The sequence below is a fragment of the Oryza brachyantha genome, chromosome 8 (assembly GCF_000231095.2).
Source record: "Oryza brachyantha chromosome 8, ObraRS2, whole genome shotgun sequence".
NCBI lineage: Eukaryota > Viridiplantae > Streptophyta > Magnoliopsida > Poales > Poaceae > Oryza > Oryza brachyantha.
In genome coordinates, this window is record NC_023170.2 from 6315855 (window position 1) to 6460033 (window position 144179).

The 144179-nt window shown below is 41.7% G+C and overlaps 9 protein-coding genes and 1 long non-coding RNA gene across 12 annotated transcripts in view; 6 read left to right on the forward strand and 4 right to left on the reverse strand.

Annotated features, from left to right (window-relative positions):
* Positions 1-15464: 15464 nt before the first annotated feature.
* LOC102711552 (tobamovirus multiplication protein 2A) lies at positions 15465-25391 on the forward strand. The gene is made up of 7 exons (XM_006659204.3): positions 15465-15572; positions 15791-16071; positions 16656-16755; positions 17513-17593; positions 17686-17790; positions 24565-24777; positions 24870-25391. The coding sequence occupies exons 2-7, from the start codon at positions 15821-15823 to the stop codon at positions 24975-24977; spliced, it is 858 nt and encodes a 285-aa protein (XP_006659267.2). The 5' UTR covers positions 15465-15572; positions 15791-15820; the 3' UTR covers positions 24978-25391.
* Positions 25392-40956: 15565 nt separating this feature from the next.
* Positions 40957-41720, forward strand: LOC102710045 (TPD1 protein homolog 1-like). Its single transcript, XM_006659946.1, has 2 exons — positions 40957-41023; positions 41407-41720. The coding sequence occupies exons 1-2, from the start codon at positions 40957-40959 to the stop codon at positions 41718-41720; spliced, it is 381 nt and encodes a 126-aa protein (XP_006660009.1).
* Positions 41721-45759: 4039 nt separating this feature from the next.
* Positions 45760-51218, reverse strand: LOC102711823 (crooked neck-like protein 1). Its single transcript, XM_006659205.3, has 4 exons — positions 49481-51218; positions 46868-47084; positions 46563-46761; positions 45760-46343 (listed from the first exon to the last, which is right to left on the reverse strand). Exons 1-4 carry the CDS (start codon positions 51104-51106, stop codon positions 46223-46225), a joined length of 2163 nt encoding a protein of 720 aa, XP_006659268.2. The 5' UTR covers positions 51107-51218; the 3' UTR covers positions 45760-46222.
* Positions 51219-60415: 9197 nt separating this feature from the next.
* On the forward strand, positions 60416-65684 carry LOC102712100 (alpha-soluble NSF attachment protein 2). Its single transcript, XM_006659206.3, has 9 exons — positions 60416-60675; positions 61579-61628; positions 61726-61798; positions 62809-62888; positions 63034-63185; positions 64439-64598; positions 64672-64719; positions 64889-64969; positions 65304-65684. Exons 1-9 carry the CDS (start codon positions 60531-60533, stop codon positions 65382-65384), a joined length of 870 nt encoding a protein of 289 aa, XP_006659269.1. The 5' UTR covers positions 60416-60530; the 3' UTR covers positions 65385-65684.
* Positions 65685-68203: 2519 nt separating this feature from the next.
* Positions 68204-71693, reverse strand: LOC102710324 (WD repeat-containing protein 76). The gene is made up of 4 exons (XM_006659947.3): positions 70991-71693; positions 70172-70575; positions 68908-69006; positions 68204-68825 (listed from the first exon to the last, which is right to left on the reverse strand). Exons 1-4 carry the CDS (start codon positions 71624-71626, stop codon positions 68594-68596), a joined length of 1371 nt encoding a protein of 456 aa, XP_006660010.3. The 5' UTR covers positions 71627-71693; the 3' UTR covers positions 68204-68593.
* A 1664-nt stretch (positions 71694-73357) lies between these two features.
* On the forward strand, positions 73358-74914 carry LOC121055228. The gene is made up of 4 exons (XR_005812381.1): positions 73358-73668; positions 74053-74145; positions 74519-74579; positions 74655-74914. It is a non-coding gene; the product is annotated as an uncharacterized LOC121055228 (long non-coding RNA).
* Positions 74915-87445: 12531 nt separating this feature from the next.
* LOC102710897 (WD repeat-containing protein 76-like) lies at positions 87446-90792 on the forward strand. Its single transcript, XM_040527121.1, has 4 exons — positions 87446-88066; positions 88918-89318; positions 90159-90257; positions 90349-90792. Exons 1-4 carry the CDS (start codon positions 87446-87448, stop codon positions 90578-90580), a joined length of 1353 nt encoding a protein of 450 aa, XP_040383055.1. The 3' UTR covers positions 90581-90792.
* Positions 90793-94518: 3726 nt separating this feature from the next.
* LOC102716435 (probable receptor-like protein kinase At1g80640) lies at positions 94519-98632 on the reverse strand. Its single transcript, XM_006659221.3, has 10 exons — positions 98425-98632; positions 97601-97759; positions 97252-97499; positions 97028-97160; positions 96858-96921; positions 96657-96753; positions 96442-96544; positions 96235-96353; positions 95250-95339; positions 94519-95177 (listed from the first exon to the last, which is right to left on the reverse strand). Exons 1-10 carry the CDS (start codon positions 98612-98614, stop codon positions 95031-95033), a joined length of 1350 nt encoding a protein of 449 aa, XP_006659284.2. The 5' UTR covers positions 98615-98632; the 3' UTR covers positions 94519-95030.
* Positions 98633-107311: 8679 nt separating this feature from the next.
* Positions 107312-108573, forward strand: LOC102716151 (probable pectate lyase 4). The gene is made up of 2 exons (XM_006659220.2): positions 107312-108105; positions 108198-108573. The coding sequence occupies exons 1-2, from the start codon at positions 107312-107314 to the stop codon at positions 108571-108573; spliced, it is 1170 nt and encodes a 389-aa protein (XP_006659283.2).
* A 24134-nt stretch (positions 108574-132707) lies between these two features.
* The window catches only part of LOC102711176 (probable adenylate kinase 5, chloroplastic), a 19856-nt gene continuing 8384 nt past the window's right edge, over positions 132708-144179 (reverse strand). The window contains exons 15-20 of one of the 3 annotated variants that reach the window (XM_040527000.1): positions 143046-143075; positions 142860-142969; positions 142611-142748; positions 142173-142202; positions 142040-142088; positions 132708-133102 (exon numbers count right to left, since the gene is read on the reverse strand). In XM_040527000.1, coding sequence (XP_040382934.1) covers positions 142064-142088; positions 142173-142202; positions 142611-142748; positions 142860-142969; positions 143046-143075 — 333 coding nt within the window. In that variant the 3' untranslated portion in view covers positions 132708-133102; positions 142040-142063. Of the gene's footprint in view, positions 133103-139599; positions 139779-141458; positions 142089-142172; positions 142203-142610; positions 142749-142859; positions 142970-143045; positions 143076-144179 lie in introns of those variants that run through there. The other 2 variants (XM_040527001.1, XM_040526999.1) reach the window with 2 other exon arrangements.

Consider the following 144179-nt stretch of genomic DNA (forward strand, 5'->3'; position numbering starts at 1 on the left):
CTGAGCGGGATCTCTCTCGATCTTTTTCCTCTCTTGGCTTCTTCACACAAGATTGACACGGCTCTCCGAATTCACCCCTAGGCACTAGCAAGGCTCAAGAAATCTTAATGTCACACACTAATCCCTCTTAACACAACCTAGGCTAGACTCTCTCTCTTTAATCACTCTAGAAGGTGTTGGGATTTGTGGGGAGGCTTGGAGAGGGCGAGAATCAGCCTAGGAACCCTATGATTTGAACTGGAAGCCTCACCAACGGCTAGAATCCCGAGGTGGGTTATATAGGGTTGTCAAACGTCAGCTAGCCGTTGGATAAATTTACATAGGCCGAACTGTCCGGGCGCAGGGGTCGGACCGTCTGGCCCACACTTGGGTTCTGGAAGCTGCCTAGGGCCGGACTGTATTAAGACGTTAGCTACTTCATTAATGTAAATATGATAAGTATGTAGATCGACAAAGGTCGCTGGCTATAGATGGCAGACAAACAACCAAGATCTATAAAATATCTAGCCCAGATTGCTAAGAACAATCATAGAAGATCGGACCCAACTGAGACAGTTCAAGATTAAACCTAGCAATATCAGGATAGATACTAAACAGATCTAGATTGTTATCAAGCCAATGAGCCGATGACTGGTAACTTATCGGCTGGTACTGCGATAAAACAATGAGTAAAATACATTGATCTGATATAACCCATCTGACAAACGCAATCTACTAGATCGGACCTAACCGACACAGTATTAGATTGAATATGTCAAATATCGAATATCATCGCCCAAAGTGGTCGACCAAATCAACTCAAAACATGAAAGTGATCTAAGTTGAAGCTAATACGATAACTAGTAATCGCGCAACTAGATTAGAAGATCAGACCAAACCGAGACAGTTCTAATCTAGCCGAACGATTACCGTGGCCCGGCGGAACGTAGGACTTACCCCTCCGTCGGAGATCGAGACGATGCAGCCCCACGTCAGGTGCCAAGTTCTGCCGGAGTTGAAACCTCGAAATAGAGGGTGGCCATGCACCGAAAAAAGTTGATCTAATTGATGTGTAGATGAAAAACAATGACCCCGAGCATACATATTTATACCCTCAGGTTGAGACTAGGTCGTGTTGAACACGACATACAACTCCTAATAGATAAAAAGAAATAACAAACTCCCACTTAGATTCTATCTCTAACACACAAGTCCTGATTGGACTCTAACTCCCTTAGAGATAAAATAAAAATTCTATCTAACTCTAATTAATAGATAAATTTACGTCGCCAAGCCCTGGGTCTTCACGATTCCTTCTCGAATTCGGCTTCTTGTGGATAAGATTTTCTATCGGCGATCGCACCTTTCCTTATCCGAATCCAATATAGAAATTTACCAAATTTTGGTGTTAACACTATTATTATGTCGTAATTTATCCACATTTATTCATGTTGTACCAGGGGTAAATTGAATAGAAATTAGGCCTAGGTTAATGCTTAGTCGTGCCTAGAACAAGTAGCTCATGGGTCACACAATAATCATTACTAGTTATGAATAGCCGGAGACGAAGGCTGTCAACGCCCACATCAGGCTGCCAGAAAGATCAGAGAAAAGGAGAGAAGAAAACATAGCAGGAGGATCGAGAAAAGGAGAGAAGAAAACATAGCAGGAGGATCGATTCAATCGTGATGGCTTCTCAACCTGGTCAGTAGATCAAATTAATTCCGCATTAGCAGAGGTGATCAATATTAGGCTAAGATTAGAAATTAACGTTGGATCAAATAACCCAACACAATCTTGAGCCGACATGTGGCCGAGCCTGCCCACACAAAATCCGGTTCAAACTCTCCGCCGGAGAAGCCCACCTAATTATTAAAATTTAGATTTTTTAAATAGTGTTATTTGTTGTAACTTTTATCATCAAATATATGGACAATAAATCATAAATTTTAACACCAAAATTTAGTCAACTAAATAAATTGTCCAAATAAATCAGTATTATTGTGAACAAAAATATTTTAGTTGTGTTTAAAGTTTATGAATATATATGCATAAAATTTACGACTGGAAATATTTTATCTGCTGAGCCTCCGGCGAGGCACACATCAAAAATAGAATCATTAAAGTGGAACGTAATTTATCTTTAATTTTTCAAAAAATGCAAGTAGCAATAAAAATAGATTGTAACAGTGCTATAATTCTGTTTCTATTTTTTAAAAAAGAAAAGCAAATAGATATTTCACCTAAATATATGTTCTAGGGCAAATGATGGGACCTACTCACTCTAGCTTTTAATAGATTTTTAATTGACAATGCTATTATTTTTTTGTGCATTGGTTTATTTGTATAAAATCGGAGCCATAGTAACGCAAAACATCTACTCCAATATAAAGGCGAGGATATCATGCCTAATTATATACAATTAAATTTATCTCCACCGGTTGCAACGTACGGACATTTTTTCTAAGTAAATATTAATAAATCTAGCGATAAACAAACAATATACAATGTAGATTGACATCGGAGGGAGAATATTATTCCATTGATTCAGCACAACAACATTATAGAATTTGGGATTAAACTTTATTAGTCGTATGGATGATGATTTTGTGCCTCTGGTTGATCATCCATTTGCAGTCACACGTTGGTTGATCATGCATTCACAATCACGTGTCTTGCTTTTGTTTATGCTTTGTTGAAAAAATTCAAGCTAGAATACAAATTACAAAGGGACCCTGCGACCAGCTATAATCTTAAAACAAGCATGGATGAATCGAGCGTTTTTACAATTTTCTAAGTTTTGTCTAAGCCCGTTGTAACGCATGGGCATTTTGCTAGTAAGAGATAAAGACTTAGACTAAAAGATATATATTTTATTCTATCTCTATGGGATTTTATCTTTTTTTTTCTAAAGTTTCTTAGATAGTTGCTCTAACCATATATATCTATAGCTCGAGATAGAGTCCGAATCTTTCTCTTGCATGGTCAATGCGGGGTATGGCCTCAAATATCGAACCACTGCAGCCAAATTAGGTCTGCCTCAAAGTTTTGCATCTATGTACTGTAAGATCATAGTCATGATCAATATTTTGTGATGAATAATTAGCTTCTAAATTGATAGAATTTGGTTTGAAAACACTTAATGTGTTGGTGTGAGTCAGGTTGCGATATCTGGGCCCGAAAAGGGTTGGTTTGTCTCTATGTGTTCAGATGACTTGAGGTCAACTATGATCAATAGCGAGAACCATAACTAGGTTTAGCAAGGAACTGAGGTCTCTATGCTCAGCATGCTATATAACATGGTTGGACTAGAGTCGTGGTCCTTCAAGATCAATATTGGTCAACGGCGATGTGATCGTGACTAGGCTCAGCACGAGCTAAGGTCTGCACGATCGAGAATGTCAAATGACAATGTTAAATATAAGGTAACACATGGTGGATGAACAGTGTGTGGGATGAAATCATAAGGGCTTCACTTGTTGTATGAGTAAGGGTCGGAAAAGTTACGAAGTAAATCGGATCAAAATTGGATTAGAGAAAACGGAGCTTTGCTATAGTACCCACGGGGATTACTGTAGCGTACGGATCACTGTGGCATGCAAATTGGAGATTGGACTGTGCATGCGTCACATGGCTTCTTCGGATTGTACGTGCTGTTGTTTTGTACGTTGACAGGAGTCAACTTGCAACACGTATATATACTTATAGGTATATGTACGTTGGCTCTTACTCGCCCGTGTTTGGCTACGGGTAAAAAGAATCATTAAATTTTAGAAGACATCATTAAAACATATCTAAAACTCAGAATTAATTAATTAAGATAACCAAATGATAACTATATGTCATTGGCAAAATTTAACATACAATCAAGTACATAAAAAGTATAAATTAATCATTACATATTTTCACTATGCACGGTCAAATAAAGAGTATAAATTAATCATTGCATGTTTTCACTATACATGGTCAAATAATAGGCATGTGAATGTGAAATTGGTTCATATTTGTAAAATTATTTTACATTTATAATTTAATAGGGATAAACTAGATGGTAGACCACTTAGATAGACGGAAGGCCTGCACAGTACGCGCGACGCGACCTGATCGGCTCACTCAGGTGAGACGGACGGGCAAACAGAAATATGATCATTTTTTAATAGTAGATAGCTAAAATATACATGTGTTGCACCGGGTCAGGTTAATTTAATTGTGCAAATTAAAATAAAATTTAAAATAAGTTTTGAAAATAAATTATGCATTGAGTCAGAAATAGTAAATTAAGATATGTGATACTTCGACTATAAAGAAAGACGGAGGGACACTAAACCCATTATCAATTTTTAACTAAGTTATCTAAGTCCTACACCTTTGAATTTTTTTATTTAATGTAAATATTCAATTCTAAACGGTGCACAGTGACAGCTACCGAGAACCTTTTAATTTCCATTTTTTACAAATATACTTATTTTCTATTTTCCTTTTCTATCATTTTTGTCCTATTTTCTTATTTCGTTTCCATTTTCTTTTCTCCTCTTTTCTTTCCCTTCATATCCCCTGCACAAGCCATTTTTCTCCACGTGCAATTCTAAAACTATGGGCTAAAATCCAAATTGGACATGAATTTTACGTCCGATTCAGACAAAACATATGCTTGGTTTCTTTTAAAAAGACATCCAAACTATCATATGTAATTTATTTTCAAAACATACTTTAATTTATATAACTAAAATTAGCTTGACCCATGTTATTTAGTTTTAAAAAATTAAATAGATGCGACGCGTCAAAAATTTAAGAGATGTGATGCACTGAGGCTGCAGCTAAAATAGCCAAATGAAAAGAAAATCTTAAGAAGATGGCTTGGTTTCTTTTAAAAACACATTCAAACCACCGTATGCAATTTATTTTTAAAACTTACTTTAATTTATATACTAAAATTAACTGGGCCCATTTTATTTAGTCTTAAAAAATTAAATAGATGTGATGCGCCAAAAATTTAAGAGATGCAATGCGTCGAGGCTGCAGCTAAAACAGTCGAAAGAAAAGAAAACTCTAAGAAGATGGCGGAGGCTGCAGCTAAAAATAAGAATCATTTGAGAGGACGTGTCGTCTGCTCTGCGGACTCTGGGGATCGAACCTTATCCACTGTAGTACGAAGCTGTAGGTTAATAGGACACGTCATCTATATCATAGTGTCACGACACGGTCCGGACAACGGACGCCGGAAACGCTATTCGTTTTTATAATAGTTAAGATAAGATATGTGACCGATAAGAGACGATCTGGCCGAGTTTAGCTCGAGTCTTTCTGGGAAGAAAAGGAAAGTAATTTGGGATGGAATTTAATACATGAGTTCTATTAGGATAGGAGTCCTATTCTAAGTTAGAGATAGATTTTGCGATATAAATAGATACCGAGGGGTATGTCTTCTATATGACTTTTATGAGATTTAGAATTAGAAAATTAGAGAATAGTTGTTGATTCTAATCAACAATTTTAAGAGAAGTGTTGTTGGTGCACTTTGTAAATACCAGTTGATGGAATAAAGTTGGGAACATTCAATATATGTCTTCTATTTTTCATCTACTGGTGATTTTTTGGATTGTGACGATCCGATTGGCGGCACAGAAGGAACACGATCAAGGTAATCTCAGGAGCGGCATAACCATATTGGCAGCATAGGAGCGGCGTAGCCAAAGGTAATCTCAAGAGTGGCGTAACCAGATATAATCTTTTATTTTTCACTAAAAGATTACAATAGGTGTCATTATATAAACATGTAAAATCAAATTTTACTTCTACAAATTGCAACAAAAGACAAATGTGACAGTAAATATGTGTATACTAATAAGAGTTTAATTTGTTTTTTATCTTTTTGATACAATTTATAGATGCTGAATTTGGATATGCTTATTTGGAGAGTGATATACATCATATATCTTAATCCATCTTTTAAAAAATAAAATTATTTAGATGACATGTAAAAAGATAGAGCATCCCCTTGAGGGATTAGTATCTGCTTACCTCCATTCATAGCATATTAGTTAAGTAAACCAATGTTTTTATCTATCGGTGTGGGTTTTTATCTAAACCAACATTTATAATTACTAAAAGGTTGGTTTCGTATTTCTTTCTATCCTGCAGAGTCAAGAAACAACAAAAAGGTGTCAGTTTTAAATGAATCGGTACCTATGCGCTGACACATATTTGGGGTTTTGTATTGTGCCTTGCTCTCGAGTAGGTTGAACCGAGTAGACCTGATCCACATAACTAACTTGTAATCCAAAAAACTAGGAATCCCAAATTAGGATATAATCCCGAGGACCGCAAATAACTTTTAGAGATAGAATATGATGATTAAGTTGCAACCAACTAGATAGCCTTGCATATAACCCGACCCCATCATGTCTAACAGGGAGCAGAGGTTCCCTATGGGGGAGGATAGAACGAACGCTAACCCGCATACATGCTACAACGGCGACATGTTCCTCATGGAGAAACTTCAGACATAGCGAAACATAGTACACAAATAGGACTAGGATATTATCTCACCTTAAGGGTTGTATATAGGTGTGTCACCATTATTCGTTAGATCTCTCAAATAGTATCATAAAATATATTGCCGACACATATAGTTGACAAAGTACATGAATTTCCATGCATTTATTGGAAATGGTGCCCTGTAAATACTTATACGATGATACAGTGAGCGTAAGTTGCTAGGACAGATGCATTAATCTTGTACGTGCAACTATATATAATTCTTAAGTACGTATATCCTGTTTTACTATGCTCTTGATAGTTAATAATACTAGGAAGGTACTTCGTCACCCTCAAGACCAGAGGAAATTGAGGATGCACCACATTAGTTGTCGGTCCCCAATTGTGAGAACCCTATGTTTTGTTGTCAATTTTATAATTAGCCAGTTTGGAGGATTTATGCCTACACCAACCACTAATTTGAGGGTATTGCTATGCACCTGGGTTTACGCAGATCGATCGTAGGAATCCGCCTCACTATGATCCTTAGATGTTCTAGTCGTTTTTGGAGGATGCTCGCAGCAATCGCCACCCGAACAAGTGGGAATGGACGTAGGTTGATTCATGGGTTCTTCATTTGTCTTGGAGATTTGCTTCCTTCCAGTAGGTAGCCAAGTACCAAATCATCTTGGCTCTTCATTCTGCCTAATCGGACGATGGGCACGATGTGATACCTCCTCTCCGTGTACATATTTGGCCATGTAATGGTACCGGTAGCGTTGAAAGGGGTGGAAGGGTCATTTTGTATTTTCGCGTAGATACTATGACTTATGTCCAGGCCATGGCGGTGAGGTTGTGGCAGCTGTGATTGTGAGGTGGTGTTGTCAGCGGTGATGACGGCGGCCGGTGCACGGGTAGCCGTGGTGGCAAGGTGGTGGAGGGCACGGTGGTGCCGGCCACAGTGACGAGGTGATGGCAGGCGGTGGTAGTGGCTGTGGTACAAGGTGGTTGTCACGTCGTCAGAACCAGCGGTATAACAGCGGTGGCGGGGGCTTTGACGTCTACAACACCGAGGTGGTTAATTATGGGGTCATCTTAGCAGGCGATGTGACAACTGCTGTGAGGTGATCCTACTGTAATAGTAGAAAATTTCATTTTTGGGGCAACATTCTCTTCTTCTTCATTGCTTCTAGGATCTGTGTTGTATGATTTATTCGGTATTTTCATGAGTTCAATCATCTCCTGGTCTCTGTCAAATGTTCAATACCCTCCCTGCCATTGACTGATTTCCGTAATATGAGTGACTTCAATATAGATCATGGATAGATACAATGACCGACTTCAATATAGATCATGCATGTGTGAACAGTTGACCAGGTCAACTCTCCATGCAACGTAGATGCATGTAGCCATGCAAAGGTGTATGCATGCAGCCATGCACGTTCTCCTCCTCCTCCTCCTCCTCCTCCTCTTTCAAATATTTTTGCAATTTTCAGGCACTTTCACACCACGTTGTGAAGCTCATCGCAAACTCCTACCCTCACGATGTCGGTCTACCGTGCGCTACGAATCTTAGATCTCTCTCGACCTTAACTTCTTCCTGAGTCTAGTCCTGACCCGTCGTTGACCAAGGTTGACCTTTTAGTATCCTGACGTTCATCCCACCTTTTCATATGGTATCCTGAATGCTCCAGACCTTCGCTCCTCCCTTAGCGTAGTCTCGGTACTCGCCGTTGACCAAGTTTGACATTCATTGCCTACACACAGATAGACCAAACAACCGTTTTGGGTACAAATGTCGTAACCTGACCAACGTTAGCAAACACACACGCTTCTCTGACACTTGCCAATTTTCCATCATAATTAATCTAAACCACTCTTGGTTTTACATATAATAGTATATATATATATACACACACATTAGTGAAGTAACTAACTTAAAACCATAGCTATACCTGCCTAGTCTGGCTTTCCTCATGCTATCGACCCCGCAGTCCGCTCGGACCTGCGTTGGTCATCATTGCCCATACTCTGCCTGGGCCCATGCCGGTTACCGCAGGCCGCAACTCTGGCCTGACCCATGCCAGCCGCCGCTACCCTTCTCCGCCTGGACTATTGGCCACCTCCAGTGACCCCCTGGACCCACGCCGGCCACCGCGCTTTACTTCTAGCCATCACTAGCTGTTGCCCTCAACTTCGCCTAGACCGTCGCCGCCCCGTTGCCCGTCGCCATCTAGTTGCCAGGCCCCAGCCGGGGTTGGGTGCGGGGGATGTTTTGGCCCCGATCTTGGCTTCTGGGCCAGGGCTAGGAGAGGGGTCAGGGACCTCAGGGTCGTTCCTGCCCAACCTAGCCCCGACCCACCCTATTGTTAACCCTAGGTTGCCTAGAGCGGTTTCACGATCCTCCCTTTTTAATCATTCATGCAAGTGTCACCCATCGTTGGATCATGCTTCTCCACCTCACCACACGGTCTCTATTATCAATATTGCGAAAATCGTGGCGATTGCATTTAAGAATTTAAAATTTGCGCATCATTAGGGATAATCATGATTTTTCGCCGTATGGTCGCCTCACTTTCTCGCCCCCAAAAACAATATTGCAAACCTCATTAACAATGTAAAGAGCAATTTCATCGGATGTTACTTACGACTCAAGGTGTAAGATCATAGTAATGATTAAAATTTTGTGATGAACAGTTGGCTTGTAAATTGATAAAATTTGGTTGGAAAATAATTGTGGTGTTTGTGTCGGTGCATGTACTAATATTGGTCAGGTTGCGATATCTGTGCGAGGAAACAGTTGATTTGTCTCTATGTATGCAGGTGACTTGAGGTCAAATATGGTTAATGGTGAGGGCCATGACAAGGTTTAGTGAGGAACCGAGATCTGAATGGTCAAGATGCCATGTGACATGGTTGGACTAGAGACGTGATCCTTGGAGATCAATATCGGTCAACGGCGGTGGATCATGATTATGCTCAGGGAGGAGCTGAGGTCCGAACATCGAGTATGTCGGATGATGATTTTAAATATGAGGTGGCATATGGTAGATGGATACCGTATGGTATGGTTGTAACGGGCTTTACAAGTTGCGTGTATAAGTAGTGTATATATCCATGTTCGCGAAGGAAACCAGAAGGAATTTGGAGAGGTATATATGATGCTACGGTACGGCGAAGTACTGTAACATGCATATATGTGTCCGTACTGTGGCATGCAGTATGCATGCATGAACGATTCAGGTGACCAGGCAACGCAGCAGCAGCCCGCTTGGTTCATGGCTGTACGTAGCACGTTGCTGTCCTGTACGTATACGAGACCGATTACGATGGTTCGATCCGTGCGCAGGAGTTGGGTTCGGCCGTGTGGCTTGCGGCTGCGTTCGTTCGCCGACTCCAAGCTAATAGATAGATTTAGAGATAAATTACGTTGGTTATAAATAGGTACCGAGTGGTATGCTTTTGGTCTGTTTTTTTATGAGATATAGAATTAGACAATTTTAAGACGAGTGTTGTTAGTGTACTTTGTAAATATTAGTTGATGCAATAAAGTTGAGAGAATTCAATCCGATTTTCTGGATTCTGATCATCTGATCGGTGGCGCAGGAGCGCCGTAACCAGATTGGAGGTATAGAAGCGACGTAACCAGAGATAATCTCGGGAGCGGTGTAACTAGAGGTAATCTTTTATTTTGGCTAAAAAAAATTTGAATTTTGGTTCTACCTACCATTCACCCCTTTGTTAGTTGCGTTCAACTCTATTTCGATTCTACACGAGAGTTCATGAACTTATGAACTTATGGAACAATTTATACCGAAGCTCATTTGTGTCTGACTTGCTCTCACTAGGGTTTTATCCTTCTGCATGTGCATCACATGATGCCGGCTGAGATCCCCTGTTCCTAAACTAGAGGGTGGTCATAAAGTTTTCCAATATATTGTTTATTACACCTAGCATATGTTAACAGCCTCAAATTCATAGATGAATTTTTAATATGCATGCAGAAGAGTCAACCAGCATCCACGTGCCAGTGTAGTATAGTTTTCTTTTCTTTTTTTTTTAAAAAAACTTCACGTCGTTCTGCTGCATGGGAGAAGAGGGGCTAAATTAACTTGCCAAATGAGTTCTGCAATTAAAATTCTCATTAAAAAATTCCACCTGAATTTAGATGGCTGTCAGATAATGCATGCATATCGTTTTTCGTTCCGATGATGAGAGTACGTACAAGCTTCACTAGTTAAGCACTCCGATTCAATTAAGCACCTCGATTCAATTGAGCACTTCGATTCAATTAAGCACTCCGATACATATTAATTCCGATTCGGTTTTTCCCTTGTCGAGGAATCAGCAAACACAAGAGCTATATAAGCAGGGTCCTCTCTTGTTCCTTCATCAGAATCCTCTCGATCGATCGTCTCGTCGCCGTAGCTCTCTGCTCGGAGGTCGGCCATGTCGTCCCGGTCAGCTGATACGCTGGGAAACGACGGCGGCGCTTCTTCCGACCACAGAAACGATGCTGTCGTCGTCGTGCCATCGGAGGAAGCTGCTCCGACAGAAGGTGTGACTGCTGGGTCGTCCTCCGATGCTCCTACGGGGCACGCGTACGTCCACGGCCGTGACGACGTCGCGTCGCCGCAGGTTGGGCAGCGTGGCGGTGGTGGCGCTCCGGCAGGTAGTACGGATGCGTCAGTGGAACCACCCCTCGACCCCGCTGCCACGGATCAAGCACTTCGGCGATGCTACATCAGGCTTGGGAAGATGACCCAACACTTCACGGAGGCTTCAACAGCACTGCCAGCCGCCGCACCCGGACCGCCGGCAGAGAAGCTCATGATCGACGGGATTCGTGCTGCCGCCACGCCCAGACTGCCGCCGAGGAAGAACGGCGATAATGCTTGTAACGACGTGCCGGCGGCCGCACCGGCGGCGCTGGTGACGGGCGTCCGGTTCTACAGTTTCAGCCCGGAGTTGCGTAGAATTCTTGAGAACCTTGACGCGACGGAGCCGGAGTACGTCTGGCAGAAGGTTCTTGCGAAGAGCGACGTCAACCTCTACCACAACCGGTTTCTCGTCTCCTGCAAGGTCAACCAACTTAGCAATTGCCCGATCACCCATATTCTTACAGAGGAGGAGACGCACGTCGTACATAGCCCTACAGCCCCCGATGACATACAGGCCGTCGAGAACGCGGCTATGGCCGTCGTGCCCGTCCCCGTCGAAGAAGAGGTCACCGTCGAGGACGATATCATAAAGAACGAGGAGGAGGAGGAGGAGGAGGAGGAGGACAAGAAGAAGAAGAAGAAGAAGAAGGAGGAGGAGGAGAAGAAGAAGCCAGGGCTGACGGTGATGATGCTCGACAAGAGTGGCAACGGGTACAAGACGAAGTGCAGGTACCTCGAATCCAATGGAGGCTACAGGTTCATCGAGGAGTGGGGCAAATTCCTGAGGACCAACGGCATTGGGATTTCCGAAGGACAAGACTGGACCCGAAATGTCCTCGTCAAGCTGTTTGCGTTCCGGTCGCAGAAGCTGCCCGGAGCCCAGCAATGCGGCCACCCGAACGGCGCACTCGGCCTTGTCATGGAGCACCACGAGAGCGAGAGCAGGGACGGGGGCAACATTAGAAAGAAGAAGAAACCTAGGATGGCAATGTCGTCATCATCGGAGATCGCGTCGACGTCTTCAGCTGCGCGTGTGTCACCTGAGCCCGACGTGTCAGTGGCGGCGGGTGGTGCGGCGGTGGCGGCGTCGTCTTCTGCATCGGGTATGCGACCTAAGCGTGCGGCGGCGGTGGCGTCGTCGTATTCAGCTGAGGGTATGGCGCGTAAGCGTGCGGCGGCGGTGGCGTGGTCGTCTTCAGCTGCGGGTATGGCACCTAAGCGTGCGGCAGTGGTGGCGTCGCCCTCTTCAGCTGCGTGTATGGAACCTATGCGTGCGGCGGCGGTGGCGTCAACGTCGTCAGCTGTGGGTATGGAATTTAAGACTGCGGTGGCGGCGGCGGCAGCGTCGTATTCAGCTATGGATATGGCACCTACCCGTGCAGCGGCGGTGGCATCGTCGTCTTCAGCTGCGGCACGTATGGCACATACTCGTGCGGCGGCGGCGGCATCATCGCCTTCAGCTCGGTCACGTATGGATCATACCCGTGCGGCGGTGGCATCTTCGTCTTCAGCGGCGCGTATGGGTATGGCACCTACCCGTGCGGCGGCGGTGGCATCGTCGTCTTCCGCTGGGGCGGCGGCCACGGCTCCGACGTGGAGTACGGAGGAAGAAAAAAAGCGTGAATCAGAGGCGGTCGAAGGCATCCTCAAGCTACGTCGACTTTTTAGTTAGCTAAAAAGAATTCCTTTCAGTGTTGGTGATCAATTTTTTAATTTTAAATTGTTTAGATTTTCTACCCAAGTAGCTTTTACTAGAAAAATACTATGTTTTAAAATATAATTGTTTATAGGATGCTAATCATCTTAATTTTGTAACTAGCAAAATGCCCTTACGTTGCAACGGGCTTTAACCATACAATTTTATTTTATTTTTGGAATGTGCAAAAAAATTTATATGAATGAATTCAACTATTTAGCCTCAACTTCAATACAATACTGTTTTTTTTTAAAAAATAAAATTTATAAATTTAATCCCTATCTAAATATGTGCAGCGAACGTCGAAAATATTAGTGGTACCAATTATAAATATTGATTTAATGGTGATTTTAAAAAGTGGACACTTTCTTTTTCTTAATTTGGGAAGGTGTTTTTATTTAATTGGTTGAATATTGTATGTACTTATAATAAACTTTCGCATGGGCTTACCTTGACCAGATATGTTGGGCTGAAAATATATAAATTCATAAATTTTGAATTTAAATTCAGCGAAGTAGATAAAATGCATTAACAATGGCACGAATATGAAAAAAGTACAACTCGTACAAGAATAACTAAATACATACGCAATACATGAAGTGGAAAAAATACCATTTAAATCTACATGCACGGCTTGGATCATTATTTATTACCATGTGAGTATATACAAAAATAGTTAATAAAAATAAAAGCATTTATCTATTTTACAACGCACGTGCATTTTGTGAGTAACAATAAAAATACTAATCATGAAACTTTTTTAAATAAGACGGACGATCAAATGATCTTAAACGTAGATAATACAAAAAAATACACTTTCTATAGCAAAGGTAATCTATGCTTCATTTAAAAAAACAAATATTATAGAAAAAGTATTTATTTAAGAAACTTTTATATGAAAAGTTTTCCATAAAACACATTGTTTAATAGTTAAAAAGGTATAATAACAGATATCAAGCTAGTGGCTTATCTTATTCGGTAGAAAAACAATCTGAAAACCATGCTAATAGACATGTATGCTTAGCAACTTGTGGTAGAGGAATGTTCATATTCCAGACAACGAAAAGCGTTCACTAATTATCAATAAATTTTTATGTGTAGAAGGATGAATCAGTCTAAAACGCTGGATGCTAGCTACGCTGCTTGAACTTAACAACGTTCCTTGTAGCACAGTGATGAGTTTTCTTCTGTCACCCTCGTGACTCAGGTTCGATCCCGGCACCGGCGCTTGTATCTTTCTTTTTTATTATTCGCAAGTGGTCCAACGGCGAGCGCGCGCGACTGGGCCACTAGCGCGAGGCGGCCTGACAGGACGACGAACGATCGTGACCCACTTTGCTGGTGTTTAGATTGAGAAAATTTTTGGGAGAAATATCACGTCCAATGTTTGACCGGATGTCAGAAGGGGTTTTCGGACACGAATAAAAAAACGAATTTCACGGCTAGCCTAGAAATCGTGAGACGAATCTTTTGAGCCTAATTAATCCGTATTAGCACATGTTGGTACTGTAGCACTTATGGCTAATCATGGGCTAATTAGGCTCAAAAGATTTCTTCCATAACTGTGCAATTAGTTTTTTTGATTTATCTATATTTAATGCTTGATTTAGGTGTCCAAAAATTTGATTTGATGTTTTTGAAAATTTTTTTGAGAACTAAACAAGGCCTTTGTCGCACTCGCACGGGAGGATACCGCTGACGCTGCTGCTGCTCCTGACCCAAGGCTTTGTCCCACTCGCACCGGAGGATATCGCTGACGTTGCTGCTGCTGACGTCATCGATAAGGTCAGCACAGACGGACGAAAAGTACCGGCAGAATCGTTATCGCTTTTTATAATAGTATATAGATTAAGCATTTGTAGCATTTTTATATTAATACTTTGTCCATCTATTACTTCCTATTATATTTATTTGTATTTCACAAGAAACTATTTATACCCTCGAGAAAGTATTTCCTTGTTTCTTGCATATCATATAAATGTGTATGAATTTTTTAAAGAAAATAAGAAGATAGATTATAACATTAGATGTCATTATATAAACATGTAAAATCAAATTTTACTTGTACAAATTGCAACAAAAGACAAATGTGACAGTAAATATGTGTATACTAATAAGAGTTTAATTTTTTCTCTTTTTGATACAAATGGTGCAAACTCTCCAAGTATAAACTTTCCAAAAAGAAGGAAAGAAGTTACACAAAAAAAAAGAAAATAACCAGTGTTCGCGGGAAACCATCTGCACAAATATTTGCTAAATAGCCATTTTGTTCCAAAGGGCCATATAGAAATTTTTTCATAGGAATGTACTCTCTCCGTTTCATAATATAAGAAGTTTAACTTTTTGTTGTTTGACCATTTGTCTTATTTAAAAAATTATGGAAATATCATTTATTTTGCTTGTGACTTACTTTATTATCAAAAGAATATTAAGCACAGCTTGTCATTTTTTATATTTATACTAAATTTTTGAATAAGATAAATGGTCAAATATTGAAAAAAAGTCAAACCTCTTATATTATGAAATAGAGGTAGCAATATTTAAAATTCCTATAAAATTTATTTGTTACGAAGGAGCCCTAAATTCCAAACAAAAATCTCATCGAAAAAGGAAAATCCAAGCTTAATTCGGTCCGACCCCCTTGCGCCCAAATCGATCACGACGTCCGCGTCCAACCCCCCCTCGGCCTCGACGCCCGTCTCCTCGCCCGCCGCCTGCGCCGATCTCCATCCCGCCAGCAGCGGCGCCGCCGCTCGCCGGTGAGCATCCACCCTCATCCTCGTCGCCCCTTGGATCACTACAATCCGGCGCCTCTCCCCCCCCCCCTCCCCCTCCCTCTTCCCCTTAGCGACGTACAATTCGGTCCCCTCTCTCTTCCCCGATCCCCTCCCCCCCTCTCTTCCCAATCAAAATTCTGCGCGATTAGGGTTCAATTTCGATCTGATTGATTCGTGGTGGCGTTGTTTTCTTTTGTCAGATTGTATCTGCTGTCTTGATTAGATTCGTGATGGCGTGTCGGGGCTTCTTCGAATGCCTACTGAAGCTGCTCAACTTTGTCCTCACGGTCGCGGGGCTCGCCATGGTCGGCTACGGGATTTACCTACTCGTCGAATGGATGAGGATTTCTGGCGGCGGCGGCGGCGGGGCACCGCCGTCGCCCGCGCCGCCTGCTGAGTTGCTTATGTTCGGCCGCCCCATGCTCACGGCCGTTGCCCTAGGTGACGGTGGCAGTTTCTTCGACAAGCTCCCTAAAGCATGGTACGAGGAATTCAGTATTGTACATCCATTAACATGGTTTGACTTGATGCGCTTGGCTGAACGTGATTGTTTATCATTTCAAACAATTTGGATTAACAAATTTCGACGATCTGTCCAAGTCAGAAGCTCTGTTTATTGAAGGGATGGTTACCATTAGTTGAACTGTACCTATGATTACCTTTGGAAAGGATAATTAACAAATTTTGTACCTTTCGAACAGATAATTAACAAATCTTGTGGTCTCAATGATTTCTACTGTCTAAATCAGAAGCTTTGTTTCATGAAGGGATATCTACGATTAGGTGAACTGTACCTCTGAATACCTTTGAAACGGATAGTTAACGAGTTTTGTACATTTGGAAAGGATAAGTAACAAATTTTGTGATCTCGAGGATTTATACTCTAATGTGATAAATTTATGGTAGATTATGAGCCAAACTGATCCATCTCTTTCTTGAAGAGTATTTTGTTAGAAGTTCTGTAGTCACTTTGAATTTTTGTTTTTCAGATTCTGCAATAATAGTAAGTTTTGCATTATACTACGGGTGTTAATGGGTTTAGTAGAATTCATCTCTTCCATGCAGGTTCATCTATTTGTTCATTGGTGTTGGTGCAATTATCTTTGTGATCTCTCTGTTTGGCTGCATTGGAGCTGCGACAAGGAACACCTGCTGCTTGTGTTGTGTATCCTTATAGTGTTGTTTTAAGTCATCACTACTACTCTTTTAAAACTGCACGCACACAGCCATCTTTTTGCGCAGAGAAAAAAGATTCCCCACTAAAAGTTTCGATCCAATGTTGAATTGGCATACATCATTAAACAATATTGACAATTTTACCATGAGCATTGATTTACTGTTAGTCAGACTCGTACAGTTGCATTAAAACATGACTGATGTAATGACGCAAGGCCATATCGTGATAACCACATATGGGAGGATAGCCGGGTGGAGTCAGCTGCTAGGGGCGCAGGGAATTTAGATTGAGGAGAAGAACATATGGGGAAGGAATCAGAATAATATTGATTCATTCCTTCCTGAAATAAAGTCAAGATCCATCCTTGTATACAAGGAGAGACTTAACTCTAAGTAGCTAATGGATTAATCCTGTTTTAATATTGATACATCAATGATGTTTAAAATGGCCACATGAAATATGTTTTGCTTGATTGAATACAGAATGTACTTGAACAACATAAAACTTGTGTCGGTTTCAACAAGATATTCTCATAGAAATAAGCAATCAATATATTGTCATAGAAATAAGCAATCACAATATTAGCTTGCAGGCTGTTGATTTTCAATTTGTAAAGCAGCTTATATTTGACTGCAAGTAGTTCTTTGAAAAAGGTAAATGAGAAAAAGATTTATATCTCAGTGACTTATGTTTACTGTGATCCCTAATGGTAATGTAGTAAAATTGTTTTCTTTAACTCTAGAAGTACGCTTTCTTGGTAATATTGTTGATACTTGTTGAAGCTGGAGCTGCTGCATTCATATTCTTCGACCATAGCTGGAAAGACGTGAGGCTCTTGTTTTCTGCTAGTTTTAGAATAATAAACTAAATCATTGAGTTGTCCTTTTCTTGTTCACTTTGCTTGTAACTTCTGTGCAGGTAATTCCAGTGGACAAGACAGAGAACTTTGATGTAATGTATGACTTTCTCAAGGATAACTGGGAGATTGCAAGATGGGTTGCTCTTGGCAGTGTTGTTTTCGAGGTAAGAACAAAGTCAAATTGTTTTCTCGACCGTAAGTTCTCCAATTGCACTAGACATTTTTGTGTACAGCCACACACAATGGGCCGCAAATGATCTGGATCGTTGCTTGGATAGACAAGAGTTACATTCAAACATTCTAATTGGGTCACTGACCCAGAGCATCAATGCTGGGCTTGTTTTGTGTCATGTCCTGCATTCCTAATTTAGGTTCCCAATGAACTGGTGACCTTTGGTGGAATAATAAAGGCAGCATCTATTAGGGGTTGATATGGTTCTCTGCTAGCCTTTGCGTAGGCTTGCTCAATATGAACTAGCATTGGGTATGCAGAAAAAGAGCTGACTTGCCAGCTGATTTAGCTTGGTTGTGCTCGAAAGTTCTTTTTGAGCCATCGAACCGCGTTGGTTCTCCCATGACGCTGCAGATTAAGCCATGGTTTGCTAATGGCATCAGCATCAACTTCTATACATGTGTTCATATGGCCATGTGGACGTGTAGCATGGTCCCATAACTTATCTCTGACTGGTCACTGGGAGTTGCTGCAGATGGCCCGATCATTTCTTCATTCGTTGTTGATGTAATCTTGATTCCTTTTTATCCAGCTATGCCTATTATGAAGGTATTAAATTAATTAGGCCTACATAGCTGCATACTAATGTAATTTCCTGTCATGTGGGGCCGCCATTATAGGCACCGATCAGGGGCCAAGATAGGGCGTGCGTTTAGGCATGCACTCAACATGCATGGAAAGCTAGATTCACGGAGTTGGTTTACTTAGTTTATTTCCTTGGATATTCAGGGAGTTTGTTTCCTTAGTTAGTTACTCTATTTCCTTAGTTATTTGGGCTGCGTGCCTATATATAAGATGTAATCGGTACTCTTGAGGATTAAGCAAGAAATAATACTTTTACTCCCTCCCCTTTCATCATCGGGCAGCCGGGCAAAAACCCCGACGCCGCTACCGGCCGAGGCTACGAGTTACGTAGCCGAGGTCCCGCCGTTTTGGGCATTGACGCCCTTGACAACTTGGTATCACGTTCCAGCCGATCCGCCTCAACTCCACTGCCGCCGCCCACTGCGCTGCCGCCGCCGCCCACTACGCCGTCGCCGCCGCCCACCGCGCCGCCGTCGCCCACTGGCCACTGCTCCCCTATCCTCTCCATCGTTGTCCGTCTCATCACCGATGGCGGACCCGACACCGGCTCACCTCGCGGACCTCATCACCAAGTTAACCGCGACCGTCGAGAACCTGCACGCCAAGATCACGACGCTCGAGCAACGCACCACTGACTCTTCATCATCCGCTCCACGAGGACCGTACTCGGGCGAACACCACCATGACCGGCCGCTACGTTTCTAGAAGATGGACTTTCCCAAGTTTGATGGCAAATCCAATCCCCTGGCGTTCACAATCGGTGCGAATCCTACTTCCACCAACAACGCATCGCCGAGGAGGAAAAGGTATGGATGGCTTCCTACAACCTTGAGGCAGGCGCCGAACTATGGTACATGCAGATCCAGCGAGACGAAGGCACACCATCGTGGCGGTTCTTCACCGAGCTCCTCAACACCCGCTTCGGACCACCTCTGCACTCCAACCCGCTCGGTGAACTGGCAGCATGCCGGCGCACAGGTTCGGTCGTCGAGTACCAAGACCGGTTTGAAGCTCTACTGCCCCGCGCCGGTACACTCACAGAGGCCCAGAAAGTACAGCTCTTCACCGCCGGTCTGCAACCGCCCCTCAGCCTCGACGTCGAGATCCACAACCCGCAGACTCTCGCCCTTGCCATGAGTCTCGCGCGCAAGTTGGAACTGCGCGATCAGTGCGCAGGGGCCTCCGCGTCCCAGCCTCGCCACCAGCACAAGGGCCTCCTGCCGACGCCCCCGTCACACCCCGCCTTCCCTGCGCTCACTCCGCCGGCCGCGTCCCAGCAGGCCCCAGCAACGCACGAAGAGCGTCAAATTCGGTGCCTTTCCAAGGCCGAGATGGAGGAACGCCGCCGCCTGGGCCTCTGCTTCAACTGCAATGAAAAATTCGGCCGCGGACACAATCGTGTCTGCCAACGCATCTTCCTTCTCGACTTGGCATGCGAGGATGACGAGGAGGATCCCGTGGCAGACGCGCCCGCTACTGACGAACCGCACATCTCGGTCCATGCCATCACCGGCATCTGCACCAGTGAGACGATGCAGGTCTCCATCAACTTAGGAGGTGTCTCCCTCCTCGTTCTCCTGGACTCCGGCTCCACCCACAACTTTGTAGCGGAGGAGGCGGCCACCCGCACCTCGCTGCAGCTCTGGTCCGGGAAGCCCCTGCAGGTTACGGTGGCTAATGGCGACCACGTCCCATGCCCGGGCGTGTACTGCGGCGCACCGTTCAGCACCAACGGCGAGTCGTTCACCGCGGACCACTCGCTGGCTATGATGTGGTCCTGGCCACACAGTGGCTTGCGTCCCTAGGGCCCATCCTCTGGGACTTCGGCACCCTCACCATGTCTTTCTGGCGCGGGGACCACCAGGTGTGCTGGCACGGCCAGGCCGGCCCGCCCAGTCCAGCCATCCGGGTATGCACCGGCTCCAACCTTCTACCGGCTCTCCTGGACGAGTTCGCCCCGGTCTTTGTCGAGCCGAAGGGCATACCACGGCATCACGCTTCTCCTAGGGTCAACACCGGTGGTGGTCCGCCCCTACCGTTACCCTGCCGCGCACAAGGACGAGCTGGAACGACAGTGAGCCGCGATGCTGGAACACGACATTATTCGTTGGAGCTCCTCGGCCTTCTCCTCGCCCGTACTGCTCGTGCGGAAGGCAGATGGCAGCTGGCGCTTTTGTGTCGACTATCGCGCATTGAACGCCCTCATGGTCAAGGACGCGTACCCAATTCCGGTGGTTGACGAGCTGCTTGACGAGCTCCACGGCGCCCGCTTCTTCACCAAGCTGGATCTTCGCTCGGGCTATCATCAAGTCCGGATGCGACCCGAAGATGTTCACAAGACTGCTTTTCGCACACGATGGCCTCTACGAGTTCCTGGTGATGCCATTCAATTTGTGCAACGCCCTGGCAACGTTTCTAGGCGCTCATGAACGACATCCTGCGGCCGTTCCTCCGGTGGTTCGTCCTCGTCTTCTTCGACGACATCCTGATCTACAGCACCACGTGGACTGATCACCTACGTCACGTCCGCGCCGTCCTCGACGTTCTACACCAGCACCGCCTCTTCGTCAAGCGATCCAAGTGCGAGTTCGGTGCCAACTCCGTCTCCTACCTCAGCCACATCATCTCCGCATCGGGCGTCGCCATGGACCTGACCAAGATATAGGCCGTCGCGGACTGGCCGGTCCCGTGGTCCCCACGCCTGGTGCGTGGCTTCCTCAGCCTCGCTAGCTACTACCACAAGTTCGTTAAGGAGTTCGGCTCGATACCCGCGCCCCTCACCGCCCTTCTACGCAAGGAGGGTTTCTCCTGGTCCGACGAGGCCGTGGCGGCATTCACGCACTCAAGACCGCCGTCACTACGGCACCCGTTCTTGCGCTACCCGACTTTGCCCAACCCTTCCTTGTGGAGTGTGATGCTTCTACATGGGTTCGACGCCGTCCTCTTGCAAGGGCAGCACCCGGTGGCCTTCTTTAGCCGACCGGTCGCACCACGCCACAGATCGTTGGCGGCCTACGAGCGCGAACTTATTGGCTTCGTTCTCGCCGACCGTCATTGGAGACCATACCTATGGGGCCATCGTTTCCTGGTACGTACTGATCATTTCAGTCTAAATTTTTGCTCGACCAGCGCCTGGCTACCATTCCGCAGCACCACTGGGTGGGCAAACTTCTCGGGTTCGACTTCTCGGTCGAGTATAAGGCGGGTGCCACCAACAATGTGGCCGACGCCCTGTCCCGCCATGACACCGAGGAGATTGTCGTCCTCGCCATGTCCAGGCCGCGGTTTGACTTCATCGACTGGCTACGCCACGCCAACTCCACCGACCCGGCCTTGGTGGCACTGGGTGAATCGATCGCAGCAGGACAGCGTGCCACACCATGGTCCATCATCGACGGCCTCGTGGCGTTCGTTGGCCGCCTGTACGTCCCTGCGGCGTCACCCCTCCAAGAGCTGATCACCGCCGTCCATGAGGATGGTCACGAGGGTGTGCAACGCACTCTACACAGGGTGCGTCGTGATTTCCATTTGCCCTAGCTCTGCCGGGCCGTCCAGGACTTCATTTGCACCTGCGCCACTTGTCAACGGTACAAGTCTAAGCACTTGCACCCGGCCGGACTACTGCTGCCTCTTCCAATTTCCTCGGCAGTCTGGGCGGACGTTGGGCTGGATTTCATCGAGGCACTTCCACGCGTTGGTGGCAAATCTGTCATCCTTACGGTGGTGGATCGCTTCAGTAAATATTGTCACTTCATTCCCCTCGCGCACCCGTACACGACGGAGTCAGTGGCCCAGGCATTCTTCGCCGAGATCGTACGCCTCCATGGCGTGCCCTAGTCCATTGTCTTAGACCGGGACCCAGTCTTCACCTCCATCTTCTGGCAGGAGCTCATGCGGCTCACGGGCGCCAAACTGCACATGACGACCGCGTTCCATCCCCAGTCAGATGGACAGACGGAGGCGACCAACAAGGTGATCGTCATGTACCTCCGCTGCCTCACTGGTGATAGGCCCTCGACAATGGCTGCGCTGGCTACCTTGGGCGGAGTACGTCTACAACACGGCATTCCAGACTGCCCTATGCGACACTCCATTCCGAATCGTCTACGGTCGTGACCTACCTTCCATTCGCTCCTATGAACCTGGCGAAACGAGGGTTGCGGCGGTCGCCAAGAACATGGAGGAGCGGGATGAATTCCTCGCTGATATTCGTTATCGCCTGGAGCAGGCCCAGTCTGTGTACAAGCGCCACTTCGACAAGAACCACAGGGAACTTCGCTTCGCCGTTGGTGATTGGGTGTGGCTCCGCCTTCGACAACGTGCCACGGCTTCCTTCTAGGCTCCAACCTCGAGCAAACTCAAGCCCTGCTTCTACGGACCATACCACGTCGCTGCTGTCGTCAACGACGTCGCATACCGCCTCGAGTTGCCACCCCGGGCCTGGCTACATGACGTCTTCCACGTCGGCCTTCTGAAGCGGTTCATCGGCACACTGCCAAACGCACCCCCGGCGCTTCCACCGATCCACCACGGTGCTGCTGTTCTAGAGCCAGAGCATGTCACTCGTTTGCGCTTAGCACGTGGTGTCCAACTTCTGGTCCACTGGAAAGGTGAACCGGCTGCCTCTGCTACGGGAAGACGCTGAAAGCTTCATGGATCGATATCCACACTTCTAGCTCGAGGACGAGCTGCTCGTCGAGGGGGGGAGAGATGTCATGTGGGGCCGCCATTATAGGCGCCAATCAGGGGCCCAAGATAGGGCGTGCGTTTAGGCATGCACTTAGCATGCATGGAAAGCTAGATTCAGGGAGTTGGTTTCCTTAGTTAGTTTATTTCCTTAGATATTCAGGGAGTTTGTTTCCTTAGTTAGTTAGTCTATTTCCTTAGTTATTTGGGCTGCGTGCCTATATATAAGATGTAATCGGTACTCTTGAGGATTAAGCAAGAAATAATACTTTTACTCCCTCCCCTTTCATCATCGGGCAGCCGGGCAGAAACCCCGATGCCGCTACCGGCCGAGGCTACGAGTTACGTAGCCGAGGTCCCGCCGTTTTGGGCGTTCACGCCCTTGACATTTCCAGAGAAAGCTCATAGAACAAAGCTGCTTCCCTTGCTTGCTTAGTTATATAGAATAGACGTTCTGGTTTAGTTTTGCTAGGTTAGACAAGCTGTACCAAGCCAGGATTTTCTTTCCTATTTCTGGAGGCAGTTAATTGTTCCTTGACAAATTCATGTGTTCCAAATGAAACTTAACATTCTTAGCAATCACCCTGGAGTCTTTCCAACAAAAATCATTATTCTACTTAAAGCAAAACAATTAAAAAGATAGTGCAATATGATCAAAGAACATACTCCCTCCGTTTCATAATGTAAGACTTTCTAGCCTTGTGTAGATTTATATGGATGCTAATGAATCTAGACATATATAAATTATATATTCATCAATTGATAAATTTAGGCAAGGCTAGAATGTCTTACAATATGAAACGGAGGTAGTACTTGTTTGAAGTCCTGATGACTTTCTGGCCTCCTGTTTTATACAAAAGAAGTAATTGAAGAAAAAAATTAGAAGGTACATCTCGAATTTAGGAATAGATGTAAATTATTTCAAAACTTACTAGTCATAGAAAAAGATTTGCCTTTATACAAATATAAATGAGCATAAGTTTCAGTTAACCTGTCACTGCTGTAGCTGATAGATTCACAAACTCCACGCTGATTAGGGATGTGTCACACCACTCCATGTGAGGGACACGATGGTGCTCTTTCTGTTAACCCTGTCCTTGGCATCTCTTTATCACTCAGTCTAGAGGTCATAGCTCATGACAGAGTAAGAAGCCCACAGTCCATATGTCCTGTCCATAGAAAATGAGAGGCAATATATCCTGGTGGTCCTGTGCACGCAACAAACAGGGTAAGCCGGCAACCAGCTGTTTATTTAAGTTAAACTAGAGTGGGTTGAGAAGTACCCACAGGTGAGCCCATACCTATCCCTTGGAATTAGATTGGCTGTAATTTGCTGATGATTTAGTTCTGGATTTTTATTGAGAAGTGCTTTTGTTTTCTTGGACAGCTAATCTAGTACGGATTGATATAAGTTATGTAATATTGACCTCTGCAGGTATTGCTTTTCCTTTTAGCACTGGTTGTCAGGGCAATGAACAAACCCGCTGAATATGACAGTGATGATGAGATCCTTGCAACTTCTAGAAGCACTAGCATCCGGCAACCACTAATTCATTCACAAAATGCTCCTGCTACTGGTGTTCCCGTTGCAACCCTTGAGCAACGTGCAAGCAGAAACGATGCATGGAGCCAGAGGATGCGTGAGAAGGTACGTGCATCATGGACTGGCTGCAACAGCACTAATCATTATCATACATATGGACTGTCTCCACTAACTAAACACTAATATTTATAATGCAGTATGGTCTGGACACAAGCCAGTTCACCTACAATCCATCAGACGCAGGCAGATATCAGCAAAATGGTGCCCCTCCAGCTGAAGAAAGGAGCCGTTGTGTTATAATGTGAAAATGGTGCCCCTCCAGCTGGCGTACTCCAGTATGGTGTTTTTTCATGGGCAGGTTTGTGCAGTTGGTCGTACCGAGTTATTATTCAGTGTGTCCTGTGAAGATCTGTTGCATTGTCGATTTGTCATACTGATGTGCTCACGGAGTGCTCTACGCACCGGTAATTCCCATGTCATGAGTGAGCTGCTATTAGATACGCCATTTTATTTTCCTGTTTTTTGGTGTATCTTTTGTATACTCCTTTTCTTCTCTCTGCTAGCTTTTGCCCCCGTTGTACAGAAGTTATATTCAGTTTGACGTTATAATCACGTTTATGCGAGTTTTGGTTTGTGCTATGAAGAGGAGTCTTTTTGACAGTCCATTACTCCATTGTTTTTATTAATGAATCTAAGGCCAATCTCAATGGAAATTTTATGGGCAATAAATAGGATGTCATGTAGATATTTTTGATGATATGGCAAGTATTAATGAAGAGAGATAAAATGAGTTTTATAGAGATGAAATCTTCTATATGCACTGTTACCTAGCTGCATGTAACCTAGAAAACAATAGATGAAACTATGCATTGAGAGGGATGTTTTATCCTAGTTTTAAACTTTTTAGATGACATGTCATTCTAGATAATCGTGTCCATGAAACTTACATTAATGATGGCCTAAGAGCAAGTATAATAGCAGGCTATAAGCTGACTATATACTTATATGGAGGAGAGAGGGGATGAGATAGAGTGTAAACAGGCTGTTAGCTTATAGCCAGCTTGGACATAGGACCTCAGAAATTAAATTCCGTGAGAATGACATGTGGGTCCTACATAAGAGAAGACTATAAGTAGTTTTATAGCCAGTTTGTTGGCTATATTATTAGCCTTGCTCTAATAAGACCATTGGGCACGCTCGGCGAATGAATTAACTGCCAATCTCAGGCTGAGCGATGGTTGGAGAGAAACCATCAGCTATTTAAAGCTGGAAAGCTGCCGTTTTCCTTCTTTTCTTCCACGATCTGGGACTTGTGCCCGATCCAAGGCAACACGAGCGGCGCTCACGCTCGGCTGATCTTAGGCTCTTGGACGGCCACGATCTCATGCATCATCGTAACCCGGTCCGGTTGGACAGTCTTGTTGCTAGGATCGCGCACACGATCACGAGCACATCCACCATCGAACGAAAGGAAAAAAAAGAGGGAAATGAGACATTACCCTAACGATGAGATAACCTGTTAACGGTTGCCGAAAACACAGTTCACGGTTGTCCGTCGTACGAACCTCGATGATGAAGGCAAAACGTCCAGCGACGACTGACAACAGCTGCTGATAGAACAAGACAACGGAATTGCGCATAAATACCATATTCGCACGATGACGTTTTTGGCTCACACGAACAGCCGCGATCTATAGAAGAGAACTTTGCACTAATTGCAAATTCGCATGGACGACCTATGGCTGCAGCAGGCACATGGGCACGATGGCACACGAAAGCAGGATTCGGACGGGAGCAAGCAGCAAGAGGGCAGTGTAATATGCCACTGTTCAAATAGGATATTTTTCGGTCATAAATAATAGGAGGTTCGAACATTCAACTTTTAATTTGTTCCTCAAATAAACAATCTGACACTGAACGCATAGAGTTCGTCGAATAATGTGAAAAAGAGTATAATCTTGTGTTGATCGAAATCTGGATGAATTAGTAGTCGGCAGATTAATTTGGACCATTGGATTATCATTAATATACTCCATTAGCCAATAGGGAAAAAAGAGAAAAAAGATATGAGATCGATCCTGCCACATTAACTTAAAAAAGAGATCGATTAAAAGATTTGGTTTTTTGGTGTTGTGTTTTTCGTGGCGAGGCAATGGCGATGACTTCATCCTCCAGTTAGATGGTCCTTTTTAATTTCACTATAAAGATATGGTTTTTTGGTATTTCTTTCATTCACCCTCTCAGATAGTCTCGGTTCTTGTGTTTCAATTCTACACAGTGATGAGCCTTTTGACCAAGTATTTCAGAATTCACTACAAATTTCTGGTTTGTCATAACGGTAAAAGTAGAGGAATTGTATATTGTTTTTTCTAATTTGGGTACAAACAGTACGAAGTGTCAACCATTGATCCCATATTGAGGATGCAGGTATTGGATGGATACACCCTATGCGGAATATGTCATGTGCTATGTACCAAGCCTAAGTGAAAACTTGAAGTGTTATTGCACTCGGCTAAGAAAATACTCATGCATTTTAGGCGAAATAATCTACTAATTATTTAATTGATTGTGTCCATAAATATCGCTCGGGCCAAGAGAACACAGGTGGAGACCACTCAGGTCAAGTTACTCCAGCTTTTCGGAGATACCTAGCATAGCAAGTCTTATTATATTTTACGTTTAGTTGTCTCCATTTGAGAATAAAATCGGAGGCTACACCTATTAATTTTATCTATACGATGCACATAAAAATCATCCATTTTTGGAAGAGCTCTGATGACACTCCATGTTTACCTATGTTTATCTGAGCATACAGTCGGGGGCTATGTGTTGTGGTAGCATGTCATTGGACGGTAACGTGTTGTAGGGCTATGTGTTATGTGTATAGCGGTACACCTCTGATTAGAGTAAAACTATTTGAGTAATCATGCCCGTGGTTATGGACGATCTGCTAGATTCACCATGATTATCCTCATCATTAACAACATGGCTTAATTGGAACTCGTGTAGTTCAGATGTTGGGTCGTGTAGTTCATATGTTGGGCTAGGTCTGTCTCAACGTGGTGATGGGCACATATTATGGCTTAGTCAAAGATAACTATCGAACCTCTCAAGGCCTGTCACAGATGACTCATATATGATGGACACACATTATGGCCTTTCACGGATGATTAAATACATTTTTTTAAAAATATGACAAAAGCTCATCTTTGACGGGCTAAAATTACGGCCCGTCACGGATGAGTCATCCGTGACGGGCCTTGAGTTCCGGCACATCACGGATGACTTATCCGTGACGGGCTCTTTTTATGGCCCTTCACGGATGGCGAAATACACAACAAAAAATCTTGATTTATTGGCTAGCATCACAATGTTCCTAGCTATGCCCTCTAAAAAAATAAGAGAAAATCCACTGTCCACTGAGTTTGTCACCTTTCATTGATACTAGAAAGAACACGCGGCTTTGCCGCACCGCAACGTAGATCGGTACGTAGATGTAGATGGGTCAGTCTATTACATACATACATATGCCATTGTAATAATTGAAATATTATATATCTTTCAAATCACCTCTATTTCTTTATCTTATAACCATGAACTTATGTCTTAACTGCAACGATCATTTTTTTATTTTTAACAATAATGTCTCTCCTATAATTTTCTAAATTTGATTATCTAGCTATTAAAATTGCTAAGTATTTTTTATGTGGCATTTCATATTGTATTAGATCATCTTTCACTACCCCAATGATTTTAATACTAAAGTGAACATGTTTATGTTCTTCAATTAGATTGCGAGCATAGTTAAATGTTTACTAATTGATTATGTTCATCAAGCTTTTTTAAAAGTTGTTTTGCTATATAAGGATTAATATTTATATTTTACATTTCCTGTTTATTTAGAGCTCGTATTCTATTTTCAATTGCATTCATAATATCAAAAACATATAGTTCAGCATATTTTGGAGTATTATCAGACTTAGGAAAAAAGAGATCCCATACGATGATGTATGTATCCACTTACAAGAAATGCTACTGTGCTGGTAGCTAGCTAGCTACCTTAGCGACAATCTCCCAGCGAGCTCTTGCAAAATGATGGTCTGTGATTGACCCTGTCAAGTGATTAAACTGTAGTTAGTTTTGTTTAATATTTTTTGGGTGAAATATCATACCGAATGGCTAAAGTGAATTTATTGTAGGCACCGACAACGCCGAGGCGGCAGCCGCAGCAGGGAAAGAAGACAGGTTCGACACAGAAAGAAGGCCCGCGAAGGATCCGAAGACGAGCCGTGTTCTGGATAATTGGACGACGACGCTAACTTGCTCGGATAATCGGACGATTCAAGCTGCGCCACGTGGATATGCTCATTAGCCGATAAAGTGCATGGAATTCGGTATTTGAGATGGCACTGAGTTTGTCAAGTTCTATAATATGTCCTCTATTTTGCTGAATCTCTACGTCATACCCTTAAGGTAACAGTCCGTTAAACTTTAGTTATCTCTAGGGTTTACTTTTCTTAAATGCCAAAAATACCCTTCACTCAAATAATATCACACAGAGGTGAAAGAAGGCAGCTCGATTGGATTTGAGCCACGGAGGAGGGGGAGGAGAGCACGCAAGCAACCATGCCGCCGGCTGCATCCTTAGCACCGTCGCCTGCGAGTCCGGCCCCAGCGCCGGCGCTAGCAGCTGCGTCCCTGCCCCCAGCGCCAGCAGCCACGTCCCCGCCCTCAACGCTGGCGCCGACGGCTGCATCGCCGACCCCGTCGCTCGCTGGCTCCGCGGCCTCTCCCCGCGGGGCCAGCGCCGCCGGCTGGCCCTTCCCCGCCTCCAGCACTGCCGGTGACCTCGGTGGCCTCTTCCACCCCTCCAGCGCCGCCGACTAACCCTTTGTCACACCCGGAGTTTATCCTAAGCCTAAATTCGTAAGAAAAAATTGTAAATAATAATTGGCTTAATTAATTCAGGAAAAATCCATCTAAGGAATTAATTTAATTAAATCGTGGCTCGCAAATCGATTAACTGGATTTAAACTCAATTGGAAGAAGTATAAAATTTTGCCAAACAATTCAATTTAAAATTCGGGAAAAGTGGGGTTTTCCTTTTTCCCTCCTTTTTCTTTCTTTTTTCCTTCCTTCTCAAATTGGGCCGAAGTCCAATTTTCCTCCTTTCTTTTTCTTTTCCCTTTTCTCTTTTTTTCCTCTCCTTCCCAGCCCGGTCCAGCCGAGCCGGCCCATCCCCTCCTCCCTCCGCGCGCTCCCCTCCTTCTTCCCTCCTGGGCCGGCCCCAGCCACTGCCTCGACCCAGCTCCCTTTGCCCGCGCAGAAGTCCGTATCTCCTCCCTGCGCCGGCCGAGCCCGAGTCAGCCGCGCCGCCGCCTTCCCCCTCGCGCCCGACTCGGTCTCCAACGACCGCCCGCCCTAGCCGGCGCCACCTCCCCCTATAAATTCCCCTCTCCCGCACGCCGTCGCCACCTTTCGTCCGTCGCTCAAGCCGCCGCCGCGCCCGACCTCGCCGCCGCCGCCGCACCCGATCTCCTCCGCCGACGCCGCTTGAACCCGCCGCCGGCCGTCATCCCGCGTCCCGCCGTCTCGCTGACTTGCCGCCGCCGTTCCCATCGCCGGTAAGCCGTCGCCGCTCCCCTCTCCCCTTCTTTTCCTCTCCGCGGGATGTCACAGAGGCCGCCGTCGCCGCCGCGCGCGTGCGTGCCTTGGACGTCGCCGTCGCCCCTTCGCTCGCCGTCGCCCCCGCCTCGCCGTCGCCGACGCCACTCCGTCATCGCCGGAGTGCCGCTGCGCCCGTCGCTTCATCGTCGTTGCCTCCCCGAGCCAGCCGGCGTTCCCCTCGCATCGCCGCGGTGCACCTGTTCGCCATCGGGCGTCGTCCCCTCGCCGTCGCCGCCGAGTCACCTCGCCGTTGCCGCCCTCCGCCGACGTCGCCTGGTCGTACGTCGCCGCCCCAACGCCCGTTCGGCCGGTCGCCACCTCACCCCTCCGTCCGGCCGAAGTCGTCTCCTCCCACCTATCTGTTCTGTGTGGCCGACAAGTGGGGCCCGTGCGTCAGCCGGTCAACTCCCCTCTCTCTCCCTCTCGCGCTGACCAGTGGGCCCGGCCCGTCAGCCGGTCGCCACCCCTTTCCCCTCTCTCCTTCTCGGGCCCGCCTGTCACCCTCTCCCCTTCTGCTCTCCTTCCCCGAGACCCACCTGTCATCCACGTGTCTCCCCTCTCTCCCACCGACAAGTGGCCCCCACCTGTCGGCGCCACCTCCCCCTCCGCTGACATCATCGCCCCATTTAATTGCGCAATAATTGATTTAGGACTTTTCTGTTTAGCTAAAAAACCTAGAAAACTTCTAAAATTCATAACTAATTCATCTAGTATCCGTTTTAGTCCGTTCAAATTTCATTAGATTCATAAAATTGTCAAGAATCCATTAAAAATACTTTCTTTTACTGTTTTGGTAGAGTTTGTGCCTGTTTTATTTATTTTTGTGCTTTGTCGCTTAGATTCGGACCCCGTCGAAGCGCCGGTTTATTTCGAGATCGTCGCCGAAGTATCCCAAGGACCAGAGCAAGGCAAGTGGCACTCATCTTTAATCATATTGAACCTATTATTGCAAATTCCCCGCTTTATTTATTCAAATATGCAGTTTTAAATAAAGTATTTACTGTATTTATTTTTCAGGTAATCATTATTATTATGCCGTTGTTTATCTAACTTTGTTCTTGTTAACCAGGGATAACTCGATTAGAGTTAGGCCTAGGTTAATGCTCAGCCATGCTTAGAACAAGTAGCTCATGGGATCACAGTTAATCATTACTAGTTCTGAATAGCTGTTAATTGTAATTCATTATCCGGTACGGGTTAATTTTAACTAAAATATTGATAATGGTGGGCTGTGGGTGCATGGTTTTGAGAGTCGCACCCATGGCAATTAAGGACCGGTTCACAGGAAACCCTGGAAGTAATTTAGTGCTAACCACATGTTAAATGGGTAAGGTGGGATTTGAAGCATGGCTTTGAACGATTTGATGTACCAAGGCAAGGGTAGGCGTGATGGAGTATGGACGGGTAATCATGGTGTAACGAAAGCCTCTGCTACTTCCGGATCTACCAAGGCACAAGAGGGGACTGCCCGACTTGGTGTAAAGGAGGGGGTGAAAACTGAAGAGCGGTGCGATTAAATAGGGAGGGTTATGTGACGGGTCCTATCACGGTCTCCTTTTCGGTATGCCATGGTGGTATGTCGGTGCACGTTCAAGTGTAGTGGAGTCGTGTCTTGTGGGTACAGTAGTACACCTTTGATCAGAGTATAATCTATTCGAATAGCCGTGCCCACGGTTACAGGCGGACTCTCAGCTTTACTGTGATTAGTTGAACCTTTAATGACTTGGGTAAACTGGCTTTTACTTGGAACTACTGCAACGTGGTGTAACGTTGAATAGTGGTTAGGCATGTCGCAACATGGTGTAACGTTGGACAGTGTTGTGGTATTTTACAACTGTTATTTATTCAATCTTTTATTTGTTTAATTAATTTTATTCAATTTAATCTCTGTTATTCATTTAAATGCTGCTTTATTGCAACTAACCGTAGTCTATCCTTGATGATCCCTATACATCATTTATTGCTCTCTTTTCCATGCTGCTTGTTGAGTACGGTGGTTTGTACTCAGCCTTGCTCAATTTCCCCCTTCAGAGTTAGAAGTTGAGTCCGATGGAGGTGACTCTGAGGAGTGAGCTAGTCTGCCGTCGAAGCGTTGCCTGTGGACTGGAGCCATACCCGCTGGAGCTAGTCTACCCTACCTTTTCGCTACAATTTCGTTAGAATAAGTGTTATTTTCAGTTGTTTGTAAGAACGATGGTTATGTAATCAACATTGTCTATTTGTGTACCCTAGCTGGTCCTGGACAGGGATTTTTATACACAATTAAGTTTAGAAATCCGTGTGAGAAATTTCTGGGCGTGACACCCTTCCCCGCCTCTAGCGCCGCCGGCGGACTTGGCGGCCTCTTCCCCCCTCCAGTGCCACTGGCTGGCCCTTCCCCACCTCCAGCGCCGATGCCGACCTCTTCCCCGCCTCCAGCATCGAATGGGCTTGAGTTGGCACTCGTTGACGATTCCATGGAGGACATAGTGCCGATAGCAATTGCTGCTTCATCCATGGAGAATCGGCCACTCCTCATTTGCAAAGCTTTATGTTACTACATTTTCTATAACATCGGTTTTATAGTAAAACTATATTCTAATACAGTGATTAGAGTATTGTTACAAATTATGCAAGAATTTATAATGGCAATAGTTTGATACTACAGCTAGTTTATTTATTATTACTATTTAGTTGTGTGTTCGATGCCTTATTTCGTTTGTTATGTGTGGATCCGAAGAATGGATACATATTCTATGTTCATTCTCACAATGAGAATTATGCGCAATGGCAGTAGGTTTGACGGTGAGTAGGTGTTTGAATGGCCAATTGACTCTGACACTACTAATTTCAAAGATTTTGTTCATGATATTTGTGAGAAGTATCCGTGGGGGATTGATGAAAGTGTTACTGTACAGTTGTTGACGCTGAAAACAACGATCAACGGTCACACACGTAGGCCTGAGAATCAATCTTAGACCATTGCAGTGCAGGACCTAATTCTTAAAAATACTGGACGTGCCAGTCAGTTTGATCCTGTAACTAACAAGATATAACACAGAAAACAGTTAACCTTGAAATCGCTATCGGCCGAATAGCCGATACCGTCCCAGGACCCTAGCCAATAGACTAGATGATCGGTTTCTCAGGAATTTTATTATAACAATTATAAATATGCCTAATCGGCTGAGTCAGAAGTAGGATAAACACCGAGCAGCCTAATCAATCAACTAATATTAAAAGATTGGACCGAACCGAGATAGTCTTAAGATTAATCAGTCGATCGGACTATCGCAGAGCATCACACATGAGATCAACAGCCGATATGAGAGACAAACTGGGGTGCTATGCTAATTATTAATATGAAACAATAACGACTAACAACATATGCATACTTATACCAGACTAGAAGATCGAATCTAATCAAGACAGTACAGATCTAGGCACAACCATACATGATATTAGCGGAATATTGTAGCATGCAAATAACGAGATAGAAAACCGACGTAATCCATCAATTAATCCATTAAACTCAACCGATCGGACAAACTTCTATGGACAGATCATACCAAACGTACATAGATCAGACCTAACCGAGACAGTACGTAGTTTCGCATGATATAACCATAGAAACATGAAGATTAGTGAGTTTAACTAAATAATCAGTGAATTACTCAAGATAATGTTGGCTAAAACTCCAGCGATAAGCCTCTACGAATCCCGAACCCAATCCAGCAACGCGGACATAGTAAACCAGATTGATCGGACTGAACCGAGACTGAACTAGGCCAACTGGAACAACATTACCAGGTTGAATTCACAGAGACTTGAACAAGCACTAATACTACTTCAAACTTAAAGTAGATCAAAGCAGTAGTAGATCTCAGCCCGCCGATCAACCAAGCAGAAGATCAGACTTAACCGAGACAGTTCTGTCTTAATTGATCGACGGGTTTTGACGAACTAGAACTTACATTGCGAAGCTGACAAACCCCACGCCGAAAGCTCAAGCAAGTTGAAGGGCTGAGGCGATGCGCCAAGTTAGATTGATCTGGAGATAATTTACAAGGACCGCGGGCACCTATATTTATAGCCTCGGGAAATAACTAACCTAACCGGATAAGAATTTGATACTACCTACTTTTACATTATCTGGACTCTAATTAAATAACAGAATCCTAAACAAACTTCAAGATAACTCCTAATTAATCTACACGGACTCACAGTTAAATACCGAACCTATTTCCGAACTTTGGGCCCAATCGGACTCTTACTCCTGTCCGATCCGGACTCTATCGGCTGCAAACACAACGCACCCAGTTTCCTCCCTTTAGCCGATTCAAGCCTTCTTATCCGATTCGGTCTTCAACCGTGTTTCAACTTGTAACGACTATTTGCAAAAATCGGTCATTAACAACAGTACAATCATAGCACTTTGAATCAGCTTTGCAAAATTTGTTGTGATCAAGATTTGATGACAATGTTTAAGTGTTTTGAAAAAAGTAAAACTGGTGATGTGGTTATCCCAATTAATGGCCCAAGTCACAAGTCGAACATTTCTGGAAAGCCATGTATACATGCGTTGGCATTCATTACGTCGGTGAGGGGTTTGCATATAGACTCATTTGTGCATGAATGTTATAGTGTAGCCAAGTTTGTAGCTGCATATGCGCCACGCATCCCTGGTCTTACTGAGATGTCTCAATGGCCAACAAGTAGACATGACTTCTTTCTTTATCCACCAATACTAAGGAGACCTAGGAATAGAAGGTGCAAGGGTGGAGCTGAAGGGAAGGGCTCTAGTAAACGTAGGTCAGGGAGCTAAAAATATCCTATTTGTCACAACTTTGGTCACAGATGGCAGACATGCAAAGAAGCTGATCCAGATGCAAAGGAAGCATATGCTCTTTCAGCAAAACAAAGGTATTTCCTTCCTCTATTTCTATTCAACTTTTACTGCATTGCTATAATTATTCTGAAATCTATTGACCTAGACAAAAGAGAAAGAAAGCAACACCATCAGCTTCAAGTAGTTGTGTTGGCAATGCCTCATCACCTGCATCTTTGTATGGCCCACCAAGGTACCAACTTGTACTTCCTGACTTTGAGTTTCAAGTACTTCTTAGCACTTATTTTTTTTTATTTCCTTGCAGCAAAAAGAAGAGATTAGATGCACATGATAGCTCTAGTTCCAATTTAATTGCTTCTGTGCATGCAAATGTGACATCAGTAAGGTACACTCCACAAATGCTTCAATTCCATTTTAATATCATTCCATGTAGCCATTGTGTTTTGCATATTCCAACTAAACAATTCTAACTTTCAATCAACTAATTCTCATGTATCTCAACTGGACCAAATCAACCACCAGTGCTATCTGCCCCCTTTCCTAAAACAGAAGCAAGCACTACATCTCCTAAGGGAAGAGCCAAGGGGAAGACTAACCCCAAACGGTAGCACAAGACAGTTCTTCTATGTCAACTAGAAGCAAGAAGAAATTGTCATCAACTAGTCTATCCATGTCAACTAGAAGCAAAAAGAAATTAATAGCTTAATGTACTTGTCTGTGGTTTCTAGTCATGTAAAATGTTTTTTAACTTCTGAACTACTTAAGATCCACTTTTAAGTCTAGTAATGTTGAACTTGGATTCTGTACCACTACATGCATTGCTATATTTTGCACCATTATGTGAAATTAACTCTGTGCTTTGAGATCTCCTGTGCTTTTATGCACCTTATTGTTACTATGTTTACTATGTTCAGTTGCAACTATACAATTGACTTATTATACATAATTTATATTTAAAATATATTCTCATCATTTTCTTAAATTTTACATTGTTTACTCAGAATTTTATATTTAAAATATATTCTCATATTTTTATATTTAATATATAAATTTTAAAATATATTCTCATAATTTTATAGTTAAAATATAAATTTGAAAATATATTCTCAATTCTCAGAAATTTATTTAAAATATAAATTTTTAAATAATATTCTTAGTTCTCAGAATTTTATCTTTAAAATATAAATTTTAAAATATATTCTCAGAATTCTATATTTAAAATATAAATTTTAAAATCTATTCTCAATTCTTAGAATTTTATCTTAAAAATATAAATTTTCAAATATACTCTCAAAATTCTATATTTAAAATATAAATTACAAAATATATTCTCATAATTCAATATTTAAAATATAAATTTTAAAATATATTCCAAGTTCTCAGAATTTTATATTTAAAATAAAAATTGACATGTAATGTTGATTATTAGCACTATCATCATCTCACTGTCACAGATGACAATCTCAGATGGCAAACGGCAGCTATGCTAGTAGCAAATGTTACGGGGGCAAATTCGTCCTTTCTGTAGTTCTAATAGAGGCTAACAGCCAAACTGCTACCGTTAGGGGTATGACATAGAGATTCAGCAAAATAGAGGGCATATTGTAGAACTTGGTAAACTCAGTGGCATATCGTTGAAAGGTGATAAACTCAGTGGCACACAGTGGATTTTCTCAAAAAAATAAATGAATGAAGCAATATATATATATATATATATATATATATATATATATATATATATATATATATATATATATATATATATATATATATATATATATATATATATTCCCACAACCCCGACACACATATATATCACTCCATACATTATTTAAACACACACACACACACATATATATATATATATATATGAAACCACCCGTGAAGTCCTAGGGAGATAGCCTAGAGGGGGTGAATAGGCGACCTGAAAAAAAAAATCTTTTGAATTGTAGCGGTTAGTAGGGCCAGACCATCCGAGCTCAGGGGCTGGACTGTCCGGTCGGGGTCCTCGGGTTGAACCGAGACCTCTGACCGGACTGTCCGGGTATGAACATCGGACTGTCCGGTCAGTGAAAGGGGGGACTTTTCAGTCCTTCTTTCTTGGTGGAGTTCCTGTGAACGTGTAGTGTATGTGTGTTGAAAATGAACTCAGGAAGAACACGGGAATAACAAAAAACACCAAGGAAAGAACAAATATGGACACGAGAGATTTTTACCCGAAGTTTGGATCCTTCGATCCTACTCTCCGTTGAGGCACTCCACTGAGCGGGATCTCTCTCGATCCTTTTTCTCTCTTGGCTTCTTCACACAAGATCGACACGGGTCTCCGAATTCACTCCTGGGCACTAACAAGTCCTTGATCGACCACCAAGGTCAAGATCAACCTCTTGCCTAGCCCTAAGATGCAATTCGCTCTACCCGATAACCTTCTAAGAAGAAGCACAAGAATCCACTAGAGAACTTGCCTTTTTCCTTACGGAGGTTAGACGCCAACCTTCACAAACTTGATCCCGGGCGATCCACAATGCTTGGAGGCTCACGGGTGACGCCTATCCGTCTAGGAGCTAAAACTCCAAGAGTAATAGGCCTCCACGTCTCCACATGCATCCATTTGGTCACTTAAGATCACCTGATCACTCTCTTGAAGGCTCAAGAACTCTCAATGTCACTCACTAATTCCTCTCAACACAACCTAGGCTAAATTCTCTGTTTAATCACTCTAGGAGGTGTTGGGATTGGTGGGGGAGGCTTGGAGAGGGTTAGAACCAGCCTAGGAACCCTATAGTTTGAATTGGAAGCCTCATCAATGGCTAGAATCCCGAGGTGGATTATATAGTGTTGTCAAACGTCAGCTAGCCGTTGGATAAAGTTACATGGGCTGGACCGTCCGGCCTTAGGGGCCGAACCGTCCGGCCCACACTTGGGTTCTGGCTGCTGCTAGTGGTTGGACTGTTCGGTCCAGGCTCTCTGGAAATTTCTGTCCTAGCCTCTAACACTCACTTAATCACTCATGGATGCATGTGTTGACTAGGTGACTCCTCTTAATAGTACGGATTTTCCTATGACTTAAAGCGAAAAAGAAAAACGTCTTTCCAAAGCTTCAAATCCGTTCGCTTTTCATCTTACGGGTCACTTCTAGTTTAACTTGAACCTTTCGCATTAGAGCGTAAGTTAAACTTCACTTTTATTCTCTGGAATCACAAACAGTTAGCGCACACATGTTTTGACTATGATTGTCATTAATCATCCAAAACCCGCTTTAGGGGCTAGATGCACTTTCAACCCGCACCATTGCACTACACATATATCAACTGCAGTACACATATCGTCTTTTTTTTGCAAGAATTTGTATCTAAGGGAAAAAAACTAATAATACTCCTTTATGCAGCACTGAAATTGGAGTAAGATATTCAGGTTGCCTAAATAAATTAAATCTTGGAACAAGGACTAAAACAAAAGGACTCATACTATATGGAAAAAAACCTCGAGCAACGGGATCAGAAAAGAGGGTGGATCTAGTTCGCTCACCAGAAATATCCATGTTTGTGGTGTGTGTGGGAGAGCGAAAGCTCCGGTAATCATCATCGCTGGTAGCCACTGCTTCTTCTTCCGCTTTCCCATGGCGATGTTGGTGTCGATGTCCTCCTCTTCTTCTTCTGCCTGACGATGCTAGTGCGCATGCAGGTGGAGTGGCAGCACATGAACGGGTAGAGGCGCATGTGCAAGTGGGCGGCGTGATTGTGCATAGACAGCGTGCTTGTGGAAGGGTGGCGTACTGGTAGAGGCGGTGTGCGTGCGTGATATTTAAAGTCAAAACCAGTTTGTGATTAAGCAATCCTAAAGCTGGATGTCTTTCATGTCATCTTTGACGGGCCATAATTATGGCTCATCATGGATAACTCATCCGTGACGAACACTAGTTTTGGCCCTTCACGGATGACTTATCTTTGATGGACCATAGTTATGGCCCGTCACAGATAACACTCATCCGTGACAGACCCTTAGTTTGGTCCTTCATGAATGAGTATCATCGGTGGCGGGTGCTGATTTTAGCTCTTCACGGATGAGTCGTGTCGAGCGTAAATTTGGGCCTGACACATGTTATCAGTGACAGGCCAAACCAAATAGAGTCATCTAGGACCGCTCCTATTTTGGCCCATCTCAGATAAGTGTGGGCGCGACGGTTTGTTGAGGTTCCATTATGGATAGTCCGTCAAATTTGTTAGGTTGTGTAGTAGTGGTACGTGTAAAGATAGTTCAGGATAAGTATCAGTACTTATCTAATATGGATAGCCCAAGATGCATACTGTGTTGTTAACCTTGCATGTGCTCGTTCATATTTTCCACGGATCTGGCCTCCCAGTTAGTCGCACAACAAGTCTGGAGTCCAACGAGGTTGCTTACTTGCTTGGGTTGCGAAATTAGACAATTAGAAATTTGAAATTATGAGCAGCCAATTTTTTTCAATGATTACAGTATATATTACAGGAACGGATGCATCATGCACGCGTAAGTATGAATTCCAAACCAATCCAATTAATGTAAACAAATAAAGTTTTAGGGATAATAGATCAAAATGTAGGATTTAACGTGAAAAACTCCTCAACGGTCAAGAGAAAAAACCCTCTAAGCACTAGTATTAGACTAGAACTAGTATATTTGATGCATAATGAAACAAACCTCTCGTTCAATTTAAATCCTTATAAATACGAGCCAGAAGAAAATGTATCTAAAATCCCAAGGATAGGTAAGCACCTTGAACACCTACTGGGTTAGACGATGCTTGGACTTAGTATTGGAAAATGACTTCGTGAGTATATATGTAGGATTGTCTTCTATGTGTATCTTTCATACAGTACCTTGCCTTTGAGTAACAATATCACTAATAAAGTTGTGTTTAATATCAATGTGCTTGGTCTTGGCATGAAACATGTCGTTCTTGGTCAAACAAATAACACTCTGGCATCACAATAATCAATATTAGTGTCCTGTTGAATACTAAGTTCAAAAACCATACATCACAACCAAATAACCTCCTTGAGTAGCTGAAATATATTGTCTTAGTGGAAATTTTTTGCCCTGGAAATACGAACAAATCTTATCCGAACCTGCCATATACTGAAATTGATCATGCCATTAAACTTTTCAATGTCTAATTTGATAAAAGATTTCAAGAAAAATTGCAGACGGAGAATACAATAGGTTGAAGAAAAAAAACGTAATCTTCATGGTGCAGTAGCCGTATACGCGTAGGAAAAATCACCGGAAATTGCTTCTCACTCGAACGAATGCTGCTCTTTTCCTTTTTTTTTTTACTCCTCATGAACCGTGCGAGAATCGAGATAAAGTAGTACTACCGCGCTAGCCGATGCTGCTGCTTGTAGTTTAAATCGGTCATACACATTGGTCAAAAATTAAATCATTAAATACTCAAAATGTACAAATAGAAATTAATAAAGATGTTGTTAATTATAGACCTGATTCCTTGCTAAATAACTCCGGAATTAGAGGTGAGACGATGTGACAATAAAAACATTTTCTGCATATCAATTCCCTCTAATTAAGGCTTACTAAACTATACAAAAATCATCCTACATGTTGGGGATAATGCAAATCCAAGTTATAAATGCATTGCAAATCTATAGCTTAGTCACAGAGCTATCCTGGCGCACATAGGTCTATAAAATCCACAGCCTGGAGATGAAGCATATGCACAATCGCCATACGGCATACACATATATACGAGAGAGAGGCAGCCAGCTATAGCTCCCAGTAAACTGCTAGTCGAAATGGATCATCAGGTCAAGCTACTAATGATCTTGTTTGCCTGCTTGTTAGCTTCCATTAGCATCAAAGGTATGTGTATGCAGATCTTGCACTTTTCTGATTTTTTGAGGTATGGGAATAGTTTATATATATATATATATATATATATATATATATATATATATATATATATATATATATATATATATATATATATATATATATATGATCGATTTGAGATATGGAAAATCGTAATAAGCATTTGCCTAGTTTCGTGAATTTACTGATCGGTGTAGTGGTTATGTTTGTGCTCGATCTGTATCAACAAGTCATTTTCTTTTGTCCGAAGAAAATGACTCTCAATTGAAGTAGTATAATTGTAAAAAAGTTATTTGCAAAAAGTTCAAAAATATTTAAACATATATATTTAAAAATTATTGGCATCAAATATAAGAAACTGAAATGAGCAGCAGGTCAAGCGGAGGGGTGCTCGCTGGACAACATCGCGGTGAGCCAGTCGGCGACGGGAGGGTGGGCCCACGGGCAGCCGGAGTACGCCGTGACGGTGAGCAACACGTGCGGGTGCCCGCAGTCGGACGTCCGGGTGGCGTGCGACGGCTTCAACACCACCCTGGCCGTCGATCCCTCCAAGCTCCGGCCAGCCGGCGGCGACCTCTGCCTCGTCAATGGCGGCACGCCGGTGGTGCAGGGCCATGACGTCACCTTCAGCTACGCGTGGAGCCCGCAGTTCAAGTTCACTCCGGTCTCCTCAACCCTCAACTGCTAATTAATTAATTAATTAACGTTTCCATCGATCTGACGGATATTGTGTGTGGCTCATGGATATACTTCTGTGTGAATTTGAATGATATTTAAGCGAATAATCTCGAATATTATGAAAACGTTTAATCATCCATTCTCGAGTTCTATCAAATTATTTATAGCCTCAATTCCTCGAATCTACGGTACGTGAGCGGTTGTTTATACCATATGACATCGAGCCCTTTTATGGTGTCGAGCCCTTTTAGGCCTTGTTCGGTAGGCTCATTTTCAAACTAGGCCTAAAACTGTTTCAGGCCTGGTTTGAGTGGATCCAAGTGACTTCACTCCATCTGTGGATTAAATCCACTTTTTTTCTTAATCCACCTCTTAAAAAAGTGCATTCGGTTTAAGCTGGAATGAAGCCATTCAACATATCACAAGCTCATTACAAAATTGAATTCTCTTGTCACTTGAGACTAAAAAAGAAAGCAAGGACACCACAATATCTTGCCTGAACATTCTGCTGGTCATAAGCTGATAGACAGAGTAATTACCTGAACATTCTGCTGAATGTCTTGCCTCAGGACTAGTTACGTTGGTCCAATATCATCTTCAATGGCAACAATGATTCAGCATGATTTTTCAAATGCACAATAGGGATATGCAGCAAAAAACATATGACTACAGAAAAAAACAAGGTATATGCATGCATGGCTTACAAGCCAAATTCCCCAATCACATATGACTACAGAACAAAGCCAATACTAGAATAATCCACTGATAGTGCACATGCCAATGCACCACATTTATACTGTAAAAGAAAATTCTTCTCTTCCTAAAATTCCACATGAGAATGTATCGCTCTAGTCCACCATTGATTCCTCCCAACAACATGTACACAAAGAAATCAAGTAAATCAAGTGTAAACAGCAGCGCAAAACAACATTATAAACCTGCTAAATTTCCAACTAAACAGCCAACTTTTGAAGAGTAGAACACAGCCAAAATGTGATTGATGAACTGCCCCTTTGTACCCAATGTAGGACCTGTAAGATTTTAGCAGAGGTATCCATCAAGCTTTCTGAAACATCAAACTTTCTGAAACTTCTCAATAAGAGCATTTTCTCTTTGTTCTATTTGGCATCAAAATACTATCTATTGTTTACTTATCATTCCGACAAAATACAGAAGACAAACTTATACTATCTATTGTTAACTTATCAAAATATTATCTATTGTTTACTTATCAAAACTCTAATGTGTTGTTTGCAACAAACTTATAAATAAACACGATTTATAATATAACTGTTATTATAAACAAGGTCTTTCTACTTCTTCAATTTCTGGTATTTTTGGGAGAAGAAGCTACAAGAAGACTGTGAGATATTAAGTTTGGGTAACTTGGATAATGGCTGACTGTAGGATGTTAATTTCTTCGGTCTATTGGAAAAATCAAGTGTGATGGGTTCACAATTATTTGGTGTACTGTAAAGAACTATTATGAAAATTGCACTTATTATAAACATTTTGTGTACCTTCATTTCGTTAATATCACCTGTTTGGTTTGTTTTCCTGTATATCACAAAAGCACTAACCTGGTCACTGTAGGTAACAGGTTGTATTGTGAAATACCAAGAAAATCTTATCGGTCATTTCGTTAATAACAGATTTTAATTCTAAAGCCTGAAGTATGTTTTTTTAAAAAAAACTACATATTTCTTTAACGGGTATAACGGATTTTAATTCTAATCTAAAGTATGTTTTTAAATAAAAAGAACTCCACCAGTAACGAGAAATGCTATAAGATAAAACAGAAAATTTCAGAGGAATTTTGGCAGCACAGCATGTTTAACTGAATAACAATACACAGTACAGCATCTATTTTCAGGGAAAGATGGAGCCGTGCGCGGAAGCAGCCGGGCTGCCACCGAGGCCCACGCAGATCCGCTCCCACGAAAGATGGAGCTGTGCGTCGGCGATGGGCCTCCACCTCCCCTCCTGGAGCTCCTCCACAAAGAACCCTAGCACCGACGTAAACCCTAGCGCCGGGGAGAGAAAGGAAGAAGACAGCGGAGAAGTTACCGGCGAGAAGGCAACGGAGAGCACGGACGCCGGATGGGAAGAGGCTGTCATCACCGTCGACGTTGGTGCGCCGCTGCGCTGTCTCCTCGCGTCGCCAGCCGCACGCCGTCGCCCTGCGTCCAGATTGGAGCCGGAGGGTTCGAGGTGGGGATTTGATCCGGGCTAGGAATGTGGGGAGGAAGGCCAAAACGGACCAATTTCCAATCCAGGCCGGCTGAAACGAACACCGCTTCCGGGCTAGACCTGATTTGAAAACGGGCCAATCTGATCCGGCTGGAATAGAGGCTGTTCCAGGCCGTTCCAGGCCTTACCGAACAAGACCTTACGGTTGTCCATCTTGTCTCTCTAGAGCTAAAAAGATGGAAAGATATTAACCATTGATTATAAATAATATATTTCACGAAGTGAAAAAAATAGAGCAAATTTGCTACAAGACACCAAAAGTTTGTGTTCTTTGCTACAGGACATTACAAGATCATGTTTTGGCTAGAGGTCACCGCAAAAAAAGGTAATTAGCCAATAGACATTGACAACACTATTTTATAGTTTTCAATGGTTTTAGAGAAAAAACATGGTAAAAGTACCAAAATGCCCGTGTCTCTTTTACATCGGAGATAGAGAAGAACGACAAGAACGGGCTCTCAGAGGAGGTTCGGCGGGATCTTTGCAGTGGGGGCAGAGGATGATGAAGAGGAGCCACTCTTTCTAATCTGACACCGTCATCTCAAGGACATATTTTGGTTGTGTTTTCTCTCTCCAAACCAGCAAAAATTATAAAATAATATCACTAGTGTCCAATGCTAATTACCACTTTTGTGGTGCCCATCGACCAAAACACAATCTTGCGGTGTCCTCTAGCAAAGAACGCAAACTTCGAGTGCCCTGTAACAAATTTCGCCAACAAAATATTGCTATATTCGTCAATAAATGACTGGGTAAGGAAAAGTAATGTTACACAAATTATCCTAAATATGATTCACGTTCGGTACTTGCCAAAGAATGCAAACCTATTCAAATTTCATGACTAAGAGTTAAATGATTTTACCATAGTTTTGATAGCAAGTTTAATGAAATTTAAGATAAATTCAACAATCTGCTTTATGCAAATTAACCCTATTCATAACCTTGGTATCGATTTGTATTCATAACCTTTGCTTGGCCATGACTTGAGTACCATGGATAGTACTATCTTGTTCAATATTTCCTCTACTAGAGATGGAGTACGAGTTAGATGTAGATAACTCTCAAGATTAAGCCTCACCCTGTTGTCAAGTCTGCCTATGGATAGAAGTTGCCAGTTGCCTGCTCTTAAAATCAATATTAGATAGTTGTTTATCTTTTTCTGCGGCATTCACAAGATTATTTTGAGGTTGGATCGGTGCTTCTCTTGACTGGTGACACAACCACGAGAAGCACCGTTCTGACCTGGCCTTCTTGTGCTTCTCCGTAAACCTTTTATGATTCGGAAATATCCATCATGGCGTGGTGCAAACCAATTTCTGTAGTATGTTGATGGCCCCTCTATCTGCTGCTTTGATTTGGAAGCGAACTTTAAACTAAGAATACCTGCAAAGCAGTGAATAAACAGCGTTAGAGCAAACGGCCCACCCACAAATGTGACAGGAATTTACTTGTTTTTCCTAATGTTGGAGACAGAAAGACAGTAAACTCGTAAGCTCACGTGTCTTTACATCAAATTTCCAGGAAATGGTCTCTACCTTCATTACCATCAGCAATAAATACAATAATCGTATACTTCAGCAAAGGTCCATCGTATGAAAGAAAGTACAACCAATACTGTTTGCTCATCTGTGCTTAGGTACCCATAAACAACGTCAAAACTTTGGTATGATAAAAGTAGTAATTTCCTGTGGTTCTGCCTCCACTGAAAATGCGCAAAAGAACAAAGTATCCTTAAGAAATAATTCCTTGATGAAGCGAAACAATGCTGCATGTATCTTCAGGAGTATGGATTTTCATACTACTTGCATACCATCAGCACGAATATAAGTTTCCACACGATCCATCTGACTGATATACAAAGCAGCTTACAGCTTCCTTACACAAAATGCACAATTGCTAGGGCCAATATGACTGCTACATAGTTGCCTCCCTATTGATGTAAAAGAAATTAAAAAGAACACTCGTCTCATATTTTAGACCTTAAAGCCAAAAATCTTGGGCAAGAAACATGATCGTGCATGTCAAAACTTAATTCAGAGTATGGACATGGGCATACAGTCATACAGATCATACAGATGTAAGAATGCAACTCATTGAAGTGCCAACGCCACAAACCACATGATATTTGTACAAGCTGAGTAAAGAGGCAAGGCACATTCATAGCTCTACCCTGCATTGTGTCCTCCAGATCTGATTTAGTGAAAGATCAGCTCATCTCCAACCACAGAATAAGTGGCATCAAGGCAGCCTTTGCTGGTTAGATCAGTCATCATCAGTATCACCTGTCTTTTGTTTCTTCCACTTATAGGCTGCTTCAAGGATCTTGAGGTTTGGTGCCAGCGCAACCTCATCAGGGAAAATATAATCAATGAATTCCTCGTACCTAAGGTTGAAGAATAGTTTTATCAGTACATTTGTTCCCTAAATTGAAGGCAACCTAGATGGATAACAGGCTATGTGAACAGATTAGGAGTTAGAGCTTAGTTAATGTCTCCTTTGTGATACCAAATTTCTTAACAAACTCTGAAGGACAAATAAGAGAGCAAAATGAAGTTCTTTAGAGAAACTACAGCAGGATGAAATAATTGAGTAAGGAACATACGCAACAGTGGAGCCATCCTCTGTAGGAATTGGTCTCTTTCTCTTCACTTTCCTTGGCGCCTTTTTCTGTACTAAGGTAACATCACCAAGGTCACCAAAGCTCACTTCCTTTTTAAGCCATTCTTCAAGGAGCATTGCTCTTTCCTCCTTCAACTCTGGAGCACTAGTTCTGAAATAATCAAATGCCCTTTCGAAGACAGCTAAAAATTGCAACAAAACAGAAGTTAGATTTATTGCACTATCATGACACATAAGGAACAGAGGTACCCAAATAGACAGTTAATTTGCTCTCCAAAATGTATTTACCTCGGCACCTTCGAACCCGTTCCAACTGCTGTTCCTGATAGTTAGCATCATTCTTGACCTCCTCATTTTCACTGTCTTCCCCAAGCAAACCAGCCGAGGCCTCAAACTCCGCGTAGCTAATCCATACCTTCAAATGCTTTGTTCTATCAAGCAATCTCTCATAAAGTTCCCGGGTTCGGTCGAATTCATTTTCATCGATTTCAAACTGCAAATACTCCTGTAAGAACCAAAGTAAGAAATGATTAATACATAGCAAATAAACACATTCATTTAAAAATTAAGATAACTCTTGGATGGACTAAATGATTCTGTGGATTTTCTAAGACCTATATGGCTGTCTGCCTGTCTCAAATCTCGAATATTACACTAACAAGGATTAATGCTGTATCACAGATTTGTATAAAGAATTTTATCATAATTCCTGCAATATTTAGTTACTCCAGTGAAACTACCGAGAGAATCTGTATATTTTTTTATGGGTTGATTTGATCCGTGCCATTGCAAATATGAATATTCAGATAAATGCCATTATAATTCGTCTATTTATAGCCATGCCACTCAAATTTTACGATTTTACGAAGTTATAACCATGCCATTGCTATCACGTTTTCCATCTTCATCTCCATTTACACGTAGGACCCACCTGTTTCCACCTTATCTTCTTCCTTCCACCGCCACGCCTCTCTCCCAGTCTCTCCTCCTCGCGGCCCCTCTCCCCCCCCCCCATCCTCACCTCGTCCCATGGCCTCCCGCCTCCCCCGTCTCGCCGCCGAGCTCTCCCACCCGCCCCTCGCGATCTCCCCTCACGGCAGCTTCGGCGATGGTTGTGTTGATGGCGGCTGTGGCCGTGGCGGTGGAGGAGGATGGTGGAGACGAGGGGGGACAGGCCCTCCTGACCCCGACGACGGGTGGTGGTGGCCATGGTGGATCCAGTGGTGACGGTGGCTCCAGTCGCTCCACCCGGAGCTCCTCCTGTTCGTGCTCCTCTAGTCCAACTCCTTAGCTTCCATCCTGGCCGTGCTCGTGGAGGCCATCGGTGGGGAGGGCGTGCCGCCCATCTAGGAGGTGAGGGGCGGGGCCGCGCACGCTGCTCGTGCCGGGCCCAACGGGGGCCTCCTACGTCGCCACAGGAGACGGTAGGGCGGCGAAGCGCAGGGAGGATGACAGGGCAGGCCGCGTCGAGCTATCGACGCTGCAGAGGCAGCTGGAGCTGTCGTGGCGGCACTGCTCCGCCATCGCCGTTCAGCTGCTACTCCCCAATGGGTACCCTCTCAGCGTGAGCAGCGACTACCTGCAGTACTCGATGTGGCGAGCAGTGCAGGGTGTTGCCAAGCAGATCAGCGGCATGCTCTCCAAGCAGGTTGTTGTGATGCACACGTTCATTCCTAGAGGAGTACGCCGGACACTTCCGGTGGCAATTTGCAAGGAAGAAGAAAAGGTGGAAAGAAGGAAGAGGATGAATCTAACGGGTGGGTCCCACGTGTAAATAGAGAAGATGGAAAACGTGACGGCAATGGCATGGTTCCAATTTCGTAAAATTTGAGTGGCATGACTACAAATAGACGAATTGTCATGGTATTTATCTGAATACTCATATTTCAATGGCACAGATCAAATTAACCATTTTTTATTCGCAATCACAACAGGGCATAACTGTTTGAAAAACTTCCTAATAAGCCCAAATTTTCAAAATGTATTATTGTACTCTGGAAATAAATGTAAAATGATGGAGCCCCATCAGATTTGTCCTTGCAAAAAACATGCAAGAGATTCAATAGCATGAACATAGAAGAGTGTTTCATTAGCTGGCCTTAGTAATACACACATGATTTCCTTAGCCCATTGTAGGGAGAACAAGTGCAAAAAAACTAAGAGTACAAGAATGCAAATAAAGTCTAATGAGGTATATAAATAAGCATGTATGCCAAATCGTAAATTTAAAAATGTAACTACATCAATATGCCAAGGCAGTGAAATAGCAGATATTGGCATACAGCTGATGAGAAATAACTTTTAGCCTTGCTGGTGTAAATCAGATAGAATAAAAGCTGGAGCGGAATGCACAACAAAGGCTTTACTAACAATTGACCTCGGTTTCTTTAGTGCCAGGGTATAACGCACAGATCCATGGTAAGTCTAGTTCTCAAAAAAGAAACAACAATTGGGATTCGATGTTCAAATACAGAAAAATGGGAGTTCTGAAGCATGTACCCCTTATATGGCCAAAACAAGATAAACCTTCTAATGTGGACAAAAGCCAAAACAAAGATGCCAATACAAAAGGATTCCACAGAGAATTCTTATTGTCTACTCTCTCGCTAGTATGTCAAATATATTATTTAATTATATAGTCTAGGAACAGAACGGATCAATAAATATGGAAGTTGCATTCTATGCATGCATAAAACACTTTAATGACACATAAGCAGACACTTTAATCAACACTTTAAACAATATTAGCAGGTTAAAAGGTATTTGAGGACCAAAAAATGAGTATAACAACCATCCTCAAATACTTTGAGGAACAAGAATTAAATAAGTAATACATATCTATCATTTAGTCTGAAAGTCATATAATGAGGATATACAAGAACAACAGAAAAAATAACGTACCTTCCACAGAACCTCAGGCGTATCAAGGGCAGGCTGAGCAATAGCAAGCTCATAAATGGATCTGGCACGATCAGTCTCACTAAGGTTCTTCTCTAATTCAGCATATTTCCTCCAGGCATAACAGTTTGCTGGAGACCATTCAATATACTTCTCATAGAGAGTCCTACAACGGTCAAAATTACCTAGATACAACTCAATCTCAATGTACTTTTTGAATATCTTGCCCTTTGGAGCCATCCCAATGGCATTACCAAGAATCCGCCGTGCAGCTTGTAGATTCTTCTGCCTTATCTCGAACTGGGCTGCCATGAGCCACAACTTGGCAGAAGTGAATTTCTTGTGTGGAATCAATTTGAGGCACTCCCTGTAAACTTCCCTGGTCCGTTCTATGTCTTTTGCATCAAGCTCCTCATACAAAGCATAATTTATCCAGAGGTAAATGTACCGCTGCCAGTAACGCTTCTCCTCTGCAGGGGGGATATTAGCAATGGCTCTCTCGTACACCTCCCTGATCCTATCCTTGTTCCCAACACTCTCCTCCAGCCTGATGTAATCAAACCATGAATCATAATTGAGGGGGTTCTTCCTCACCTCGTCCTCATACTGGAATCTCCTCTTGCCCACGATGGCATCCTCAATTCCTTCACGGTCACCAAATTGCTTTTCAAATGCAAGGAACTTCCTGTACAGCTCCTCAGCCCGGCCTTTGGGCACCCTATCAAGTGCATACTTGTAGATGGCCCTGGCACGTTCAACCTCCCGGCACCTTTCCTCAAACTCAGCAAAGGCTACAAACAGAACCTCAGCATCCTCATCATCTGCAAGCAGGTCAGCTGCACGCTCATACACCCGCCGTGCCCTCTCCACCTCTCCCCGCTTCATTTCAAATTTTGCATACCTGATGAACGTATCTGGTCGTGGGTGTTCGGCCACAAACCGTTCATAAATCGCTCTCGCGCGCTCAACTTCCCCATAGCGAAGCTCAAACTTAATGTATGAATTCCACCCAGCCGTGTCAGGGCGCCATGCCATCCATCGCTCGAACACCTGGCGGGCATTGGCCACAGCGCCGAGCAGCTCCTCCATGTGGATGTACTTGTACCACAGTTGGTCGACGCGGGGTAGGAGAGAAACGGCGCGGTCCCAGACATTGCGCGCATGGTTGACGAACCTGTTCCTCATCTCGAACTCGGCGTACTTGAGCCAGAGCGTGTGGTCGCGGTGGGCGACATCGAGGGCGCGCTCGTAGACGGAGCGCGCGCGGGCGAAGTCCCGCTGCTGCTCCTCCCACTTGGCGTACTTGACCCAGGCGTTGACGTTCCACCGGACGCGGCGGATGACATCCTCGAACTCCTTGCGGCGGCGGAGGCGGTACTCGGACAGCTCGATGGAGTCGGTGATCTTCTGCTTGGGCGGGCGGATCTCGGGCTCCTGCCGCTCCCGGGCCTCGCGGAGGATCTGCTCCGCGGTGATCTGGACCGAGGCTGGGGTCTTGTTCTTCACCCGCGTGGCCCGGGGCAGCTTCACCTCCGTGTCGCGCTTGGTGAGGAACCCGAGGCTCGGGTCGGCGGCGGACGGAGGCGGCGCCTTGTCGCCGCCCGCGCCGCCGCGGGTGGTGAGCGCCATGGCTGCCGGCGCCCGGGGGGAGAGCTAGGGTTAGGGTTTGGGAGGGAGGTGGTGGGAGGAAGAAGACGAGAGGGGGGGAGCAGTTGAGCCAAGGGGGAGGATTTCGATTTTGTGTGGAGGCGTTTTGGACTTTGTGTGGGAGGGACGAGGAGGACTGTCCGATCGGGATGCAACGGCGGGAGTTGATCGGGGTCCGCAGACGGGGCAGCCGCCAAGCCAGCTGTTGCTGAGGCCCATGGGTTTGAACTTTTCTCGGGGTGGATCGGCTCTGGGGAATAAGTCCACTCTAGGTCTCTCATGGTGACACCGAGTTTTAAAATCGTCCCTAAACCCCAGTACAGGAAATGTTAGAGCTCAAACTTATAAGTCCCGTCTAATAGAAGTCCTTGAGTAGTATGAAGGGGTGGTTTTGCTTATGGCATTCTAGTCAGCAAAATAAACTTTAAGAATTGAGAAAATTTATCGTGTGCCACTGACTTTGTCACATTTCTATGATGTGCCATTGAGTTTGCCATGTACTACAATATACCTTCTATTTTGCTGAATCTCTATAGAATACCACCACCGTTTACAATATGTTAGACTTTAGTTATCTCCAGGGTTTACTTTTCTTAAATACCAAAAATACCCTTCACTGAAATAATATCACACAGAGGGAAAAAAAAAGGAGGCAGTTCGATTGGATCTGGGCAATGGAGGAGGAGGAGAGCACCATGTCGCCACCTGCATCCTCAGCAGCATTGCCTACGAGGCCGCCTCTAGCGCCGGCACTAGCGGTCGTGTCCCCGCCCCTGCCCCTGCCCCTAGCGCCATCAGTCGTGTCCCCGCCCTTAGCGCCAGCGCCGACGCCTGCATCTCCGACCCCGCCGTCGGCTGCCTCATTGGCCTCTTCCCCGCAACCAGCGCCGCTGGCGGCCTCGTCCCCGTACCCAACGTCGTCAATGGCCCCTTTCCCATGCCCAGCGCCGCCAACGCCACCACCAGCGTCGACCGACTCTTTCAAGCAGCGAGCTATAGAGGAGCTCGTGGACTAGTTCGCACCCCGTGGAATGGGCTTGAGTTGAGTTGGTGCTCGTTGATGATTCCATGGAGAACAAAGTGTTGATAGCAATTGTTGCTTCATCCATGGAGAATCGGTAACTCCTCATTTGCAAAGTTGTATGTTACTGTATTTTCTATAACATGGGTTGCCTGCATGCAAGTGTATGAATCGGATGCATTTTCTATAACATCGGTTGCCTGCATGCAAGTGTATGAATCAGGATCAAGTGGTGCTATGCGTATTATTGTGTTGGGCCAAAATTTAGCGAGGAAAGGGTGCCCATTTTTCTGATATTCTGAAACAAAACTATGGGTGTGTTTGGTTGGTGGGATATGCCTGGATGGGAAATGGCCGTCCAGATTTTTGATACGTTTGGCTCGTGGGCGAAACTGGATATGGTGGCCCGGAAAGGGAATATTCCACGAAGATGCTGGATGGGTGTATCCGGCCAAATTGGTCGGATGAGCTCATCCACCCTCACTAACCGTGATCATTAGTGATTGTTTAGTGATAATTAGCTTGTTTTGTCATTAATTAGTAATTAACAAGTTTAAACTACTAGTCCCATTGTAGTTGCATATAATTCAGACCATGCCATTTTATTTTTCTTTTAGTTTGATACTACAACTAGTTTATTTATTATTACCATTTAATTGTGTGTTCGATGCCTTATTTTCGTTTGTCATGTGTGGATCCGCACAATGGATCCATATTCTATGTTCATTCTCACAGTGAGAATTATGTGCAAGGGCAGTAGGTTTGACAGTGCGTGGGTGTTTGAATGGTGTTTGAATGGCCAATTGACTCTGATACTACTAATTTCAAAGATTTTGTTGATGACACTTGTGAGAAGTATCCATCGGAAATAGATGAAAGTGTTACCGTACAGTACAATGATAGTACTTTGAATCAGCTTTGCAAAATTTGTTGTGATAAAGATTTGATGACAATGTTTAAGTGGTTTGAAAGTAAAACTGGTGATGTGGTTATCACAATTAATGGCTCAAGTCACAAGTCGAACATTGATGTGCCATGTACACCATCACTTCCTACTCCCTCTCAGGCATGTGCTTCTCAAATCAGTAATTTGAAGGAGGGTGATTGGAGAGATACCGTTATGGATAGATATCTCGCCAATCCCTTCCAACAATTTGAGCATGTGGGTGTAAATGAAGAGGATCAATATTTAATTGATAGTGATACCTCTGATTCTGACAATGATGAGACAAATATATCTGATCTTGAATATGTGCCTTATGTTGGAGAGGATGAGGATGATGACGGTGATGACAGCACAAATGTTGACGATGAGGACAGGGTTATATCATATGCAAATTCTGATGATGAAACCCCTACTTTTGCATATAACAAAGATGACCCACCAATGAGTGAGGGCACTCTTTACCCTTCCATGCAAGAATTTAGAATGGCAATAGCCCAACACTCCATTAAGCGTGAGTTTCAATATGATATTGACAAAAGTGAACCTAACCGATTCAGAGCACATTGTCCTATAGAAGGGTGTAATTGGAGAATCCATGCATCAACCACTGCTGATATGAAAGCCATTAAGGTAACAATGAATAAAAAATTTTGCAATAAGGCTTGTGTGATTCATTTTAATGACTTCTTTTTGTACTTTGATATGTGGCTATGCAAGTGAAGGTGCATGTGTCAACGCATCAGTGTGTAAGCACTAGAAGAGATGAGAAGGTGAAGAGGGCTTCTAAGTCATGGATTTGTGAGGTCATGGAATGGTTGAGGGAAGACCCAAGTGTTGGAACAAATGAGTTGCAAAGAAGGATAAATATGAGACTCACAAGATCAATGTCAACTACAAGAGAGTATAGATAGGTAAGGAGTTAGCACTTAAAAAATTGTTTGGTGACTGGGAGAATAGTTTTGACAAGCTATATAGTTGGAGGTGTGAAATTGAGAACATGTGTCCAGGAAGTATAGTGTCAATTGATCACATGACATTCAAAGAGAAGAGAAGGTTCAGAAGAATGTTTATAGCTTTGAAAATATGTGTTGAGGGATTTTTAGCTGGTTGTAGACCTTACTTGGCTATTGATAGCACACGCTTGACTGGGAAATATAGAGGCCAGCTAGCTGCAGCTTGTGCCATTGATGGGCATAATTGGATGTATCCATTGGCCTATGGCATCATTGATTCAGAAACAAGTGACAATTGGGTGTGGTTTATGGAGAAATTACGACCGACCATTGGTATTGTGGATGGTTTAGTGTATGCACAGATGCGGGTAAAGGGATAGATTTTGTTGTTGAGGAGGTATTTAGTGAGGTAGAGCATCGAGAATGCATGAGACACCTAGTTTCCAACTTCAAATTGAAATTTCATGGCAAGGTTTTTGATGATCATATGTGGCCAGCTGCATATGCATGGGCAGAACAATCTTATTCCTATCACATGAGATCAATTGAGGATGCTAAATCAGAGGCAATGATATATCTAAAAACACATCACCCAAGGTAACTTGATTATTCATGTCCATGTTTTACTTACTCTCATGCATTCCATGATGTTATGCAGTACTTACTTCTCCCTTTTTTGTAGGTTATGGTCTAGAAGCATGTTCTCATGTGCATCAAAGGTTGATTATATGACCAACAACCTTGCTGAAAGCTTTAATAATTGAATCAATAAGCACAAAGGACTCATGCTATATGAGTTGATGGACAAGATAAGAAGAAAGAGTATAAAAAAGTTCCATCGAGGAAAGAAGGTTGCGAACAAGCTGCAAGGACAAAGTATACTCCCAAGTGTCATGAATGAGTTGAATGCTAAATCAAGGGACCTAGACCTAGAGGTTGATAGAAGTGATGACTTAGAAGCTAAAGTTACCAACAAATCTCTAGGTTAGTATTTCCAACCATTGCAAACTTGAGCATGTGCACTTTACTAATTACTTATGGGATTCATTTTTAGGTGGGAAGAGGCATGTGGTTAACTTAGAGGAAAGAACATGCACCTGTAGAGAATAGCAAGTTTCTGGAAAGCCATGTATACATACATTGGCATTCATTACGTCGGTGAGGGGTTTGAATATAGACTCATTTGTGCATGAATGTTATAGTGTAGCCAAGTTTGTAGCTGCATATGCGCCACGCATCCCTGGTCTTACTGAGATGTCTCAATGGTTAACAAGTAGACATGGCTTCTTTCTTTATCCACCAATACTAAGGAGAAGTGCAAAGAGACCTAGGAATAGAAGGTGCAAGGGTGGAGATGAAGGGAAGGGCTCTAGTAAACGTAGGTCAGAGAGCCAATAATGTCCTATTTATCACAACTTTGGTCATAGATGGCAAACATGCAAAAAAGCTGATCTAGATCTAAGGAAGCATATGCTCTTTTAGCAAACACAAAGGTATTTCATTCCTTATTTCTATTCAACTTTTACTGCATTGCTATAATTATTCTAAAATCTATGGACCTAGACAAAAGAGGAAGAAAGCAACACCATCAACTTCAAGTAGTTGTGTTGGCAATGCATCATCACCTGCATCTTTGCATGGCCCACCAAGGTACCAACTTGCACTTCCTGACTTTGATTTCTAAGTACTTTTTAGCACTTATTTTTTTATTTCCTTGCAGCAAAAGGAAAAGATCAGCTGCACATGATAGCTCTAGTTCCAATTTAATTGCTTCTGTGCATGCAAATGTGACATCAGTAAGGTACACTCTACAAATGCTTCAATTCCATTTCAATATCATTCCATATAGCCATTGTGTTTTGCATATTCCAACTAGACAATTCTAACTTTCAACCAACTAATTCTCATGTACCTCAACTGGACCAAATGAACCACCCGTGCTATTAGCCCCCTTTTCCTGAAACAGAAGCAAGCACTTCATCTTCTAAGGGAAGACCCAAGAGGAAGACTAACCCCAAACCGGTAGCACAAGATAGTCCTTCTATGTCAACTAGAAGCAAGAAGAAATTGTTATCAACTAGTCCATCCATGTCAACTAGAAGCAAAAAGAAATAAATAACTTGATGTACTTGTCTGTGGTTTCTGATCATGTAATATGTTTTTTTAACTTATATACTACTTAATATTCACTTTTAGCTCTTGTAATGTTGAACTTGGATTCTGTACCACTACATGCATTGCTATATTTTGCACCATTATGTGAAATTAACTCTGTGCTTTTATGCACCTTGTTGGTACTATGTTTACTATGTTCAGTGTTTTAGATCATATATATTTCCAATTGCAACTATACAATTGACTTATTATACAAAATTTATATTTAAAATATATTCTCATAATTTTCTTAAATTTTACATTGTTTAGTCCGTTTAGTTTTTAGATCATATATTTTCATTTGCAACTATACAATTTACTTATTATACATAATTTATATTTAAAATATATTATCATAATTTTCTTAAATCATGTTTTTCAGATTGTTGATTCTACATAATTATTAGCACTACCATCATCTCACTATCACAGATGACAATGGCCTGTCACAGATGGCAATGGCAAACGGAAGTGCTATGCTATAGAGGAGCAAATGTCACAAGGGCAAATTCATCCTTTCTCCAGTTCAAATAGAGGCTAACAGCCAAACTGTTACTGTCAGTGGTATGCTATAGAGATTCGGCAAAATAGAGGGCATATTGTAGAACTTGGCAAACTCAATGGCACATCGTTGAAAGGTGACAAAGTCAGTGGCACATAGTGGATTTTCTCTTAAGAATTTTGGGGTAAAGTTGTACATATTTGATCAGAGTTAACTTTATTTTTATTTAGTCTATTTAAATTACTGTTTTGCTAAATAACTATTGTTTATATAAAGTAACTTTAACCTATTCTTGTTATCATTTGTATTCATTTATTCTCCTCTTGAGTGCTATTTGTACAGTACCGTGGATTGTACTTAGTCTTGCCTAATTTCCCACCAGAGCCAGAGTTTGAGTCTGATGGAGGAAATTTGCAGGAGTAAGGTTCGCTCTACCATCAAGATTGCCTGTGGCATGGTGTCGTCGCTTTGAGCTCGAGCTTAGCTAGTATTAATTTTGTTTTTCTACTACATTTCAATATATTATTATTTATTATTATATGTTTTTAAGACGTGGAACTGCATATTCAATTTTGTCGTAGTGTGGACTTGGGCTAGTCCTATACCGAGATTTAATGCGTACTATTGTTCAGAAATTGATGTAAATTTCTAGGCGTGACAAGTTGGTATGAGAGCCAATCTTGACCATAGGATGAGCCAAATGAAAAACCCTAGGAGCCCTAGGAATTTCTTCCATATGCACTTGCTTTTGCAATTGGACTTGATTTTAAAAAAGAGCCTGTTAGGATATTAGTAAGTCTGAGTCAAAAATATATTTTCCTTCGGAATTTTGGTTTGTGGTGGGTTGGAAAATTTAGGGAGGTGCATTAACATGTAAATAGGATATGGGATCTTACTACTTAGCTATGCTTAACTATTACTTTATCGTTGCATTAATTTGTATAGTCATAAGGTTTTGGAGTTAAAGCCAGTTCATGTAAAAGTGTTTATGCATAAAAGCTTTGTTTACATGTTTTAAAAAATTACTTAAGTCTTTTATCGTTTATTTAATTTGGGGTTGAGCATAAGTTGATTCCCAATCCTTGATCTCTATAAATATATAATTTCCCATCTATGCATCGTGGCCAAGACACGAGACTTTGTCACAGAGCTTAGCATAATGGCTTTCTTTATGGGATACCCGTATTACCCGGAATACGCTGTCGTTCGACGTCTGCTAACACCAAAATTTGGTAAAATTTTTTATTGGATTCGGATAAGAAAATGTGCAATTACAGATGGAAATTTTCTCTAGAGGAGTTCGAATCCAGCATGGAATCGTGAAGACCAAGGCATGACAGCATAATTTTATCTATTAGTTAGAGTTAGTTTAGGATTTTTGCTTTATCTTTAAGAGAATTAGAGTCCGATCAGGACTTGCTTGTTTTATTTTTATCTATTAGGAGTTGTATGTCGTGTCCAACACGGACTAGCGTCCACCCGAGGGTATAAATATGTATGTCGGGTCATTGTAAATCATCTACATCATAATATAGATCAACTACTTTCGGCGTATTGCCACCCTCTTCATCGAGGTTTCAACATCGATAGAACTTGGCACCTAACGCGGGGTTGCATCGTCTCGATCTTCGGCGGAGGGGTAAATCCTACATTTGGCCGTCCAAGGTAATCGTATCGGCTAGATCAGAAAAGTCTCGGTTTGGTTCGATCTTCTGGTTTGCTTGTGCGATTGCTAGTTATCGTATTAGTTTCAACCTAGGTTACTATTGTACCTTGGGTTGATTTGGTCGACCACTTTAAGTAATTTACATCGATTTGATATTTGATATTTGACATATTCAATTTGATACTGTCTCGGTTCAGTCTGATCTATTAGATTGCATTTATCAAACAATTTATATCATGTCAACGTATCTTGTTCATTGTTTTATCGGAGTACCAGCCGATAACTTATCAATCATCGGCTCATCGGTTTGATAGCAATCTAGATCTGTTTAGTATCTATCCTGACATTGTTAAGCATAATCTTGAACTGTCTCGGTTTGGTCTGATCTATGATTATTCTTAGTAATCTGAACTAGATATTTTATAGATCTTGGTCGTTTGTCAATCATTTATAGCCGATGATCTTTGCCGATCTACATGTTCATCGTATTTACATCAATAGAGTAGTCGATTGCCTTACTGCATTAGTTTTACACCAATCAGCTTGATTTACTTAGATCAGTATTTATTTTGTGTTGCATCGGCTCATGAGGATTACACGTAAATTGGATTTAGCCGATCGCAGCAAAGCATTCATCTTTTATTTAATTACTCAAGTCTATTTCTATCAAGTTTCCAGCCGATCCGTGCTTTCAACAGCCGATTGTCTCGTCTATCGGCTCAACGCTGCTACATCAACGTCCGATCGGCTGGATATTTTGTTACTTATCGGCTCGATAGCCGATCAGCTTGTTTTACTGCTTATCTGGTCAGTTGCAGGATCAAACTGACTGGTACACCCGTACACCTTCCAAGAATTTAGGTCCTGCACTGGAGCGGTATTAGAATGACTCCCAAGCCTTCGTGTGTGATATGTCATCGGGTCAACTTTTGACGTCAACAAAGTCTTAGTGGAGAAGAGTTCCCATACCAAGTCAGTTTGGAACTTCACGAGATTCCCACCTATCTCCCCAATATGGTGGTGATTACATCCAGTTGTACCTTTGAGCACACTTACTAAGAAGCGGCTTACCGAATCAAGGCTTTGGGAGAAACACGATGTGGATCTTCGCAACATGGCATACCACTATTATCCCACTCACGGACACATCGATACTGTTAGCACTTTCCGCTCAACCCTCGTAGAACAGGATACTACTTCTGGAAGGATGTGCACGGTGGAATAGGGTTGGAATACTCAGACTTGCCTAATTTCCCACCAGAGCTAGAGTCTGAGTCCGACGGAGGAAATTCGTCTCGTTAGTCACCCCGTATATTACCAATCTAGATCGCCGACAGAAAGATTATCTATTTTTTTACAACTATCTAATAGATAGTACAAATGATGAAATTAACTATTATAAATATAAAAATACATTTTAGAAAGATGAGATATTATGCTTTTGTACAGAATCTTTTTTCTAAAAATATACCATTATGCTATAGCTATTTGTAAAATGTGTGCGTAAAAATTGAGAAAAAATCTAGCATAATTTGATGGAATAATAGCACACAACTAAACTAGCCTCATCTTTTCGTTTTTGTTCGTGCTTATAAGTCAAGATTTGAATTTTCAATCTTAAATTCAAAATTAATTTTGATTTTTTAATTATAGCTTATTTTGTACATTTACTTTTTAAATTGATAAGAATACATATATAAAAATTATCTTTTGTTTATAAATATATTCTTTAACCTATTTCACCAGAAGGCCAAACGGGAGCCGATCGATTTCACAGCCAAGTACGTAGCAGTACACCTGGATCTCTGACGCGTCGATCCCTTGGACTCTTCTTATCTCACCAGTTGGTTGCTTCGCCGCGTCGACCTCCTCCTGCTCGATCCGCCACGTGGACGCCCCCCCGCATCCCCTGTGTCCCCACCTGTCACCCGCACAAAACCCCGACCGCCCACTGGGCCCCACACGGGCCGACCCCGACCCCGACCCGGCCCAACAAACCGGAGCACGATCTCACACGACACGACACGACACCGCGCAGCGCAGCGCAGCGCATCCCATCCTCCTCTCCGCTTCTCCCATCCCAAATCTGCTCGCGAATCTCCTCCTCCTCCTCCTCGTCGGCGTCGTCGTCAGCTCGCCGCCGGGAGTAGGACGGCGGAGGGAGATGGGGGACCACGAGGCGCGCGGGGACGACTTCGAGAAGAAGGCGGAGAAGAAGCTCTCCGGGTGGGGGATCTTCGGCTCCAAGTACGAGGACGCCGCCGACCTCTTCGACAAGGGGGCCAACTCCTTCAAGCTCGCCAAGAACTGTGAGTACTCTCCCTCCTCCGCCCCGCGCGCGCTGCGCTGTCCCCCGATCGATCGGAAGAGGGGGTTTGTTTGTTTGTTCGTTTTTTTTTTCCTGTGAGATCTGCGGATCAATTGGGCGATTGGGGTTGTCGCCGCACGCTCGGCTAGGTTCGGCATGATCCCGATTGGGGGAGTTAGGACGGCGTCTTTGGCTGCGGATCTGGCAACGTGCAGCGTAATCCGGCGCTATCGTTAGATGCGATGCGAGAGGCCTGTGTTTGGATTAGTACAGGTGCGATTTCCATTTTGTAATTGCAAAGGATGCCTGGGTTTGCCAGCGGATCTATTGGATTTAATCCCAAAATACACACGGATGAATGATGCCATCTCGTGGGTTATTATTGTTAAAGAACTCTTTGTCTACGATGCAAGATGAACTGAAAAGCTACCTATTAAAATCATTCCATGAATCAATTGACATATATGTAACTGATGTATGTAGTCCTGTGTTACTATTTCAAACCGATTGTTCAATTGTTTTATTATCCATTGTGTGTGCTGGTTCGACTTAAGGCTCTTCCATGGGATGCACCTCAAACTAATCGTAACACTTTGGCGGTGTGTAAACCAAATACATGTTTTTTGTATGTCTTAATGTGCATTGTTGGACGCTAGTTGCTGTCTGGTCTAATATGATAGATATACTGTCATTATTATAGCACATTATGACTCTTCCAGTGCTTACATTTAATTTGCACCATACCAGTTTGTTCTTTTAGCATTTGTTTGTCTTTTATTAGCATGGTATATGCAAGCATTTCTTTCACTATATATTGCTGTAAGATGTTCTAGTTACCACTTCTGACTATGACAGAACACTCCCTTATTCTCGGAACAATTGTGACCATTTTCTTTTACTGCAGGGAGCAGAGCTGCACAAGTGTACATCAAGATTGCTAACTGCCATTTGAAGGTTGAATTTTATTCTGTTTTGTCAGTTTGTCATCTTGATTAATCATAAAATTGCAATGGAATACGATACTTATGGTGCTTGTTGGTTCTCTGAACAGGGTGACAGTAAGCATGAAGCTGCATCAGCCTATGTGGAGGCGGCAAATTGCTATAAGAAGTTCTCTCCTCAGGGTATTCTCTACGGTTTAAAGCACGGACACGTCATTAATTTCCCAATTACATATCTCCCAGTCCCACACAATTGCACATTGCTAAATAAATTTTGTTAGATTAAAGTTGCATTTGATGTACAACTGTTACTTCTATTTCATATACAACTTTAACGATTAACCTACACTTTTATCATAATCTGGACCTACCTCAATCAATGGGAATATATCTACTCCCCCCCCCCCCCCCCAATTCACTCCTAATTTATAGGTCTTGAGAGTGAATGTAGTGGCATCATTTAGTATTCTTTATATAAGATACTAGATTTGAAACAGTAAGTTGCACAGTTTCTCTACATTCATTTGAGTATGAAACATGGGGTTCACCGTTCACTCGTGTTACTTATTCCGGTCTGATAATGGCTGTTCCCTTTCAACCTTTGTCAGCACTATAATTTCACTTCCATATTCTTAATGACAAGTAAAATTTTCGTTGAATTTAAATGTGTGGAATGGAGATTTATTTGTTGCATTCTGATCTGACTCAAAACATGTAGTCTACTTTCCATGGTTCTAAATGGGTGATTATTTGTGATGATATAGCAAAAATTGGATTTTTTTGGGCTATAAACCATTGCATATTGGCTCTTGAGACATATTGAATCCTTGCTATGCCCCTTAAAACAAGAAGATTATAGGATGAGAAGTTGAGTAAGCATCAGCACATATTATTTGAATTTAAATTTTAATGTAGTGAGAATGTGTTTGTTTTGAAGGACTACAGCATGGAACATACACATTGATTATTTTTATTGAGCATATATTGCTTCTCTAACTTTAAGTCCTTTAAATATTTTAAAATAGTGAAATTCAAAAGTACAATTTCATTGCAGTTGCATATACTTGGGCACTTGGCCATCTATGCTTAGTCTTTCCATGATATTGATTTATGTTATTTCCCCCGGTAAAAAGATGTTTACCTCAGAATAGTTAGTTAACTACCTTTATTAACATTGGATCAATTCTATGCAGAGGCTGCACAAGCGCTAAACCAGGCTGTTAATCTTTTCTTGGAAATTGGTAGATTGAACATGGCAGCAAGATACAGCAAGGTGAATTATCATTTCATTTTCTATGCAAAAGTATTGTTATCTTAATGATTAGTATGCCTGATTGATGACTTGTTTGAGAACTTTTTTTTTTAAAAATAAATTGGAGGGTCATGCTGATGGTGGTGTTAACTTTGTGCATATTCAGGACATTGGTGAGATATATCAGCAAGAGCAAGACTTAGAGAAGGCTTCAGATTACCTGGAAAGAGCGGCTGATCTTTTTGACAGTGAGGGTCAATCATCTCAATCAAACAGTATCAAGCAGAAAGTTGCAGAAATTGCTGCTCAGTTGGAACAGTAAGACCATCTTAATTAAATTCATAGTAATTTTCTGATTGTATTGTACTATTCTGCTGATCTATTACATGAGGATTTCTAAACTCCATACAATTTAATATGATAAACAAAGTGGGCTGCCAAAGTTGATATGAATGCTTTACTATATCTTAATGAAGTTGTACCATGCCCCTGCCTTTTCTTCTACTTTAACATCAAATTAACAGCTAGTTTATGACTTCTACATTAGTCTTGTGTTATGTGACAGCATTTATTATTTATTGGCATGTTTAATATTTTCTTATATCTCAATTTTTTTTTAATATTTTGATTATTGTATTGATATGGTGGTAGTTGCTGAATACTGTGTTTTGACATCCGAGTCATGCCAAAGATTAAGGTTGAATTATATGCAAAATATCCAGTCAAAGGGGAAGACCACATTTATCCTTTGAGAACTGGGAATTGGTTTATGCTGCTTTGTGGACAGAAGACACTGTTATCTCACCTTGAGTTTAGCCCTTAATAAGTTTGATCCCCTTACATATTGAGTTTTGCCCCTAATAAACATGATTGAATATATTTTGTTGCATGCAACCTGCTAAGTGATCTTATGCATAAATCACTTGATGCTAAATAAAACAACTAATATTTGGCAAGCTAGGCCAGCTCTTGTTGGTATTGTCATGTGTGGCAGTTTCAATGTGACAAGGGCTCAATACATATTCTTGGCTGATTGGAAGCAGATTAGGATAGTATATGAGACATGGTTTCTGGGATCTGTTATGAGAGGAGCCTTACTCTTAGATATTGAGTCAAATTATAATCTGTTTTTATTTTGAGCTAGCAAGAAATAGATCTACCCTCAGTACCATTCAAATTGCAACTCACAGCACCAACTTGCCCGTGATAATCTTCTGATATTATCCTCACTGAACACATTCCATTTATAGAACCACATTCCATTTATGGCACATAATTAGGTGGCGTAACTTTCTGTACGTCATGCTGAAAACTACATATCATAAAGCTTGATTTCCTTGTTACTAATCTGAGCTTAATCCCACTAATGGACTGGTGCAAGATCTACCCAAATCTCTGTATGTTGTACTTTGTAGTTCTTTTTTCCTTTTTTATGGTTCTTCTGTGGTACATTGCCAACTTGTGTTCTTAACGTGTCTGGGCAAATTAGCACCATGACATAATTAACATGATGCAAGTATCTTTTTGTTTTGACTCTTGAGATGTCACTCAATTCATATTTCAATTTTCAGATACCCGAAGGCAACTGAGATATTTGAAGCTATTGCTCGCCAATCAATCAACAACAATCTTCTTAAATACAGTGTGAGAGGTATTCTCCTCAATGCAGGCATTTGCCAGCTATGTAGAGGTGATGCTGTTGCTATCACAAATTCAATGGAGCGATATCAGGTGTGCACTGTTCTGTCCAAATCATAGTGCTATGTATCAGTCATATTACTAAAGATGTTTACCTATTTTGCAGGACATTGACCCGACATTCTCAGGGACACGCGAATATAAGCTTTTATCTGTATGATACAGTTCTCTTTGCACGTCTAATTTCATTCCTTGTATTCATTGCATGCCACTCTTTAATAGTAACATTTTTCCACTAGTGATCATGAAATTTTAAGTCAGATATAGTAAACGTAGCTATATTATTTGAAGGAGCTTCTGGGGTCTGAATATTTTCCCTGCAGGATCTTGCTGCAGCTATCGATGAAGGAGATGTTGCCAAGTTCACTGATGCCATCAAGGAATTTGACAGCATGACACGTCTGGTATGTTCATTTAGAAAACCGAAGTGTAGTTTTTACTCTTATATGTCTGGTGGATGACTTATCTATAACATCGAAGTCCAATTAGCCCATATTATATAATCATATAAAAATAAGCAACATAAACCTTGCTTACTAGGCTCAAACTACACAACTTATGTTTGGATATGAAGCCATGTTTAATGATAATTATTTATTACTTCCACAGTAAGTTTGCATAAATACCTTCACTGATTCCTGTTGGCATTGTTATTTCCAATAGTGCTTTCAGAAGTGACCATTATAAATGAGATTTGCATATTTTTTTTATGTAGTCTCACCTATACAATCTCTTCAGGACCCCTGGAAAACAACCCTCCTCCTCAGGGCAAAGAATGAGCTGAAGAAAAAGGAGGATGACGAGGACGATCTAACCTAAGTTTTGTTGTAAAAACCTTTCATGCTTAAATATGGTTTGCCTCCTTTTCATACTGGAGGCTCCATGTTCCATATAACGAGCATAATGAGAGGAATCGTTGGTCCTGTTGTATAGAACTTTGAGCTTTCATGTTGGATGCTTGGTTGCCCTGGTTCTTTTCTGGCCCCCACTTGATTTGCCGTCAGTATTTAAACTAGTACCCTACGTGTGTTGCTGATACCTTGTATAACATGTTTGTTTCACATGCTTTCGTCATGATATTTATTCATGCACTTTATATACCAAACTAAGTTGAATTCATGGAACCATGAAGGCATCACGTACTACGTTCTTTATTACTTGTTATTTTCTGTTTATTATTTCTTTACTAGCGTTTTGGATATTGGCATTAATCTCCATTTCATATGTCCCATCATTACATTTTCTAACTTTATATTTGTAAAAATTATTAAAAATATAGTGACCCATGCAGCGGTACTGAATATAAGAAATGATGTTTCATCATGATATTTTTAATACCTTTTGAGCATGTCAAATTCTATTGACAGTTTAAGTTTTTGAAGATTGATTGCACGTTTTTTTACAACGTCATCTGTTTAATAAGTTAATGACGCTCAAACGGCGTTGCATGCATGTTTCAGAACTGTCAGAGCTGCTTTGATGAATCTGAAATTTGAACTTAAGTAGTACACTGTACACGAGGGAGATTAGCGATGAAAACAGTCGGAAAACTACCCCACATGAAAGTATTGACAGAGGCGAAAACGATATTAGTATCGTTGGAATTTTGAAAACGGAACTATCACAACGAAAATATATTTATATCGGTTGGTAAGCAGAAATATATGTCGAAAACAACGATATATGTTATATATTCAACGTAAAGATAGGTGTATAATAATAACACCATACTCATATCATATTAGTTATAGGAGCAAGTATAATAGTAGACTAAGTTGTCCTCAATAAGCTGATGTGGAGAAAAAAGGTAATAAAAAAAGATGGGAGTTAGCTCTCATGCAAGAGCTAGCTATACATTAACTCTAAGAAAAATGTATTAAATGCAAAGGTAAGAGAAAGAGATAGGAGATAAAAATTATAGCCAACCTTATATCCAATCTATTTTATGTATTGACTATAATATAAGCTTATAGCTATTAAGTTAGCTTTACTATTAAACTTGCTTTAGTAAGAGTTTTTTATAGTTAGTGAGTTAGATGGGTTGTGTTGTGCCTGTGAGACATGGCCAGGATAGGGTTTTTGTGGGCTTTTGAAAATTTTATAATAATTTTTGAAAATTTCTGGTTCAATACAGAATTCCAGTAAAACAGGCAGAAAAAATATATTAATATTACCGTTTTCGAATAACTTTACTGTTCTATTTTTATTTTCGAGAATTTCTGTTACGGACTTAAACGGTCGAGAGAGAGAGCGGGGGAAAGACAGCCGGTCAGTATTTTCTGTAGCATTTTTAATCTAAGGGAGATCTTTGATTAATCGGAAATTTTGTAGACGAGGGAGATAGTCAGAGGGAGATATCAGATTATCTCAAATCAAGCTCCTACCCATGCGAAATTTGAGTGACATTGTGCTGCTAACAATAAATGGCTTAAGACTTATCGCTACCAATACATCTTATAAGTTATTGTCTTAAACTCGTTGCTGCATGACCATCTTATATTCCTCTTATTTTCTATTGGGGTGCACTTTATAGTCTATGCACGCATACATTTTATTGCTTTTTAAGGAATTCACTTATTTTATTTTAAGTTAATATAGAAAACATGCTATAGGAATGTGTTTTATAATGAAACTATCTTCAAAATTCAAGCGATCGTGATCCCTCCATGGAAGAAATATGCATATTATTTAGTATTTTTTTTCTCAAATACGTTAACAACCTATTGATAGAAATAAAATTAATTACATGAACATATGAATTTAACTTTTTGATAGGTTCAAATTTTCGGCTAGATGAAAAGGATGGCAGTTCATGATTAGGGTTAGGGATTGTTCTTCTCCTTGGATTATTCTTCCTCTTTCCAAGATTGCATGAGCTGTCGCATTTCCATTGTTCGATGCCACGTAACCAACAAGGTCCCCACTATCCGAAGATCTCATTATTGTCGTGATATGCTATTGCTATATACTCCCTCCATCCTAAAATAAATCAATCTTTCGTTTTTTATCTATTATAATGTTTGATTCTCCGTCTTATTTAAAAAAAATATGATTAATATTTTTATTTTTCTTAAATGATAAATTATAAATAGTATTTTAAGTGTGACTAATTTTTCTAAATTTCTTGATTTTTTTAAATAAAACAGAAGTCAAACGCTGGACATAAGAGTATAGAGTAGCCCACTCTAACATAAGCACACCACTAGTGTAAATATATATTTTGTTTCAAAGTTCTCCATAAATCTTTACTAAATGATAAGGATTTATTTATAAAATAGGTTTTACTAAAATGGTAAATCATAAAATTATATATAGACAACCTTATCTATCTGTTTCTAAGAAACTTTTTTTTACCTCCCATTTCTCTTTTATCCTTCTTCCGGTACCTTCCTATCTAAATGATTTTTTTTGCAACCATCCAATGATTAAGATCAGTTCACCCTTTTTGTCGCCTAGTGTATCCGAGGGCTAAAATTTATCAAATGATGTGAGACATTGTGGTTGCATTTTGGGAAAGAACTTTCACTTGAGTAGATTTAATTTATGGATTTGTTCTAGGAGAGTCAAAACATATTTTTTTTTTCATGGTTCTAGTTTGCTTATAGGGAAAAAGGGAACAAACTAATGATGTTCAGCAGTATTTCGCTTCTGTATTGTTAAACAACAATGAAATCATTGACACCAACTTTGAAGGAACAATACGTACTATACTATCACTATATCCATAGCTTCCAATCGTACCAAGCCAACTTTCTCTAGAGGGATACATGAAAAAGCTCGAAGAGCTTCAAAAGGCAGAATAAGTCGCAAACATACAGTAACTACTGCTAAATATATTTCATTATGAGGGCATGAAGCAAGACTTAGGTGTTGCAACTGTCAAAATCAACACCTTACCAAGCTGAGCCAAAAGCCCAAAACAACCAGCCACTGGAGGTCACAACTCACAAGAGATCATGCTGCTTCATGCTATGCTCCAAGTAACACCTTGCCAACAGAATCAACCAACCACTGGAGATCATGTTGCTTCATACTCTGGTCCAAAGGAACACCTTCCCACCGGAGCTTGCACAAGCAAGATGGCCAACCTTATATGGGTGCGCAGAGAACCGGCATGGGATGGCCGTCATGTGTTCGCTCTCCAGACATGCTTTCTTCGTGGCTGAGAGGCTGCGGTCATTCAGATCAACTGAGATAATGTCTATTGCCCGCCCCATGTTTCCAATAAACAGGTCAGTGTCATTCCAGCCCCAGATCGCCCTGCAACATTGGTTTAACACGGCAGTCAGAAAAATTCCTTAGATGTGGATTACAAACTACAGCGACAGAAGAGATGCCATACTTGAATGTAGAAAGCCATCTCCCGGTCTTGTTATTATGCTTCATTATGTCCGAGTTGTCAAAGTTATCCACACTAAAAATTCGGACAGTATCATCAAGGCTGCATACGATAAGAATAGAGTTATTTCTGGCCACACAGGCCTAACAAAACACAGTGTTTGGTGCTCACTTGGAAGGAGTCAAAATTCTTGTAGAAACTTTGGGTGGGCTATATTAAAATGAAGATTGTTATAATTACCCGCCTTTTATCAAGTTGCATAAAACACTCTTTGTTCAAATCGTATTATTTGCTTTCCTACTCTCTATTTAGATAATACATTCTCTAAAAGAACAATTTCAGCCAAAGCCTCAACTTCACAAGTTGTTTTTTAAACTTCATGAACTAATTCTAATTGAACAAAGCTATATCACTTACAATTGAGTTTAGCTACATTATCTGTAAATACATGTAGCCCATTCAACATTCACTATAGCTGCAATCCCCTGTCTAGTAAGTACAAAAGGATTGCATTTTTAGCGACTGCTATACAGAGCTACTAGAATATTTTTCACCATGCAACATATGTTAATATGTAAAAGGAGTACCTTATTGAGTTGATTGTAAATTGTACAGGATATTATGACTGAAATGAGTGCCTTAAGTTACCAAAAATCAAAAGTTGGTAACAATGACAATTATTCCTAGTATTGCATTGCATGAAACAAATCTACCATAACCTTGTTAGTGATTTGTGGCAAAACATCTAAAAAAAGGTTGTGCTAAAAGATGACAGTAGTACCCAAATATTATCTCCGTTTCAGCAGATTATAAGATGTTTTGACATATATGCTGGTTCAAAAATGAACCTAAGGAAAACCAGAGCATCTTATAACCAGAAATGGGGAGGGAGTATGTTTTAAGCATGAAGCTAAGTACTACTTGCAATAACATAGTAATAAGTGCACAGACAATTAAGTTAAAGGTGCCAAAATAAATTGAATCCAACAGGGCATATATTAGAAGCAACGACACCAACTAGACATATTTTGCCACCTAAAATTAAAGCAATATCACATAAGATGGTTGCATCACATGATAATGTGCAGAACGATTTAATGGTAACTCTTATTATCCGTTGGATTTATTTATGATATAATGTTATTAAAGAAACATATCTCTTTTTTCAATCATCAAAGATATCCTTTATACCAAAAACAGAACAGCATATACATTAAGGCAACTGAAGACGTGTAGGAATCAGGAAATAGCCAAGGAGAAGGATCACCTTGTAGTTGCAACCATGCGGCCACTAGGTGAAAAATAAGCCGACTGAACAGATCTCCCATGTTCAAGGACCTTCAAGCTCTCTGCTTCCTTCTCTTTCATGGTTCTCAAATCCCAAATACGAGCAGTTCCATCAGTTGAACTCGTGGCAAGCATGGATGTGTTCTCTGGATGAAAATCAATCGAGTTGATTCTATTATCATGTGAATTCCATGTGACTGACACCTTACCCATCCTCTCATCAAAAAGTTTCAGATCATTTCCTTCACCAAAATATAGGCAGCTGGGGCTATTTGGCGCTTGACAAAGTGAGAAAATAGGATAGTCAGTCAGATGAATCATATTAAAGTTCTCTTTCTCAACGTCCATCAGACAAATTTCACCCCCATAGCTACAGCTGTAAATCTGCAACACACACATAAATCACGGAAAATCAATAAAAATAATGGTCGAACACAGGTTACTGCCAAGTAAACTACTTTATAGTTTATACTGCAAAGTGCAAACACACAGATATATATATAGAAATTGTTATCACATCTTCTTATCACAAGGTTGTCAACATTACAAACACCAGATGTGGGATGAATCCAACTTTATTTAATCCATTGGCACATGAACAGATAGCTGTACCCAATATATGTTATGTAAACTTCGTTGCAAGTTTCTAAGTGAACAGCAGTGCGGTTTACTCTATGAAATCCGTATTGGTTTAATCGCCCAATCGAATACTATTTCAGTTACACAAAATCATATAAGAAAATGTTCAATTTCTCTACAAACATAAGCAGTTCAGCAGCAGACAAATAGAAAGCATCACCTTCTGCGGCATAGCTGGGTGAGCGACGATTGCGCCCACAGGGCCCCTGTGAGGCAAATACTCAAACACCCCGTCTGCACCGTCGCCATCCTCATCCACGTCCCAGAACCCAACATTCCCGAGCTTGTTCCCCGCCGCCACCACGGTCCGGTCCACCAGCGGCAGTATCCGCACCGACAGTATCCTGTCCGGCACCACCCTCCTCACGTGCGAGGGCCGCAGCACCAGCTCCGCCCCGGCATCGAAGCCGTCGTCGCGGACGGGAGGCGACCCAGGCGAGGCCGCCGCGAGGATGGCGGACGCGAGGGAGGAGGAGAACCGGGTGCTGCGCGGCGCCGCCGGAGGAGACGCGGGCGCTTGAGCGGGCGGGGAGGCGGCGGAGGAGGAGCCGGAGGGAGGGAGGCCCCTGGTGCGGAGGGAGCGGCGGAGGACGACGGGGCTGCCCGGCGCGGCGGCGGCGGGGCTCGCGCGGGGCTGCTGCTTCTTGGGGCGCTTCGAGGAGGAGGAGGACTGGATGGCGGCGGAGAGGTCGGCGGCCTTGCGGCGGAGGGAGGCGAGGATGGCGTCGTTGCGCCGGATGTTCTCCTCCCGGCGGCGCTCGTAGTCGGTGAGGGCGGCCTCCGGCGGCGACGCCATTGTCGAGGGAAGTGATTCTTGTGGAAGCTTTTGCTGGGAAAGGGGACGCGTGGATTGGGAGAGGGAGGCGGTTTGCTTTTGGCGACGGAATGGCGGGAAGTTTTGCGGCGAGGCGAGAGGATGGCGGGAAAGGGAGGTCCGATGGTGGCTAGTACAGATGACCGAAGGCCGAGGCCCGAGGGCCTAGCCCACGACACTGCCATTTGGCTCGGCCCAAGTTGGCATGACACGATTAGTGTTGGTCCAGTGCTGGCCTGGCTAGACAGGTGGATCATGTCTGAGCCGATGCCTGGGAACGGTAGGCCGCCCCAGCATGAGAGCAAGGAAGAAAAATAGTTAAGGGATCTAAAATAGACTTAATTCAACTATATAATACATAACCCAAAGGTGCATAACCCAAAGACAAGAGGGATGTATAATAGATTTATTCTAGCCACATAAGACATGACTCAAAGAGATGAGGTAGGAAAAATAAACTTATTCCATGGAAAAGTATGATGGGTTGTTGTGCCTTCGGGCCGACCCATGCCCTCGAGTCTTATTGCGTCGTGCTTGAGCCGTTTGTGTAACCTTTGGGCGGACACGACCCAACCCAACATGTAGGTCGAGCCGTGCCGGCCCGTCAACTGGTCTTGGTCCACTACTAGAAAACTCATTTTCAGCGTTGTAAGAGTTTGATTTTCGCAGGCGGGCATAACCTTCATAGCCAAAACCCCGCCGACAAAAAATATACCTGGGATGGAGGGGGCGGTCCGCCTGCGAAAATAGATCTTTGCAGGCATGCCATAAGCGTCGCCGCCTGCGATGATTGATCTTCTCAGGCGGCAGGCGTCGTTCGCCTGTGAAGATCGATTTTCGCAGGCGCCGCTTATATGGCCCGTCTGCAAAGATGCCCCTACATAGTCTTCTTTCTCCCCGAGCCAAGTTCATTCTCCCCGAAGTTTCTCTCTCCTAAAGTGACTTAAATATAGGGGGTTTTGAACTTCAAATCTTCGGGGGATGTTTCTACGAAGCTTAGATCTATTTCCACACTAGGTATGTAAATTTCAAGCTTATAGACCTTAATTTGTGATGGATTTATGCTTGCAAATTGTGAAGGAAAAGCTCCATGTTTTTAATTTACTTTCTTTTGATATATTGATGTTAGATGTATGTGTAATACTTGATGTCTCTTGTTGCAATGGTTTAATGTGGTAACATAAATTCTCATCTTTTTTATTTTGCTATCACATCCATATCCACCTCCTGGTTCTAGATCTTGTCATATAAATATGAGAGAGAATAAAATTTTAATGCCTATTTATTTGGTGCAATCAAATAATAATTATATTAGTTTGTAATATGTTGATGATATGATTTTGTTAGATTTTCCTAATATACTAATTTGGCATGTCTGTGTAAAAAAAATTTAAAGTAATAATATTAAGGTTTGTATATTTATACGTACAACTACTATTTTTATTACAATTATGTAGACATTTTCAAATTACAAAAATAAACTAAAAAATTTTTGAAATAAATAATTTACATCTGTAACAATCTTTGCGGATGGACCGTTTGTGAAGATAGTTGTGTCGTGTAGAGATTACATCTTTGCATGCGGACGGACCGCTTGCGAAGATAGTAAAAAACGGTCTTGGCAGGTGGGCGGTCCGCCTGTGAAAATGATCTTAACAGGCGGTCCGCCTGTGAAAATGATCTTAACAGGCGGACCGCCTGCCTACAAAGATAGTTTCCCTATATAAGGACCCGCCCGCGGCGCCGTCAGGCTGCCAATTTTTTCGTCACCGCACGCCGTCCTCCGCCGCAGCCTGCCTGCGCCGTCGCCCTCCGACCGTCGTCCTCCGCCGCCATCCTCCTCGCACGCCGACCTTCGACCTCCGGCCGCCGCCACCGGCCCATCCACCGCTACCGGCCTCCACCGCGTGCGACTAGGGGGAGGAGGAGGCGGCGGCATCGTCGGGCTGAGGGGAGGAGGCGGCGGCAGTGGTGTCGGGCTGGGGAGGGATCCCGACTTCGACACGCTGGCCGTGATTGGCGAGGTAGGTGCCTTCTCTTCGCCTCAAGAGAATTTAGGCTCAATATGGGGAAAAATCATGGTATATGTATCCAAGCTATGAGTTATATATAAGGATGAGAAGGGATTTCTTAACATTTGTACTATCAGTTTTTGGTATGCTTCACTCTTAATTATATCTAATTCATGCAGTCAGTCTGTGAAACTTCAAAAGAAAATATAGTTCAACTTAAAACTCTGAATGCAATGCACTTAGTTCTGTGAAACTTTCCAAACTAGATTGTTCAAGTGTATGTTCTTAAATTATTACTTGCTAGCACTTACCACTGTTATTGATCTTAAGCAACAGAACGAACTTATTTTTAGCGAGTTGGAAGATTGATTGCTCTTTGTTGCTTGTTGTGTCTAGAGTGGGATCAATGCGATTAATGATAGTTAAAAGCGTACAGTCCTAATGCTGGGACTCTGGAGCTGACAAAGGCTATCTGCAATAAGCTCCAAGGTATGTGGATGAATTTTTTGTTTGCAGTCTTGTCGCCCTGGTTCAGAAGAGGTTTAGCTTTGTTTACTAATATAAATGTGCAGAGGAAAACGAGATGTCTCAGATGTTTTCAAGTAATATTTGTCACTTCAATTCCATTCAGTTCTTTTGTTCCCTTCAAATCATTTTACCTTTTGTAAACCAATGGTATGTACAAGAATGTTGGCCTCAGCACCATTCGTTTATTTTCGCTGCCTTAAAATCATTTTTACCAAATAAGTAAACCAGCTATTGATACCAGTGCACTGGTCATTTTTCACTTTATCATTTGTAATCCTGCAAATCTTGAACATTTCCCACCTGACACACACTCTAATGACATTTGATTTTTCAGGCCACATACCAACATCATAAAAAAAATCAGAGCTGCACAGGGTGTTAAGATATCGGCATAGGTGAGTCCAATATCTTTCCTTTTTCTTTGTGTTCCACACTTTTGCCGCACCATCTTAATGGTCTCTTTCTTTCAGGGACCGGTCTTCAACATGCAATTGCAGGGACTGCTCTTTATGTGTCAAAGCATGATGATGATCTGGACAGACTAAATATGTTGTGATGAAAGAGATGACTACGGTTAGACATCAGATTTATTAGAGTGGTCAACGTGTCTATGTACAAGCATGTACCCTTGTGTCGTTGGAAGCGAATAGTCAGCTAAGGCGAAGAAAAGGAAGGGCGAGAGAAGCGTGAATAAAAAGGATAAAGGGTTCCATGTTGTTACACATGTATTTGAAGTAATAATGTACAAAAATATTGTAATATATATATATATATACATATATATATACATATATATATATATATATATATATATATATATATTGGCAACATTTTTGAGTTATGCAAAATATGTAAATTTCTCAGTACCAAATGCTTGATAATCTTCAAATATATGTACATAATAATCTACATGCAAGAATTTCTATTAACGGGCAAATTATTATTAAATATCAAAAATTTCTACCTATCTTCGCAGGCGGTAGTTTTCTATTTTCACAGGCGGACCAGACTAGCTAACGCCCGCATGCGAAAATTATCTTTGCAGGCGGGTGGCCGCTCCGCCTGCGAAGATCGGCGATCTTCACAATCCTTTGCGTACAGGCGGACGGCCGCCCCGCCTGTGAAGATCATTTTCGGCCGCTTGCGATAATGCTTTTCCCAGTAGTGGTCCAGGCCTGGTCGTGCCCAAGTTGTGTCAGGTCGGGTGGCCCATTTTGTCTTTCTATAGTATCCGGTGGCAATTGCATAAGCTAAAGAAATCACAAAAACCACATGAAAAATACTAAGTGCTCTCAAACACACCAATTTTATAAGATTTTCACACAAACCATTTAATTTATCTAAAGTTCCGGTAAAATTCATCCAAACCAAAAAGACCCTAACGAGAGCGTGAAGTTCAGCAAATTATCCTATCTGACCCCTCTTTCCGATGATTTGTTGTCAACTAGTAATGGAGAAGGGGTGAGGGCTTCTCCACGTGCTAGTAGCCTAATACAGTTGAGTTTAGGTTAAATTCGTAACTAGGGTTTATCTCATTTTTGGGTTTCTTCGGTGAAGCTTCCATGGTGACTCATGAAGGTGAAAGCCTTGGGTGCCTCCTCAATTAACCAGATATTTGCATTGGTGGACGGATATACATTGAAGGTGAATAAACTTGGGGCAGTTGACTCTATCTCCATAGCGACGAGCATTGGGAGTGATGGATATAGTGTGCCCAGCTCCTGCTTGTTGGTCGCTCACTAGACCTCGAAACATTCATCGGCAAGAACCTGAATAGGCAGACCTAATGTAGCTGGCTTGATCCCCCAACCCTAGGTTCTCATGGTAGGAGATTGAAGCATCTAGGCCCCCGTTGTTAATTTTGGTAATTAATGACAAGCGCTAATTGTGAACTAACCATTACACTTGAGACATGTGTTTCAGTTTAGATTCACTCATAAGTGCTCATGAATGATTATTGACGTATTAAATTTGATGGCGCAAAGCAAATTGGAAGGAGTTGGTAAATCTAGCGTTTTAATTTTAAATTGATCGAGGTGAAGGGACGATCAAATTTTTCGTAGTTCATCTTTAGCTTTGCCATACTATTAAGAGGGGTAATGACCTAGCAAAGAGATGATTTTAATTACCACATTAGGTCATTTGCATAAACACTTGAAACATATTTTATTTCTTGCAAAACTCACTGAAGTCGGCCAGACCAAGGTCGGTCAGACTGACAGTCGTAGGGCGGTGTGACCGCCGGCCACAGTCCGGTCTAACCGGCCATATTATGGCGGTCTAACCGGCCTGTTCAGTGGGTCTGCCCGCAGGCTGCTGGGCGGTCTGACCGCCCCCCTGGAGGCCGATTTTTGGCCTCTCGGGGTGGCCCATACAGAGCCGACGGAGCCGCAGTCGATCAGCTCGAGCTGATGGCGGTCTGACCAAGCTGAGGTCGGTCTGACCGGCTGCTCAACGTCGGTCTGACCGGCCAGGCCCCTGACATCACCTGTCAGAGCTCCAACGGCTAGTTTTCTAGCCGTTGCACAGTAGCACGGTCTGACCGGCCACATACCTCCGGTCAGACCGGCGGCACACAGAATTGGGGCATTTTGACCCCAACGGCTAGATTTTGTTGGTGGGGGTATAAATACCCCCACCAGTAGCAAGGGAGCTCTCTTGGCTGCCATTTCAATTGCTTATATCCCTTGCATCTTTCACACACTCATTTGAGCTTAGGGTTCATCCATTTAGTGTGTTTGAGGGAGTTCTAGCCAAGAATCCAGTGCATTGCTTCATTGTAGAGCTAGTGTGGCACTTGATCATCTCCACGCCGGGTCATCGCTTGTTACTCTTGGAGGTTGCCGCCTCCTAGACGGCTTGTGGAGGAGTTGCCCGGTGATCTCTCCGAGAAGTTGTGGAAAAGACCCGGCGCCGGCATGTGAGTGGCTCGCTGTTTGCCATCTCTAGAGTGGAGGAAGAACAACCCTAGTGATCGAGGCTTGGGTAGTCCTCTCCTTGGGCCGGCTCCCACTTTGCTCACCCCTTGACGAAGGGGGAGTGCGGTGGCTTTGTGGTTGAGCGGTGGAGTTGGGCTCGCCTCAACGGGGAGTAGGAAACCGGCGAGTTTCCGAACCTCGGTGAAAAATTGCTTGTCTCATTGCCTTTTTGCTCATCACTTTTACATTTGTGCAATTTACATTCCTAGAGATATACTTGTGATCATTTCACCCTAGGATTGCAAACTAGACTTAGGAGGTGTTATTTACTTTCCTAGTGATACTATTGAGCCACTATCACCCTAGGATCGCAAAACTTAACTTAGTTGCTTGTGTAGTCTTGCTCTCCATCAAACCTAGCATCTTAGGTTAGTTTTGTTTAGAGGTGATTTATTTTTAATCACCTATTCACCCCCCTCTAGTCGACATCTTGATCTTACAAGTGGTATCAGAGCTTGGTCTCTCGTGTTTAGGCTTTACCGCCTAGAGAGAAAACATGTCGGAAGAGATTCACAATGTTGGTAGGGCTCCTATGTTTAATGGTACAAATTATTCCACTTGGAAAATTAAAATGTCTACTTACCTTAAGGCTATGATTGATAGTATTTAGAAGGTTGTAGATGAAGGATGTGTCATGCCACTTGACTCCACGGCACCCACTCAACTTGAGTTACATAGTGCAAGTTACAATGCTCAAGTAATGAATGCATTGTTCAATTCCTTGAGCCAAGAAAAGTTTGATAGGATAAGCAATATTGAGACCGCTCATGAGATTTGGGTCAAGTTGAGTGAAATTCATGAGAGTACAAGTGAATACAAGGATGCCAAGCTTCACTTTCTCAAGGTCCAATATGAGACATTCACCATGTTACCTCATGAAAGTGTGAATGACATGTATGGAAGACTCAATGTCATTGTGAATGATCTCAAGGGGCTAGGAGCAACTTACACCGATCTTGAAATTGCCCAAAAGATGCTTAGAGCCTTGCCAGAGAAGTATGAGACACTTGTCACCATGCTCATCAACTCCGACATGTCAAGAATGACTCCCGCAAGCCTTTTGGGGAAGATCAACACCAATGACATGTACAAGTTGAAGAAGAAGGAGATGGAGGAAGCCTCACCATCAAAAAAGTGCATTGCTCTTCAAGCCGAAGTTGAAGACAAGGGCAAAAGCAAGGAAAATGAAGCTCATGATGACTTGAAAGGAGAAATTGTTCTTTTGGCTAGAAGATTCAATGACTTCTTGGGAAGAAGAAAAGAAAAGGGAAGAGGCTCCAACTCAAATAGAAGAAGAAATAGAAGACCAAACAAGACTCTCTCAAACTTGAGGTGCTTTGAGTGTGGTGAGAAGGGACACTTTGCTTCCAAGTGTCCTTCCAAGGATGAGGATGGAGACAAGTCATACAAGAAGAAGAGTGGAGGTTACAAGCTCATGAAGAAGCTCAAGATGGAAGGAAGAAAAATTGAGGCATTCATTGGGCAATGGGACTCAAATGAGGAGAGTACAACCTCATCCTGGTCCGATGAAGAAGAAGTTGATGATGATGCAAGCTCCAAGAAAAGGAAGATGGCCGTCGTTGCTATCAAGGAGGCTCCATCACTCTTCGCTCCTCTTTGTCTCATGGCAAAGAACTCGTCTAAGGTATCATCCTTTAGTGATAGTGAAAGTGATGATGATTGTGATGATGTTTCCTATGATGAGCTTGTGAGTATGTTTGAGGAACTCCATGCTTATAGTGAAAAGGAGATAGTCAAATTCAAGGCTCTAAAGAAGGATCATGCTTCTTTGAAAGTCTTGTATGAGGAGCTAAAGACTTCACATGAGAAACTAACCATTTCTCATGAGAAGCTTAAGGAAGCTCATGACAATCTCCTTTCCACTACACAACATGGAGCACTTATTGATGTCGGCATATCTTGTGATTTGCTTGATGATAGTACTACTTGTCATATTGCTCATGTTGCATCATCTAGTATTTCCACCTCTTGTGATGATCTTATGGATGTGCCTAGCTCTAGCTCTAGTTCTTGTGTGTCCACTCATGATACCTCACTTCTCATTGAGAACAATGAGCTCAAAGAGCAAGTGGCCAAGCTCAATAAGAGTTTGGAAAGATGCTTTAAGGGCAAGAACACTCTTGACAAAATTTTGAGTGAACAACGGTGTATCCTTAACAAGTAGGGACTTGGATTCATTCCAAAGAAGGGAAAGAAACCTTCTCACCATGTCACTCGCTTTGTTAAGAGCAATGGCAAGTATTGCACTAAGTGTCATGAGGTTGGGCATTTGGTGAATAATTGCCATGGTGGCAAGCCTCCTAAGCCATACTTGTTTGACTCACACTATATGCTTAGGAAGACTTATGATGGTAGAATTGTTGCCAAGTATGTTGGTTCCCCTATACTTGGTGGTAAAAAGAATACCATTTGGGTGCCTAACTCTTTGATCTCTAACCTCTAAGGACCCAACAAAGTTTGGGTACCTAAAAGAGTTTGATCTTCTTTTGAAGGTGAACTACCACCACCGGTCGGAGCCATTGGGTGCTTGATAGTGGATGCACTCAACACATGACCGGTGATAGGGCAATGTTCACCACATTTGAAGTGGGAGGAAAAGAAAAGGAGAAAGTGACATTTGGAGACAATAACAAAGAAAAGGTAATTGGTTTAGGTAAAATTGCTATCTCAAATGACTTGTCTATCCAAAATGTCTCTCTTGTTGAGTCTCTCAATTTTAACTTGCTCTCGGTTGCTCAAATTTGTGATCTTGGCTTGTCATGTAACTTCTTTCCTCATGAGGTTGTTGTTTCAAGTCTTCATGACAAGTCTTGTGTCTTTAAGGGTTTTAGATATGGAAATCTTTACTTGGTTGATTTCTCTTCTAGTGAAGCAAGCTTGAAAACTTGTTTGATTGCAAAAACTTCATTGGTTTGGCTTTGGCATAGGAGACTAGCCCATGTTAATATGAATCAATTGAGTAAACTTTCAAAACGTGATCTAGTTGTGGGCTTGAAAGATGTGAAGTTTGAGAAGGATAAGCTTTGTAGTGCTTGTCAAGCCGGCAAGCAAGTTGCATGTTCTCATCCTTCTAAAAGTGTCATGTCCACATCTAGACCATTGGAGCTCTTACACATGGATTTGTTTGGCCCAACAACCTATAGGAGCATTGGTGGAAATAGTCATTGTCTTGTGATTGTTGATGACTATTCTCGATATACTTGGGTATTCTTTTTGCATGACAAGTCCATTGTTGCCGACCTTTTCAAGAAATTTGCAAAAAGGGCTCAAAATGAATTTAATTGCTCTCTTGTGAAAATTAGAAGTGACAATGGGTCCGAGTTTAAAAACACCAATATTGAGGACTATTGTGATGATCTTGGTATTAAGCACGAATTTTCCGCCACTTACTCACCTCAACAAAATAGTGTAGTAGAAAGGACAAATTGTACATTAATTGAAATGGCAAGAACTATGCTCGATGAATATGATGTTTCCGACTCCTTTTGGGCGGAAGCCATAAACACCGCTTGCCATGCAACAAATAGGCTTTATTTGCATCGTCTTTTGAAAAAGACTTCCTATAAGCTAATTGTTGGGAGAAAGCCAAATGTTGCCTATTTTTGTGTTTTTGGTTGCAAGTGTTATATTTATCGAAAGGGTGTTAGACTAAACAAATTCGAAAGTCGGTGTGACGAAGGTTTTCTTTTAGGATATGCCTCAAATAGCAAGGCATACCGGGTCTACAACAAAAGTAAAGGTATAGTAGAAGAAATCGCCGATGTTCAATTTGATGAGACTAATGGCTCCTAAGAGGGGCACGAGAATTTGGATGATGTAGGTGATGAAGGCTTGATGAAAGCTATAAAGAACATGTCTATTGGTGACATCAAGCCTAATGAAGTGGAAGACAAGCTATCCACCTCTAATCAAAATGAGCCATCTACTTCCGCTACGCCAAGTCAAGCTCATGATGAAGTGGAGGAGGAAAATGCACAAGATCCACTCATGCCACCAAGAATACACACATCTCTTTCCAAGGATCACCCAATTGATCAAGTTTTGGGTGATATTAGTAAAGGTATTCAAACTCGATCTCGTGTTGCTTCTATTTGTGAACATTACTCGTTTGTCTCTTGTCTTGAGCCAAAACATGTAGATGAAGCTCTTCGCGATTCGGATTGGATAAATGCCATGCAAGAAGAGCTCAACAACTTCACAAGAAACAAAGTGTGGACTTTGGTTGAAAGGCCTAAAGACCACAATGTCATTGGGACAAAGTGGGTCTTTAGAAACAAATAAGATGAAAATGGGTTGGTGGTAAGAAACAAAGCAAGATTGGTGGCACAAGGCTTCACACAAGTTGAAGGTTTGGATTTTGGTGAAACCTTTGCCCCCGTAGCTAGACTTAAAGCTATTCGCATTCTTCTTGCTTTTGCATCATGTTTTGATATAAAATTATTTCAAATGGATATGAAAAGTGCATTTCTTAATGGTGAAATTGCTGAGCTTGTTTTTGTTGAACAACCTCCCGGTTTTGAAGACCCTAAAAATCCTAACCATGTTTATAAACTCTCAAAGGCTCTCTATGGACTAAAACAAGCTCCTAGAGCTTGGTATGAAAGATTGAGAGACTTTATTTTGTCAAAGGATTTTAAAATTGGAAAGGTTGACACCACCCTCTTCACAAAAATCATTGATGATGATTTCTTTGTATGTCAAATTTATGTGGATGCTATCATATTCGGTTCTACTAATGAGGTGTATTGCAAGGAATTTGGTGATATGATGTCTAGGGAGTTTGAGATGTCCATGATTAGAGAGTTGAGCTTTTTTCTTGGACTACAAATCAAGCAACTCAAGGAAAGGACGTTTGTGAGCCAAACCAAGTACATCAAGGATCTACTCAAGAGGTTTGGCTTGGAGGATGCAAAGCCAATCAAGACTCCCATGGCGACAAATGAACATCTCGACCTTGATGAGGGAGGTAAACCGGTAGACTTAAAGCTTTATCGTTCTATGATTGGTAGTTTGCTTTACCTTACCGCATCAAGGTCGGATATCATGTTTAGTGTTTGCATGTGTGCACGGTTTCAAGCCGCTCCTAAGGAGTGTCACTTAGTGGCCGTGAAAAGAATTCTAAGATATTTAAAGCATTCCTCAACTATTGACTTGTGGTACCCAAAAGGTGCTAAGTTTAAGCTTGTTGGCTGTTCCAACTCGGATTATGCCGGTTGCAAAGTGGATAGAAAGAGTACGTCCGGTAGTTGCCAAATGCTTGGTAAATCTCTTGTGTCATGGACTATCTCTCTCAGTTCTATGAAGATGGAGCGTGGTACACACATGGGAAGGTTGCAGGTTTAAGAACCATTCCCAGTGTGGTCAACAGGATTGTGAGGACTACCATCCTTTCTCGCCTTGGAAACAATGATGACATCAAAGGGGTGGCCTGGCATGTCATTGATGCTATTATTCAGGGCCGTCAGTTTGATGTTGTGACTCTCATGATACAAGAAATTGCTATCTCCAAGGGCACATTTACTCAGGGAATATACTATGCACCCTATATCATGAGGTTGATTCAAGACAAGCTTGGGGCTGCAAGGGGTAACTTAAAGCCTCACAAGCAATACAAGCCACACCTTCAGCTGTCTACTCTTAGGGGTGCTAGAGTGAGGCAATTCACTCAAGGAGCAAGTTCAAGTCAAGCTCCGCCTCCTCCACCACCTCCTCAAGGGTTTGCTCCTCATGACTTCTTCAATCTCCAATATGCATACTTTGGCATGCCTCCAAATGACTACTTCAACCCACTGCTAGGGGCTCTCAATACCCTTAGCGATAACTTTGCCCGCTTGCACACTGGACAAGAGGCTGTGCATGAGGATGTGAGTGGGCTTAGAGCAAATGTTGGCTCTCTGAACTCTTCTATGGACAGGCTGCATTCTCAAGTTGGCACTCTTGATCGTCGCGTGCAGCTCTTAGAGAGTTCTCAGGCCTTTGTCTACCATCGTCGCCATGATTCATCCCGTCCATCCACTTCGACGCGTCCTCCTTCTCCTCCACCAGAGTGATGCTTTTTGGTCCTTGATGCCAAAAGGGAGAGAAAAATCTAGGCTTTTATCGTTGGTTCATGGGACTAGATGTAGTGAGGTTAGCTACCTCTATCTATTAGGATAAGTGGTTGGGCTATATTATATATGGGTATTGGCTATTACTCTATCTTGTGTGTTCGTTTTCGTTTTGTTGAACTATTTGTCTCGTTGGACCCCTTGTGGTCTTGTAATAGCCTATGTCACTTTGTTAGACCTCTTTGGATGGACTTTATCGCTTTTGGTTAATTGGCTATTATTGTGAACTTGTGCTGTGATGGATGGTGGATGTGAGATTGATATATGTGTGACCATCTTTTGCTCTTGATATCTCTATTTGTTATTCGTGTTTATTGTGCACTTGTTAAGGGGGAGCCTTATCACAATATGTTTATATTTTCTATGTTTAATTTGTGGTGTTTGTCATCAATTACCAAAAAGGGGGAGATTGAAGCATCTAGGCCCCCGTTGTTAATTTTGGTATTTAATCACAAGCGCTAATTGTGAACTAATCATTACACTTGAGATATGTGTTTCAGTTTAGATTCACTCATAAGTGCTCATGGATGATTATTGACGTATTAAATTTGATGGCGCAAAGCAAATTGGAAGGAGTTGGTAAATCTAGCGTTTTAATTTTAAATTGATCGAGGTGAAGGGGCGATCAAATTTTTCCTAGTTCATCTTTAGCTTTGCCGTACTATTAAGAGGGATAATGACCTAGCAAATAGATGATTTTAATTGCCACATCAAGTCATTTGCATAAACACTTGAAACATATTTTCTTTCTTGAAAAACTCACTGGAGTCGGCCAAACCAAGGTCGGTCAGACCGACAGTCGTAGGACGGTTTGACTGCCGGCCACAGTCCGGTCTGACTGGCCATGTCATGGCGGTCTAACCGGCCTGTTCAGTGGGTCTGACCGCAGGCTGCTGGGCGGTCTGACTGCCCCCCTAGAGGCCGATTTTTGGCCCCTCGGGGTGGCCGATACAGAGCCGATGGAGCCGCAGTCGATCAGATCGAGCTGATGGCGGTCTGACCAAGCTGAGGTCGGTCTGACCGGCTGCTCAACGTCGGTCTGACCAGCCAGGCCCCTGACATCACCTGTCAGAGCTCCAACGGCTAGTTTTCTAGCCGTTGCACAGTAGCACGGTCTGACCGGCCACATAGTGTGTTTGAGGGAGTTCTAGCCAAGAATCAAGTGCATTGCTTCATTGTAGAGCTAGTGTGGCACTTGATCATCTCCACGTCGGGTTATCGCTTTTTACTCTTGGAGGTTGCCGCCTCCTAGACGGCTTGTGGAGGAGTTGCCCGGTGATCTCTCCAAGAAGTTGTGGAAAAGACCCGGCGCCGGCTTGTGAGTGGCTCGGTGTTCGCCATCTCCGGAGTGGAGAAAGAACAACACTAGTGATCGAGGCTTGGGTAATCCTCTCCTTGGGCCGGCTCCCACTTTGCTCACCCCTTGATGAAGGAGGAGTGTGGTGGCTTTGTGGTTGAGCGATGGAGTTGGGCTCGCCTCAACGGGGAGTAGGAAATCGGCGAGTTTCCGAACCTCGGTGAAAAATTGCTTGTCTCATTGCCTTTTTACTCATCACTTTTACATTTGTGCAATTTACATTCCTAAAGATATACTTGTGATCATTTCACCCTAGGATTGCAAAACTAGACTTAGCAGTTGTTATTTACTTTCCTAGTGATACTATTGAGCCACTGTCACCTAGGATCGCAAAACTTAACTTAGCTGCTTGTGTAGTCTTGCTCTCCATCAAACCTAACATCTTAGGTTAGTTTTGTTAGAGGTGATTTATTTTTAATCGCCTATTCACACCCCTTTAGTCGACATCTTGATCCTACACGGGTGCGCCCATGTCGCCCTCTGCCGTGCCACGTGTGTCTGGCTCCTTGCCATGCCACGCGCCACTATCGACCCCTACCACGTGCATAGGCCACTCACCGCTCGACCCGCTCCTACGCGCTCGCCGTCAGCTGCTAGCTGACGACCGCCTCCGCCGCTCCATGCATATATCGTCCATCGCCAGCCGCCTGGGATTGGGTGGGTGTGAGTGAGGATTAGGGTATTGTGGTGGGGAGGGGTGTGGATTGGGATGAGAATGGACGGTTTGGATGGAAACAGATCAAAATGGATCGCTAATGTTGATAGCTGTGTTCTAAGTGGGCTAGGCCAAGGAAACAAATTTGCTAGGCTTCTTTTCATAATGGTCCAGCTAATTTATCTTCTACCTTCAACCACGAACTGAAGAACTCCATCCCCATCACATGAAACCATGGAAAAAATTTGTAGGGGGGCTTAGGAGGGGGCTTAGAGGGGTCTCCATGGGTCGGCGCCGGTAGTGGGCGCTGAAGACCCCCCCAGCCCCCATGCCACCTCCGCCGCTAGGGCTATCTATCGTCTTTGTTCTATTTGTGCCCTGAACTGTTACGCCAGTTTCCCTAGTACGATGTAATCATGATACATGTTTTAGTGAAAAGCCGAGCTTATAGCCTATTATCAAAAAACAACAACAATTACATAGGTAAAGTGGGCTAGATACATTGGACAACCTCCGTTTCATGTAAGACTTTCTACCATTATATATCCATATGTATACTTATAAATCTATACATATATAAAGATAATATATATTAATTAACCGATAAATCTAAATATAGTTAAAACGTGTTATATATTAATTAATCGATAAATATAGATATAGCTAAAAGATGTTACGTTAAAAAAGAGTAGGAATTAGCTTTCCTTAAGGTGAACATGTCTACCATAAGCAAAAAGTATTTTTTTTCTCTTTGAGTTATCTGATGAACAAGAGCTAAGAGCTAATACAATGTTTTTATATCTCACATGGGCCCTACCTTGCAGTTAAATCACACTCGAAGAGCATCTCCAAGAGAATGGCTAAATTTTAACTCTCCAAAATCAAAATTTAGCCATTCATGTTATATTTGAGAGGATTTCCAAGAGAATGATAATCTCTTGTCAGTTATATTTGACAATTTTGCACAAAAAATATCCCCCAAAAGAGTGGCTATTTGACTTGCCATGCCATTTGAATGACTAAACTTAAGTCCTCAATGACTTAATCTGACAACTCATTCCCTCACTAGCAAAATTGCTATCTATGGATCCCACGTGGGTAGGACCCCCTTGTCATCCTCCCCTTTGCTAGGATTTGGAGAGTGAGGATGGAGAGTCTCTTGGAGATGTTATCAGAATTCGAGTTGCCAATACTAAAATGAATGGCTAAATTTTGATTGGAGGGTCGAAATTTAGCCATTCTCTTGGAGTATCCCTACTCTCCAAATCCTAATGGCTAGCTTCATTATCCAAATTTTGGATAGTCCAACACCTCCAACGGACTCTCTATATTCAATGGCTAAATTCTAACGGCTAGTTTTTATCTCTCTGTATATAAATGATCATTCTCTACTTTCTACCACAACATCTTTGCTTTCATCCTCATTTGCTCATACACTTTCACGTCACAAAATGTCTTGTTGCGGGTTAGCCATACAAATTATGTTGGAGTCACCCTCATCATACGGCGATGAACTGATTGGTGTAATGCTAGTGTACAGACAATACGAAGCCATAAATGCACCACAACACAGAGGTTATGTGCTCGGACATATAGTGGTTCGTCGTGATCGAACCAGAGGGCATGGTAGACTATATCAAGAGTTCAAGACTATTTTTTCAATAGTCCTGTATATGCGAATTGCTTTCACAATGACCAACTAATAAGTTCCGTGCTTGGCCTAATATGTTCTGTGCTTCATATTATGGAAATTGTTTTCACAATGACCAACTAGTTTTTTTTGGTTTAGAGGATGTTCTCCAAAGAGATATAGAGTATGTCATATATGAATGATATAATGGAGTAAAAAATTATAAAGGATGAAACTAATTTAGATGACCATTTAAATAAAAATATAGACAACCAACTCTGACTGTTCGTTCCATGCTCGCCCTAATACGTTCTTGGGGCAGAACTTCCCGCCATTTTCGTCCCCTCCGTTCCAGGAGTAGTTCCGTCGCCGACAGCAACGGAGCAACCTGCTGCAGGTGGGGCCCACGGCCGCCTCTCTCTCTCTCTCTGAATACACGCGTCACCTTTTCGGCTTCCCCCTTCCTCGGAAAGCTGGCAGTCCCGGCCCTTCGCCTTCCCCCTTCCCCACACAATGGCGTCGCCGCCGGAGCACGCCGCCCTCACCGACTACGAGCGCCGCCGGCAGGAGAACATCGGGCGCAACGAAGTCATCCTCGCCTCCCTACGCCGCAAGGCCGCCGAGCTCACCGCCATCATCAAGCTCTCGCGCCCCAGGAAGCAGCCCCGCGCGAGCCGCGCCGCGCCAGCGGGCCCCGTCCGCCGCTCCCTCCGCGCCCAGGGCCTCCCTCCTCCTCCCCACGACCCTTCCGCATTCGCGGCCGCGCCCCGTCCCCGCAGCACCCGGCTCTCCGCCTCCCTCGCCTCCTCCATCCTCACCTCCGCCTCCCCTCCCGCGCCGGAGGCTAAGGCCCGCGGCGGCGGGGCCGGCTTCGACCCGGGGACGGAGCTGGTGCTGACGACCTCCCACGTGAGGAGGGTTGTGCCGGCTGACAGGATACTGTCGGTGCGGGTACTGCCGCTGGTGGACCGCACCGTGGTGGCGGTGGGGAGCAATCTGGGGCATGTTGGCTTCTGGGACGTGGACTGCGCTGTGGTGGACGACCGTGGCGACGGCGCACACGGGGTGTTCGAGTATATGCCTCACCTGGGCCCTGTGGGAGCCATCGTTGCGCACCCGGCCACGCCGCAGAAGGTGACGTTTCCTCTGCTCGTGTCGTGCGCTGCCATATATGTTAAGAGTAATTGAACATTTCATATATAATAATGTGGTGTAGCTGAAAATAGTATTTGGTTGTGTGACTCGACGAATAAGGATTTTCTAGAGAGTAAACTGTGCTAATGTTCCACAACAAACCTGCAATGAAGTTTTACGTAGCGCAGCAATACTTGGTTATTTTTTATGGGGATAATTGATGTTCGGTGCTTTGAAAAAAGTTACAATTTAGTATCCTTTTCTCATTATTTAGGACTTTAGTTATACTACTAGGGATAGTATTTTTCAGAAACAAATACGAGTTTATCAAACTTTCTCAGGTTCCTATAGTCACGCATTAAATTAACTTGGACTCCCTTATATAGTTGACTGACTGAGGTGTCCGGATTAAATTTCCAGTGAGAGGAGAATGCCTATTCAAGCATGTTTTTAAGCCGAAGTCAGGAAAATCTTATGGGCCGTTAATTTACACTAGTTATTGACCAAATACTGGGCTTTCAATCAGGCCCTAACACAAGATAGGAGAATCTGATGGGCCTTTATATTTTAATAGTTCTTCCTTTTCCTTGAAGTTCAACTAAGCAGCCAGCAATCCACATGGTGAGATAATTTAGGTTCTTTTTCATATCTTGGTCTCAAGAGCACACACTATATCATTGGATTTCATCCTGCCTTTGTACCGTTTCTTAAGAGGATGTCATAAGAATATCTGTAGATAGCTATGTGCTTGTAGACAGAAAATAATTTTCTTAGTGGTAACTTTATCCTTTAAATTTTTCCACTTTCAACTGTTATTTGAATTGATTTTCTGTGATATATTTATGTTCCAGATTTACAGCTGTAGCTATGAAGGGGAAATGTGTCTCATGGACCTTGAGAGAGAGAACTTTAATATTACCCAGCTATCTGACTATCCTATTTTCTCACTTTGTCAAGCACCAAATAGCCCCAGCTGTCTATATTTTGGTGAAAGAAGAGATCTGAAACTTTTTGATGAGAGGATGGGTAAGGTGTCAACCATATGTAATGCACATGCTGGCCGAATCAACTCAATAGATTTTCATCCAGAGAACACATATATGTTGGCCACAAGTTCAAGAGATGGAACTGCCTGTATATGGGATTTGAGAACCATGAAGAAGGAAGCAGAGAGCTTGGTGGTTCTTGAACATCACAGAGGTCTTCAGTCAGCCTATTTTTCACCAAGTGGCTGCATGATTGCAACTACAAGGTGGTCCTTTTCTAGGCTATTTCTTGCACTTCTGCAGTTGCCTATAATTTACATCTGTTCTGATTTTGGTAGAACGGATATCCCTTGATGTTTGAATCACAAGACATTTCTCTAATTACATTATGGCTGCGTTCGGCAAGGGTATGGGTAAGTTAACTTACCCGGCACGGAAAACGTAGTTATATATTAATATATGATTAATTAATTATTAATTATTAAAAAAATATAAAATAGATTAATATGATTTTTTAAAACAACTTTCCTATAGAAATTTTTTGCAAAAGATATATCGTTTAGTAGTTCAGAAAGCGTGCACGCAAAAAATGATACGGTTAAGTTAACTTGTCTCCACCGCCAGAACGTGGCCTATATTACAGCCAGACCCAACACTAGAATATTCTGCATACTCCCTCCTTTTTCAGCCATTTCACTCAAATTGACCTGTGTACTTTACAATGCGATCAGTCGATTACTCCTTTTGCATATAGCATACAAGTTGTGTGCAGCACTAGCTCTAGGAATGAAATCTGTTTTATAGTAGATAGTGGGTTGCCGTAATATAGTAAATGCCATATGTGTCCTAGCTATATTTACAAATAATATAGTTAAATTCAATCAGTAAGTGAAAGAACTTTGTTCAATTAGAATTAGTTGCACTCATTACCCCATCAGTTGTATTGCAAATCCTTGACGTTGGGTAGGGAATCAAAATTATGCAAGAATGCGCAAATTGATGAGATGGCTTTTTATAGGGTGAGATGGATGAGGCTTTGCGTGTGATTATTCTTTACAAACCAATTTGTATGTGCCCAGGACTGACCTTGTTCTTACTGTATGCAGCCTAGATGCTACTGTCCGAGTTTTTAGTGTGGATAACTTTGAAAACTCTCACACAGTGGAGCGAAATAACAGTATCTGCAGATGTCTTTCTACATTCAAGTATAATAACAGTTGTTTTCTCATTGTTCTTCCGTAATCCAATCCATATCTAATGAAACTATCTGACTTAAGTATTAAACTAATGTTGCAGGGCAATCTGGGGCTGGAATGACACGGACCTGTTTATTGGAAATACGACACGGGCAATAGATGTCATCTCAGTTGATCTGAATGACACTTGCATTACAGCTACAAACAATGCATCTCTCGTGAGTGAACATATGATTTCCATCCCGTACCGGTTTTCTGCACACCCCTATAAAGTTGGCCACATTGCGTGTTCGAGCTCCGGCGGCAAAGTATTTCTTTGGACCAGAGCATGAAGCAAGAAGATTCAAATGACTGATTATTTCGACTCAGCTTTTGGTAAGCTGTTAATTTTGATGGTTGCAACAACCAAAACCTTGTTTCATACCCTCGAGACATAGGCACTGGTTGAGATTTTGATGACCAATGCTATGCCGTATTTAGATGATGTACAAACAAGTACAACTGCCTTTTGTCTAGTTATGAGCAATATATTAGAAGTTTAGCACCAGCAGTGGTTAGGGTTGTCAATTTATCAATTGCTTGCCTTTTTTCCTTACCTATCAGTCATATTTGATCTGGTAAGATTGCTGTGAGATTTGTGCACAGCTATAAACCTTACCCCAGTTCCCCAAAAGCAGTCATGAACTTGGGTCTCACGGTGCCGAATTCGCCCCCGTCGTCCCTGCTTCCTAACTTAGACAACTATCCCTTTTCGTCCATCTTGGCCCTTGGCCCTCTTCTCACTAGTTCTCCGCAGTTGAGGGGGTGCCTGCTGAAATTAATATATATAGGCTAAGACCCATATGATAGATTAATTTTTTTAAAAATCGCAAAAGTCCATCTTATGAGATGGCATCATCTTTCGGCGTGATAATTTCACGGGATAGATATATGATATAAGAAATAGGCTATTAAGTAACTCTAATGAATTGTGGATACATTTGTACCCTTAACATACTGTGAGAAAGTTTATTACCACATTGTTTATTCTAGGAGGGTGATAAGAGGATGATGTCCTAGCCATTTGAGACGTGTGATGGAGAGAATAGGAGGAACACACGTGCACGCGTACATGGCATGCACATGAATGGTTCGTGAGCCACCGCCTCATCGCAGAAGCTAGAAAACGAAAACAAAAGCAATCTAAGGTACATGTTCGTCATGTCTCTTATATACGATTGTTCATATGTGTAGACCATATGATTTGACTAACATAGTTTACATGATCAATGTAATAATTTATTCATAAAATAAATTAAATTGTTATGTGCTTAAATATCCAACAAACCTTGCTACAGCAGTGTGGCCACCACCCACTGCCCCCCTCCCCGCCCCCCCCCCCCCCCCCCCCCCCACTCCACCAGTTTCCTTCTCCGGCCATTTCACCAGAAAAGCTCCTTGAGGTTGAAGAATCTAGTGCTTTCACAAGTCAGCTGATATTTAGGAGAATCTCAGATGACAAATGATCTGGTAAAAAATCTGGAAAAATTCGATTGATGTGGAAATGTTTTTTTTATGAATGAGAACATGTAAGAATGTTATGACCTAATATTAATTTGGTTGCTAAGCTCAAACTCAACTAACAATTCATTTTTCATGGTTAGATTGATTGGGGTGTAGGCTCCATGGGCTCCTTTTGTATTTCATCTTCACTCACCTTCAAACGCACCTAGAAACGAAAAGTGATGGCAATACGAGGAAAAGCGTGAGGTACGTGGTCACCATTCCGGGTCACATTCAAGCATCTCCATCTAATCTCCTACCCTACTTTTGACGGTTGAGAGAGCGAAAGGGCACTCCAACTAACTGCCCATTCATCATTTTCGTTTGAATCTAGGGTATTTCATTTTTTTCTCGGCCCTCACATGTAGGAGCTCCTAATTCTTCTCACCACTTCTCTTCTCACATTTCTCAAACATGGGACCGATAAGTAGGACCCACAAAAAATGGTGTGAAGCAATGAAAATTTTGGGTTGGTTGGAGCGTCTAAGAAGTAGGAGATGGAATTTGGAGGTGCCTTCTGTTTGGAATAGTAGGATCTCAAAAACAGGAGTCCAATTAGAATCTTCGATGGAGAAGATTCCGTGCGCAACATGTCCTGCTGCTAACTGAGGCAGGTTAGACAGGGAACGAGATCCCCTGTAGTACCATTGTGCTACTGCAGTGGGCTACTATACGGTGAATTTGATATATCCAGTAACCGTTGGATCGAAACGGATGACTGAGATTTTGCGCTATAGTATTTGCTATAATAATGAACTATCTTTTAGATTTACTGTTACTACAATATTTAAACATTGTTTATAACATTTATTTGTTGTACGTCTTGTGTGAACAGTGCCTCTTTACCTTACTACGAAGGATCCAGATGCGGTTGGTTAGGCAGCCACATGACAGGAGAATGTGGTAGTGTGGGATTCTGAGATACTTCATTTAATTTTTTTACCACAATATATATTGATTCTCATGATTTTAGTTATTCCATTAATTTTAGAGCAATCAAACACTTAGAAAGATAATCTAGTCAATTCAAAATTTAAAAAGTGATCACTGAAGCAACTAAAAGCGAGTAGGGGCAAAATTTAAAAAGTGATCACTGAAGCAACTAAAAGCAATCAAACACAAGATATCTTTTGATATATCATATCTTAAAGGGAGTAGGGGCAAACCAGAGTTACCGTTTAGAAAAGCGAGTCTAAGCGTGGGTAAAATCATAAAACCATAAAAAGGAGAAAAATCATATTTAAATTACCTACAACTCAATGTAGGGGAAGAACATAACTACCTACTCATGGAGCCCGGCCGGTGCCTGGACGCGTTCGCCGCCGGTCAGTGACGCCGCCGCACACACCAGCACCGGCCAGGTTAGGAACTTAATTAACTAGGCCAATGCATGCAATCACCGGGAAGCTAGGAGATGGGACCGGCGCCGGCCATCCGCGCTCTCCGGCACGCCGCCGGCAGCCGAACAACGACGGACCGTGCCGGAGCTCAACGAGGCCGACGATGGCGGAGCTCAGCGAGGAAGCTGGAGGTGGATGCCGGTGCGGCCATACGGGAGGGAGCCGAGGAGCAAGGCGAGCAAAGCTTGCTAACAATACCATCAAGTTCTCTGCCTTCTTGTGCTTGTTTTCAATGGCTAGGCCAAATTTCGTTCATTTAAGTTACAAAAGAGGGCAAAAGTAAATAAATAAATTTAAAAGGTTGGGGTTGGAGAGGGCGTTAGAGCATCCCCAATAGCTCTTTTATCCCATACTCTATCCTGAAAATAGAGGACGAAGACTACAAGTTGAGTTTCAACAGAACAGCTATTCTATCATCTATTTTTAGATATCATACATATTAGGAGAGAGAACATTTATATTTGGATGATCTCTCTCCATCTTCCAAAAAGATATAAATGATGTCATATATGGATGATCCATGGTGTACAAAGAGATATGACAGATAAAACTATTTTAGATGATCATTCAAATGAAGATATGGATGACCAAATTTAGATTAGCTGTTGGGGATGCTCTTATAGCGTGGAGACACAGTTTGATAATGACAATTTAATGAAACCTATATATCTACATAATGGTATTTGAAAGAAACTCGATTTTATCATTTGATTTACCGAAGCCTATCTATATAATGGTATTTTAGCAAAACCAGTTCTGATGATGGGATAATAGCAATTTGCAATGCTATTCTGTCTGAGTCCGTATAATGAACGTTTGCAACTCACATAATGTTATAACTATCCAGTCATGTTTGAATATTTTGTACCAACAGAAATCCTTCATGTATATTTCCAAATCCAGTGACCCTTATAGCATAAAGGCACGGCACCGTTTGATAATGACAATTTAGTGAAGCCTGTCTGTAGAATGGTATTCGAGCGAAACCGATTTTGGCGATGGCGTTAATAGCAATTCGCGCTGCTATTCTATGAGTCCGTATGGTGAATGACATGTACAACTCACTCACGTAATGTTATGACTGTCCAGTCATGCTTGAATCTTCTGTACCAACAGGAATCCTTTATTTATAATTCCAAATCCAGTGACCCTTGCGCAGTCACAGACATCCATGGTGTTGCATATTCAACCAAGCCTGATGCCTGAGTACCAAACCAATTTTGCCAGAAAAATGACAGATCTAGTAACATTACTACAGCAATGTAGCATTTTTAACTTCGAGAATAGAACATTTTTTCCACAAGATTGCCTAACTGCAGTGAGGAAAAAGAAACAGTATAGATGGTCTCATATTATAAATCAGATTTAAACTTGCACTGCTCACAACAACGCTACAGTATTCTCGAATGAATTTTAGTTATGAAGTGATTTCCTGTAACAAATGATCATGAATGCCTTCCCACTCGAATTTACATCAAATCTACCAGCGATGAAATTTACATGAATTCACCGAACTAGCCCCCCACAATCTGACAAGAGTTAAACAGCACCAACAAAACAAAACTACGTATGGAATCAATGTTAGATTGATGTACCCTCCTAGAAGGGTCTAGAAATGGCAATGGTAACTTCATCTTTTGGTAGGCAAGCATTTGGTCTTCAAAAATGGCAATCAGATAAAAGTTTCCCTCCAAAATAGTTCAGGCATCGTCATTATCCTACCCAAGCACCCAGCTTGTTTGATGGGAAAACTTCAGTCCTTGGAAAAGGGTAGCACAAAAGATTTTCATCAGGCCATCTGATATATATATCATACTTGTTCAGAAAATGCTCCATTTCGTTATCCCGTTTGACGGGGTGGCTCTACTACCCTCAGTGTTCCCCCAAGCTCCACGGGAACAAGAGGAACAAGAGAGTGTAGAACATCTGTGATTAGTGGTCTGTAACTGGGCTCTGGCTGGACACAAAGCACAGCTACTGCAGCAACCTACACATACAACAAAGTGTTCAGAGATGTATTCCATTGTTAAATACTACAAATCTTGACGATGTAAGCTACCTGATATAGATGCCTCAAATCCATGGTGTTTCTGATGACTGGATCGATTATATTTGGCAACTTTGTTCTATCAGTTATCTGAGGTATGGCCTGCAGGAGACAACATTGTGATTATTGACAATTCCACCATTCCAATGGACAGAAAGCTAATGGAATCCATGTTTGTCATGTAAATATCAAATAAAGTGAGAGAGATAACATTCAAGCAGATATGGAGGACTATGGAAAGGTAGAAAATTAAGAACTTAGCAAACAAACAAAGAACATTCATCAGGATTTCCATAGAAGACATGTATACATAAAGTCTTCCTGACTCAAAGTTTAAAGTGAAGGCTCAAAATTCAGAATTCTACAGACAAAGCAAGATAAAGTTTTTCGAAGACCCACATGTCAGTAGTGTAGGCAGGTAAACAGGTAAAGCCTGTGCCTGTATGCTTGTCACGCAAAACTTTTGGCACATTACCATAGCCATGTGCCAGAAGTGTACAACATGCCTGTTCCTAATAGGGTTTTCACGAAGAGGTAAAAGGGAAATCTAGAAGAGGTTTGTGCAAATTTGCTAGCACAAACTGGATCCCAGGAAGACATATTAAAGGTCTAAATGTACCTGATACCATGGGCATTATTAACTGTTCTTTCAGGGGCTCCAAATATTCTAATGTCAGTGCAATGTGAAGCGTTAAAAATATCACTACCATCAGTTTCTATGCATGAATCAACACATTTTTTGCTAGAAAATAATTTAAATGTCGAATAATTGTGAAAAGGTGAAAAGTATCTCACTAGGATTGCACGTCAATGCACTCAACCAAAATTAAGGCTTCACTACATCAATGACATTTCATGAGATTAGTTCTTCCAAAAACATATATTCATTTATTGTTGGCTATAAGAAACACAATTACCTGCTAGAAACTCAGGCATCATACTTTTCTCAGGAATATGAGATGCATAAACCACAAATTACAGAAATCACAAAGCATACCCATGACACGATAGATTGACAATGAGATTCTCCAATCTTCTCTACTGGTTTCCTTCCGAGTAACAGTTCAAGGAGAACCACTCCAAAAGCATACACATCGCTCTTCTCAGTTAATTGACCTAGAATAGTTTGATTAACACTATTAAAGCAACAGACTTCAAAGCTTTCAAATTAGCAACTTAACATGCTATAGGCATTTGCATCTACCATCTAGAAGATACTCTGGTGCAACATAACCAACTGTCCCAGAAGGTTGTATGTTATCTTTGTTGAGGTTCCCACCATAAATTGCAAGGCCAAAATCTGATATCTGTAGAAATATAGAAATGGCAGTGGCAAAGTGAAAAGTCATTTTATAAGCTCACAACATCAAACTAACATATGAAATCAGAAGTTGTTTGTAGAACAAATCAAGATTTAACCTTTGCATTGAAGTCTGAGTCAAGAAGTATATTGGACGATTTTATATCTCTATGAATAATCAATGGACTGCAGTGCTCATGAAGGTGTTCCAATCCTCTGTAACGACAAAATGACATGAATTGGATGGAGTAATTTCATAAGCTTTATCCTTTTTGAAAATCAGACTAGTACACAGAATTTAAGAGTTCTAAAATTTGAACCTTGCTGCATCAAGAGCAATTTTCAACCGAATGTACCAACTTAAAGATGATCCATTAGATGATCCTACAGAAGTCAGGAAACAACAATGAAATATTTTTCTTCACTGTCATCAACCTTACTGTAAATGTAATTTCATCAAAAAACTCTAAAAGTGAACTGAAATTCATACCATGTAATTGTGTTTCTAGAGAACCATTTTGCATCAGCTCATAAACAAGCAGTCTTGTGTCTTCATGGATGCAATATCCTAGAACAGAGATCACATTGGGATGCCGAATTTTTCCAAGAAAGTCCAGCTCATTCTATCAACCACAGTTGGACACAGTCAACCAAAAATACATAAATGATTTTAACTTTACAGAAAAAAAAACTGGCTATGTGTTTTGTGGTCACCTCAAATTCTTTCTCCACTTCTTGTCTACAACAATTAAGTTTCTTAACAGCTGCAACAACCCCTCTATCAAGATATGCTCTGTATACACAACCAAAACCTCCTTTCCCCAATATATTCTTCTCACTGAACTTGCCAGTAGCAGACTCTAAGACTGAAAAGTCCATCATTGCAACCACTTCTTTCTTGGACGTTTTCATTGAATTCAGTTTCCCCAACATGGGTAACAGCATGTGCCCCTTGGTAGTACCTACAGCATTTTCATTTAAAGCACCAATCAGGACTCCACAACTAAAAGAAAAAACATGTGAATTGAGCAATGCTTTAATGAATCTGTCTTGAAAACCTCACTTGAGAGTTTCTTGTCCTTGGAGTCCAGAGCTTCACGATCTTTTCTACATAAGGTCCATGCGAAAATTGCTGATACCACCGTTACAATGACTGCAGTAAGTGCCAAGATGACTGCAACAAGGATCTGCTTCTGGTAATGGTTGCTTCCCTCAGTTCGCACTGCACATTAACAGAAAATTTCCATATATTTTTCACAAGATAACTGACTGTCAACTAGTTCAACTGTAAAGCACTGGCACAATTGTAATTGACACGTCTGCAGCTAAGATTCACGATTTACTCCATTTTCGTAATTATGGAAGCTTGCACATTAACCAAATAATACAACCAATGCAAGCAGGAAGCTAAGAAAATCTGAAAAAAAAAAGGTAAAACAGCCAAAGATTCCTCATTTCAAGTTGCCAGCTATGCCACCGGCATGGAACAAATCACAGGTAGAGGAAAAGCTTCTCATTTGCACCCAAATGGCATTGATGGAACCGATGGACAGTCCAATGGTCCATGTCCTAACCCAGCGAAGCCACAATTGAGGAAGAAATCTGCATAGAGGAAGCAATTTCTTGCAATCCAGAATGCCAAAATGCCACACCAAAATAGCTGAAAACATCAGCATCGAGCATACAAACGGAAGAAAACCGGCAGTCGTACTGCATAACAAATGGGCATTCCAAAAGAAAGGAAGGAGGCAAAAACAACCAAGTACATGAGAATTCGTGAAAGGGGATGCAAAAAAGCACCCGCATTTCGGCCGCACGGCACGGTCACAAAGGCAGCATTTTTCTCCTTGAAATGAGTAACCAAAAAAAAAGGGAGTGTGTTCTCACCCGTAGGAGGAGACGCCACATCGGGGAGATAGGGAGCGTCCGCCACCGGCGACGGCGCAGGCGGCGAGCCCACCTCGCCGAATTCCACCACCCTCGCCGCATCCGCGAGCAGAACTGCGCCTCTCCCCACCACCACCACCGCCGCCGCCGCCGCCGCCTCCAAGAAACCGCATTTCCCGGACACCGCCATCTCCCTGGGCGCCAAGGCGGCTCGTCAGCCAAGAATGGCCGGCCGGCGGGCCGGAGGAGCGGCGGCGGCCCGCGTTTGAAATTTCGCACCCACCCACCCACGCACCCTCGCACAGTGCGGCCACCCGCACCCCTCCTGCAGCGTTCTCGGGGTGGTTTTGGGGGGTTTTCGAGCGGAGGTCGGAGTGGGTGGTGGTGGACGAGCACGACCTCACCGGCGGGTGGGTCCCGCGGGTGGCGGGTCTTGGGGGGCCGTGGTCCATCCCTCCCGGGTCCAGCTGGTACGCCGTCGTTTGATTTGCCCGGCCTGATTATCCACCGCTGTCAGCATGCTCGGACACTACTGGAGCAGTACTGTGTGCCAAAGTGATTTGCGCCTATCTACCCTCTTCCTGTGTGCATCTCTCCTCTGCTTGCATACACATGCACGATCCATATGGATGAGATCTACTCATGTATACGCCTGCTTAAATGACAAATTTCGGAATGAATCACATCGAACGTTTGATCGGACATCGTAAGAAATTTTCAAACACAATGGAAAAACGAATTTCGTAGCTCGGCTGAAAACGGCGAGATGAATTTTTTGAGCCCAATTATACCGTCATTAGTATATATTGGTTACTATAGTACTTATGGCTAATCATGTACTCTCTCCATATTTTTTATATGACGCTGTTGACTTTTAGTCCACGTTTGACCATTCGTCTTATTCAAAAAAATTATATAATTATTAATTATTTTGTTATAATATGATTTATTATTATAGGAACTTTAAGTATGCATTATAATTTTACATATTTGGATATAAATTTTGAATAAGACGAATGGTCAAACATAATCTTAAAAGTTAACGGTGTCATACATAAAAATATGGAGGGAGTACTAATTAGGCTCAAAAGATTTGTCTCAAGATTTCTCTCATTACTGTGCAATTAGTTTTTTGTTTCATCTATATTAGTTGCTCCATTTAAATGTCCAAAAATTTAATTTGATGTTTTTGGAAAAACCTTTTGAGAACTAAACAAGGCCTTAGCGCAACTTTATGACAATAGAAGGTTCATATGATGTTTATAAGAAATACCCTGTCCATGTTTTTTTTATATAGCGTCCTTAACTTTTATGTTTACGTTAAACCATTCATCTTATTTAAAAAATTATATAATTATTAATTATTTTGTTATGATTTGATTTATTATTATAGAAATTTTAAGTATGACTTATAATTTTGTATATTTGAATAAAAATTTTAAATAAGACGAATGACCAAATATAGATCTAAAAGTCAACGACGGCATATAAAAAAACATGAAGTGAGTAGTATGGTTTTTTAAATTTCATCCAAAACTAATAGACATTCAGTGCGTTACATCGAAGAGAAAGGAGACCTCATTGGAATAGAAGAAACTTCTTTACGGATTTTATCCAGATCTTGAGCCCAAGATGTTCTTAGGATTTTCGTAAGAAGTAAATCGGTTTCCGCATAGCAAGTTTAAATTCATAGTAGAATTAGAATAGAGATTTGACTATAAATTAAACCTCCAAATAAAATGGCTTACAAGGATTTAAATCATTTGAAGATGGACTAGAGATTTTTCTAAATCAGATTTATATATTATAAATTTAAATCATCACATTTTTAAATACATTATTATTACTATCTTTTTTTTATCATTTATGATTGTAATTTTATAGTTTAAAATAGTAGATCCATGATTCAAAATAAAATATCACTGGAAAACTTCTTTGAGATTCCAGTTTTTAGGCCAGATCGCTAAGTCTCAGTTTTAATTTAGATAATTTAGCAGTCTGAAATAAATTAAAATTTAATTTTAATATTTTTTAACATAGAACAAATTTAATTTGAATTCACCCAGTATTGTTCCTTGTTCTCTCTCCTCTTGTGTTAAGAAGAATGATGTTATTTTACTCACGATGCCTAGTATTAATTTGTAAATGATCATAAAATTTTCAATGCCCTTAGCCAAAGATTGACGTTATATGTTTATATATGTTAAAAAGTACAAGTAGGAACCAACAAATATTGGTTGTCTTGATAAGAGCAGTACAATAGCGACTATACCTCAGTTATAAATATATTTTAAAGAGATAAGAGAGGAGAGAGAAAAGAGGTGGGCTACTAATTTATAGCCAGCTGCACACGGGCTCCAAGACAAAATATGTGTATGACATGTGGGACCATGTATTGATGTTTTGTAGATAACTATTGTATGAGTTGACTATTAGATTAACTATAGTTGAATTGGAGCTAATAGTTGGCTATACTATTAAACTTGCTCCAAGTGCTCAGAGAGCAAAATTTGTCTTCATATATTCCCAAGGAAAGTCTTCATGAACACGCAACTCTTCTAGAAGTTGGAGAAAATTTAAGGCTTCCTAATTGAGGAAGTATTCAAAAGTTTATTGAGCTTCGAGAGCATGTCAACGTTGATCTTCTACAGGAGTCATGAGTTCACGTCTAGTTTATAATTACCTTATTCCAAGTGGAAAGGTATCATATACATACACTAGCTTTTGGTGCATTAATTCTCGATGCACAACGATAATTAAAAACATTATGTGTACTTGATTATAATCTTGCTTTAGGGAATAAGCAATGTATATATATGGATAGGACCCACCATATGTGACATTAGTTACAGTGAGCTCTACAATACTTATGGATAGAGTAGAAAATAAAGCAGATCCCAAGTAAGAAAAGAATGTGAGAATATGTATTCTTATAGACAGTTATATGGCTGAGGACTACTTTAGTCATCTATATTATAATATAATGATCACTCTCACAATGTATAAAGATAGCTCATATGAGATCATTTATTATATAACGACCACTTTTGTGGTATAATATGGATGCCCTTATGGCCTTATCTATGTATAAAACTTGAAATTAAAATTTATTATATTTTTGTGGTGACAAAAGAAAAGACAAATATGAGATCTAGAGTATAAATTTGCTATGATTCTCCTTTTTTGCTTTGTGTATAATAAATTTGAAAGTGAAAATTTAAATATGTGGAGTGTGATTATAAATATGCCTAGAAGTGTTTTTTTATAGAATTTTTCATTATATTCTTTAGTTGGTGTGCATCTATATGCCTGAAACTTGTGCGTACAACTGTACAAGATATGTTCCCATTGCATAAGTGTGACGGCTGTTTATTTGAGTGTTTTCTTTATTTACACATACAGAGAGACACACACAAACACAAACATGTATATTATAGGTGATTGTATGACAAACTCCATTTCAAAAAAGATTTGTAGTACTAGATAAATTTGCATGTATACAGAGGATGATATCTTTCTGTACGTATACACCACATCTTTTTGCTTCTGATTATTTTTATAAGACAAAATTTAAATTTTAACCTTAAATATGGAGTTGATTTTAGATTTTTTTTTCACCGAAGTTTTTTTTTCCAGCCTTAGCTTTTAAACTGCTAAAAATACATATATAAAAGTTTTATTCATAAAATATTTTTTGTTTGTAAATATGTTATTTATGAAAAACCAAACAAGCACTCCTGTGTAAAACTTTTCCCCAAGCATACGTCTGTTGTTTCTCTCCCCGTATGCGTGTGTTCTGTGACGACGTATCGTACGTTAACTATAGCGACGAATCACGTTCTCATGTGTCCACGTGACTCGGTTATGCCACTAAACATTGCAGCGGATGAACAGTTAATTACTGATCGATTTGGTGGGCTCTCACCCTATTGAGAATACATTAACAATACAGTACAGAATATATAGCATACATTATCAATATAGTACAGAGTATAGTACGTGTGTGTGTTCAGAAGCCAGATCGCAGCGATGCGAGGCCACCAATCGTACGTCTCGCTCCGGCAGCATGTGATGGACAGGGCCTGAATGAATCAAGGGCGCTGACCTGATGAGAATATTTCGTTTCGTCGTTATTATTCCCAGAGAAACATTAATCAACTAATCATATGGGTATTAATTACTGTAGACGCCTGATGAATCATTTGCAGATGATGACATATGAATTCGTTCGATCTCCTTGTCCACTACTCCAGCTAGGAATCAGGAAAGTTATAGAAAACGGCCCAACGTGTGCGCGTTTGACAGTGAATTTTTATGCGTAGCATGTAGATAAAATGCCATTGGAGTTCGACACTTAAGATTCATGTAGACATGATGCTCGTATTAAACATTTACAACAATTTCTGTAATATATGTTCTGAGTTCCGTTGAAAAAAAAATACTCCATCCATTTTAAAATACGGTTATTTAAGAATATGATGATCATACACCTCTATTCATAATTGCAGTACTAGAAAGTATCTTATCCAAAGATAGATATATTTTAATATTGATAAAGTACTATTATGTTGGATTATTGAGCAAATGTCTTCTAAATGTAAGTACTTTAAGCAGTTAAGTATGATCAACGCCTCACTAAAATATAAGCCCTATTATAGAACTACTCCACACAACCTTTTCAACATACACAAACCCCTTACAAAAGTTATTTTTTTTGCCTATAAAAATGCAAAATCATTATAGGGCATATTCATTATATTTTTTTGGGGGGGTTAAAATGGACTATTTATGTAGGTTAGTAGAGGTCGACTGAGTACAACATAAAACACTCGCGTTATATTATTTTATGGTACTCTCTCTTATCAATAATAATTTATAGAACCAATCAATTTTCAATCCACAATTTGATTGCGTACATCCTTATCGGATGCATGGATGTAAAGACCGGTTTTTTTAATCAATTATCTAGAATTGATTGTTAATACAAATTAAACACAAGGACCGCTAGGTAGTTTATCTATACTATTTTGTTAACAAAACTGAATACGATGGAATTCTTTATTTATCAACTTTTGTCCTCTTCTTGGAATCACCATCTCCGCACCGCAAACACCTACACACTCTTTCACAGCATTTTTTTTGGCATATTTAAATTTCTCCTACTAAAAGTGGTGACTTCATGCCTAAGGCAATACAGAGCGCCCTGGGAAATCTGTTGTCATCGGGCATGTTTGGATTAAAGTAAAAACTTTGCCCACCTAAAATATTAGCACTTTGAATAGTAATTTAGCAATTGTTTGGTTTGTGATGACTAATATTTGCCTATAATTTACATTTGTTACTAAAATGTTGGAATCAATGAAAACTTACTCATGAGGTATGACTAATTTTTTGGTACGGTATCAAACCAAAGAAGCCCATCATCTATATGAGTAGATCAAGCGATCGATGCCATAGATCTCAAACGTCTCTATTTTAGCTTGCTTTTCTAATTCCAAAAATTTAACGAGCATGACATCTCTAGCAACACACCAGGTGATCTCAGATCAAATGAACAGGAAATCAAAGCTTAAGGGGGTGTTTGGTTCTTTAGTCCTAGGACTAAAAATTAGTCCGTAGACTAAAACCATTAGTCCATACTATTTGATTAGAGGGACTGAAAGAAACTAAAAGCGCATCATATATAGAAATTTTGTTTAGGGGACATGTGTGAAAGAAAATTTTAGTCTCAATAAGTACCTCTAAAAGGGATTAATAGACTAATACAATTTTAGTCACGTTTAGTCCCTCCTGTTTAGGTTTTTAGGGACTAAAGGAGACTAAAGTGGAGGGACTAATGGATTAGTCACCTAAACCAAGCAGGGCCTCAGCACGACGAAGAAACCGGAAATGAAATAGAAGGTTTTTTTTTAAGAATGTTTCCATTAAAGAAAAAGTCTACTTTGACTCGCTTAAAAGTAGACCGAATCTAATTCATACCCTTCAACCAAAAACCGGAAACCGGATAGGATGATTTCCCAAACTATTGAAACCAGTGTAATTTGACTCCCCTAGCGGTTTTGGAGGACGGTTTTGCTTACATGGCGCTGCCCTGGCGGTGTTGACCTAGTCTTGATCCCACGTGGGACCCATCTATCATTTACACACAAAAATATATTGTGGGACCCACTAACACATGTCATCTTCTCTCTCCAACCCTTCCTCATCCTCCCTTTCCAACCCTTCTTCCTCCCCGGTGTTCTCCGGCAGCACGTCCACTACGTAAGACTTGACCACCATGTCCGGCGACCGGCGGCACCTCAACCTGATGGCGTTTGAGCGGCTCCACATCGGCGTCGACAAACGACGTGACGTCCTACGTCTTCTTCATGGACAACCTCATCGACTCGACCCACGGCAAGCTCTTGTCTTTGAGATTTTATATGCGTCATTTGTCGGGCAAGAGGCTAGATGGTTGCAAGTTAAATAAGTCTTTGCTTTCGTTACTGTACTACCGTCACCACCTTGCTCGGTCTTCGCGCCGCCGGATCTCCGCTGTCGCCGGGAGGGTGGGGATGGTTGCGTCGGATGGGGAGAAGGGAAGAAGAGTTGGAGGGAGGGGGATGATACGTGGGCCCCACATATCAGTGGGTCCCACGATATACTTTTGTGTGTAAATGACAGATGGGTCCCACTGGTATTTTTGAAATTCTAGTGCCACATAAAGGACCAAAACCATGTCAACACCCCCACGTCAACGCCATATCAGTAAAACAGCTCTCTAAAACTGCTGGGGGAGTCAAATTGCACTCATTTCAATAGTTTGAGTAGTCATCCTATCTAGTTTCTGGTTGAGGGATGTAAATTAGATTTGGTCTACTTTTAAGGGCGTCAAAGTGGATTTTTTCCTTCCATTAATAATCGAGAAAATCTACACTCCATACCATTAAGTTTGCAGCGATTCAACGATCTGTCATTAACTTTGTCGAGTTCTAAGATATACCCTTGGTTAGCACTTTTCTCTATAACATACCTTGGATCCTATACATTTGTAATAAATGTCCAAAATGTCCTTTTAGACATACAAGATTTACAATTAATTTATCATGTTAGAAGATCGTGAAAATTCTGAAAATTTTTGCCTAGCATCCTAACAAATCTTTATAGGTTGTGGGTATGTTTTAAGATCGAGAAAATATTTTTCCAAAATATAAAATATAAAAAATAATCTTAAAAGATACCCACAACCTATAAAGATTTGTTAGGATGCTAGGCAAAAATTTTTATAATTTTCACGATCTTCTAACATAATAAATTAATAGTCAATCTTGTATGTCTAAAATGCATTTTGGACATTTATTACAAATGCATATGATCTAAAGGTATATTGTAGAGAAAATTGTTAACCGAATGTATATCTTAGAACTCGACAAAGTCAATAACAGATCGTTGAATCGATGCAAACTCAATGGTATGAAGTAGAATTTCTCTGAATAATCTATCCACCAGCCGACAAACTCACGCCTAGGCCTTCTCCACCGATGATTTTGGCCCAATCCGGCCAAAACAAGTTGATCACGCTGGCCCAATCTGGATATTATTATAATGCCTCCTCCTTTTTTTATTTGTATTCTGTTTATTTTAGAAAAAAATAACTAACGATTACATACGTCAAGTACTCTCATTTAATGATATTTTAAAATATAATCCTGTTATAACGCACAGGCAATTTGCTAGTTTTATAATATAAAATAGAGTAAATATATAAATATTACGGTGTATTGGTTTTATTTTGATACGAGTGAGGAACTGTGGAATGTTAGCATCATAATAGTTATAATAGTTAGAGTTTATCAATTATGTGTTGCAAGTCATGAGCTTTAAAATCACACAACACCTTGTTTTAACTAATATACTTTTTCTTTTTCTATTTAATCGGCGGTTGCGCATGGTGCTCAGGGGAGATGGTAGGATAGACGAGTGCGCTGTTAAAGCAGAAGGGATTTATTCTTTAATTAAATAGCATGCGTTTAGTTATACTGGGGAAACATAGCCTTTTCAACATTTTTCTATAGTATTTTGTACATATTAAAATACCATTTGAATGGAATGTAATAAACAAGAGGATATTAATATACGGGTTAAATGAGTTTCCTGATACAGTTTGGGATTTTTTGATTCCCAAATCTTAGAGTTTAGCAGCTCTCCGAATAATATGGCAAAAGAAAAAAAGGTCAATCTCCAATAGTTAAGGTCAATCTCCAATAGTTTAACATATATGTGTGCAACTCTATGCGCGTAGATTACGAGCGTTCATATATCCGCGCCGAGGAGAGGATTATGCGAATTTGTTAAAGATGAGGAGTAAGGATGACCAACCATGCATTAAAGATTGTATTTTCTTAAATTGCCAAAAAATCAAGAATGAGTAGGGATGGTAATGTGTTGGAGTTGTTCTAATTAACCTTTAGCAAAAATCAGAAGCGGATTCGGCTCCCGAGCAGCTAGGGCGACTGCCCGGGTTTTCCGGTGACAAATCACTGGAGGATTAGCAATTATATGATACAAAATATTATTAATTAAGTAATTAAGAGTATAGATTATATATTTGATTACAATTATGCTTACTCGCTGTCTATGCTTTTAAATAATTTTTAGCTCCGCTACTGGCAAAAACTGGTACGAAGCAGCGAGGAAATATAACGTCTGTTTCTCGCAAAAATAAACAGCTGAAACCGCCGCGATAATTTAAGAAAGAGCTAATTAATTAACCTACGAAACTGTTAAAACAATAAATCAACCCAGCTGCTGAAAACTGCCGCTCTCCTTAAAATGGCATCAAGCCTCTGAATCTACAAGTGATCAATCTCCTCGTCTTCTTCGAGTCCCAGCAATGCGTCCCTCGATCATGGCGTCCAGGAGATCCAATGCGCCACTGCTTCTGCCTCTGGCCGTCCTCTTTCTCCTCGGCAGCGGCGGTGTCTCTGCCGCGAACATCAACGGCGCGAACGTCATCGACCGGTGCTGGCGCGGCCAGCGCAGCTGGGCCGCCGACCGGCAGCGGCTGGCCGTGTGCTCGGTAGGGTTCACCGGCAAGATGAGGCAGAACCGCGGCGCCGGCGTGGCCGCGTACACGGTCACCGACCCGAGCGACGACCCCGTCCGGCCGCGCCCCGGCACGCTCCGGTACGGCGCGACGGTGCTGCCGGGGAAGGTGTGGATCACCTTCGCGCGCGACATGCACATCAGGCTGGCGCAGCCGCTGTTCGTGAAGAGCTTCACCGCCATCGACGGCCGCGGCGCCGACGTGCACGTCGCCGGCGGGGCCGGCATCGTGCTGTACCACGTGAACGACGTCATCATCCACGGGCTCCACGTGCACGACTGCCGCGCGCAGCCTCCCGGGCGGGTGGTCGTCCCCGGCGGAGCCGTGCAGGCCTCCGGCAGCGGCGACGGCGACGCCATCCGGCTGGTGGCGAGCTCCAAGGTGTGGATCGACCACAACACGCTGTCCCGGTGCGAGGACGGCCTCCTCGACGTGACGGTCGGCTCCACCGACGTCACCGTCTCCAACAACTGGTTCCACGACCACGACAAGGTGATGCTCCTCGGCCACGACGACGGCTTCTCCACCGACCGCCGCATGCGCGTCACCGTCGCCTTCAACCGCTTCGGCCCAAACGTCAACCAGCGCATGCCAAGGTATATACACCATGAATCCGCCATTAGAGGAGGAGCTAAGCTACCTCGAACTCGACATGGATCGACGAACACCGTACCTACATTGCATGCAGGATAAGGCACGGGTACGCGCACGTGGTGAACAACCTGTACGACGGGTGGAGGGACTACGCCATCGGGGGGAGCATGGGGCCGAGCGTGAAGAGCCAGGGCAACCTGTTCGCGGCGTCGGGTGGCGCCGGCGACAACAAGAAGGTGACGAGGAGGATGCCGGCCGTGGCGCGCGACGCCGGCGGCAAGGGTGATCAGTGGCACTGGCACTCCGTCGGCGACGCGTTCGAGAACGGCGCCTTCTTCCGGCAGGTGGGCAACAGGGTGCGCCCCAACTACAACCGGCACCAGGCGTTCCCGGTGGCGAGCGCCGGCGACGTCAGAGCGCTCACCAGCGGCGTCGGCGCTCTCAGGTGCTCTGCCATGGCGGCGTGCTAGCTAGTGGAGGTGGAGCGAAGGAGACGTTAACATGGGCAACTAGCTAGCTCTATGAAATACTCCATGGGAATATATAAACAGCACTTCACTCACAATTATATATGTCGTAATTAAACATCATCATTACTTAGTAATTACTAGCTACCACATTCTTTTTCATGACATAAACTGTCCATGTCGTTTGCGTTATCAATTTAGTTGTCGATGAATCGCCCGATGTACTCTAAAGAGACATCTCAGTCACATGTTCCATTAAAATCTCAGTCCCATCCCGGGTTCCCGTTACCGCGGCCGCTGTCCGCCGGGCGCGGCTACCACATGCCGTGGTTTCGCCATAGAAAATTGATCTAAATTTAAAAATTAAGATTTGTGAAAAAAAATATGATATCAATATTGATTTGTAATGACGTTTGGTAAAAAAAATTGATGAAAAAACTAAATTTACGTATAAATAAAAATCTAGTAAAAAAATGGTTGGGTAAAATAAAAAAACAACCTTGTTTGTAGCGCATAGTTAAGTATGTATTTAACATATGAGGTACATATTTAAATGTTTGAAGCGCTTGGTTGACTACATAGTTATACTTGATACATAAGGCAGATTTTTTATTGCATTAGCTATTTGTGATAGTTTGATACGTAATATTTGGTTGTAAGTACACTTGTGATGCCAAAATTTGTCAAAGTTAAAAAAGATCATGCAAAATTTTTTTCCCTATAACATGTCCTAAATGTCACAAATATAACTACATACTATTTTTCTATTTTTTATATATTTTTACATATTTTTTAAATTAATTTGCATCTAAATGTCAGATCGCACTAACCTCGGTTTTTGGTTGAAACCATGCGGTTTTGACTCGAAATCACGCGATAATTATAGATTTTGAATTTAAATTTTTTAGATTAAAATTTGTGGCGGTTTTAATGGTGTCCGCGGTTACCACGGAATAACCAGGGCTCCGCTGCCTCGTGACACACACGGAACAAACAATGGTTTCGGGAACCCTGGTCACATCTTGTTCAACCTCGTGACCCTAGCCCTATTCTTTTTTTTGCATAGGACCGGTTCTTAATTTTAAGGACGCTAGATGAACAAGGTCTCGTATGTTTTTAGGCTAAATACGTTTTACTCGTAATATACAATGTATAATTATTTATCCTCTAAGTGGCACAAATAAACATAACTAACATGATAAACCAAGTATTAACTCTTAGGAGCTAACTTGCAGAATAGTCTCAGTTCTAAATTATGATAAATAATATCGACAATAAACTAGGGACTAGAATAAATAAAATGAATAAACAATAAAGTGAATCAACATAAAATAATTTAGGATTATAACTTTTTATTTGTGTTCTTAGCGATTTAAAAGACAATGATAGAAAAAAAATAAACTACAACACCACTGCCTTAAAAACAACTCTAATATTGAGTTTCAAAATACAAATTTTGGCTACGATAAAGAAGCCAGAAAATAATAGAACTACTAACCTTAACCAATATATAATCATCATCTATATTTTTTATAAGTTGATTAATTATCTATTTTATTAAAAAAATAGATGCACAAATCAAACTACTTGAGCATATAAAAAATAAATATAAATTTGACAAAACCTCCCGGCTGGGGCCGTAGCTAGGTGGTTGCCACTCCAGCCTGGGCCCTTAGCGGGTCCTATTTGTATATAGTACTTTTGTATATAAACTTTAGATACGTAAAATTTCTTAATAAAACTAAACTAAAAACGAAAGACACGGTAACAATATGCATTGTAGTTGCCTAATTAAAACAGGTTATCCGAGCATCACACGGCATATGCACGCGTCCATTCGCCTTTAGGCAGAAACGACTGTTGTGTGGAGGCAAGGTACGCGAGGGGCGCTCTTTATACACGAAAACCTTAGTCAAATATTACTCATCCACTATACTGTGTCGTATTAGATTCATACTCTATCCGTTTCAAAACATATGTTATACCTGACTTTTTTACTTGCAATGTTTAACCATCTGTTCTATTAAAAAATTATAGAAATATCATTTATTTTACTTGTGACTTAATTTATTATTAAAAAACTTTAAGTACAACTTGTCATTTTTTATATTTATACTAAATTTTTAAATAAGACAAATGATCAAAAGTTATATCCAAGAAAGTCAAACATCTTACGTTAGAAAACGAAGATAGTAGTTTTCTATACTCCTATAAACATTCTCAATGGTGGTGGCTAGTGCCAGTGAATATGTCACCACAATCAACTCCCTATTTTTTTTTATCTATTTTCTTGGTAAAATAAAAATAATATTGGATATCACATGTCAACAGTTCTACTTGTTGCGAGAAGAAAAAAAGATTATGACATCAATAAGCCTATGTTAATAACAAATATATGTAATAATTAAGAGATAATATATATATAAAAATATAATATTAATAACGTGTTAATGATATCTCTTAAATAAAATCTCGTTGTTGTTATGTTATGCTAGTTTTAATAAATGGCACGTACATCCGTGACTACAGATGATCAAATAGGTTAATACAGCATGCCTCAGCTACGCACGGTTCGTGCCATTCCCAACCACGTACTCCCAGAGAAACATTTTAGTACAAAACAAGAAGAGAGAAAAAAAAAAGATGCCGCAGGTGCACATATGTGTCATTCTGTACGTACTCTATTTATTTCGTAGGATATATATCATCGTCATTAATTTCTTGATTAAAAGAAAGAAAGAAAGGAAGGAAGGAACCAGAAGCAAAGAATGATAAGGACAAACGATCTTGGAAGTGCATGGGCCGGGGAAGACGACGACGCGAATTAATACGTGTTTGCACACGTCCTGTCCTCGATCGCTTCTAGCCATGTAAGATATGCAGTAGTATGTGATTATTGTGTGCATATTAATTTAATTTCATTTTAGGTGGGCACCGATCGATCGATGGCCGCGTTGCCTGCCGTGCCGTGACACACGTCGACGCGCATGCGTTTCTGCTGCGTTTGCATCGCAAAAGTCAGCGTGACACACGTCTCCTCGCGTCGAACCTGGAAGCACGTACGCAGCACACATGTTGCAATGCAAAGTTGCAAAACCCACGTCCCCTCTGTCCCCCAGGATCTCTCTCCATCCTAGCCCGCGTTTTTGCGAGTGGGTAACTTACCCCCGACACAAAAACGTAATAGTAGTACACGATTAATTAAATATTAATTATTAAATAATATAAAATAAATTTATATAATTTTTTTAAAATAACAACTTTCCTATAGATAATTTTTATAAAAAATATAACGTTTAGTAGTTCGGAAAACGTGCGTACAGAAAACGAGGGTAATAAGTTAACTTAGAGGGGTGAAGAATGTGGCCTTAGCCTTATCCTAACATTAATTCAAGAAAATAACGCTACCAAAATTTATATAAAAAGTTTCGATACCTTTCCCGTACTCTAAATATCAAACGTTCCTTGTTCTTGCCTGCGTTCGTTCATGCAAATTTTACACAAGTGCTTGCTGCATGCAATGACGTACGTACACTCTATGGCGCACTATACATGTGCAGGTAATTAACTTATAGTTCAGCTTAACATGGAAGCGCCGGGTCGATGGCCTGCCGGCCGGGTCATGAATCCTGAATTTGAAATAAATGTTTGCCGGAAAATAATAATAAAATGAATAACACTTCTATTGGAAGCTGTATGGCTAATTAATACGTAAAATGCCCTCCAGGACGCGTTTGCAGTGTTAAATAATTAACATACATATATGACCATGATCAGTTGAATGCGTGGGTACTTTTCATTTTCTTAGAACAGGTACAATAACAACAGACTCTAAAATATATTATATATATATATATGATATGTGAGACATGATAGTATATGTTTTATAACTAATTATTATATAAATTAGCTATTAAATTTAATATATATATATTGGAGCCAGTAGCTCACTTGCTCTTGTCCCAGATAGACATGGATGTACAAGTGTTGCCGCCAGGTCGACAACATGCATGCATGTGTACTGTTGCTCTGCATGCTGACCACTGATCTCTCTCTCTCTACGCGCTCCAGCTGATCATTCTCTTCGATCAAGAAAGGAGCTGAAAACGATGTTGAACTTGCGTTTTTGTATGCGTAGGATGTGTAGACAACACGCGTCAGGCAGCGTCGTCCATGCAGAACGCATATCCATCTCTCTCTCTCTCACACACGCATATATAACAACCTGTGCAGCCTGCGATGGGTTGCTTTCTTTCTCCTCTCTTCTGATGGCGATTTGGACGATGCATGGCTGGATCGTGTTCATTAATTAACCATATATGCTCGACCGATCGAGTTCCCGCGCGATTGTTAAGTAAGTTTTGATCAGTTTAATTATTGTTTGTTATGCACTTCACCTGTTTGTGTGTTTAATTTTATTTGTACGTGATGCTATATGATCTTTAATTCTGAGAATCGCGTGCATTTTGTTTTAGTATATATATGAGCGAGATTAATTTGTGGATCGAGATGATGCGAAGTTATCTGTCAGGGCGTACGAGAGAGAACCGTCATGGAAATTATTTATTTTTCACTTAATTTGGGTACGTTTTGTTTGATCTCTCCGTCGGGAATTTAAACTTTATGTAATCTGTGACGGTGTCAGGGTTCTGATTTTCATAGTATTAATTTGTGTCAAGCTAGCTGTAAATGGAATTCGCTATATATATGCCGTTAGCTGTCATCGTCTCATCGAGGCTCGTGGAGATATTATGATTTACTTCCATGCATGTTTGTCAAGCTGGCAAGCAATGAAATTATAAGTATATACCCTTCTTTTTCGATGAATGAAACTATATACCTTCAAACATGTATATTTGCTATATATTTGTTCTTGATTTTCATCCGCGAGACACCCCTCATGTATCCATGTGTTAACACTCTTTTTTTTTCAGGATAAATTAATACCAAAATAATTAGCTGTGTGCACTTCATGGTGCAGAAGGCGGCCAGGATCTTTGCCCACTGTCCAAGAACATATATGTTATATTTTACACTTCAAGTTCCTTATTGGAGTTATATCGCAAACTACAATCTTATCCTTCTTTTTTCCAGATATATATATCCAATCCTCATTAATTAATTGCTCATGTGGGTGAAGACGAAGGTAGCTTCATTCTGTGGTTCAAAACCGGATGCCGGCGGATCTTCTATTCGATCGCTGTGGAGTATTAACAGTTTTTTGTTTGTTGATTTTTGGACTATATATAATCTTTAGAGTATCCCCAACAGCTCATCTAAATTTGATCATCCATATCTTTATTTAGATGATCATCTAAAACACTTTCATCTTTTATATCCATTTCTACTCCAGTAGATCATCTATATATGGATGACCTCTAAAAATAGATGATGGGATAGATGTTCTGCTAGAGCTCAACTTTTACTTTTCATCCTCTATTCCTAAGATGAAGGATGAGATTGATGAGCTGTTGAGGATACTCTTAGATGACACATATATTGTCCTAGAAAAGCACATACCTTCGCAAATTTTAAGCTAGCTAGCTAGGTTGGGAGCACACTACTGGTCATATATACATCCATGTAAGAATTCTCTCTTTTTGTCGAACAAAAGCTCGCAGTTTCTCCATGCGGTCATCATTAACAATAATTACACATTTTAGTACAAAACAATAAGAGAAAAAAGTGCCTCCGGTGCATATATGTGTCGTCCTGTTAATTGTGTACTCTATTTTTTTCATAGTGAGATGAATATATATATATATATATCATCGTCATTTCTTGATTAATAGAATCTCTGCACCAAGAAAGAAAGAAACCACAAGCAAAGAATGATAAAGAGATAAACGATCTTGGAAATGCAACGGGGAATTGAAGACGACGACGGCGACGCGAATACTTGTTTGCACACGTCCTGTCCTGGATCGCTACTAGCCAAAGAGACATGGAGTCGTATAGTACATACGATTATTATTGTGTGTGTCATATTAATTTCATTTCAGGTGGGCACCGATCGATCGGCCGCCACGTTGCCTGCCGTGACACACGTCGACGCGCATGCTTTGCATCGCAGGCGAGCGCGCGCACGACACACGTCGCATCTGGAATTGACAGCTGCTAGCTCGGCGCGGCGCAGCACGCATGTTGCCACGCAAACCCACGCCCTCTCTCTCCTCCCTCTCCCTCTCGCTCTAGCGTCACTTCTACCGTATCGTTGAGAGAATAATTAACTCCAATAATACCAAAATTTATACTAAAAGATTATATATAGCTACCAAATTTTATCATGCGGTACCTTCTAATGTTTTTTTCGAGGACGTACACTAAGATTAATTTCCCGGCCGGACTCTAAATATCAAGCGTTTTCGTGCATGCACGCGTACGCTCCCTGTTCGTTCGTGCAAATTCCACACAAGTGCCTGCATGCAATGCCACTCAATATGTACAGGTAGCTTATAGTTCAGCTTAACCTTGAATTAATGCCTGATGGCCTGCCGGCCTGGTCATGAATCGTCAAAAATGAAATTAATATTTGCTATAAATTAATTAATATGGTCAATTGACTGAGGTAGGGTAGTAAAACGATCTTCCTGATACATACTCTGATATGTAATATGCATGTGTCCATTGATCTGGTTTGAACTCGATCTGTTGCATTATAACTAACCAAACTTAATTAATTTGCTGTTCGCTCAGATGGATGAAATGACAAATGAAGTTCATATAACACTAGAATTAGAAACTGTATTACTCCACTAATTAATATGTACAATATATACGTACCCTTCACGACGTGCGTGCATGCATGTTTAATAATAAATTAAGACCTAACAGATCGGGAGAACACATGCAGTGCAGTATATGTCAGTCATGAATGTGCTCTCTCATCAAAAATTGTTGTGCTGGCGAAATATACCTATTACAGCGTTGCTCGAGGCTACTGTTTAATGATGATGAACATATATCGAAAACATTTTTTTTTCTTGCTGATAAGTCGTCAGATCAATTTGTTTCAAGACATTCAAAAGACGCTAAAATTTGCTAGGTACACTTTGCGGCTGGAAAGAACTGCACTTAAATTAATTAAGTTGCAAAAAAGAGAAGCATAAATGACGAGAAATAATTAAATTTGAGCATATTGTCAAGAAAAAAAAGGTCGTACGTCCAACGTGAAGCCTAAATGAGTATCTACAAATCCAAAGCTGTATTAGCCACAAGCTGATAGCCGTGTACCGATCAATTGTGTGCACCTTAACTCCTCTCGGATAAACATTGCTTCTCGTTTATGAAAGATGTAGTTTTTTATCATAAAAAATACTTGCCTTACAAATAAGACCAATATGTGGAGCCAAATTAACTTCCATTTTTGACAACAAATTTTTGCTTTTAGCAAATTAAATGCGTGACACACTTTTTTATTGATTAGTAATACATATTAGATGTAGATTGGCTATTGCGAAAATAAGACAATTCAATTCGTCTCATAAATCAGATTCATATTATATTATTGGTGAAACCTAAAAAGAATGTGATCAATGAATTTTAAGCAGTCAACTACATGTACTCTTGGCTAACTTGAAAAAGAGACGAAGTGACTACTGGCATAGTTCTAATCAAGTAATTAATTAATAATCGAAAACATGATTTGAAAAATAGACAAAGCTACTAATTAATAAGTGTACATATCATTTTGAGACCATGTAACTGCAGTAAAAAATTATATGTGCTGTATTTCCCTTTTATTTTCAAGAAATAAGACTGATCTAGTACTGAACTACTGCAGTATGTCCCAGACCGGTCCAGATATCAATCAACATATCCAGGCCTGGTCCACAGCTTGGTTGGCTTACTAAGATATTTCCTCCTGATATGTGTGTACAGTAGTGCGCATATGAACATGCAATGCTGGCAAAATGATATGATTCTGATCAGAAAAATGCAATAAGCTTGTGGTTTCTTTCGTTTGGAAACGATCGATCGATCGATCACAGATTGGAGATTCCCCGGCCTCACAGTCAATCGAACTCTTAGTACGAAACGATATTTTATGACCAGAAAGCTCCATGCATGCATGCATACATACGGAGATAGAGGTATATATCTATGCATGGCAGTTATGCCCTGAGTTTATTCATGATCTGGAAATACAGTCTAATGTACATGTTGTACACATACAACCTATAACCAACACATATTGCCTATATGCTGTAAACTGAAGGACTATTAATTGTAACTATATATATAATTAAATTAATGGCAGAGGTCGATCGAAACGGACTATATATATCAAGCACACACACATGCTCAGGAATGACATAGCTAGCAAATTAATCATCATCTGTCAACTTAGATTTACCTCATCTTGGTGCCCTAGCTTCTTCTTCGGGCCGTTCATGCGTATATATATAGCTCGTCTCTTAGCTGGTCTCCATAAATCCTTCTATCTAGCTCGTCGTCGTAAGCTTCTCCAAAGTGCAGGCAGGCAGGCAGCTGGTCTCTCGATCTGCAACCTGGAGATATACATATACAGTAGAAAGACAGCAGAAGATTCTTGTACACAAAACAGAAGACATATAGATCGAAATGAGCTGTACGAATATATAGACAAGGATGAGCTAGAGCCTGCCCTTTCTTCCCAGGAAAAAAACTTACCAAATCATGCATGCATGCAATGCAAAATAGCAATAGAGAGGGTGCATCGGACGCACACAGCGTGACACGGCCAGCATGTATAGCAAGAGACCGACCGACCAAGAGCTTGCACGTACAGGTTGTGTCACGCCGTCTGCGTCGGACATCACCTCCCTCTCTTCTCTAGATCTCATCCACATGATCGAACCGCTCCACCATGAAAGCCAGCAAGCAAGCAGGCACACGATTTGATGAACATGTAGAACACAGATTTTTCCAACAGGAAATTGACAGAGAGAGCGCCCAACCTCATGAGCTAGATAGCAGGCTACAAAGCTAATTGATTAATTAACTAGGTTTAGCTATCTAATTGTAACTAGAGCAGGCACAGCGATGGCCCGGCCATGGACGGAGAAGGCCGGCCCCTTTTAATAGCAGAAACCCTAACTAGGGCTCGGTGTAAATTGACCGTGCTGTCCCTCCTCGCCTTCACTTGCAAGAGAGAGAGAGGGAGAGGAGATAAGAGTAGAGACGAGGAGAGAAGGGTGGATGGATTGGCGCGCGGTGGCCACCTGGGCCCGACCGCTTCTCCTCCGGCCACGGACACCTACCTTTTGGACCGCCCGAGCTGGGGGACGTGGACGGATCGCAGCCGCACGTCCATCCGCCCACGTACCAACGTGCCGCCGCCCCGCCCACGTGACCCGTGTGCTCTGCGCTGGGGTGATTTTCCAAACACTTGAGATACAATACGTACATGTGTCTACGATGAATAGATTATGTTGTCCATGTGAAAAATTAAACCATCTATGCTGTCCGGATGAGAAATTGACAACCACGCATGCATGCGTTTAATGTTTTCATACTGGTTGATTTTATTTCTCAAGAACCATTTTTATAATAGCTCTCTTTTCGCAAATGACATATCCTAACTAAGGATATGTCCCCCGTGTCGTTCCATGCATATGACCAGGGGAACGAAAACAATTCCTAGTCATAATATGACCTTGATAGGTGAGGTGTCCCGATCTTCACGTCTTAGGATCATAGACCGAAACTAGCCTCAACAGGATCAAAATAACTGGCTGCAAGGAGCCAAAATAACTAGTACAATCCAGCAAATAAATCTCAAAGCCAACCACTGTCATTAACAAACAACCTGAATTAAGGACTCGCCTAACCACACTAAAAAACCAGCAAAACCTACTATCAATCAATGAAACTATTGAAAATATAAGTACATTATGATTTTACTTATCCCGTAAATAATTCACAACATTAACCATGTATACTAGGTACTTAGATCATATATGATCTATATATGTAAACTAGACATTAAAACCTAAACAGATCATATGTAAGAGATATGGTGAACACGCACCGAGTGTTATGATTTAGTTGTTGATCATGTTGGTGAGGAATCGCACGTACCAGACAAACGACCCACGGTGTTGGATCTTGTCATCAATGCACGGCCCTCAAGCGTAGAGGTAGACGAGCCGTCATGAAACACCATCGAGCAGTCGCACAACGCGCCAGCGGCGTCCTATGAAAATATGGGGCCCAATTCAGAGCACTAAATACATGCCTAATATCGAGAACCAAAAAAAAAAACTAATGATGCTTATGCAATGGTTATATTGAGAAAACACTCATGCCGCTTCGAGAAATTTAGAATTTAAACCGGACCTTTATTTTTCAGTAGAATAAAATCTTGAAGAACTAAACTGTTATATATACTTATTATACAAGACAACTTAGACTAATTTCTAATTAAAAAACCCCAAAACTATTATATATACTTAGTATACTTTGTAAATCTTGGGGCCCATGATTTTTGGGGCCCCGTGCGGTCGCCCACCTTGCACGGGCCCCGGGACGCCCCTGAACGCGCTACCCAAGAACCTTATTGTCACCTTTTCCCCATGCAAGACATCAAAGGAGAAGGTTCTGGAGACCTGTTTTCCCGATCGGCGATGCACGCCGACAAGAGAGACGGAGTAGACTACGAGCTACGGTGTAGTACATAGGATGAGGTAAAACCTAGATTGTTTTTTCGACTTTGTATTATGTGAAGAGGCGGTGGCTCGGTATATACACAGGAGGCAAAACCTAGGATGCCTGCTTTATCTCAACTTAATGTAACTAAACCGAATAAGTCATGCGTACCTTATCTAGACTCACAATCGAATTGTAGCAAAACAAAATTACAAAAGATAGATGTGTCTATGCAAGAATGAGGACCCAATTTTGGCAGATCATTCACGCGTATGTGCGCCTAGCTAGGCCAGGCGAGCGAGCGCATGTGTTCCTGTTGTTCTATCCACCACACATATCTCAAATGACTAGGACACCATCCCCTTATAAGGAGGTCTCCCTCTACAAGAATAAGCAACGTGGTACCAAACTTCCTCACATGTCATCTCATAAGGTAGACTTTTGTGATTTTCTGAAGAATTAATCCTCACATGGGATAAGACCCATATATTAATTCAGCAGAAACCTCAAAGGAAGTAGGAGAACCAATTGGGAGCCGATGAAGCAGTTGTTTCTGTAATCCCGTGAGGAAATCACAAGAGCAAATGCGTAGATATCACTCTGAATTTGTTAGCACACAACTAAACAAAACAAGTATATTTTCATACTTATCAAAAGTTTTTTAAAGTGATAGAACACAGAGATATTTATACTAGGAACAACCCTCCTAACTATGAATAGAAACTCTTAGGAGTTTACAAGACGTAGACAAGCTCAAATGTCACATCAAGTGAATTCCTAAGAAGAGTCGGTGTCTATTTGGATTCTAAGCAGTCTTTGATGATTTTTCCACAACTCCTTATTGGGAAGTCAAAATACCGAGTCGTTTGTTGGGTGTCAAAGTAGACTTGATAAGCTTTCAATCAAGTACTCATTGTAACATCCCGAGATTTCTCCTAAGCCTAAATCAAATCGAGAAGGAAATACAAAAATTATTATTGTTTAAGTCAAAAGTTAATTAAGTAAAAATAAATTTATTAATTTAATTCGTCCCAAAAGCCGCAATAATTTTTGTCGTATTCGTCGTGTCAAAATTAATTAACAGGGTGTACAGTTGAAATGTTAGATAAATCTAGTTAAAGTTTCATGGATTAATAGTCGTCTAAATTATAATTCAGGTTTTGGCTACCATTTCCTCTTCTTTCCTTGTTCTTTTATTTAGCTTTAGGCCTTTTTCCTTTCTCTTGGGCTAAAGTCGGAGTTCATGCGCCTTTGCCAAGCCCAAGAAAGCCCAGCTAGACAAGCCACTCTCCCCTTTTCCTTGTTGTGGCCGGTGTTGCCTCCTTCCCATTTGTGTCCCCTCGTTCCTTTCCTCCATCCGTATGATCTCTTTCTATCTCTAATATTCCCTTTCGTACCTCGGAAGGTTTTCTTTTTTAATTAGGATTCCTAATATGTCTCTAATCCCCTATAAAAATAGCCTCGCCTCCTCCGTGTGCCACACCCTTGCAGCCACCTTCCCTCATCCTTGCACCAAGCAAACTTAGCCTAGCCCTAGCGCCGCCCGAACCGCCGCACCAGCCTATCGCCATTGGTCGTTGCTGCTCTGCCCTGTCGTTGTACTCAGCCCCCGCCTCACTGAGCCACCCGACCACCATGTCGCACTGCCCTGTTATCATGCCTAGAAATTACACTAATTTCTGAACAATAGATCGAACACATTGAATCTCGGTCTAGGAGCATCCCAAGTACACACTATGACAAATTAATATGGATCCATCATCTTAATTAAACAAATAAAATAAATAAAGTTTTAACAACACAGTGAAAAAGAAAACTCTAATATAACTAAGAGAACCAATAGCAACGATACTGTCCATAGGCAGCACATGAGCACAACAACTCACCTAATCTTCAAACGACTCCATGTCAGACGTAGTTTTGGCTTCTGGGGAAATAGGGGAAAAAGCAAGACTGAGCATAACCACCAAACTCAACAAGCCACACTGAACAAATACAATAGAATAGTTGCATAGCGGCGTACAAAGGACATAAAGGCACATAGTAACTTTTGCACAAAACAACATTTACAAAGCAATTACTTTAGCAAATATAAAACATTAAACAATAAAATAACATCATTAAACCAACCACTATTTAGTTCTAAACCACACCAAACCAGGCCCAGCCAAGACTAATATTATGATAAACCACACAATACCAGTACAACTAATACCATACTAAACCACGTAGCACTAGCTTAACCAATCCATCTTAACAAATTTTACCAAATTCATTTAATTATAAAAACAATGAAACTAATCATGACCAATCTTGTTCGATAGACCACAATCACGGCACAACTGTTTAAACAATTTTACTCTAATCAAAGGCATATAACTTTACCCACAAGACATAACCCAACTTATGTAGTCGTATGCCGGCATGTCACTACAACATCCAGTGACGAGGCTATGACAGGACCATTCACAAAATCCACTCCTAACCATTCACATTACACTTAGGTTACACCTCCCACAACCTTAACTGAGGTGGGTAGGCTATCCGCCTGTGGCACGGTAGATTCAACAACTGATCAATCCATCCCCGGACTGGCCCAACTCCATCACATCCATCCTCGTCTAGATGCCTAGGAGAGGTGAAAGCTATATGTCAAGCCCAACCATTGCCCTCGCCGACTTGCAGTAAGTATGGATAAGTCTCCAAAGGGTTTCCCATGAACCAGTACTTAATTGCCATGACCACTTCCATCAAAACCATACACTCACAGCTCACCATTAGTCATGTTTTAGTTGTTTAGTAAAATCCCTAGAACACAACTAATTTCATTGGGAGACAAAGTCCCAACTTATTAAGAATAATTATACTATCCCAATTGACATTATGCGAGGTAGAGAACTAAGCATGGCTAAGCATATCAGATTAAATAAAAGTAAAACCCAGGTTGCAAGGTACACATGATATATACAACATAAGAGCTTAATAGCGGAGCAAGGATTAGCACTGTGAAAGTAACTTTGAAACTGGAATCAACATGCTCAAGGATTCGTGTCACACCCGGAGTTAATGCCAAGCCTAAATTCGTAAAAGAAATCCGTAAATAATAATTGGCTTAATTAACTCAGGGAAAACCTCTCTAAGGAATTAATTTAATTAAATAGAGGTTCCAAATCGATTAATAGGATTTAAACTTAAATTACAGAGTATAAAATTTTGCCCAAAAATTAACTTAAAATCCGGCAAAAGTGGGGTTTCCTTTTTCCCTCATTTTTTTATTTTTTTCCCTTCCTTCTCAAATTGGGCCGAAGTCCAATATTTCTCCTTTCTTTTTCCTTTTTATTTTCCCCTCCTCCTTCCCGGGCCGGCCCATCTTCCCTTCCCCCAGGCCAGCCCAGCCGAGCCGGCCACCCCTCCCGCGCGCCTCCCTTCCTCCCGCCTGGGCCCCGAGCCGCTCGGCCCAGCTAGCCGGCCCAGCGCGCCGCGTCGCGCAAGTCCGCGCCACCTCCCCGCCGTGTCTGAGCCGGACATCGCCGCCGCCGTAACCACCGCGCCCGCAACGGCCGCCGCCGGATCCGCCGCCGGGGTTGACTCGGTCCCCAACTACCTCGCCGCCCTAACCGCGCCACCCTCCCCTATAAAGCCCCCTTGTCCGTGCGCCGCCGTCTTCTTTTCCTGACCCACCCGAGCCGCCGCCACGCCCAAGCCACTGCCGCCGCTGATTGATCTCGCGTGCCGCCGTAGCTCTCGCTCGCCGCCGGCAGTCATCCCACGTCCCGCCTTGTCACCGACTCACCGGACCCGTTCCCACCGTCGGTGGGTCGCCACCGTCCCTGTTCCCCTCTCTTTTCCTCTCCGCGCATTGCCACCAGGGTCGCCGCCGCCACCGTGCGCGTGCGCACCTCGGGTGTCGCCGTCGCCCCTCCGCCCGTTGTCTGCATCGCCTCGTCATCGCCGTGGTGGCCCCACCACCAGCAGAGCGCCGCCGGGCCCGACACGTCGTCGCCGCCTCCTTCCCGAGTCGGTGCCGTCCTCCGTCGCCCTCCTCTTGGTGCGGCCGCCGTCTTTGTCGTCGCCGTCGGTCGCGCCATCGCCGCCGCGTCCGTCGCGTCGTCGTCACCGCCAAATCGCATCGTCGCCGCCCTCCGCTGGTCGCCACCCTCCGCGCCTGAGTGCACCGCCTTTCCCCCGCCCGGCCAAAGCCGTCTTCCCCCTCCTCTCTGTTCTAGGTCACCGGCCAGTGAGGCCCACGTGCCAGCCACCGGCTCCCCTCTCCTCTCTCCTCCCCGGGCCCGCGTGTCAGCCGGCCACCACCCTCTCCCTCTCACTGTGACCGGTGGGCCCAGCCTGTCGTCCAGCCATGCCTCCCCTCTGATCTCTCCTCCCCTCGGGCCCCACGTGTCAGTCCCTCGTCTCCCTCACCGACAGGTGGACCCCACCTGTCGGCGCCACCTCTCTCCTCCGCTGACGGCAGCGCCCCATTTAATTGCGCAATAATTGGTTTAGGACTTTTCTGTTTAGCTAAAAAACCCAGAAAACTTCTAAAATTCATATCTAATTCATATAGTCTTTGTTTAAGTCCATTCAAATTTCATTAAATTCATAAAATTGTCAAAAATCCATTAAAATTACTTTCTTTTACTGTTTCAGTAGAGTTTGTGCCTGTTTTATTATTTTTTTGTGCTTTGTCGCTTGGATTCGGACCCTACTGAAGCGCCGGTTTATTTCAAGATCGTCGCCGAAGTTCCCCAGGGGTCAGAGCAAGGCAAGTGGCGCTCATCTTTGATCATATTAAACCTATTATTGCAAATTCCCCGCTTTATTTATTTAAATATGCATTGTTTTAATTAAAGTATTTACTGTATTTATTTTTTGGGTAATCCTTATTATTATGTCGTTGTTTATCCAACTTTATTCATGATGGACCAGGGGTAACTTGATTAGAGTTAGGCCTAGATTAATGCTTAGCCATGCTTAGATCAAGTAGCTCATGGGATCACTTATTAATCATGATTAGCTCTGAATAGCTGTAATAATGATTTATTACCCGGTTCGTGTTGATGCCAACTAAAATATTGTTAATGGTGGGTTGCGGGTGCTTGGTTTTAAGAGTCGCACCCATGACAATTAAGGACCGGTTCGCAGGAAACCCTGGAAGTTATTTCGTGCTAACCACAAGCCAGAATAGGCAACTGTGGGATTTGGAGTATAATTGCGAACTATTCGACGTACCCAGGCAAGGGTGAGCGTGATGGAGTATGGATGGGAGTCGTGGTGTAACGATGGCCTATGATGCTTCCGGATTCACCTAGGCACAAGAGGGGGCTGCTTGACTTGGTTTAAAGTAGGGGGAGAAATCTGGAGTGTGGTGCGATAGAATAGGGAGGGTTATGTGAAGGTCATATCATAGTTCCCTTTCTGATATGTTGGTATGTTGGCACACGTTCAAGTGTAGTGGGGCTATGTCTTGTGAGTACAGTAGTACACCTCTGATCAGAGTAAATCTATTCGAATAGTCGTGCCCACGGTTAAGGGCAAACTGCCAGCTTCACTGTGATTAGTTGAACCTTTAATGACTTGAGTAAACTGGCTTTCACTTGAGACTACTGCAACGTGGTGTAACGTTGAGTAGTGGTTGGGCCTGTCACAACGTAGTGTTACGTTGGATAGTGTTGTAGTATTTTACAATTGTTATTTACTTATCCTTCAAGTTATTTAACTACCTTTATTCAATTTAATCTTTGTTATTTATTTAATTGCTGCTTTATTGCAACTAACCCTAAGCATGTCCTTGATGATCCTTATGCATTCATTTATTACCCTCTTTTTCGTGCTGCTTTTTGAGTACGGTGGTTTGTACTTAGCTTTGCCCAATTTCCTCCCTCCAGAGTTAAAAGTTGATTCCGATGGAGGTGACTCTCAAGAGTGAGCTGGTCTACCGTCAAAGCTTTTCCTGTGAATCGGAGCCGTACCCGCTGGAGCTAGTCTACCCTACCTTTCTGCTGCATTTTCGTTAGAATAAGTGTTATTTTCAGTTGTTTGTAAGAACGATGGTTATGTAATCAACATTGTCTTTTTGTGTACCCTGGCTGGTCCTGGACAGGGATTTTAATACACAATTAAGTTCAAAAATTCATGTGAGGAATTTCTGGGGGGTGACAATTCGCAGTGTGACTTGCATGCATTATGACTATGGAACGGCTTGGGGTACTTCCTCTTACTAGACCAGACCTCGGGTTTCGCCAAAATCTAAAACAATCAATAAGACACTCAAAATAGTACAAAAGCCCACTGGAATAGGAAAATAAACTATTTTAATGGATTCTTGACAAAATTACTGATCCGCTGCAATTTGAATTGGCTTAAATAGAGTTCAGATTAATTAGTTATAAATTTTAGAAGCTATAAATCCACTTGTACAAATTATTCCCGATGACTCCGGATAAATTTGTCAATGAGACCGGTGCCATTGGAAAGGTTATCTTCTCAGCTTTCCGTGGATGTAAAGAACATCCTCATCCGAGTCCGTATGCGACCTGGGCGGCCGTTTTAGTGCAGGCTGCTTCTGGACTCCGAATCTGAGTTGAGTCCGACTTGAGTTGGGGCTCCAACTTCACTTGGCACGTCTTGGACTTCTTGTGCGCCTCCCAGTCCTCCTCCAACCTCCCCTTAGTCCTCTCCCATGTTTCTAATCATAATAAAATCATTAGGTAGTAAATCATCCTCCAAAGTAACATACGGAGACAAGTTAAGAAACGAGCTCACCTCTAAATTCAATTGTCTTGCACACGCTCGAGTAATTGGACCTTGTATATCAGTTGGAGGAACATGCTCAATGTGCTCATCACTCTCTATTGCCCAAAACAGGGAGAGGTCAGTCCAACTGGGAGGAAGTCTTTCTACATCCCAAAAGCTAATCCAAGAGGTGAGGGACTCCTCCCCTTTTAAGTTAGTGCCACTCCCTCTAAACTTTCAATGTGGGAATGTTCCCAACAATCTTCCCTGTCACACTTTTGTGCCCCTCGGCACTGATCGGCCTTTTGTAGGCTGACGGGCCATTCACAGGCACCCATGGTCCACTAGGCTTTGGGCCTACACCGCCCGAGTGTGCATGGGTCAAGATTGTGGACCTAGCTTTGATACCACTTGTTAGCCCAAAACAGGAAGAGGTTGGTCCAACCGGTAGGAAGCCTTTATACATCCTAAAGCTAGCGCAAGAGGCGAGGGACTGCTTGTCTTTTAAATTGGTGCCACTCTCCCTAAACTTTCAATACGTGACTATTCCCAACACTCCTCATCTATAAAGGACGATCAGAGGATCTGTCACTACCAAAGAATAAAAAAACATCGGGCATCAGTAGTGGTTCCTTAATACCCGGCACTTATAGACCGAAAACCAGGCACCTGCGTGCAAAATAAACACCCGGCACAAATAACTCCCTATTAGTGCTGGATCTGAGTAATAACGGTCACAAAAATGTGGATACCCCTGTTTGTGAGGATTATACAGAAGAACCAACACAAAGGGTTTTCTCATTTGTGCTAGGTATAGAAAACATAAGACAATAACATGCGAGAATTTATATTTGAGCCTGGGTATATATGTGAACGGTCACAAATAGGCTGCCTTTGTGCTGGATATAAAAATATCTACAGGGGTTGCTTTTAATATGGGACAATTTTGTTTTTGCCCTACTTTGGTATTTTACCAATATTTTTTAGAGTTTTCGTTTTGGCCCTGCTTTTTTAACTAAGGCACATGTTTATCCATACTTTGGATGGCCAAGTTGACCGTGTCAAGTCTTTGGTAAAAAGAGTACATACCAGCTTATTTGTTGCTGTATATTTGCCTTATTTTATATATGCTTCCAACTGATTTCGCTGAATATATTGAAATCAATCTTAGATTTCTAACAAATATGCCAATTTTGGTATAATATGAAGAAATTTGCAAAACTAAAGCTGTTAGACAGAAAAGCTTTGCAAGATATCCAGGGGTAGAAAGGTAAATCCATAATTTGCAAAATCATTATTTCTGTTTTTCCTTTTTTTTTTTGCTGCAACAATTTCATATTCACTACCATCCATCAAAAACAGGGGTAAACGTCTACTTTAGTTATAAATCCCAGGGGAAAAAAATAAAATAAAAACCTTATAAATCAGGGGCAAAATCAGTATTGCAAGTTAAGTACTTTGATATTCTTGGGGTGGTAACTGGTAACCCCGGTCCCAGTCCTTATACGGTGAGTAAATGTATCTTTTTTCACTTTCTGAAACACGAAAATGAATGGGCTCCGTTCTGCATTTCTTTTGACGGCTAACCATTATGTCTGAAGGTTAAGCTTGGTCCTTGGGAGTTTCTGTTGGAAGTGTCTGAAACAATTGGCCGATTTGCGACTCTCGTTCTGATGTTATAACCTCACTTATTATACCCAGTTCACAAATCAGCACAGATATGGGCATTTTGGAACAGCAAGAGGAATTCCTTTCTGCGGGCCATGAAATCCCTGCTTCGATGCGATCCTCTCGCCGTGCTGCTCGTGGCGGCGCTGGTTGCGATCGAGCTTATTGGCGGTGGCGGCGGGGGGCGCACCGTGGTTCCGGCCACCGGCCGGCGACGACCCGTACTGCCTCGGCCGGCGGGTCATGGTGCAGGCCGGCCAACAACTGGCGCACTGTACTGCACTGAAAACAAATTAAGCTCCCCAGAAAGCCTTGGATCGGAGGAGATACCCCGTGTGATGCTAAAGACAGGGAACTCTTCAGGGCAGCGACGACAATCACCATAGGAAACGGGGAGAAAACGTGATTTTGTGCGGACACGTGGCTCAACGGGGTAGCGCCGAGGGAGCTTGCGCCTAACCTCTACAGGCTGCATTCAGGAAAATAGAACGGTGCGACAGGAACTGTGTGACAACATTGGCTTAAACCGATGAGGCACATCTCAACCACGGAACAGGTACATGAATTTGTTGTGCTATGGTAGGAGATCAGAAGGGTTAATTTACTAGACCAAGTACACAACACGATCACATGGAACTTGACGGCACGGGACACCTACACAGCTAAGTCAGCCTACCTTATGCAGTTCGCAGGCAGCATACAGGACAATCGCTTCATGCTCATCTGGAAAGCGCGAGTGGAAGGAAAGTGTGGATTCTTCAGCTGGTTGATAGCTCATAACAAGATCCTAACAGCTGACAACCTAGAACTAAGAGGCTGCAAAACAACGTGTTGTGCCCGATGTGTGGGATGGCGAACGCAAAACAAACTTGGCGGATCTTGCTATAGAGCATGGAGATCAACCTTGTAAACCCGCCGGCTACTCACGGTGACTACATCCAGTGGTGGAAGGATACCAGACTCCAGGTGACTAAGGAGGCTAGGAGAAAGTTCGACGGCATAGTGGTATATGCAGCGTGGGAAATTTGGCTCCACCACAATGTGCGTATCTTCGACAACAACTGTAACAATTCCCCTCGACAAACAGCAGATAAGGTGTTTCAGCACTTACAAGAATTTAACCTTTCTTAATTTCTTTGGTGGCCTAGTCTTCACCGGCTTCTTAAAGCTAGAGAAAACTATAGGCTGTTATAACCTGCGCTGTATTCGCGCTCAAACCTCTCTTTCAAATGAAAAGGCAGAGCTCTTGCCGCTAGCTTAAAAAAAAAACAAATTAAGGCTACCGCTGTATATGCTGATGTTTTAGCCTATATTGGTATGGTCACTTCTGCATGCACGGTGTATACTGGATGATCTGTGAATTGGTACATGCCTGGTATGTGTTGGATTTAATGATGTTTTCTCCTGCTAGCTGTGGACATGTTTCAACAGAACTACTATTCCTATTTTTTAATATTGTTAGATGAACTATTATTTTTATTTTTACATTGTCAAACAATATACACATCCGTGTTCATAAACACTTGTCACGGTAACCATGAATAACCGACACAAATAATGTCATCTGTGTTGTCCATCTTACTATTTGTACCAGTTCTATCACATATCATACACTGATGATTCTATCGATCGTCACTGATCGGTAATAAACATTCCCTAGGGTTTGGTAGGTGCCACCCTAATTATATCGGTTATTGGATCCGGCAATGATGACCTTTCTTATAAGGTGTCGTGAATTTTATATCAGGTATAATTATATGACCCGGTATCGATATAGAGTTCCGTAGTTATAGTAGTGTGGGCCGGCATACAGTATACATGAGTTAGAGGGACGATCCATCGATCAAGCTTAGAGTTTTGTTAATTATAGTGGTGTCGAAATTGTTAAATCATAGTAGCACGATTATCAGTTATAATCATGGTAGTCATAAAAATAGTATAAATTTAAAATTAAAATTTTTAACAAAACCGTAATAGTTTAGAAGAGGATGCCACGTGTGATAATCGTGTGGTTTGTAACGATTATCGTCGTTGTTTTGTTAAAAACGATAACCGTGGCGTCTGGGATGATAAATAACAGTGGTTTTCACGATAACAATAATTGTGGTTTTACGTGAAAATAACGATTTTATGTGAAAACCAAGCGATACATCGCGAGATTTATATCATGAATATCCCAAAATACGTCCCGGTATATCACCGTTAATTTTGTTTGGATCTTTTTCTCGCGATATCTGCTGAACCAGACCGTGGCTTAACGTTGTTCGTGCCCTAACGATTTAACCGGTTACGACGATAATTATGGCGATTATCACGATGCGGCGAACCTAGCTTGGGACTCGAGCTAGCCGCCGTTCGTTCCCGGCGTCCCGGCCTGCCTATCGCTGTGTGACCACCAGTATCATGTCTCTCTCCGGCACCGGCGGCCGTTTTTCCACGTGTGTACCTACCCGTCGACGCCCGCCGATGGCACGCGTCGCTGCATGCGTACACGCGGCAACCGTACGTGATCGAATCGTTGGCGCTTCTATGCCTGGATTATATCTTTTCTTGGATTAATTATTGACACGGGGGCTGCTTAGATACACTGCTAGCTCGCTAGCTTCTTTGTCGCAAGCAGTATTCTCTGGAACTGAAATCGAGTTCTTCAAATTTTTAATATAAAGAACTTTTAGATATTTGCTTTGAGAAACATCCGGATTGTACGCGTATATTTAGCTGTGAGATGTACTTCAATGTATAAAATTATATGCTTGTTAATATTTATATGTATTATATATATATATATATATATTATGAATTACTACATCCCTTTTATATTGTAAGACTTTTTAGTCTTGGCTATATACCACTGATATATATGTTTAGATTCACTAGTATCCATATGAATTAGTATCCATATGAATGTAAGCAAAGCTAAAAATAAAACGAAAGGAATAATAGTTAAAACTGCTTTTTTTAAAAAAAATTATGCCTTTATCTTACCAAACAAGTATTAAGGAAATAGGTGACGGTACATAAGAGGTACGATGGTCCAACTATTAGCATCTGTGGAGGGAAAGGTGATGAGCTCTCTATTTTAATCTACAAAATTTAATAGATGGATTGAATATATAAGATGCAAGTAGGGTTGCCAAAGGACATACGAGTCTTGGCACGTTATCAGCTCTAACCGTATGTGCTCATGCAGGGTAACATAGGAAACAACAAAAGCATTGGACAGTTAGCAAGGTGTGTTAATTATCTCTTTAAGTTTTCGAGCTAGTTTGGTTGGTATATATACGTGGAACTTATAATATCATGTGTAATTATCTCGATCAAATCCTCGCTGACGCAGAAAATAAAACATACTTCTCTGTTACACGTCTCTTCGGTTTATATAATTCAGTGAATTGTCAGGACCTTAGTCATAGTCTGAGCTTTATGATTAAACTAGGTATTGTACATGCAATCTAATTAATAAGTAATGATATGTTTTATATAAAACATAAGCAACTTTCAAACTGTAGATCTCTAGACAGATTTATCCGGTGGTCTTAGACGATTGGGTTAAATCGATCAAGATTAAGTGCGACAATAATTAAATCGATCGAACCTTTCTTTTCAGAAAAAAATGATTTCTCTCTAATCAAAGCACGAAAACATCATTTAATTTGAAAGTTAGGGTGCGTTTTTTCCGTGAGAGATGTCACATCAACGCGTACGATCATACATTTAAAGTATTAAACGTAGTCTAATCACAAAGCAAATTTCAGATTTTATCTGGAAACCGTGAGACGAATCTTTTAAGTCTAATTAATTTGTCATTAGCACGTGTTGGTACTGTAGCACTTATGACTAATCATATATAAATTAGGCTCAAAAGATTCGTCTCACGATTTCTCCTATAACTATGTAATTAGTTTTAATGTTTATATATATTTAATATTTTATTTAGATGTCTAAAGATTCGATGTGATGTTTTTGGGAAAGGAACCTTAGTTGAAACAGGCAGTGACACTTTTAGTATTTGGAGCGGCCAAAATCCTGAGCTGAGGCAGAGTTCCAGACCGGCCGATGACGCGATATATCTAGATAGATAGAATAATTCGATCTTTGGTATACTTCATATTTTATACTATATAATAAGCTTGTATACGTACAAACGCTGCCCCTAATTTTCTAAACTTCGCAGTTTGTGATGGATAGATACTGGAAACTTCTACAGGAAATTGTACTATGTACCTAGGCTATATGGTTATATGCTATCTCAGTTGCGGATTATACATAGCTAGCTAGAGATATTACTCCCTTTATTTTTTATACCGTTAACTTTTAAATTTATATTTAACAGTTTATTTTATTTAAAATTTTTATGTAATACCAAACTATTATAGTTTTACTTAAAGTTCATACTGTAATCAAATCATAACAAAATAATTAATAATTATAAATTTTTTTAAATAATATGTCAAATGTAGACTAAAAATCAACGTCGTTAAATAAAAAAATACGGAGGGAGTAAATATTAAAATTGGATAAAAATACCATTTTAGTCACTTTATTGCTTAATTTTTGAGGAAGCGAGGATCAAACACAACGTTGTAACTCTTATATTTGTACAATCAATCAGGTTGTGATTCCCATGTATCCACCTAGTCTATAGTTTCACCTGAGAAGAGAGTAATAGCAGGTGTAGAATGAAAATTATTTACTATAGATATTCTTCAAAATTAATCATTAGCCTAGCTCTCAGCTAGATCTCATCATATACAGATCTCATCCTATACAGGTGTGGCCCACATCTAGGTTGTCTAACCAGTAACATTTCTCCATATATATGTTTAGTTTAAGATGTAGAAACTGGCCAAATTAAAACTATATCTATTATGATCAGCAAAATAGCACCTTTTTATATGATTATTTGAAATAAAATCGATCGATCCCGGTTGGAGATCGATCGATCCGGGGCCCTCAAAGAAAATCTTCAAGAACAACTATATGTATTTACTAACAAGAAACTCCTATCAGTGCGTGGTCGATCAAGAAAAACTTGCAAAAGAAATGTATATAGATAGTAATATTTAACAAATATATACATAGATATTCATCAGTTGTGACGAGTTCCATGATGGGGAAACGGAGAGTACACCATAATATATACATATATATTGTGTGTGTGTTAACCCATATAATAACCAGTAGTTCACTTCCATCATAGAAAAAATTGTACAACCAGTAGTTACAAGGTCTATAAATTCAGCCAATTAACTAAGATATTTAGAACAATGGCAGAGATGAATCAAAACAGATGCAAGCCATAGTTACAGCATGATGAAAGATTGTAAAGTTCAGTACTGACTGGTCAGCACAATAACTGGGAGTAGACGATCGCGATCTTGTCAACTTTACCTCTCTGCCCTTCTCTCCCTTGCATGCACGCAGCGCGACGATCGATCTCCATGCAGGCTCTTCATGTTACTTGAGCAGCAAACGATCCATATATCGAGTAAGTGCCAAACACCTGAGGATATACACAGCAGAATTACATGATGCAAACAAAGCTAGATAGTCCTGCAAATTAAAGAGACTGTAGGCAAATAGACACAGCAGAAAATTCTTTGCTCCTCACGCGAAAGATGTAGATATATATATACGCTGCATATCGTTGTGCTACCAGCAAGCAACACATACACAAATTCTTCAACATAAAAGATAGAGCTTTCATAAAAACAATGTTAGCTAAAAAGATATTATAAATCCATATATCGTTGTTGTGAAGAGAGGGTGTATCGGACGCACACAGCGTGGCACGACCGATGATCTCTCTATATATCAACGCGGAGATCAACACGGGGTGTGCCACGCCAAGTGCGTCCGACATCACCCCTCTCTAGCTCGCTCATGAACCACTTCCAGCAACACCATCGATCGCCATGAAACCACCATGCCGGTCCGTGATCTGCCCTGAGCCATGGAGTGCAATGGGAATGTACTGCATATGTAAGCTTCATCTAGATTATTAGCTGTGTGTTAGAAGGGCAATGGCGTAACGAGGACAATGCAGCAGCCACGCTATAAGTAGCAGAGCTCTACAGTGCGAAATGACCATGCTACCCCTGACAGTCATCACCACCATGCGTGCATGCTGTGTGCGTGTGGGTGTGAAAGGGCCGTGCTTTTGGCGCCTAAAAGATGAGAAGAGATGAGATGAGAAGGGATTGGACAATTCGTGGTGGGCTTTATGTGCGTGCCTGCGTCTGCATCGATGCGTGAGGTCTCCCCGTGACGGGTTTCCGCGCCGCGCGCCCATTGGGCCGGGAGAGCGTCGACGTGGACTCGCGTGAGCCACCCACGGGCTCGGCCACTCTTTTGACCCGGCGAACGGGGCGACGCGGACGCATCTGCACCGTTGATCGCGCGTTTCGTTGGAGGATTACTAGATATGACGTCAGATCAATATTTATTTGGTCAAAAAGATATATTTCCATTGTGGTATTGAGTGATGAATCCATTTCGAAAATATAGACTTGATTGTATACTTTTATTTATAAATCCATCTTCAATACGAACTATTCTTATCCCATATATACCATGTGATCCATCAAAAAGTAAAAAAAAAAAAAAGGTTGAAGACAAATATGCATGGAATTGCCGATTCACATGGTAGCTGAAATTCCAAATGTGTAAACATTAATCGCGGATAAATGTGCTAGCAGCAATAGTTTGGATTATATGTTTCCCTGACAAATGCAGCCACGCATTAGGAAAAATACAAACAACAATTTGGCCAATGAAAGACGACAACTAAAACCCGCATGCGGCCTACTACATCCTATGTTTCCGGCCCATGGGCTATGTTCTATCTCCCTTTAGCAGCTTATCCACTCACTCGCCTTCTTCTAACACACACAATTAGGGATGGCAATTTTCCCCGCGCGGTCGGGGTCCGCAGGGGCCTGTCCCCATGAATCCGTGGACAGACCAAAAAATTCCCCATGAGGCTTGAAATGTAATACTCGTGGTAAATTTAACCAACAGACCCAATTATTTATACCATATGTAACCCTAACCTTAGTTTCTCTCCATTCTCTCATCTCTTCTTCCTACCTCTCCTACCTCCTCCACCGCTACTACACCCCATCTCATGTCCATGCCATTGTTCGTGCCCATCGTCGACTTTGCGTGATGGCACCCAACGTCGCCGCTTACACCCTTCATAGGCTCCGCGCTCGTTGCCCCGCCAATCGTTGTCGGCTAGCATGCACCCGCTTGCCACCTCTCTTCCTCTATAGCTTCGTTGCGACAGATAACACCGACGTGCCCTTACCGACTCGGAACCTTGCTGAGTCGGCTTTCCCATGGGCCCCAGTCAAGGCTGTTCTTGCCCAACCTAGGCCCGACCCCTTTTGCCAAACCTACACGCAATGGGCAACAAGAACTGGAAATAGAAATGACCACATTCTCGGCTAAAATGCGCTCATGCTGCTCCACGGCGATAGCTTGACCTCCTCAACGATTTAGCCATCCATGCTAGAGGATAGCTATGCGCTCCTCCTACACGTTCCCTTCCCTAGTCCCCACCTTCACCTCTCGTGACCAATGGTGCTGCCACCATCCTCTATCTCGCCCAACCTAATTGATCAATGAACTTTTTTTCCAAATTCGTCCACTGCCTTTTAACAATCTGATGGCTTTGGTGCTGCCACCATCCTCTATCTCGCCCAACCTAATTGATCAATGAACTTTTTTTCCAAATTCGTCCACTGCCTTTTAACAATCTGATGGCTTTGGTGGTGCCACCATTCACTTTCGTTTCTATCGCCCACCGCTAGCTGGTCCATTGTTTTTTTTGTCATCCATATGAGCCTAAAAATCTTCCACTTTCTCTCTCCCTAACATCAATCCACGACCTAATCCATATGCCTGTTGGTTGTGTCCCGACATGGTCTAAATTCGTTGTCTTCCATCTGAATAACATGAACCATGATTTGGATTCTTACATTCAAGGTTGCAAGTTTTCCTATTCAAAACATATATAAATAAAATTTAATTTGTCTATAATTATTTACTGTTAATTGAAGTCCCAGAGAGACAACCTAGAGGGAGGGTGAATAGGTGTCCTGAAAAATCTTTCAAATCGCTGCGGTCAGTACAGGGGCCGGACCGTCCGGACCGGCACTCTCGGGTTGAGCCGAGAGCTCTGGCCGGACCGTCCTAGTTAGAACACCGGACTGTCCGGTTACTGAAAAAGGCAGACTTGACATTTTCCTTTTTCAGTGATGTTCCTGGGAACGTGGTGTGATCGTATGTGAAATATAGCAGTAGAAGGATCGCAAGAACAAACAGAACACGGAAATCACAATAACAATGACACAAGAGATTTATCCCGAAGTTGGGATCTTTCGATCCTACTCTCCGTTGAGGCGCTCCTGCGAGCGGAATCTCTCTCGATCCTTTCCCTCTCTCGGCTTCCTCCCACAAGGCCAACACGAGTCTCCTGATTCACACCTAAGGACTAGTAACCCCTTCGATCGACCACCAAGGTCAAGATCAAGGCGGTTTGCCTAGCCCTAGGTTGCAATCCGCTCTACCCTGCAATCTTCTATGAGAAAGCATAAAAATCCACCATCAATCTTACCTATTTCCTTACGGAGGTTAGGCACCAACCTTCACAACTTACTCCTGGGCGATCTACACGAATGGGAAGCTCGCGGGCAACGCCTATCCATCTTGGAGATCAATCTCCAAGAGTAATAGGCCACCTTGACTCCACATGCATCCATCAATGTCCGAGAATAAACACTCTATCACCCACTAACCTTAACACTCTCTAAGACATGATCCAACGATTAATCTCTCTAGGAGGTGTTTTGGATTAGTGGGGAGGCTTGAGAGGTGCTAAACTTGCCCTAGCAACCAGAGAACTCGAACAAAAAGCCTCACCAATGGCTAGATCTCAAGAACCCCTTTTATAGGCTGACATACGTCGCTTAGCCGTTGAAAAAAAACCTAACCGTACTGTCCGGCTAGGGGGCCGAACCGTCCAGCCGACACTTAATTTACTCACTCCGAGCAGGGGCCGGACCAAGGTCCGGACCGTCCTGCCACCGAACTATCCGGCCAGGAGTCCGGACCGTCCGGTCCCTGCTGCTTGCGAAAAACAGCAGCGAGCCTCCGCTCGACTTAGACTCAACCCTAACCACTCTTAGTTACATGCTTAGCTTCTGGTGACCCTTCTTAATAGTACGGAGTTCCTATGACTTAAGAACGAAAGAATAAAATCTTCTTCGATCCCCTTCGTCTTCGTAGAACCATCGCTCCGGGTCACATAAGCATCAAGTTAGTCGCGTATTTCTTCAATCAAATTGATCCCTTAGACTTCTCCGCAATCACAACTCATTAGCGCACACATGCTTGTCTAGTATTATCATTAATCATCCAAAACTTTGTTTAGGGGCTAGATGCACTTTCATTAGTTACAAGTTAATATACATTCGCATATCTAGGGACGCAATATATTTTAATAGTCAATATTCGTTTGAACGCTAAGTTTTTACTTTTTAATATGTGAATAACTATTCTATTAGTTTAAAGTACAAATTATACAGACGGAGTTTATATTTCTCAAACCAGTAATATCATACAGTAATCACATAAAAACAAATTTACCCTGTTGTGAATTAATCATTTTTTTAGAACACAGTACCACGAGACGCTCACAACGCACGCACACTCTCCCATGAGAACGCACGCACGCATCACATAAAAACAAATTTACCCTGTGGTGAATTAATAATTTGGAGGTTCATAAATATATATTTAGTTAACAGTTTGAAAAATAAAGAGTTTATAATTACCACTAAGTTGTTGGCTCCCGCCTATGAATCCACTCTAATAATTTTAATCTTCGTGGTTCAGTAATACAAAAATTTTGAATTAATAAATACAGTGTGAGTCTAAATTGAATACTTTCGTGATTTGACAAAAAGCAAATTGATAGTTGAAATACAAATTTCCTATGCAGCTTAGATCTTAGATTATAGTTTTGTTTGTCGATTCATAAATTTGCATGTAATATGCACTAGTTGCATTTGGCTGTGCATCTCACTCGTAATTTCCTTCGGTAGTTGAATATATCGATAATTCAAACTTAATAATACATATTATATCTGTCAGCTTCAGTCGTGAAAATAGTTTATTTAGTTAATCACCCCAAAATTTAGAATTAATAAATAAGAAATATTATTTGGGTATTGAAACGTCCATACTATCTTTATTCTTATATTTTCGGCAGCATGATAAATAGATATATTGATGTTTTTCCTCTGGCAGCGTTCGCAAGTGATAATGGAACGAAACTTTTTCATCGTTTTTCGTGCGCACGCTTCCTGAGCTACTATATGGGATATTATTTTTTTAAAAAAAATTATATGAAAGTTGTTTAAAAAAATCAAATTAATCCATTTTTCAAGTTTGCAAAAGTTAATACTCAATCAATCATATACTAATAGCTTTCTCGTTTTACGTGCTTTGGTTTCACTCACGGTCAGTATCACTTGCGAAGGCTGCCTCTATCTTTTTTTCCTGCTTATGTTTATCAACCAAAAATTTCTTAACCTTTAATTTAGAGTTGATTTTTAAGTTATTTTACCGTCTTAACATTTAAATCGCTATATATATATATACATTATTCATAAGATATTTTCTATAAATATATACCGTTTGGCCAGACAATCACTCCTACCTATGCTTGAAAAAGGATACCGATAACCCACATGGACAGATATTATTAAAGAAAAAAAGCAAAGGAAAAGGGACTAAATCCAAGCAAGTGGAGACCGCTATAATTTGGACAGGAGCTTGCGCACGCGCTGTCCACAGCTTGCACTGGACCCGGAGCCGGCGGCGGCAGCTGACGCGTGCGCGAGGGGACGAACAGAGTCGCGTGGGCTTCCCGTGGGTCGCGCCTGACTTGCACCCAGCGCGCGCGCGACCCCGGCCGCGCGCCAAGGGCCGACCAGGAGGAGAGGTAAGGCACGGCACGTCGGCACGCGCCGGCGCGTCTGTTTGTTCCGCAGTCCGCAGCATTGCGGCATGTGCGGATGCGCATTTTTGCCCATCGTCCCGTGACGGCAGCAACTCGGGTTAGGGACCGAAATCAGGTGAAAAAAAAAACGACTATACGGGTATTCCGTCGTCGGACGGAATAGTTAAAGTCCAAACCGATCCAAAACCACGTTGTCGGAACCAAACGTATGCAGCGTGGAGGCGTGCGCGCGGAGATAAATCATTAACCGTCTCGTTCCTACGGCATGCTGTACGGGAGCTTTTCCGAAAAAAAAAAAACCCGCAAGCAGCACGTATGATTCCCTCACTGGAAAACTTGCTTCACATGTCGGATATACGGGCAATGGGCAAGTATATTCTGGAAGGGTCTTCGTTCAGTCCAAAATCTGGTTGAGGTTACCACGCATGTTGCTGGGAGATAACATGTTCTATGCCATGCCATTGAGGTTGTCTCAGTTCAATAGTTTATCATTGACGTTGTTACTTTCTATTATATGCTATTAGACGGAGAATATTTTTCAAATATATCCATAATGCCCTTATATACTTGCACGATTAACGATTAATTTATGCTCTTAGAAGTTTCAATCATTATGAAATTTTGTGGGTAGCATCTTTACATGACATGGAAGTTTGTGTATAAGTTTCAAAAAAAATTAACTTAATATTTGTTTGTAAAATATAATTCATCCGTAATATGCAACACAGTATAACTTCTTTGAAAAAAATATTGCAACATATACACAATCTTTCATGCTATGCATGGAGGCCAGGTAAAAAAATCAACTTTTTTTTAAACTTCTAAAAGTATAAATCAATATAACGCATTGCATGTATATAAGGGCATTATAGGTATTTTTTTCGAAAAAGATCATCAGCCCAAAGGCTTAGTGTAGAAAAATTGATAAACTCATTGGTATAATGGTATAAAATAGAAAGTGCCAATGTCAACAGCAAATCATTCAACTATGACAAATTCCATGATATGGTGTAAACGCTCACTTTTCTCTAATAAGGGTCCCTTTGCTCCAAGAGGAAGCATTATACTCCTAAGCAGGGAGGAAACAAGGCAAATGCTTCAAAGCCACAGGTTTCAGTGGGCCCCTTTGATCCTGGAACCTTTTGTATGTCTGGTAAGGAGGAAGGCCATGCCCAAAATGAGATGAATTTTCTATTTTGACAATGAAACCGGATGACTTTGCTCAAATGAATCATGGGCTTCTCTAAAATGGTCTTGCATCCAGAGACACCCCTTTAAAATGGTCATACTTGTTTGAATTTTATTTTTTTCTTGAAAAGACTAAATTACCCCTAACTCTCCAATATATGAATGGATGCTCTTGTCTCCAAGCCGCCAAAACTAGCGCTGCCAATGCGTAGCCATTGGTGTCCTCAGCGCAAGGCCGGCCTTGCTTGGTGGAGACAGGAACATCCATTCACAAGTTGGAGCGAGTTAGGGGTAATTTAGTCCTTTTAAAAAATATGTAATTCAATTAGGTATGCTCATTTTATAAGAGTGTCACTGTATGTATGCAAGACCATTTTAAAAAACCAACATCTCCGTGGCCATTCGAGTGAAGCCATTCGGGTTTGATAGCTAAAATAGCAAATTCCTCCCGAAATGACTATGGCAGTGTTTTTTCTATGGCTGAAACCGGTGCGAAAAACATAGTGGTGCGTTACTATCTGATTAATTAATTATTAACTAACAAACTTAGAAAATGGATTGATATAATTTTTTTAAACAATTTGTTTATATATTTGTTTTAGAAAAAAACACCGTTTAGCAGTTCGAAGAAGTGCATGTAAAAAATGAGACAATACAGAGATAGGGAAGAGGGGTAGACAAACGTGGCCTGTGTAGGCTTTAGGAGATGGTTAGCCGAGAGATATATTGATCTTATTTTAATATTGATGCTCTTTTATGCTAAATTTACCAAATTATACATGATGGATTGACTAATATGCCATTATGCACCCTACTATTAGTTCATCACGTGATGATGCTAAGAAACAGGGGCGAATTCTTAGAGTTGCTGATGGAGCAGAGATCGAAGGTCATGGTTGTTGGAGGTCTTCAACTTGGCTTCATTTTAAAGTTTTTTATGACTATTAATAGGAACCTTATTCAGTTCTAGTTTTCTTTGAAACAAGTGTTTCATTAAGTATAATACTGATATCATCGGTCTTACCTTTGTGCAACACAAAGTCTAATTACTTTCTATGGATGAATCTAATGAATGTGCCTAATGCTGAAAATAAGAAAGGTGATGACTTATGAATGACGAGACGTTAAAATTGTTAGACCATCGTTTTGGCCATGTTTCAAAGAGAACGTCACGTTAGAGAAGAGATACTCCAACCTTTCGGTTTTTGACACAAATCATTGTATATATTGTATTAAGGGGAAATTCAGTAATCCAAGAAAGAAACCATGAGGAGTAAGTCCCTGAAAATAAGTCATACCAACAGTTGTGGGCATGTCCCCAGTGATGGCAACCACTAGGATGGTTATGAAGGAATTTTTTTTCTTTGCAGAATCAGTTGATGGCACCCATGAGAGAAGACAAGTAATTGTAGTAAAGACAATTCAGTAGACCCTTGTCAATATTTTGGAAATTGAACTATGCTTTACTATGACTTTTGAATTTTTTCAAATAAAACAAAGTAATTCATTTTGATCTTGTACATAAAAATTAAGTAGCACAAATGACTGCTATCTTCCTTTTATATTGCATTGGACAAAACTTATTTATTCAGAGTGGTAACAAATATTCAATAAGGACAACCAAGAAGGAAAGATAAATAAGTGCCTAAACGTTCAAAAATGGCCTAGATTTAGGAACAAATTGAGAATATTAACACTACTTACATTTGGAATCAGAGGGAGTAATCTCCCTTGAATTTTGTACTATATATTTTGGGGATCTTTGTAATTGAAATTTTTTATGTGAAATATTTAGAAATAAAATTTGAAAAATTTATGAACGAAGAAAACACTACAAGATCCTATCACCTTTTGATCCACATTAAACCACATATATCTCTAGTAAGAGGTCAAGGCAAGACCCATTTCCCTACCTTGGACGATGACCTTCTGTCCCACGTTAAACCACATATATCTAGTAAAAGGTCTAGGCAAAACCACTTTCACCATATTGGATTATGAAGGGTTAAAAAAACCTTTATATGAGACTATACTGCTACTAAACATAAGTTCAGAAATTAACGGAAAGTATAGGTACAGGGAAACAAGTAGTAAGCTCTATGCATGTTGAATGCATGGGAGAATATACTAATCCCGTGAATCAGATATTTTCTTCACATCATGGCTGCTTATTATTTACATGGACAATAAAATAGAAAAATGCTAAGGTTCAGTTGTTCTTACTTGGCCTTTAGTAAAGTGTTTGCCTCATAATATACCGCTCAAAAAACCCCTACAAAATGAAGAGAAGTTCAGTATCAAAATCTTTACAATGTGAATGACACAAGGAACATAAAATAGGGAACTTCATATATACCAGAATCCGGATTCTGACTTTTCCTTTTCGCTGCATGAAAACAAGATGAATGGTTGATACATCTTTTAATTCAAATAAGGTAAAGATACGCTAAAAGAAATGAAAATATGTAAATAGATATGCTATTTAAATGAATTTATTAGCGTACCAAAGCTAGTTTCGAACACAGTAGAAGATTAGAGGGAAATCTGATGTGGCATGCTTATGGACAGATATATTGTTACCACGGCCCTACAGGCATACAATTAAGAAGAGTAGAAAAATTCAAAGCAGTCTAGATCCGTCAACAAACAGATTTCTCACTCTGAATCCTTCTCTCTAGTGGGGAGATTTCGTTTTTCTTTTTATTTATCCAGATCTTATATACTTCCAAATGTTAGACGAGCTAACTCAAATAGTTAAAAGAAAAAGGAAGTGCATCCACTTCTGGTGTCTTACTTTTTCCGTGGTCTGAATGCGTTGGTGATTTCATCAGGAGTTGGTTTCTCAACAAATTCCGCTAGGAGAACATATCTTTCTTGTCCATTGGGCTCATCAACCCTTCGATAAATCTCATACTTATTAGGGTAAGCCATCCTGTTGCATGTCAACAGAAACTATAGAGTTAGAAATATATAGCTATTTAGCAAAACTGTTAAAATACCAGTGATGTTTACAATTTGAAGTACAGAAATTGAAGAGAAAGACCTTAGAGCTCCCATGATAGGATAAAATGAACCAGCATAGTAGAGAAGCCGGAAGGAATAACATGTCTCAAAAGATGCAGCATATTTTAGCCTCATGTCTCTTCCCATTGCCTTGAACATGACACATCAAGAGGTTCAGTACTGGAGAAAGGAAATTACGGTTAAAATGAAAGTCACAAGAACTTACTTGCATTACACCACTTGATCCAGGCATATCCTGTAAATGCAGATGTCAGCAATGATGTAAAGAGAAGTTCAGTTTGTCTTTAATGTTCTACCGAGTTCAGTACTATGGAGAAATCCTAGAGAGCTGTAAATTAAAATTAGCAGCTAGTGCACACAAATTTTAAAATAAAAGGAGATGGTTATATTTATAGTATTTCTTCTTTCAGTTTGTTGACTCTTCCATGGTAATTGTCATCTACAAATAGCACGATTTAGGCCATTTAAATATGACAAATCCTGAAAGTTTTTCACATATTTGAGAATAAAATAATTTTCGGGGATGGTCTTGATGAACAGAGTTCATTTGGAATTTAGTTAATCAAAACAAGATTGCATTATGTAGATAGAATGCAATGATCCTCAGATAATGGGGATAAATGTCGTGCTGTGAGCTGCACAGCAACTGCTGTACGCAACGTACTGTAGATAGGGAGATAGACCAAGACGATTAACCTTAAACTCAAAGAGATGAAGACTCTCCTTTTAAAAGGAAGAACTGGTAAGGTAGCATTTAAAGATCCCAGGTTTCATTATCTAAAAAAAAAGGATCCCAGGTTTAGATTTATATCACTTAACTTCATGTGTTCACTTTATTCCACTGAAACTTTTCTCAGTTATCATGTCACATACTTGCTCTTCTCTGTCTCAATGGACTAAATCACTAGAGTCTAGTGTCGCTGCCAGGCTGCCAGCGCTCTCTCCAACTGCGTCATATGCCTCTTAATTCCTTTTCACTATTTCCCTCCACCTCTCATGGTGTGCCCCATACTGACGTCCTCCACATCCATATTTCCATGCATGGAGCCATAGTGCCAGTGCACTCGTATGAATGAGTGCCTATTCAATGGATTTGTCCAATGCATGTTCCAGTACATGATACATCATATCACGAGGCTGAAACCAGCCTATTGCATGCTTTATTTTACTCAAACAGGATAACAGTCTTAGTACATCTCTCCTGCTCGCTTTATCAGTGCAATCAGACTACCAAATCAGTCCCCTTCCCACATGAAATATATGCAAATGAAATACACAAGCACCAAGGAACTGCGAGATTAAGAAATTAGATTTTAACAATCCAAACATTATAACTTAA

Coding starts and splice junctions, on each gene's coding strand:
- LOC102710045 (XM_006659946.1), top strand. CDS start 40,957: ATGGATCATCAGGTCAAGCTACTAATGATCTTGTTTGCCTGCTTGTTA. Junction 41,024..41,406: donor AGCTTCCATTAGCATCAAAG/GTATGTGTATGC, acceptor AATGAGCAGCAG/GTCAAGCGGAGGGGTGCTCG.
- LOC102712100 (XM_006659206.3), top strand. CDS start 60,531: ATGGGGGACCACGAGGCGCGCGGGGACGACTTCGAGAAGAAGGCGGAG. Junction 60,676..61,578: donor CTTCAAGCTCGCCAAGAACT/GTGAGTACTCTC, acceptor CTTTTACTGCAG/GGAGCAGAGCTGCACAAGTG. Junction 62,889..63,033: donor TGGCAGCAAGATACAGCAAG/GTGAATTATCAT, acceptor GTGCATATTCAG/GACATTGGTGAGATATATCA.
- LOC102716435 (XM_006659221.3), bottom strand. CDS start 98,614: ATGGCGGTGTCCGGGAAATGCGGTTTCTTGGAGGCGGCGGCGGCGGCG. Junction 97,760..98,424: donor TGTGGCGTCTCCTCCTACGG/GTGAGAACACAC, acceptor GTTAATGTGCAG/TGCGAACTGAGGGAAGCAAC. Junction 96,545..96,656: donor ACTCAGACTTCAATGCAAAG/GTTAAATCTTGA, acceptor ATATTTCTACAG/ATATCAGATTTTGGCCTTGC.
- LOC102710897 (XM_040527121.1), top strand. CDS start 87,446: ATGGCGTCGCCGCCGGAGCACGCCGCCCTCACCGACTACGAGCGCCGC. Junction 88,067..88,917: donor ACCCGGCCACGCCGCAGAAG/GTGACGTTTCCT, acceptor TTTATGTTCCAG/ATTTACAGCTGTAGCTATGA. Junction 90,258..90,348: donor AGATGTCTTTCTACATTCAA/GTATAATAACAG, acceptor CTAATGTTGCAG/GGCAATCTGGGGCTGGAATG.
- LOC102711823 (XM_006659205.3), bottom strand. CDS start 51,106: ATGGCGCTCACCACCCGCGGCGGCGCGGGCGGCGACAAGGCGCCGCCT. Junction 47,085..49,480: donor CGCCTGAGGTTCTGTGGAAG/GTACGTTATTTT, acceptor TGGTTCTTACAG/GAGTATTTGCAGTTTGAAAT. Junction 46,762..46,867: donor ACGGGTTCGAAGGTGCCGAG/GTAAATACATTT, acceptor TGCAATTTTTAG/CTGTCTTCGAAAGGGCATTT.
- LOC102716151 (XM_006659220.2), top strand. CDS start 107,312: ATGGCGTCCAGGAGATCCAATGCGCCACTGCTTCTGCCTCTGGCCGTC. Junction 108,106..108,197: donor GTCAACCAGCGCATGCCAAG/GTATATACACCA, acceptor CATTGCATGCAG/GATAAGGCACGGGTACGCGC.
- LOC102710324 (XM_006659947.3), bottom strand. CDS start 71,626: ATGGCGTCGCCGCCGGAGGCCGCCCTCACCGACTACGAGCGCCGCCGG. Junction 70,576..70,990: donor ACCCAGCTATGCCGCAGAAG/GTGATGCTTTCT, acceptor TGTGTGTTGCAG/ATTTACAGCTGTAGCTATGG. Junction 69,007..70,171: donor CGCATGGTTGCAACTACAAG/GTGATCCTTCTC, acceptor TATCGTATGCAG/CCTTGATGATACTGTCCGAA.
- LOC102711552 (XM_006659204.3), top strand. CDS start 15,821: ATGGCGTGTCGGGGCTTCTTCGAATGCCTACTGAAGCTGCTCAACTTT. Junction 16,756..17,512: donor ACACCTGCTGCTTGTGTTGT/GTATCCTTATAG, acceptor TAACTCTAGAAG/TACGCTTTCTTGGTAATATT. Junction 17,594..17,685: donor TCGACCATAGCTGGAAAGAC/GTGAGGCTCTTG, acceptor ACTTCTGTGCAG/GTAATTCCAGTGGACAAGAC.